This window comes from Oncorhynchus tshawytscha, linkage group LG02 (genome assembly GCF_018296145.1).
Source record: "Oncorhynchus tshawytscha isolate Ot180627B linkage group LG02, Otsh_v2.0, whole genome shotgun sequence".
In the NCBI taxonomy this organism is placed as follows: Eukaryota; Metazoa; Chordata; class Actinopteri; order Salmoniformes; family Salmonidae; genus Oncorhynchus; species Oncorhynchus tshawytscha.
The window spans coordinates 59932813-60044872 of NC_056430.1; the positions used below are offsets into that span (position 1 = coordinate 59932813).

At 41.9% G+C, this 112060-nt stretch overlaps 1 protein-coding gene and 1 pseudogene across 2 annotated transcripts; one reads left to right on the forward strand and one right to left on the reverse strand.

Moving 5' to 3' along the window:
- Positions 1-6062: 6062 nt before the first annotated feature.
- LOC112265690 (phosphofurin acidic cluster sorting protein 2) lies at positions 6063-81474 on the reverse strand. 2 transcript variants are annotated; one of them, XM_042301786.1, is made up of 25 exons: positions 81091-81474; positions 49038-49125; positions 45245-45334; positions 44787-44912; positions 42169-42331; positions 41007-41098; positions 40493-40576; positions 37350-37409; positions 34527-34678; positions 34004-34097; positions 31000-31089; positions 28642-28793; positions 27641-27773; positions 27325-27429; positions 26711-26817; positions 26234-26388; positions 25773-25883; positions 20697-20799; positions 20044-20076; positions 17406-17448; positions 15177-15219; positions 14656-14794; positions 13729-13952; positions 13312-13425; positions 6063-9188 (listed from the first exon to the last, which is right to left on the reverse strand). In XM_042301786.1, the coding sequence occupies exons 1-25, from the start codon at positions 81321-81323 to the stop codon at positions 9070-9072; spliced, it is 2853 nt and encodes a 950-aa protein (XP_042157720.1). In that variant the 5' UTR covers positions 81324-81474; the 3' UTR covers positions 6063-9069. The 2 variants fall into 2 exon arrangements, with proteins under 2 accessions (XP_042157720.1, XP_042157722.1); XM_042301788.1 differs by lacking the exon at positions 20044-20076.
- Positions 81475-85282: 3808 nt separating this feature from the next.
- On the forward strand, positions 85283-93142 carry LOC112222542 (annotated as a pseudogene).
- The last annotated feature ends 18918 nt before the right edge of the window (positions 93143-112060 follow it).

Below are 112060 nucleotides of genomic sequence, written 5' to 3' on the forward strand. Positions count from 1 at the left end.
GCTAAATGGTTGATTTACTTTATGTAAATATAAGTAGGCCTATTTGTTCGCAATATCAAATAAAAATAATGCATTGATGCTCACAGAATTCTTCTTGCTTAGATACACTGAAGGCCTTTAGTCTATAATGGACACATGCTGACTTGAGATCCACGCATATAATTTCATATAATTTCTCTGAACTCTCCTTTTGAAAGTACAATTTACACACACATTCAAAGTTAGGATTAAAGTTAGTATGTCCCCATTCTATCAAACGCAGTAAATCAAAAGCAACGTTCTTCCGGTGTTTTCCAGCACAAGACAAATGTTGTTTTAAACATCCTAGACAACCAGTTACGGAGATTGAATGAAAAGCCCTGCTGAGTCGCTAACCACCCTCTCCCCTTTGTCTCCTCGATGTGAAGCACCAAGGCTAAATATACTTTTATAAACAGCTGGTCTGATATAATGGCTCTTCAAGCTGACATTTTCCAACCATTCTGGCAATGGTGAGTCATGGCAATGAATCATTGATACTGGTTCAAATGCCACGCTCAGAAGGAAAGGGAAAGAGGGATACAACCAATGTACAATGCCAGTTGTACAACAATGCATTCAACTGAAATGTGTCTTCCGCATTTAACTCAACCCCTCAGAATTAGAGAGGTGCCTTAATCGACATCCACATCGTCAGCGCCTGGGAAACAGTGGGTTAACTGCCTTGCTCCGGGGCAGAACGACAGATTTTTGACAGGTGTATAAAATTGAGCACATGGCCATGCATTCTCCAAACATTGGCAGTAGAATGGCCTTACTGAAGAGCTGTGACTCCCTCTTAGAGTCAACTGTAAGTGCCGTTATTGGGAAGTGGAAACATCTTTCATATTTTAGATTCTTCAAAGTAGTCACCGATTGCCTTGATGACAGCTTTGCACACTCTTGACATTCTCTCAACCAGTTTCACCTGGAATGCTTTTCCAACAGTCTTGAAGGACTTCCCACATATGCTGAGCACTTGTCTGCTACTTTTCCGTCACTCTGCGGTCCAACTTATCCCAAACCATCTCAATTGGGTTGAGGTCGGGTGATTGTGGAGGCCAGGTCATCTGATGCAGCACTCCATCACTCTCTCTGGTCAAATAGCCCTTACACAGCCTGGAGCTGTGTTGGGTCATTGTCCCGTTGAAAAACAAATGATAGTTCCACTAAGCGCAAACCAGATGGGATGGCGTACCGCTGCAGAATGCTGTGGTAGCCATGGTGGTTAAGTGTGCCTTGAATTCTAAATAAATCACTGACAGTGTCACCAGCAAAGCACTCCCACACCATCACACCTCCTCCTCCATGCTTCACAGTGGGAACCACACACGCGGAGATCATCCGTTCACCTAATCTGCGTCTCACAAAGACACAGTTGGAACCAAAAATCTCAAATTTGGACTCATCAGACCAAAGGACAGATTTCCACTGGTCTAATGTCCATTGCTCATGTTTCTTGGCCCAAGCAAGGCTATTATTCTTATTGTTGTCCTTTAGTAGTGGTTTCTTTGCAACAATTCGACCATGAAGGCCTGATTCGTGCAGTCTCCTCTGAACAGTTGATGTTGAGATGTGTCTGTTACTTGAACTCAGTGAAACATTTATTTGGGCTGCAATTTCTGAGGCTGGTAACTGCAGTAGAGGTAACTCTGGTTCTTCCTCTCCTGTGGAGGTCCTCATGAGAGCCAGTTTCATCATAGCGCTTGATGGTTTTTGCAACTGCACTAGCAGAAACTTTCAAAGGTCTTGAAATGTTCCACATTGACTGACCTTCATGTCTTAAAGTAAGGATGGACTATTATTTCTATTTGCTTATTTGAGCTGTTCTTGCCATAATATGGAATTGGTCTTTTACCAAATAGGCCCATCTTCTGTATACCACCCCTACCTTTTCACAACACAACCGATAGGCTCCAACGCATTAAGAAGGAAATAAATTCCACAAATGAACTTCTATCAAGGCACACCTGTTCATTGAAAGGTATTCCAGGTGACTACCTCATGAAACTGGTTGAGAGAATGCCAAGCGTGTGCAAAGCTGTCTGACATCAAGGCAAAGGGTGGCTACTTTGAAGAATCTAAAATTATTGACCACTTTTTTGGTTACTACATGATTCCATATGTGTTATTTAATAGTGTTGATGTCTTCACTATTATTCTACAATGTAGAAAATAGTAAAAATAAAGAAAAACCCTTGAATGAGTAGGTGTGTCCACACTTTTGACTGGTAGTATAAATCAATGTATATGCAAAAACACAGATATTGAAATAAACAATTGTGAAAATCAACCTGCAATACATGCTGTGAAATATGATGATGATGAAAGTTGTTTTGAGTGTTTCTTTTAGCAAACATACATTTTTATTTTTCTCAACAAGCTTGTTCAAATTTAGCTCACTTCGAGCAGAATTTGTTTAGTAAACCCACTTAAACACATTATCTTAAATTCTTGTCCTTTTGCTCTCAACCCACAGAATAATTTTGATTAAGCCAATTTTTCCATTCATGCAAGAGATGGAACAACTCTTGAAAGTGTTCATTTTTAAAAACATATTTGGATTTTTTTTAACGTGCAGATGATGATACCATAGTCTAGGAAAGGAAGCAGCAGTTGGGTTAATGTCTTTTTAATGGATACAGTAAAACAGTTATTTGATCTGTACAGTAACCCAAGGTTCTTAGATTATCAATATGCTTTCCAAAGGATTAATCAAACAAATCCAAATATGTTTTTAAAAATCAAAACTTTCAAGAATTGTTCCATCTCTTGCATGAATGAAAAAATTGCCAGCTGTGAAGTTAATTCTTTGTCGTGTCCCAAACAGCATGATATGGGACTTTGTTTGATTTAAAACCAAATTATTTGCTAGAAACCATTTGTGTTCATCTTGGAGACTTGCTCGTATCTGCAAAACATTTGAACCATACAGTATTTATATAGAGGACTATCGTCAGCAGACCTGGGTTCAAATAGATGCCTTTAAGAGCCGCATTGTTGACAGCGCTCTGCAATGCGTGATCAAATTGAATCCCGGCCATCACCTTTTTTGGAATCTGTATCCGACACAGAATGTGGGGCTGGGAGCTTGCTCAAGTCCGCTATTGTTGATTGTGCTTATGAGGAGATGACCAAGATGGCAGAGAGGGAGGGTGAAAGCTTCCTATTTGACAACCAAAGTTGGATCGGATTTAATTAATATTAAATCCAAATATTAAATTAAGCTCTGGTGTGTGGAATATCTGACCTTATTAACATTAAATTGAAAGATTCAGATCATGATTCAGATGTGTACAATGACTCTGCCATCTGCTGTTGGTAAGGGGAATCCAAAACCATGTAAAACTGTCCAGACTCAGGTAGGAGCTCATATTCTGTGTGTGTGTGTTCTGTATGCAAAGACAGGTCTAAGTATGGTTAATAGGTACACGGTATTATGACAACATGAGTATCTTTCCAAATTGAAACAGTAATAAAACAATGCAAATTCTCTCAACACTCCTTTAATAGTCTGTTTTCACTTACAACACTTCAAAACCCAATTTCCAAACATCATTTTTTTTAATACAAAAGAGCTCAACTCTTTTCTTAAAAAGGGTTAGAATCATAAAATGGCCATACAAAAACTTAATAAAGAGTAAGATGGAAATAAAACAAAAAATATTACAATAAACTAAAACTGATATGACAAAAAAAGACATACCGACATCATAAAAGCAAGAGCTTCTACCTTGTATTCTTTAGTGGTTCGTTTAAAAAAGAAAGAACACTGTCTGTCACATCATTTAAAATAATGTTTGTGCAAAAACATCAGCAAACTTGAACTATACTTAAAAGAGCTGTAAAAGCTCAATGTTGGAGTTATTTGACTGTCCAGTTTTTCTTGGTATTACTTGGTGCCGCTTGACTTCCCAAAAGTAGTGCTATAATATACAGTTGAAGTCGGAAGTTTACATACACCTTAGCCAAATACATTTAAACTCAGTTTTTCACAATTCCTGACATTTAATCCTAGTAAAAATTCCCTGTCTTAGGTCAGTTAAGATCACCACTTTATTTTAAGAATGTGAAATGTCAGAATAATAGGAGAGAATGATTTACTTCATCTTTTATTCTTTCATCACAGTCCCAGTGGGTCAGAAGTTTACACAAACAATTAGTATTTGGTAGCATTGCCTTTAAATTGTTTAACTTGGGTCAAACGTTTTGGGTAGCCTTCCACAATCTTCCCACAGTAAATTGAGTGAATTTTAGCCCATTCCTCCTGGCAGAGCTGGTGTAACTGAGTCAGGTTTGTAGGCCTCCTTGCTCGTACACGCTTTTTCAGTTCTGTCCACCAAATTTCTATAGGATTGAGATCAGGGCTTTGTGATGGCCACTCCAATACATTGACTTTGTTGTTCTTAAGCCATTTTGCCACAACTTTGGAAGTATGCTTGGGGTCATTGTCCATTTGGAAGACCCATTTGCGACCAAGCGTTAACTTCCAGACTGATAACTTGAGATGTTGCTTCAATATATCCACATAATTTACCTTCCTCAATGTGCCATCTATTTTGTGAAGTGCACCAGTCTCCCCTGCAGCAAAGCACCCCTACAACATGATGCTGCCACCCCTGTGCTTCACGGTTGGGATGGTGTTCTTTGGCTTGCAAGTCTCCCCCTTTTTCCTCCAAACATAACAATGGTCATTATGGTCAAACAATTATATTGTTGTTTCATCAGACCAGAGGACATTTCTCCAAAAAGTACGATCTTTGTCCCCCTGTGCAGTTGCAAACTGTAGTCTGGCTTTTTTTATGGCAGTTTTGGAGCAGTGGCTTCCTTGTCGATATAGGACTTTTTTTAACTGTGGATATAGATACTTTTGTACCTGTTTCCTCCAGCATCTTTACAAGGTCCTTTGCTGTTGTTCTGCAATTGATTTGCACTTTTCGCACCATAGTACGTTGATCTCTAGGAGGCAGAACGTGTCTCCTTCCTGAGCGGTATGACGGCTGCGTGGCCGATGGTGTTTATATCAGCGTACTATTGTTTGTACAGATGAACGTGGTACCTTCAGTCATTTGGAAACTGCTCCCAAGGATGAACCAGACTTGTGGAGGTCTACAATTTGTTTTCTGAGGTCTTAGCTGATTTCTTTTAATTTTCCCATGATGTCAGGCAAAGAGTTTGAAGGTAGACCTTGAAATACATCCACAGGTACACCTCCAATGGACTCAAATGATGTCAATTAGCCTATCAGAAGCTTCTAAAGCCATGACATAATTCTCTGGAATCTTCCAAGTTGTTTAAAGGCAGTTAACTTAGTGTATGTAAACTTCTGACCCACTGGAATTGTGATACAGTGCATTATAAGTGAAATAATCTGTCTGTAAACAATTGTTGGAAAAATTACTTGTGTCATGCACAAAGTAGATGTCCTAACCGACTTGCCAAAACTATAGTTTGTTCACAAGACACTTGTGGAGTGGTTGAAAAAATTAGTTTTAATGACTCAAACCTAAGTGTATAGACACTTCTGACTTCAACTGTAAATATGTATTATGAAGTAGTGGAACATATTTATGTTTCAGTTATGTATAGATACACTACATGACCAAAAGTATGTGGTCACCTGCTCGTCGAATGTCTCATTCCAAAATCATTGGCATCAATATGCAGTTGACCGGGACAGCTCTAGCAGGGCAGAAATGTAAGGAAAAGACTTGTTGGAAAGGTGGCATCCTATGACGGTGCCACGTTGAAAGTCACTGAGCTCTTCAGTAAGGCCATTCTACTGCCAATGTTTGACTAGGGCGATTGCTCGGCTGTGTGCTCGATTTTATACACCTGTCAGCAACGGGTGTGGCAGAAATAGCCAAATCCACTAATTTGAAGGGGTGGTCATATACTGTTGTATATATGGTGTCCATTTGTATCATGAAATAGTGGAACACTGTATAGTCAAATGAGTGGCATTGCCGAAGACCTTCCCCCTTTCAGAGGCAAAAACATGAAACACCTTGACCGTCAGCAATGCACGAAGAAAGGGTCAAACATACGGTAACATACACTGTTGTTAATACTCAGCTACCACGGTGAAGATGAACAAAAAATACATCAAATGTAATACTATCCATGTAGTATCTAATCGCAAGAGAAGCCATAGTTTTCAAATGGTTGATATTGACAAATGGGGTTACACAGTACCCCTTCTGAGCGCATGCACACACAGACACACACTTAAAATCTCCAAAACACACTTTCATCCAAATGAAATGCATTTTCGTGTCAAGTCACAAACATACAAGGTAAAAAGATGGAGAGAGGCGAAATAACTAAGGAAGGAAGCTTTGACTTCCAGGTGTCCTGCATAGCCTCGACTGAAGAGGCACAGGACGTTATTTCCCTCATAGGTCTATGAGAAAATACACCTCATGAAAAAACAACACACAATACAACAACATTGCTGACATTAAAATCCTGGCAATTCCCTAAAAACCAATTAAGCCTGTGGCCCTTTTTGACTCAACATTATGAGTGGGTCTATCTTTAAAGAAAGTGTAAAAACAGAGAACAGTGGACAGCAATTAGTTCATTGTTGAATACGGCACGCTAGTTTTATAAAAAGGGATTCTTGTCTTTCAGAATGGATAAAGTTAGAAAAAAGAACACCACTTCAATGTCACTGGTAAATAGTTTAACAACCGGGGAATTCTTCAACCCTTTTCACACTACTGTACCAAGCCAAACTGTACTGTGTTTAACTGTTTTTTTTTTCTTCCCACATGGTCATTTTGAACACAGTTCCAACAACTATAGTGGATGCTTAACCAGGCCAGTGCAGTATTGCTTGGCTTGGGTCTTCTCAGTAGTAGTGTGGGAAGGGTATTACTGAAAACTGCACTGCTGAGCCCTTTGCAGAGAGTAGGCTAATCAGGTGTGTTAGAGCAGGGCACTGCGAACAATACATTTGTTTCCTTCTTTCTTTGCCCTCCCTTTCTCTCACTCTTCTCTCTCCTGTACACGTTTGTGTCCAGAAATTCTTGCATGCACCTAGGGCCCGCGTCACAAACTCACAAGTGAAGTCATTGCATTGAACTCGCCTAAGGATACATTCCACTCTCTGATGAATGTCTCTCGTTATACAGTGCCAAGTTTCTTGGTTACTGATTGTCCCAATTCTGTTTCCGTACAATGTGCTTCTAAATCAAAAAGGCAAGTATACTAGCTAGAAAGTAGTGTATCAAAAACTTGAGTAAGTCACTTTTCTCAATAAAAAAAGAGAACAAAATACATATCTTCATAGCAAGAGGGGTTCCTCTGCAAATTTCACAGCAATTCCTCTCTCAGCATCCCACCCTTTCCCTTAAAAATCAGTAACACACTGCCTCCCGGCACACACTGCGAACACACACCAACACACCCCTTCAATCCTCTTACATTATATACAGGACATTTACCCACATAGGATTTCACAGAAATAATAATATAGTAACAAAACAAAGTGCCAACAAAGCTGCCATTACAGGTGGCCATTATAAGTGTCTAACCACAATATACACTATTATACTTAAAAGGCAGCATACATTTTTTAACAAAACATGTTTTTTTCCTTCTTTTTTTGCTGGTGTATAAAACAGTAACATTTGACGTTGACAACAACATCCATTTTATACTGGGAACACAGGTTTGTAACTGGACAGTTTCCACAGGAAAAGGACTAGGGGGTTTGTTTATGTTTTTTGCTTAGTCAGAGCAGGGCTGGGTTCCAATCTGGTGGATTACTCCCAGCCTTCCCCACTACCTTTGGCAACTTGGAGAGCCCACGGAGCTGAATGACTTGGAGTTGGATTCATTTCAAACTTAGACTTAGAAATGTATTTCTAATAATTACATTTTGAAACAGTGGGAACCAACATATAAGGACCTATAATCTTCACTTCATGGAGCCATTACCATATTGATAGCCCCAATACCTAGTAAATACAAATATCAAAAGGACAGAAAGGAAGGGAGTGATTTTTCAGAATGTATTCCAGCTTGTCTCTCTCTATGGAAGATGAGGACTGTTCAAAGGGAACACAATTATTTTTTTCAGAATTGAACCCAGCCCCATTCTCTCTATGGGAGATGAGGTTCGTTTTAAAGGACGGAAGGAAAGGAGTGATTTTTCAGAATGGAAACCAGCCCATCTCTCTCTATGGGAGATGATAAAGGCTGTTCAGGGGTCAGGGTTTAAGGAGAAGGGGGTAGCTGCAGCCCAATTTGTCGACCGGCGTATAGGCGAGTGGATGTGTTCGAAAGGAAAGTAATTGGCGTGTGGAAAGGAGTGGGTGTGCCGAAAGCGCTCTGTTACAGGTTAGACGGTTTAGTCCGGTTCTTACCATACAACTATCGTACTGCGAGAGTTTAGACTTGAGTCTGAATCATCCAGAGGATGAGTCTGAGTCATATTTCGCTGTTAGTTAAACACAAATAATTGTAGATTTTTAGTTGTAAAACTGACGATTGTTTATTTTTTATTAAAAGTACTGATGATAGGTGTACTATTGCTTGTATGCGTGTGCTTGTATATTGGCTACTAATTACCTACTTCCCACGCCGGGACAAGCTCTTGGAAAGCGAGAACAAGGACACTGTGTCCAGGTGTTGTTGCCCTTCATGCCATGCCCATTGAGTAGACTGTATGTATGTATCAACGTGAAATCTTGATGGTTATCAATATTAGTTATTTCTTGTGTAGGCTTCTATCCTACTTGAAATAAAATCATAGGAGAGAAGAAGAAAATTGGCACGTTAGCTACCGCTGGTGACAACTTGACACAGCTGCTCAGTGGGAAGCAACTCCGGTCAGCAGGCAACTCGATACAAAACCGGTGCACTGGTCGGCGGCTTATCAACTCATATCAGCCATGCAAAAGGGTCTTGAGTGGCAACAAGTCTGCTCAATTAGCTGATTATCTTTCCAATCACCCACTCCTTTCGACACACCCACTCGCCCATACTCCGGTTGCCATATTGGGCTGCAGCTACCCATACTTGGGTTTAGGTGGCAGTGATATGTCACATGGCGGGCTTGGTGTAGCCGAAGATGCCAACAGGGAAGTGCTTGACGTGAGTGGGCCACTGGGCAGCCAGCTGGAAAAACTTGACATCATTCCACTCCACGCCGTCAATGGACACTATGGAGAGAGGGAGAGAGAGAGAGAAAGGAGAAAGAGACGCAAAAATGTTAATTTCAACCACTTGGTGGCGATATTGCACTTGTTAAAGACTCAACGATTGAATTGAGGCTATTCGGGGAATTCACATTAACCTATGTGTGTGTGTCTTCAGCACGTACTCTACAGTATGTGTTAAAACAGGATAAGTATATAGTATACATGTATGATTGAACATGTGGGTGCATGCTTGCGTTGAAGGGATGCAGAGTGGGGTGTTTGGGTAGGGCTGTGTCAGTCATGACATTTCGTCAGCCCTGTTTATTGTCTAATTACTGTCGGTCTCACGGTAATTGCCCGTTAATTAACATAATCACGTTTAGCCTCCACGCATACAAGCCTCTGATGTGCGCCTTTGGAACATCTACATTTAATATACACCATCATATTAAATCAATTTCGAAGGAAACATTTTTCAAAGGAAACATTATTAGGTAAAGACAATGTATTTCAGAAGAAGAGAATAGATGTCATCTGGCTATGCGCCATGCCATAGCCTGTATGCTAGTTCATTTAGCATGCAAGATATGCATAGAAGTCCCGTGGCATTATTTTATATTATATGATTTTATAGTAAGAAGAATATAATTGAACTTAGCTGAATAAAATAGAAAGGATATTTTTCCTATTCCGGAGCGGAAGTGGCTATGTTGAGCGTAAAAGTGATCATTTGAAACAGGTCCTATATGCTAGATTTAGATTTATTTGAACACTTTAGTTGTGTTTATACAAACCTTACAATGCATGATGCGACTATAGACTATTGATGATTTGAGAAAGTTGCAAAAAAAAGCTTCCGCTCGTTCCTTGCCTCAGGCTGCACACGCTGCTCTCTCATCAAGTCCACTCGAATAGTAAAATGGGGCCGCTTTCCACGGTTCATTTTTCAATCATACCAGGTAGGCTATTCCGGTATTATAGTAGAGCATGTTCTTAATATGAGCAGCTGAGAAATAAATAGAGTAGCGGCTGGGTTCCTCCTCTTTTTGGTGGCAACCATCAAAACTCTGCTTTCACACGGGATTGCATATTGAAATGTCTGGACATAGTACCAGTCAAAAGTTTGGACACACGTACTCATTCAAGGGTCTTTATTTTTTTACTATTTTCTACATTGTAGAATAATAGTGAAGACATCAAAACTATGAAATAACACATGGAATCATGTAGTAACCAAGAAAGTGTTAAACAAATCAAAATATATTTTAGATTTTAAATTCTTCAAAGTAGCCACAGCTTTGCACACTCTCATTCTCTCAACTAGCTTCACCTGGAATTATTTTCCAACAGACTTGAAGGAGTTCCCACATATGCTGAGAACCTGTTGGCTGCTTTTCCTTCACACTGTGGTCCAACTCATCCCAAACCATCTCAATTGGGTTGAGGTTGGGTGATTGTGGAGGCCAGGTCATCTGGTACAGCACTCCATCACTCTCCTTCTTGGTCAAATAGCCCTTACACAGCCTGGAGGTGTGTTGGGTCATTGTCCTGTTGAAAAACAATTCATAGTTCCAACTAAGCGCAAACCAGAAACCAGATGGGATGGCGTACCGCTGCAGAATGCTGTGGTAGCCATGCTGGTTAAGTGTGCCTTGAATTCGAAATAAATCACTGACAGTGTCACCAGCAAAGCACTCCCACACCATCACACCTCCTCCTCCATGCTTCACGGTGGGAACCACACATGCAGAGATTATCTGTTCACCTACTCTGCGTTTCACAAAGACATGGCGGTTGAAACCAAAAATCTCAAATTTGGACTCATTTCCAGATTTCCACCGGTCTAATGTCCATTGCTCATGTTTCTTGGCCCAAGCTCTTCTTATTGGTGTTCTTTAGTAGTGGTTTCTTTGCAGCAATTCAACCATGAAAGTCTCCTTTGAACAGTTGATGTTGAGATGTGTCTGTTACTTGAACTCTGTGAAGCATTTATTTAGCCAGCAATATTTGAGGCTGGTAACTCTAATGAACTTATCCTCAGAGGTGATTCTGGGTCTTCCTTTCCTGTGGCGGTCCTCATGAGAGCCAGTTTCATCATAGCGCTTGATGGTTTTTGCAACTGCACTTGAAGAAACATTCAAAGTTCTTGGAAAATTTCTGGATTGACTGACCTTCATGTCTTAAAGTAATGATGGACTGTCGTTTGCTTATTTGAGCTGTTTTTGCCATAATATGGACTTGTGTCTTTTACCAAATAGAGCTATCTTCTGTATACCACCCTTACCTTTTAACTTTTAACAGGGCACACCTGTTAATTTAAATGCATGCCAGGTCACTACCTCATGAAGCTGGTTGAGAGAATACCAAGAGTGTGCAAAGCTGTCATCAAGGCAAAGGATGTGTAAGAATATTTCGAAGATAAATACACAATGCAGAGAACGAGGTCAAGAGAGTACTAACGATCAATGGAAATAGTGTTTTTTCTGTAAGAGAAAATTATTGATCTATGGGTCTGAGACATGGGAGGAATTTGTCTCGTCATTGAGCCTGAAATATGATACTTACTATTTGGTCATTGGCCCAGTTTTATTGCAAGGAATTCTAATTGGTCAACCACAGGCTAAGGCTGGGTTATAAAACTACATCCTGTCCCTTTGTTCTGTGGCGAGAATCACAGGAGAGAATCACTGAGGACAGGGGAGCATGAACATATACCATCTACCTCCCCGCATGATTTCTTCTCTTTGAATTAACATATTTTCCTCCCCTGATTTGCTTTTGGGTTTGTGTAATTGAAGAGGAACATCAACTGCTAACAGGTGACTAATTTGAAGAATCTCAAATATAAAATATAGAGTTCGGGAACACTGATAGCAACATGTTTTCACAACGAAACATAATTCATTTAAACTGTTGACAGCCCCTCTCTCTGCATGCTCGAGAAAGGAATAAAGGAGAGAGAGGAGATGGAAAATCACAGTGGTGAGATATTCTGTAGCTAAAAGGTAACGTGTTAGCCTATTAATTCTGAAAATATAAATTATTTCCTATTACTAGGCTATTCAAATTCAAATTCACTATAATTGTAGGCTAACTCTGTGTGCCGCCCTGCACAACCAACCAACAGCATCGCCTAGGCCTATACGTTCTCTCCCAGACTCATGGATAGAAAGTTTGGAGCGAAGCATAAGGTAAGGTAACCAGTCCATCCAGTATGCATAACAATGCACAATAATAAAGTCCACATTCAAAGGAGATTACTAGAATTTGTTTCATTTTGGAGTATAGGCGAGACCAATTACAAAGACATCTTAAATCAATTTTTATTTTACTAGTCCAACGCTCTAACCACTATGCTACCCTGCTAACCTGTTGTTTTTATTTTAAAAAATTGCCGTGCGTAATAGGCCTTTGCGGTAGGCTATGTATTGTATGGCACAAGCATGTGCTCTAATATGTGTATGAGTGTTTTAAATGAATCATCAACTTAGAAAGCGCTGTCCATTTCGTTATGTTAGACTTTGATACAACATCCACAACAACCATGCTTTCCACTCAGGTTCAACCTGCTGTTGAACTTCTTTCTTTAAATTGATCAATCACAGTCAGGTGAGTTTTAAAAACACAATACTGTTATGATGATAAGTGTTTGATGTGATTTTCGTTTTTTTATTTGCATTGACGTCAGAATGGTTAGAGGGACAATAGAGCCCTGAGTACCAGGCCCTTAGGACCTGATGGTCGTTAGCGAGTTGGGTACTACTACTAACACAATATCCAGAGGAGATTACTGTGACTCAACGGTCACGTGGAATTTGACTGCGGTCATGACTCATGACTGCAGGTGTGACGGTAATACGGTCACCAGTACTTGACTTGGACTGAAATAGGTAGGTGCCAGTACTCATTTTAGGTGCAGGTACTTTATATATTTAGGTGCAGGAGATCCATAATACTTTTGAGCACATTTTGTATTAGAGGAATAGGAGCTCAAGTAGTAGAAAATGTGATGTGCCAGTACTCAGCTCTGGTGAGCTCCTGCCCAAGTCAAGCTCTGGCGGTCAACACAACAACCCCATGTGTGGGTATGTGTTTATGCTTACGTGTGTGTGTGTGTGTGTGTGTGTGTTTGTCAGGCCTGTACCTCTCAGCATGGTGTGCTGGTGTTTGGCAGTGCAGATCAGCCTGCTGATGCCCTCGATCACCTGGCTCTTGGAGTCCACCTCCTTCTCCTTGGGCTTTTTACTCAGGAATATCACTGTTCATCAAAGCGTGAGAAAGAGAAGAGCGAGAGAGGACATCAGTGAAGTAAAGAGATAATAAAAAAAAACTAAAGATGTAAAGGTAAAGACGTCTTTTTCATGCCGACATCAACACAAAATCTGGTTGTTGCTGTATTTGGCCAGATAACTAGATTACAACCAGTAAAAGACATCTTCTTCATCAGGCACACATTTTCATATAGAAAAACACAACATGCTATGAGTTGTAAGGTTGCATTAACACTTATAACGGGTAATAACACATTCAACCCATCGGCTTTCAGTAAAGCGCCACCCACCTTTCTTGTTCTTCTCCTTCATGACAACGGTCATGGCCATGCCGGGAGGGGGTGTCAGCTCGCCTCCGTTGGGGATGCGGGACACCTGCAGCGAGCGGAAGTTGCTCTTCAGGGTATTCTTGATGCCCACGTCGCGTTTCTCGCCCTCCTTCTTCTTGTCGACGCCGTGACATGTCCAGTAGTCCACCTGGAGCCCCATCACCTCCCCGCCTGTCACCGGAGAGCTGCACGGCGGAGGGATATGGGAGAGAAACGTTTTAGGAACGTAACAGGAACGTTTTATAGGCATGAAAGGGAAGAAAAAGGTCAAAACTGCGAGGTTTAGTAGCATCTGAACTTGTGCGTGGCAGTGTGGTGCTGTAGCCAGTTTATTTTATTATGTACAACTTACAGGTCAAGTCATAAAAAGGAAGAAGACAAAGGGTACAGTAGAGCTCCAGTGAAAGACAGTACGGAACACAGAACAGTGATTATTTCCCTTCCCCTCACCCGACCCAACGTCTGGTCTGCAAGGAACATCTGGATGGACTAAGGTCATTCATCTGGGAAGCATGCGGAGTGGCGGGAAAGTGGGGTGGTAAAGGATGGCTATCCTCTCTCACTCGCTCCAGATTGGTACATCTTTGGCCTTTTAAATTAATAATATAGTTTACGAATGCCTCATTAAATTAATAATATATAGTTTACAAATGCCTCATGAGCATAGTTCAACTGCTCTACCCCATCAGAACCCAAAATATAATAAGAAACGCATTAATGTGGAAGGTGTGGTCTGTACCTTGTGAAATTGTTTTATTGGCTACTGTGGCCAATGGGCCTCTGTGGGGGTTGTAGCCATAGTTATAAGGTTGACCTTCAGGTCAAATAATGGTTATGAGAGAAGGGAAGATAACTTAATTAACAAGACAGCTAAGGTACAATACGTACCCGGCTCCGGCGAGGGTGGCTGAGACGGAGGGGGAGGGGGGCGGGGTGCAGGTCAGGTCCTTCATGTAGGTTGGTCCCGGCTGGGGGGGAGGGGAGGCCAGCATATTGATGCTCCCCATCACAGCATCATCAGAGTCCACTGAGGATTAGGGAGGAGGATTTGTTAAATTATTTTCAGCAACCAGAAAAATACATCTTTATCTGGTTTAAAATCGGGTTATCTAACCAGATAACGACCTAAATATGACGTCTGTCCCATGGCATCTTGATCTCGTCATGAAAAAGTTGCTTTACCTGGTTGTATCAGTGGTTGTAATCTAGTTATATGATGCCTTTTAACCAGAAAACCACTCTACAGGCAAAATATTACATGATTAAGACATCATACATACAGTATTTTGCCTGCTGGGCCCCTTCTCTCTGTCTTCCCTTCTTCCTTCCATCTCATTCGAAACAAAGGATTACCAAACAAGACAAAGCAAATGCATGGTCAAAGGAAAATAAAGAGTAGGATGTCTTACTTGAAGTCGAGAGGTTGTGCTCAACGATGCCCACTTTCACCAGCTGAGGGGGACAAAAGCCCATATTGAGATTTACATTTTGGTCATTTAACAGACACTCTTATCCAGAGCGACGTACAGTCAGTACATTTAACCAAGGTACAATACATGACCAAAAGTGTGTGGACACCTGCTCGTCAAACATCTCATTCGTGCATTAGTGATGTCGGGCACTGGTGTTGGGCAATTAGGCCTGGCTCGCAGTCGCCGTTCCAATTCATCCAAATCAAATCAAATTGTATTTGTCACATACACATGGTTAGCAGATGTTAAAGGTGTACGATGGGGTTGGGGTCAGGGCTCTGTGCAGGCCAGTCAAGTTCTTCCACACCGATTTCGACAAACTACTTCTGTATTGTCCTCGCTTTGTGCACGACGGCATTGTCATGTTGAAACAGGAAAGGGCCTTGCTACAAAGTTGGAAGCACAAAATCGTCATTGTATGCTATACAGTTAAGATTTCCCTTCACTGGAACTAAGGCCCCTAGCCTGGGCTACTGCTGTGTGGGATGCCCAAAGTCCCTGCTGTGCCAGCTACTCTACCTTTGCTGAGGAATTCAAGCGAGTGTTTCAAGGTCCTGCCAGCGGCCCTGACTCAGCCAAACAGCTCCTGACTCTCCGGCAAGGTCAGCGCAACGTGACGGACTATGCCATCCAGTTCCGCACGGTGGCAGCAGCGAGTGGCTGGAACGACGAGGCGCTCACAGTGTGCTTTTTGAAGGGTCTTTCCGACACCATCCAAGATGAACTGGCCACTCGGGAACCACCGGACAACCTCGAGTCCCTTATCAAGTTGGCCTCGCGCATAGACCAGCGTCTGAGAGAGAGAGAACTCAACCGTGACCTCTCACCCTAGCTCCTATAGGTCCCAGCTCCGAGTCTCCACCTTTATCCTCGCTGGCTCCACCGGAACCCATGCAGATTGGACGCATCTCCCAGGCTGAGAGAGACCGCCGGATGAGGGAGAGATGCTGTCTATATTGTGGCAAACCCGGGCCATTTCCGCTCCACGTGTCCTGGGCTCCAGGGAAACGTACTGTCCCGTGCAGGCCTGGGAGGACTGTAACGGGAAACATAACCTCCTCCCATCCATCCAACTCCCGCCTGCTCATTCCAGTCACCCTTTCCTGAGACAACCACAAGCTTCCCTTTCAAGCCTTGGTAGACTCTGGAGCCGCAGGTAACTTCATGGATGGTGTCTGGGCGAAGGAGAATGGTGTTCCCTCTGAACCTCTAAGTGACACCATGAGGGTTACTACGTTGGATGGAAGTCCTTTGGGATCTGGATTAGTGGCTCAGTTTACTAAGTGACTCAGTTTACCCAGACTGTTTCTCACACTGGAGACCCGAGTTTGTAACCGGGTCCTGACAACTGTGGTATCGTTCTCCTGGCTTCTGCTAAACCCAGATTCATCTGTCAACTGCCAGATGGCGAAGGGTGATTCATCATTCCAGAGAACGCATTTCCACTGCTCCAGAGTCCAACAGCAGCAAGCGTTACACAACTCCAGCTGACGCTTGGCATTGCGCATAGTGATCTCAGGTTTGTGTGCGGCTGCACGGCCATGGAAACCCATTTCATGAAGCTCCCGACGAATAGTTCTTGTGCTGATGTTGCTTCCAGAGGACAGACGATTTTTACGCGCAACTCGCTTCAGCACTCGGTAGTCCCATTCTGTGAGCTTGTGTGGCCTATCACTTCGCGGGTGAACCGTTGTTGCTCCTGGATGTTTCTACTTCACAATAACAGCACTTACAGTTGACTAGGGCAGATCTAGCAGGGCAGAAATTGACAAACTGACTTGTTGGAAAGGTGGCATCCTATGACGGTGCCACGTTGAAAGTCACTGAGCTCTTCAGTAAGGCCATTCTACTGCCACTGTTTGTCTATGGAGATTGCATGGTTGTGTGCTTGAATTGTATACGGGTGTGGCTGAAATAGCCGAATCCACTAATTTGAAGGGATGTCCACATACTTTTGCATATTATAGTGGAAGTAAAAAACAAACATATCCCAGTCATTGGAAGTAAAACTTTCCTCAATAAAGCAGCTATAAATAAAAATCTGTTCTCATTGTGCATTATCGTGACAGCTTCAAATAAATGACAGATAATTGTCAGTCTAATTGGAGATGAGCGCTCAAAGATAACACTCGCGTGCGTTATTTAGTTGCAAGTGAATATTCTTACCCCAATAAATGGCACAAACTTCTGACAGGAGTCCTCGTCAGGGCTGAGGGAGAGAGAATGGATAACAAATAGTAATGTTAGTATTGGATCCAGGATCAACACACTCCCTGTTTTGGATGTGGTGGTGTGATGGGTCTGAAGGAAGAATGAGTTTGTGTGTGTGGATAATGGTTGTCCAATCGGAATCGATGAGACATGGCAGCTCCCAAGTGGTTCTGGAAAACCCGGAACATTTTGGGAATGAAGGTCATGCAGTGATGGGAATGCCAGAGAACGCTCCTTACAACCGACCCCTAAACGGGTGCGTTGTAAGCCTGCCGTGACGTGAGCAGTGGAGGAGGGGTGGAGTGAGTGAGGTGGCTAAAATTGTTGGTAACATTGAATGTGAACCTAATATACAGGGTGAGTTCTGCAATCCCGCTGGTTTTGGTTTCTCAGCACTTGAGGTTACTGAGAATCAGACGAAAATTAACATGGGCAAAAATATACAGAACTACGGCACTCGAGGACCAGCGCCGTGCACATCCATTATACATTGTGGGGCAAATCCTAAATTCCATTTAGGTACATTTTCACTTAGTCATTCATTGATGACAATGGGAGAATAAGCTAAAAGTTGACTTAAGTGGAAGTTAGGATTCACCCCTGTATTTGTAAAGGGTTGCTTAATAGACTGAGGGTTAAAGTACTGTTAGCAATTTCATATGTTCGGTCCCAGTCAAATACTTCTGCGTGACGTTGGTAGTGCTGCCTTCGTTTTACCAAAGCTATCCTTGCCTATTTCTCACAAATCCCCCAAAATTTGCTCAAAAAGATGGATATGGCTGGTGCAAAACCAAAATAACCTGCAAAATGAGGCCAGAGAAGGTGCATTTTTGGAGAGCATGGTGAAAAGAGCTGTGAGAAAAACATGTTAGGATAGCAAAGAGGCAGGACAAACAGAGCATGACAAGTTCATCTCCCTCGCGAGACACACTCGAGAGTAGCATTGAGAGTTTTCCAGAGTTTTTAGAGATGGAAAAAGCATTGACTAAAATATTGAGTATACACATCTGAGACTTTGCACCCTTGCTTTTCAAAGAGAAAGAAGACAAGTAGGTACAAACATAGCACATTGAGCAAACTCAGTGGTGCACAGTAGTTTCCACTGCCTATCTGACCAGAATATTATCTAGGACAGGGCTCTCCAACCCTGTTCCTGGAGAGCTACGATCCTGTAGGTTTTCACTCTAACTCTTAGCTAGTGCACCTGATTCTAAAAATGAGGTGTTTGATGAATCAGTTTAGTTATAACTGGGGTTGGAGCAAAAACAGTCCAGGAACATTGTTGTAGAGCCCTGATCTAGGATAATCTTCAAGTGCGTCTCAATATTATAACGCGGCTTCCTCTCCTGGTCTCCTGTTCTTCAATGGCACTGCTCTGAAAACACATGATAGATGAAAGCATTACTCCTCTCTGCAGAGTTTGGACTCGATCGGCTCTTTTCATGTTCTGACAATGCTCAGTGGACTCTGTCCCTGTCACCAAGGGGAGACCGGGATTAGCCAATCAAAAGTCACCCTTCATGCCTATAATACAGTGCACTGCGCCTTTTATACGCCTAGTAATTGTTAAGGTGACCTTTAAATGTTTACGTGCTCATCCTCCCTGGTGGATATAAAGTGTGTGTGTATGTCATTACACTCTTAAAGGCCAGAATTGTTTCTGAGGTGGGTCAACAGTGACATCTGAGCAGAGTTTTGAAAATAACGGTCACTAAAAATAAAAACACGCAGGTGTGTGTATCGTCTGTGTGTGTGAGAGAGAGTGTCACGTGGCTGGTATTCTCTACCGCCGCACTATCCACTCTTTCTTCCTCCCTCCCTCCCATCTCTTCAAACCACCTAATTAGATCTCCACTGTCATCTCTCCTTCTTTACACTCATCCTCCTCCTCATTTTTAATCTTGTTTCATCCCCTCTTTCTTGATCTCCCCCACATCTCTTTCTCTCTCTGAGGTAATAGGAAAGAACACATCAATGTCAACCTTTTTCTCTTAGATCTCATTGCGTCAAGTTTGCCCTACCATTCCCAACTTTAAAGACCAAAGTACGTGGGAGACCTTAAAGGTAGAGTCAGCAATGTGACATCATCAAACACAGCGGGGCGACTTCCTGATTACAGATTTCAACGATAACAGGGTTTCAATCCACTAAGACGGTCACTATTGGCTCTTCCCAATCTGTACGTTTGGCACTCCTTTGAGGCATTGCCGACATCGGAAAGATCCAATAATGGCAGCCTTGGCAGATTTGACTTTTGTTGTTGACTTCTGTAAGCAGGAAGTCACCCTGCAGTGTATAGTATGATGATGTCATATTGCTGACTGTATCTTATCCAAAATCCACATATCCAAACCAAATCCAAACCAGAAGCCAACCAAGCCAGAAAACAAACAAGTGGTTAAGACAGTAAGACATGCAAAAATTCAAATCAATACGGGGGTAGTCGATGCAGACCAGATATGAAGTTAAGACGAACAGCGAGTTATGTGTGGGTGGGTTAGGCATTAGACAACAAGGGGTCACAGGTTATATTGGTGGACAAAATGCAACACAGCAGGGGGGCGGGGTCAAACGAAAGGCTGCGGCCAGGTACCTGATGTAAAAATCAAAATATAAGCTTCTCTTCCTTGAATGCAAATGAAAGAAAAAGGTAGAAAAACTCAGTGTGGTAAAATGGTACACGTCGTTGTTGTTCTTCATGAGTTCATGACTTCTGTATGAGTCAACTGTCGCAAAATATGTGCTGTCAAAGTGTAGTCGACATATTCAGTGTAGTCGTTGATATTCTGTTGGTGCTAATTTGAATAAGCAAATGTTGTCGATGTCATTGAATGTGGTTGAAATTAGCAATACTGGTTGCTTTATCCAAAAATAAATTCATGAGAATGTAGCCACTAAATGTAATAATCTGAAGTGTAGAGGGAGCACTTGCTATACAATAGATAATCCAAATATAGTTTAATAGCATAATAGAATACAAAACTATCTACATACATAATATCTACATTTTACCAGACATTTCATAAACACACACACATGCACACGCGTGCATTGGCACACACACACCCTTAAATATCCCTCATTCATGCTGCACTCACATGCATGCACACGTTTGCTTTCTTGCACACACACACACACACACACACACACACACACACACACACACACACACACACACACACACACACACACACACACACACACACACACACACACACACACACACACACACACACACACACTTACCTTTTCTGTTTGTAGGTGAGCATGGCCTCAGAGATGGGACACTGGTGTGAAACACTGGCCCCAGCCAGGTACTGAGAAACGCGGCCTGCCACATCAATGTTGTCTTGGGAAACCCAAAGTGGAGGGCACAACCTATCATGTTTTTGTTTTTACACACTTTTTAAATCCCATGTATTACTATTTTTATTATTTTATTTTTAATGTATTGTATTATCATTCAACACCTACAGTAATGCAACAGTAGAAGCATCATAATATACGAATATTGTGTGTATGTGTCACGACTTCTGCCAAAGTCGTTGCCTATCCTTGTTCGGGCGGTGCTCTGCGTTCGACGTCACCGGTCTTCTAGCCATCATTGATCCATTTTTCATTTTCCATTGGTTTTGTCTTGTCTTCCCACACACCTGTTTTCAATCCCATTCATTACCTGTTGTGTATTTAACCCTCTGTTTCCCCTCATGTCTTTGTCAGAGATTGTTTATTGTCAGCGTAGTGTTTTTGTTGTATAGGTGCGCGACGGGTCTTCGTACCCATATTTTGTTTATGTTCTTTTTCCTGTTTAGTGTTATGGAGCATGTTACTATGACATTATTAAAAGACTCCATTTTACACTCCGTTTGACTCTCCTGCGCCTGACTTCCCTGCCACCTATACACATATGCCTGACAGTATGTGAGCATATTACACTTAAAGAAGTATTCGGTAAAACTTCCTGCTATGAATACCCTGTACATAAATAATAACTTACATATTTTGTAATCATGTTTTTAATAAATAAATACAATATTCTAATTATAACAAACTACTACATTTTAAGAACATTTAGAAAGACTTAAGCAAATTTGAAGAAAATGATGCCTAAATTTTATCAGCATATCGACTGTAGTACTCGTGCTGCTAAAACACAAGACCACTGTCACTCCAACTTCCGGGATGCATACAAGGCCCTCGCCCGCATTCCTTTCGGCAAATCTGACCACGACTCCATTTTGATCCTCCTTTCCTATAGGCAGAAACTCAAACAGGAAGTACTCGTGCTAAGGACTATTCAATGCTGGTCTGACCAATCGGAATCCACGCTTCAAGATTGTATTGATCACGCAGACTGGGATATGTTCCGGGTAGCTTCCGGGAATAATATTGACAAATATACTGAAACAGTAACTGCCTTTATCAGGAAGTTTATAGGAGATGTTGTACCCACTGTGACTATTAAAATCTACCCTAGCCAGAAACCGTGGATAGATGGCAGCATTCGTGCAAAACTAAAAGCGCGAACCACCGCATTTAAACATGGCAAGGTGTCTGGGAATATGGAAGAATACAAACCGAGTAGTCATTTCCTCCGCATGGAAATCAAAACGTCAGTGTAGAGACAAAGTGGAGTCACAATTCAATGGCTCAGACACAAGACATACAGTTGGGAGAACAAGTATTTGATACACTGACGATTTTGCAGGTTTTCCTACTTACAAAGCATGTAGAGGTCTGTAATTTTTATCATAGGTACACTTCAACTGTGAGAGACGGAATCTAAAACAAAAATCCAGAATATCACATTGTATGATATTTAAGTAATTAATTTGCATTTTATTGCATGACATAAGTATTTGATACATCAGAAAAGCAGAACTTAATATTTGGTACAGAAACCTTTGTTTGCAATTACAGAGATCATACGTTTCCTGTAGTTCTTGACCAGGTTTGCAGACACTGCAGCAGGGATTTTGGCCCACTCCTCCATACAGACCTTCTCCAGATCCTTCAGGTTTCGGGGCTGTCGCTGGGCAATACGGACTTTCAGCTCCCTCCAAAGATTTTCTATTGGGTTCAGGTCTGGAGACTGGCTAGGCCACTCCAGGACCTTGAGATGCTTCTTACGGAGCCACTCCTTAGTTGCCCTGGCTGTGTTTTGGTCGTTGTCATGCTGCAAGACCCAGCCACGACCCATCTTCAATGCTCTTACTGAGGGAAGGAGGTTGTTGGCCAAGATCTCACGATACATGGCCCCATCCATCCTCCCCTCAATACGGTGCAGTCGTCCTGTCCCCTTTGCAGAAAAGCATCCCCAAAGAATGATGTTTCCACCTCCATGCTTCACGGTTGGGATGGTTTTCTGGGGGTTGTACTCATCCTTCTTCTTCCTCCAAAAATGGCGAGTGGAATTTAGACCAAAAAGCTCTATTTCTGTCTCATCAGACCACATGACCTCCCATTCCTCTTCTGGATCATCCAGATGGTCATTGGCAAACTTCAGACGGGCCTGGACATGCGCTGGCTTGAGCAGGGGGACCTTGCGTGCGCTGCAGGATTTTAATCCATGACAGCGTAGTGTGTTACTAATGGTTTTCTTTGAGACTGCGGTCCCAGCTCTCTTCAGGTCATTGACCAGGTCCTACCGTGTAGTTCTGGGCTGATCCCTCACCTTTCTTATGATCATTGATTCCCCACGAGGTGAGATCTTGCATGGAGCCCCAGACCAAGGGTGATTGACCGTCATCTTGAACTTCTTCCATTTCCTAATAATTGCGCCAACAGTTGTTGCCTTCTCACCAAGCTGCTTGCCTATTGTCCTGTATCCCATCTCAGCCTTGTGCAGGTCTACAATTTTATCCCTGATGTCCTTACACAGCTCTCTGGTCTTGGCCATTGTGGAGAGGTTGGAGTCTGTTTGATTGAGTATGTGGACAGGTGTCTTTTATACAGGTAACAAGTTCAAACAGGTGCAGTTAATACAGGTAATGAGTGGAGAACAGGCGGGCTTCTTAAAGAAAAACTAACAGGTCTGTGAGAGCCGGAATTCTTACTGGTTGGTAGGTGATCAAATACTTATGTCATGCAATAAAATGCAAATGAATTACTTAAAAATCATACAATGTGATTTTCTGGATTTTTGTTTTAGATTCCGTCTCTCACAGTTGAAGTGTACCTATGACAAATAATTACAGACCTCTACATGCTTTGTAAGTAGGAAATCCTGCAAAATCGTCAGTGTATCAAATACTTGTTCTCCCCACTGTATGTGGCAGTGTCTACAGACAATCACAGACTACAAAAGGAAAACTAGCCACGTCGCAGACGCCGATGTCTTGCTTCCGGACAAGCTAAAACCAATGAGGAGATTGGGAGAGGCCGGATTTGCAGTGCGTTGACGCGAGTGGTGTGGTCAGTACGTAACACAGTGCCACCGACGCAGCCCGCTATGGGCTCGCCTTCTCAATGGCCGACGTGAGTAAGACATTTAAACGTGTTAACCCTCGCAAGGCTTCCGGCCCAGATGGCATCCCTAGCTGCGTCCTCAGAGCATGCGCAGACCAGCTGGCGGGTGTGTTTACCGAAATATTCAATCTATGCCCGTTCCAGTCTGCTGTGTCCACATGCTTTGAGATGGCCACCATTGTTCCTGTACCCAAGAATGCAAAGATAAATGAACTAAATGACTATCACTCCATAGCACTCACTTCTGTCATCATGAAGTGCTTTGAGAGGCAGGTCAAGGTTCATATCACCTCCATCTTACCTGTCACCCTAGACCCACTTCAATTTGCTTACCGCCCCAATATGTCCACAGACGATGCAATCGCCATCACACTGCACACTGCCCTATCCCATCTGGACAAGAGGAATACCTATGTAAGAATGCTATTCATTGACTCAGCATTTAACACCATAGTACCCTTCAAGCTTCAAGCATGAGGCCCTGGGTCTGAACCCCGCATTGTGCAATTGGGCCCTGGACTTCCTGATGAGCCGCCCCCAGGTAGTGAAGGTAGGAAACAACACCACTTCGCTGATCCTCAACACTGGGGCCCCCACAAGAGTGCGTACTCAGACCCCTCCTGTACTCCCTGTTCACCCATGACTGCGTGGCCAAGCACGCCTCCAACTCAACCATCAAGTTTGCAGACAACACAACAGTAGTAGGCTTGATTACCAACAACGATGAGACAGGTGAGGGCTCTGGGAGTGTGGTTCCAGGAAAATAACCTCTCACTCAATGTCAACAAAACAAAGGAGATGATCGTGGGCTTCAGGATACAGCAGAGGGAGCATCCCCCCATCCACATCGACGGAACAGCAGTAGAGAAGGTGGAAAGTTTTAAGTTCCTCGGTGTACACATCCCTGACAAACTGAAACGGTCCACCCACACAGACAGTGTGGTGAAGAAGGCGCAACAGCGTCTCTTTAACCTCAGGAGGCTGAAGAAATGTGGCTTGTCACCTAAAACCCTCACAAACTTTTACAGATGCACAATTGAGAGCATCCTGTCAGGCTGTATCACCGGCTGGTACGGCAACTGCACCGCCCACAATCGCAGAACTCTCCAGAGGGTGGTGGGTCTGCACAGCGCATCACCGGAGGCAAACTACCTTCCCTCCAGGACACCTACAGCACCCAATGTCACAGGAATGCCAAAAAGATAATCAAGGACAACAACCACCCGAACCACTGCCTGTTAATCCCGCTACCATCCAGAAGGCGAGGTCAGTATAGGTGCATCAAAGCTGGGACAGAGAGACTGAAAAATAGCTTCTAACTCAAGGCCATCAGACTGTTAAATAGCCATCACTAGCACAGAGAGGCAGCTGCCAAAATACACAGACTTGAAATCATTGGTTACTTTAATAAATGGAACACTAGTCACTTTAATAATGTCACTTTTAATAATGTTTACATATCTTGCCTTACTCATCTCATGTGTATATACTGTATTCTATACTATTCTACTGTATGCTCTGACATTGCTCATCCATATGTTTATATATTCTTAATTCCATTCCTTACTCGTGTGTATTGGGTACATGTTGTGAAATTGTTAGACATTAATTGTTACTGCTGCACTGTCGGAACTAGAAGCACAAGCATTTCGCTACACCCACAATAACATCTGCTAAACACGTGTATGTGACCAATAACATTTGATTTGATGTGACGGATAATGCACCATAATGCTGTAGATAGATGTTCCTAAACATCTATAACTGTATTTATGAAGCATTACGAGCAGAGCCCTATCATACATGGCATTGTGGCTCATAGTAAGCGTGAGCTGCTCCAGTTCTCTGCTGTACCTGATGTTGGGGCCTCGAGTCTGCCAAACAAGTCCCTCCAGCCGGCGTCCATGAAGATGTTGTTGAACTTGCTGTCGAACGAAGACATGTGTTTGGCCAGAGGATGAGTGCCTGCAGAGGGAGGAGCAGACTGATTAAAAGGCCACAGGAAAACAAAACGGAGTCCAACTTTTCTAGTCTGTATGTTGTTAGCCTGCTATGATACCCAGGGTTGTATATGAGATCTGTTCCTGTAACTAGTGTTTTGCGTGCAGTTTTCCGTTTGACGTCAATGTATGATTTATGGGAGCCTTGAGTTATGTGTGCAGAATTGTAAATATGCCATTATTTTCTATTGTTTGTGGACTTTTCCAATGCATGAATGAGAGTTTAAATGTATCCCCTAAATCTACTGAATTGAAATGGAATTGACGACTAACCCGAACCTGGACTCCATGGCGATCGGCTGAATTGCTGCTTACCGACAGGGATGACCAGGAAGCGGATATAGCTGAGCCAATCAGGCGTCTTGTTGGCCAGCTGCTCCACGAAGCACCTGAGGATGGTGCTGAGGTAACTCTGGTCTCCGGCCACCGCCACTTTGATGGTGGGGGGTGTCTGGGCATTGCAGTTACAGCTAGTCAGAGAAGTGGGGGGGAAAACATTGAGAAACAGTAACTTGTTTCCACTTTATAACATCATTACCCCTTTATTCTGCACTGTAATGGAAAGTGCTACCAAAACGTTTCACATATAAAAAATTGTACGGGCCTAATCATGACCATCATAAGATCCACTGGCCTTGGTGACCACTGAATTAAAATCCACATTAAAAAGTCTAAAAGAAACATTTACAATTTTACAATGAAGCCAAGTTAAAGTGAAATCTATTTGTTTCTCTGAACTACAACCATTGAATTAGAAAGAGAACATGTTCTGCAAAGGAAGTGAGTTCTTACAATCTCTGGATCCTGGTGACGATGGTGTTGAAGGCTGCATGGACATCCGCACCAGAGATGGTGCACACGATAGGCTGGCTGTGCTCATGGAGAATCTCAGATAGATACTGCAGGGAGGGAGAGAGAGACAGAGAGAGAGAGGTGAGATGGGGCTTGGGATAAACTGAGCTTGTCAACCAGAAGCCGACTCAAAAGACCTCAGGTCTGTGCGTGTGAGTGTACATCCACGCATGTCTGTGTTTGTGAGCGCACATGCTCCAGAGTTGCATTATGTTTACATAAGAAATGGATTCCCCCTGATTGCTAAGCCTATCTCCAGCTAGGCTTAGAGATATGAATGTCTAAAAATACCTGCCCTGGCGCATGTTCCTAAAAGGAGTATGTTTGTTGAGTGCACAGCTGATGCAAATGCTACTGATAGAATGAGTAGCATAAAGACGGTAATTACATAGTATTTATACAATACCGTAATTACGATTTTGTATCTTTACAATTTGTTAATTGAAATAAAAAGTGGATACCAACTGTTTTGAATTATTTTATATGCCCAGATAGTACCCTTGTCTTTACCACATAACTAGGCACACAGACCCCCACACACAGAAGTAGCCTACCTGGCCCTGCCAGTCTGTGGTGTTGATGAGGATGATGCTCTCTGGGAGCTGCTCGTCAGAGATAAGGATCTGGTTCAGCTGGTCGTACACTGACTTCCTGGGAACCTGGCGGAGGAAGAGGCAGAAGTCAAAGAAGAGAGGTCTATCTGTATACACATATGTTGATCTTGTACACACACACACACACACACACACACACACACACACACACACACACACACACACACACACACACACACACACACACACACACACACACACACACACACACACACACACTAGCTTACTTTACTATTGAGCACACACTCACACACACCTGGACAGCGATCCTGGATTCCGGGGATGTCTCGCTGTCAATGCTGCTAGTCCTGTCACTCTGGGCCTTGGAGTTCTGCCGGTCCTTCATGGACGTGCTCCTAGGACGCCTCTGCAGCTTGTTCTCTGTTTTACTGTGGACCACAAACAGGCACGGACCCAATGAAGCACTGATCCACAACTGAGCCAGGTTGAGCCACTGCTGAGAAATCTTAATAAATAAAAAATCTCCATAAATTCTAAGTAGTAGATATGCCTACAGCAAAACTCCTCAGACAATCCTGGCCATCTAATCATCCCCTGTGACTCTCCCCAGCAAAAGCTTTTCAAGCTTTTGTTCTGGAAGCATTTTGTGAGCACAAAATGTCTGTCACGCATTATCAATGTGGTTGCTGTAAGCCAGCTACACATTCATGGTTGAGTTCAATTATCCTTGCACAATAGAGAAATGTACAAAGACACATGTGCAATGTCTGTACTAGGCAGATTGCTTATTCAATGGATCTGACTTTGATTCATCAGATGAGTAGAGCGTCGGTGGAAGTGGTGCTAGGGGACGTCCTACTGCTGATTAGTTTGTTTATAGATAGGCATAGCGGGTGAAATCACTGTATGGCGCTGAACAACCAGAGGTAGACCTGATCTCTCTCTCTTTTTCTCATTCCGTCTCTCCCCCTCTCGCTCTTCCTCCCCCTCTCTCATCCCATCAATTTTATTTAGGGCATGTGTCTTATCCAACTCAGGCCCTGGAAAGCTACTGAGTTTGCAGGCTTTGTTCCAGCCCAGCACTAACACACCAGTTTCAAATAATGAACTAGTCATGATCAATCTGGATCACAGTTAGTGGTATCAGGTGCATTAGTGCTGGGTTGGAATAAAGCGTGCACACCCATCCTTGTTTAATGGTTAATAAGCAGCACTGTGTGTGTGATTGTGTGTGTGCGTGCGTGACTGCAAACATGCGTGAATGCATAAATGTCATACATGCAAGTGAGCAGCTACCTGGGCGACATGAGTGTCTGGGACTCGGTCTTGCAGAGTTTGGCCACTGGGCCGGGCAGTTTGTCCGTGCTCAGGTCCCAGCTGGTAGGGGTGGGATTGGGGTTAGCCTCACCTGGCCCTGTGCCAGCCCTAGTCTCCTCATCCTCTGCGTCCTGGACATAATGGGAGAAATATAGTTCAAAATATATACAGGAATGTAGAGTACATACTAGGGTATTTCACCCATGCATTGGATTTCCATCCGCTGCACAGTGTTCCCGCGGGTTAATTTCTCTCCCTAGAGATGAATTAACACTTTACTTAACAGTCCTTTTCCAGTTGGTATTGTCAGTGGGAATTCACTGACACCAGAGACACAAGTCATGAAGGTTTACCCTGTGCGAGTTGAGAACACCTGTTTTACAGGTAAACTCAATTATCTGCATCCCATACGGCACCCTATTCCATTTATAGTGCACTACTTTTGACCGGATCCCTACAGGCCCAAAATGAGTACACTACATAGGGAATATGGTGCCATTTTGGGGTGCAGTCATTGAGATCATTGTTTCCTCAATGGGATCATTCCCAAGAGGTAGCAACCAAAACCAATACGTAACAGACGATGAAATGCACATAGTACATAGAAAAAAGCTATTTCTGTGCAGGGTACCCGTTGTCGATGCATTTCAATATGTTGTCATGGTGACCATGAAAACATAACATAACGCCTGGCAGATGTCCGTGAACACATTCACATAAAGCTCAGTGTGTGCATGTAAGTATCATGTGTCCGCGTGTGTGAATGTGTGCATGTAAGTATCATGTGTCAGTGTGTGTGAATGTGTGCATGTAAGTATCATGTGTCAGTGTGTGCATGTAAGTATCATCTGTCCGCGTGTGTGAATGTGTGCATGTAAGTATCATGTGTCAGTGTGTGCATGTAAGTATCATGTGCATGTAAGTATCATGTGTCAGTGTGTGGATGTGTATGCATGTAAGTATCATGCATCAGTGCATGGATGTGTGTGCATGTAAGTATCATGTGTCAGTGTGTGGATGCGTGTGCATGTAAGCATCATGTGTCAGTGTGTGCATGTGTGTGCATGTAAGTATCATGTGTCTGTGTGTGGATGTGTGTGCATGTAAGTATCATGTGTCAGTGTGTGCATGTAAGTATCATGTCAGTGTGTGCATCTGTGTGCATGTAAGTATCATGTGTCAGTGCGTGGATGTGTGCGCATGCAAGTATCATGTGTCAGTGTGTGCATGTAAGTATCAAGTATCATTGTGTGCATGTAAGTATCATGTGTTTGGCCACTGAAAATCCCATCCTTGGGCCCCAAACATAAGCCTCCTCAGAATCTCTCCTTCCCTCCCTCTCTAAAGAAATGCATTGTCAGGTGCCCCTCGTTGCCGGGGTTCCCGGGGTGAACGATTGCAGAGGAGGCAACGGAGCGCGAGAGACAACGATGAAGAATAACAAACACTGCTCTTCTCACGGACGAATACATACGCTGACGCCCTCTCTACAGCCAGCTGGACCTGGGCCTCAGAGTGGTGTCAGTGTGTTTATACATCATGTGTGTGTGTGTGTGTGTGTATGTGTGTGTGTATGAGTGCGCTCGTGTGTATGTGTGTGTGTGTACACAATGTCTGTGTGTGTGCGCGTGCATGTATGCTTGTGTGTAATAATGGAGGTCTTTGTGGTAACCGTGTAAATGTACTCTTGTTCGCATCAAACTGGTCGAGTGGAAGATAAACAGATGGGAGCTGATTTATGATAATGGACAAAACAGACGTGCAGAGAGAGAGAGAAGAGAGAGAAGAAAAATATTTAAGAACCCCAGATCTATTTCTCCCATGTCTACCGTATTTTGTTCTGTCTACATTTGAGGAATGTTTACTGACAATTGCTGTTTCCATCAGGCCTGTGTTGAGTTTTTTATCTAACAGGTACATTACTTATAAAAATGGTTGGATGGAAACACGGTCAGTCAGAAAGAGAGAGAATGGGGGAAAAAGACAGGTAGAGAGAACGACAGACATTAAATGAGAGAACAGGAGCGAGTTGTGGCAAAGAGACAGGCAAAATCAGAGACAAAGTGGAAAGAAAGAGAGAAGTACTAGAAAATCCTGAGACAGAGATAGCAGCCCAACCACTGAGGAAGAGAGAGAACAGCAAAAGAGACAAAGAGCACTTGGGAACAGCACAAAATATGTTAAGCCTATAGGGATCCTCCAGATTACCCGCTGTAGAGTAAAGTTGTCCATAGACACTGATCTTGGGTCAGTTGTACCCCACCTATGGTTAAGGTCAGAATTGGGGGAAGGGAAGCTGATATTAGAGCTGTCCCTAGGGGCAGCTTTCCCACTCACCCCCGCAGGAGACTCCAATCCGGCGCTGTCGTCTGTATACTTGGTCCCTATTAGGACTTTGGCCCTGTCCGGGGTCAGCAGATCTCCACCCTAAAAGGAGCAGAACACAGGACGCAGTTACCAAAACTGCCTGCTAGGGGACGCCCTTGAGCATATCCTAATTCCATGTCTCTAATATAGAAAAATAAATCACATGAACTCTATTCACAGTGAGCTTTCATATGCGCCAGCTGGCAGCGAAATAGCAGACTACTAACCCTTAGGTGGCTGGCTACCCCCTTAGCTGGCTACTTTTCCTTGACACAAGCTGCATCAGACTTTCAGGAACACACTGTATTCATGACATTTCTATCTGCAACATTAAACGAGTTTGCTTACTTAAAGCTGGAATCATTAATGGTGAAACTGTCACATTTCTTTGTGATATTACAACAACAAAGAAGTTACTGCAAACAAAGAACACTCTTTTCTTCCCTACGACATCATTGCATGTGCAATACAACAGTAAAATATGTACTGCCATTTTTTTTTACCCACGTCCAGCGACGCTCCTCACCGCTTCATTAACAAAACAAAAAGAATGGCGGTGGGTCAGACAGTGGAACTGTTTCCCCTACTGCGGAATCCGTCTTTAACGTACGCAAGGGTCAAACTCTGAAATGCCTTTATTGATACTTTGTGCTCACATATTTGATGAGACAATCAATGTTCTCGCTAGAATAGATCCATATTTTGTGGCAATGTTTGACCCGCTTGAATGAGTGACAATTCCTCCTCAGTACAAATCATTTCTGCGGGGCTTAGGACACCGTGCATGCAGAATCGATCTGGCCTTACTCAATGTCTGACACTCACACTAAGAAACCACCCACACAGTTACAAGGTGTCTGGTTCAGTACACAGTACTACCATACATACAATTCCGAGAATATCCAGGAATAACCATCTAAAATGCCTGGCATATGGATGCCACATATAATTTACTATTTAAAGGGTATAGCTAAAACTGTACCTAATCTAAAATACCTGGCATATGGATGTCAAAAAGAATGTAATATTTTTAAGGATAGTTCACCCAAGCTACAAATTTACCTAAACTAAAATGCCTGGCATATACACTGCTCAAAAAAATAAAGGGAACACTTAAACAACACAATGTAACTCCAAGTCAATCACACTTCTGTGAAATCAAACTGTCCACTTAGGAAGCAACACTGATTGACAATAAATTTCACATGCTGTTGTGCAAATGGAATAGACAACAGGTGGAAATTATAGGCAATTAGCAAGACAACCCCAATAAAGGAATGGTTCTGCAGGTGGTGACCAGACCACTTCTCAGTTCCTATGCTTCCTGGCTGATGTTTTGGTCACTTTTGAATGCTGGCGGTGCTTTCACTCTAGTGGTAGCATGAGACGGAGTCTACAACCCACACAAGTGGCTCAGGTAGTGCAGCTCATCCAGGATGGCACATCAATGCGAGCTGTAGCAAGAAGGTTTGCTGTGTCTGTCAGCGTAGTGTCCAGAGCATGGAGGCGCTACCAGGAGACAGGTCAGTACATCAGGAGACGTGGAGGAGGCCGTTGGAGGGCAACAACCAAGAATATTTCATTCATTCATATCTAGGATGTGTTATTTTAGTGTTCCCTTTATTTTTTTGAGCAGTGTACCGTAATTTCCGGACTATAAGCCGCTACTTTTTTCCCACGCGTTGAACCTCGCGGTTTATACATTGACGCGGCTAATTTATGGATTTTTCCCACTTTCACAAGATTTATGCCGCCAACAAAACTGAGCACCGTCACATAATGTGACGTAAATCGAGTGCGCTCAAACTTCCCATCATTCTGATTACGGTAGTCATTTTGTCACCCTCATCATGGCAAAGACACGGAGAAATGCATATGATGCAGCTTTCAAGTTGAAGGCGATCGATCTGGCTGTTGGAAAAGGAAATAGAGCTGCTGACAGCGTGGAGCATTGTCAAAATCCACTATCATCAACGGGTTTCGAAAGGCTGGACTGCTGCGTGTTGAAGAGGGCAGCGATCCAACATCGGATAAAGCAATTCTGAGGCTATTCAACTCCGACACCGAAGGAGATGACTTCAGTGGTTTCAGTGCACAGGAGGAGGAAGATAGTGACCAATGACTTTCTTGGTAGGCTACTGTTTAATTTTTGTTACAAGCCATGTTTCGTTAAAGCCTATTTATTTTTGTTACAAGCCGTGTTTCGTTTAAAAAAACGTACATATATATATATTTTTTTAAAGGCTGTGTAAAGTTAATTTGTTTCAATGTATCGGTAGGCACCTGCGGCTTATAGACATGTGCGGCTTATTTATGTACAAAATACATATTTTTTAATAATTCAGTGGGTGCGGCTTATATTCAGGTCTGCTTAATAGTCCAGCAATTACGGTATATGGTTAATTGGGGGTGTTTCGAAACGCAAAGAGCCAAGGTCGTGCACAAGCACTGAGGCTGAGAACATTTGGTATTTATCAACGGTTACCTCCTACCGGTGTGTGTATGACGCTCATAGGATTGTTTGATAAAACACTTTTTTTATTCGATTTTTAGGAATAGTTTCTATGCAATGTTGATAAATGATGCCCCTGGGATATATATGGATGTCACAAATCACTACTATTTAAAGGAATAGTTCATCCAAGCTACAAATGTTCCTCATCTTATGGATAGCTAAATAGAGATAAACCTGGAGATCTAAATAGACAATGGATCTGGATAGTCAGCAACCTACCCATGTTTGCATAGCTTTAGAGCATGTGAGCGTTGTTGGGTTAAAAAAAACAATGGGAGCTGTAGGACACATGTTAGCATTAGCATGCTAATCCAAATTCTATTAAAAAGATAATCCTATAGAGTAACAAACAAAAACATTTGTGTGTGTGTGTGTATCAGTGTGTGTGGCGTGGGATTGTTGTGACCTTATGCTCCAATTGCAACAAAGAGGAGTGAGTGTGTGTGTGTGTTTGCTTACGATGCAGGCCAGGTCCCTGGCCTGGCTCTTCTGACTGTGCAGACTCCCAATCTCAGTCTGGGAGCTCGAATGGGACATTCCCTCAAAGAAGGGCCTGGGTGACAACCACATAAACAAAAAAACATATTTGAAACTTTCAGAAAAAATACATACTTGAGAGACTGTGCTGAGATGTGTAGTAGGGACACTAACTTGTGTACCCATTTAGGTGATGTTTTCATACTAGTCATTCAGCTGCAGTTGTCTCTCACGTTTCTCCCCTGCAGCGACTTTCTTTTCTCTCTCTTTTGATTTGATGTACAGTAACAATGCACAAATAAACTCCCCTTAACACTGTGGAAAAAAATGAGTCTTCACTTTGACTAAAGTGTGAACATTATATGGGGCCCTGTTTGAGTGTAGGTGTACTGGCGACATAATGTGGGGCCCTACTTGAGTTTGGGTTTATCTGTATTTGGGACATTTTGTGGGGCCTTACTTTAGTCAAGGTGTACAGTACTGATAACATTTAGCAGAATCTTACTTGAGTTTGGGTTTGGGCGTGCTGAGGACACTCTCGTTGTCCTCCATCTCAGGGCCGCTGTCACTCTGGTTGTAAACCTCCAGACTATCATAGAGCAGGTCCAGATCCTCCTCCACCTCCTGGGTCTGGTCCACTGGGTCCGAGTCCAGAACCTAGCAACAACAAATGGACAGTGAAATAATCAGTCAATCTTTTATCTATCCATCCATCAACCAATAAAATCACTTCCAAAGAGCAAGTAATAGCACACTGGCAAGGAATAACTCCTTTGGCTGATGGAGTTGAAAGAGTAGCATTGGTAACTCAGAAAATAGTATACATACACAACCAGTTTTTAAATACACCACCCTGTTCACAAAAATGGTTCACTCCTACAGACAGTGAAAATGGCTTGCTATATAAATCAGGCAGACAGGCATCCAGTTACTGTTCCACTGAATGTCCGAATGGGCAAACGAGTGACCTAAGCGACTTTGAGCGTGGTATGATCTTCGCTGCCAGGCGTGCCGGTTCCAGTAACTCAGAAACGGCCCAGCCTCCTTGGTTTTTCACGCACAAGTGTCTAGGGTTTTACCGAGAATCACGTGACAAACAAATAACATCCAGTTAGCGGCAGTCATGTGGGCGAAAACAGCTCGTTGATTGAGAGAGGTCGAAGGAGAATGGCAAGAATCATGCAAGCTAAGAGGTGGGCCACAAACAGGCAAATAACGCCGCAGTACAACAGTGGTGTGCAGAAAGGCATCTTGGAACGCACAATTTATGGGTCCTTGTCACGGATGGGCTATTGCAGCAGACCACCTCACCGGGTTCCACTCCGATCAGTTAAAAACAAGAAGAAGCGGCTACAGTGGGCACGCCATCACCAACACTGGACAATTGAGGAGTGGAAAAACATTGCCTGGTCTGATGAATCCCAGTTCCTGTTGCATCATGCTGATGGCAGAGTCAGGATTTGGAGTAAGCAGCATGGGTCCATGGCCCCATCCTGCTTACTGTCAGCGGTACAGGCTGGTGGTGTAATGGAGTGGGGAATGTTTTCCTAGCGTAGGTTAGGTCCTTTGATACCAACAGATCAATGTTTAAACTCTACACCTTGTAGAATCCATGCCACGAAGAATTCAGGATGTTCTCGAGGCAAACAGGGGTTCAACCCGGTACTAGATGGGTGTACCTAATAAAGGTTATATATCTTTAGCCATACTGCTATTGTAACAACATGATGAATACATTTTCTCTACAATAGCAAGTTGTTTTCTCTGGAAACATGACAGGTCTCAAAGGAGGAAATTGGGAGTTTCCATATTTCCCTTTGAAGTTGACAAACAGCTATAACAGTTATTTGGAATACCGTGTGCATGCACACACGTGCACACACTGTCACATGATACGTACATGCACACACTGACACAAGCTATTGTAATGGAATATGCATACAGAATGCATATAACACAGATAATGTTCTTTCAGCTAGGAGAGTATTTATATTATTTGTCAATTAGTTCTGAAATGACTTGGAGCACAAAACAAAATTGATTAATTTAAATGAATTCCCACAGGCCATACGTTACCGACTTGGTTGTCTCTGTGCCTTTTATGAATCATTACCGACTGAGATGAGACCAATTAAAAATATCGAAACATCAATTAAAAACTCACTGCTAAGCGATAATAAATCAGCGTTCTGTTGTAAATCTCAAATGTAGTTTTTGTTGCAGAAAGAGTAATTAATTTCCCTTCAAATTCTCACTAGCTGAATATCTCAATTTATTTTTACTCAAATGACGCTCATAGTTTGTGATTGACTTTTACAAACGAACCAAACGTCTGGATTGGTGCAGTAATAAACTAGTGCTGCCAATCAAGGGCTCCCACACCCCTGCTACTCTCATCAGTTCCAAGTGAAGTGACACTCAATGAGTAATTTACAAGTATGTAATTAGGATTAAATATATTGGCAGGTGCTGAAGCACAACTTTGGGTTAGGGAAGACTCGAACAAAGTGAAACACTGGCTCTAATGGACAATGCTTTTCCAAAGGTTTTCAATTATTTATTTCTTCCGACGACAGGATGCATGACAAAGCTGTGACCGGGGTCAACCAACTGTTCCATAGAATGTCCTGTCAGTAAAATAGGTATGTTGATCCAATCCTGCACATAACCAACCATTAATGAACCCAGCCAGGCCTGTACACGTTGAACCATGGGTTGTGTCCCAAATGGCAAGCTACTCCCTACATAGTGAGAGATGGGCCCTGGTCTAATGTAGTGCACTATACAGAGAATAAGGTGCAATTTGGGACATACAAATGATACCACAGTTGCCTTTCCTACTTAGGTCACTTCCTGCTTGAAGCAGAGGTAATATCATTAAGGAGTTAGGTGATAAAGGAGAGCGGCGCTCTCAGGGCGAGACTGGTAGTCAGCGAGCGAGGTTAGGTTAAAGAGACTACAGTGGGCCGACAGTAGCAAAAGCGCTTAAATCAATTAGATTGATCTGTAAACAGAAAGGGTCAAAGACAATACGCTCCATATATATGGGACTTCATTAACAGATTGCATGGTATAATGGTATAGTTTTTTGGTTGGTAGAACCTTTTCACAAAATGGTTCTTTGAGGGTTCTTCATTGGGTGAACGGGTTCTACATAGGACCAAAAATGCTTCTCCCCGAAAACAAGAAAGGGTTCTCCTACAGGGACAGATGAAGAACACTTTATGAACCTTGTAGCATTCTACAAAAACTTTGAAGCAGTGGCAGATGAATCCCTTGCAGCGTGTTATTCATATATAACAGAACAGTTCAAGCGTGCAGTACTAACCTCATCCGTCACTTTGAATCGCTTCAACAGGGCCACAAACTTCTGTTTGAAATTGGGTTGCTGTAAAATGAGAGTGAGAGAGAGGGTGGAGGAGAGGGAGGGAGAGGAAGAGAGAGGAAGAGAGAGTTTGGTGTCAACAAGAGTACACCAAGAACTTGTCAGAACGATCATTTTTAGTGGGATCCCCATTTGCTGACGCCATGACGTAAGCTAATCTTTCAGAGACATCAGTGTAACCAACAAAGCTGTCTTCAAACTCATGGGATGACAGCTCTATAATACTGAGAGCTCAATAAATCACAATAGACTTCTGAGTCTAGTCTTCACCGCCAAATGTTATTACACTCCGGAGTGAAGTTTCCCATAGGTAAAGATCTAGGAAAAGCTTCCCCTTCTCCAATCCTAGCAATATTTATTCATTGGGAAAAAGCTCAACTGACCCAAAATCAATGTCTAGGAGCAATTTCACCCTACTCCCATTAATATGCTTATCTGAAGAGTGCCAGCATCTGAAGAGCACTAGGATGCACCATTAAATGTCAGTTAATGTTCACACGGCTTAGTGGCTTCGACCTCGGTGAACTTATGTGTGCATGATTCGCTGATTCACCAAAGGCACATCAGGTCATTGGAGAGAGCCAGACATGTCATTATTAACAACATTAAGGATTATTGATTGAAGCAAGTACCCAGACCTAGGGAAAAGTATTTGTTAAAGTGTGCGTTTATTTGTGATTTATGTTTGTGTGTGTATGTCTGTGTGTGTTACCAGCTATCATGTGTGGGTCTCAGTTTGTGCGTGTTGCTGCCTGCTTAATTTGTATCCTTAGTTGGTGTCTGCGTCATCTACACAGTGTTTTGGTCTAAAAGTGGACGTTGAACTCATTCCAGGACAACTCTCCTGTCACTACTGCTTAGATAAGGATTTGGGGGACAGAAGACATCTTCTGTGCCATCCCTGAAAAGAACAAGACTGAGTAGCAGACCTAACACAGAAACACCTTAAAGAGATTACAGTGAACTCTTGATGACTGCACCCATTTGCACTGGCTTGGAACTTTCGAGACAGCACACACTAAACCTGAGCATAAAGTTATCAGAAGCAAGGCATTGAATTGGGACCCGAAAAACTGTATTGCATTTAAATGTAGTTTGTACTTACAGTGCCTTCAGAAAGTATTCACAACCCTTGACTTTTTCCACATGTTGTTGAGTTACAAATTGGGATTAAAATGGATTTAATGGTCTTTTTTTCTTTATGACGATCTACACAAAATATTTGGTAATATTAAAGATTCATTTTTTAAAGACGAATGAAAAATATTACACTAATATATATTGATAAAATAATTAGAATCCCCTTTGGTAGCGATTACAGCTGTGAGTATTTTTGGGTAAGTCTCTAAGAGCTTTACACACCTAGATTGTACAATATTTGCCCATTGTTCTTATTTAAACCCTTCAAGCTCTGACAAGATGCTTTTTAGTAATTGACAGACATTTTCAAGTCTTGCCATAGATTTTCAAGACAATTTAAGTCAAAACTGTAACTAGGCCACTCAGGAGCATTTAATGTCACATTGATAAGCAACTACAATGTAAATTTGGCCTTGAGTTTCAGGTTATTGACCTGCTGAAAGGCGAATTTATCTCCCAGTGTTTGTTGGAAAGCAGACTGAACCAGGTTTTCCTCTAGGATTTTGCCTGTGCTTAGCTCTAATCCATTTTTTTTTATCCCCCAAAATAATTCCCTAGTTCTTGCTGATGACAAGCATACCCATAACATACCCATAAGAGTGGTACTCAGTGATATATTGTGTTCGATATGCCCAAAACATAATGCATTGTACATAATGCATTGTATTCAAGACAAAAATGTAATTTATTTGCCACATTTATTGCAAACAGGATGCATGTTTTAGAATATTTTGATTCTGTACAGACTTCCTTCTTTTCACTCTGTCATTTAGGTTAGTATTGTAGAGTAACTACAATGTTGTTCATCCATCTTCAGTGTTCTCCTATCATAGCCATTAACTGTTTTAAAGCCACCATTGGCCTCATGGTGAAATCCCTGAGTGGTTTCTTTACTCTCGGGCAACTGAGTTAGGAAGGACGCATGTATCTTTGTAGTGACTGGGTGTATTGATACACCATCCAAAGCGCAATTAATAACTTCACCATGCTCAAAGGGATACATATATATATTTTTATCAATCTACCAATAGGTGCCCTTCTTTGCGAGGCATGGGAAAATCTCCCTGGTCTTTGTTGTTGAATCTGTGCTTGAAATTCACTACTCGACTGAGGGACCTTACAGATAATTGTGTGGGGTACAGATATATATTTTTTAAATATACATATTTTTAATTGAACCTTTATTTAACTAGGCAAGTCAGTTAATTAAGAACAAATTCTTATTTACAATGACGGCCTAGGAACAGTGGCTTAACTGCCTTGTTCAGGGGCAGAACGACAGATTTTTACCTTGTCAGCTCGGGATTCAATCTAGCAACCTTTCGGTTACAAGCCCAACGCTCTAACCTCTAGGCTACCTGCCACCTCAGACATGGGGTAATCATTCAAAAATGATATTAACCACTATTATTGCACACAGAGTGAGTCCATGCACCTTATGTGACTTGTTAAGCACATCTTTACTCCTGAACATATTTAGGCTTGCCATAACAAAAGGGTTGAATACTTACTGACTGAAGACATTTCAGCTTTACATTTTTGTAAACATTTCTAAAAACAAAATTTCACTTGAGTGTAAATCAGTGGAACAAAATCTCAATTGAATACATTTTAATTTTAGGCTGTAAAAACAAAATGTGGAAAAAGTCAAGGGGTGTGAATACTTTCTGAAGGGCACTCAAAAGGATTTGACAGAGTCAACATGCATAGTATGAAAAAGCATGGTATGAAAAACACATAATTGAAAACAATCCCCTTCCAAGAGTTTGTACCTGCAGACCCTGCCATCACATGAACAGGTGCTGTACCTCAGGGCTCTATGCTGGGGCTATTCTCATTCTCACTGCACTAAAATAAACTTACAAGCTAGGCTTGATGTGTATTTTAAAGAATTTATCCAACCACATTGTAAAGTTGTTGATATAGTTAGGCTCTCCCATCCTTACCCTTGTCATGGATGTTGTTCGAATCATTTTCCTCCGGTTTTTCTTTGGCTTCCTTTGCCCATCATCATCCTCATCGTACAGGTCCTATAAAAGAGTTTTGTGTCTTAAAGATCAGTGTTTTTACAACCCATGGGAATGTACCTTTTTGTTCCAAGCCCAGCACTAACACACCTGCTCATCAAGATTAGTTGAATCAGGTGTGTTAATGCTGGGCTAGAACAATAAAGTGTTTGTTCTCAAAACAAGGTCTGGGCGTACTGCTAAATTGCAGCTACTGATAAGTGAGGATTTGTACAGTCAGCCACTTGCATGAACACAGAAATTGGTTAGTAGAACAGCACATGAATAGTAGACAGAAGTTTAGATAAAAGAAAAGCACAAACATAGAAAGTCCCTTACATTCCATCCTCTTACACAACGACAGTATACAGTGTGTATTTTTGGGTGTCCATTACAGATAATTAGAGCTGGAGATCTTCCCCAACAGCTAAGTGTAAGATGTGCTGTGTCTCACCACTGGTTGAACAGCATCGTCACTAGCTTCCTGCTCCGAAGAGTAGCTGTCGTCGTCATCCTCTGAGTAGTTATCCATATCTGGGGAGCGATCTGGGGTCAAAGACAAGAACAAACTGGAGAATTTAGCATTGATTTTAAATGTCTATGTTCCATTGCTCCAATCAGAGGCTCTGAGCTAAAAGGAAGAGGTCAAGTAAGTTTAAATGCCTCTAATGTCACTCCATACTTCCTCAAGGAAGGGAAAATAGAATGAATGAATGAGTGAGTTTAGTAACATTTTTCAAAAGATTTCATATAGCTTGCCGGCCATCTGGCTAATATTGCATCCTTGGCAGATGATTTTATTTTGGGGTGCGGGCCGTCAGTTTCACAGTGAATCCCTTTACATTAGTGCAGCTGACATCTGTATCGTTTATTCAGCGTCCATTTTGGCTCTGGGAGCACGAGGATCCTAAGGGAGCATCATGTGCCAGGCTGTAACCGCCTTAAGAACCACTGAAAATAATATCCTGCATTTTCCCTCAGTAACATTGGTCCTAATGTACTTAAGCTGTCATGGTTAGGGGTATAGGCACCGATAGTAATGATGGTCTGTGGACACAGGCAATATGTAGGAAGGACCCTTCCCATGGGGCAATTAGTGGGTCTGTGGTGGGCTTATTGCACTTCAGTAAATAGACATTTAAGTAGTGAATGTATGGAAATCTCTAGAGTTACACAAGGACGAGTGAAACATTGAGACACTGAGACTACACAGAATACGTTTCTTTCAAAAGCATTTTCTTTAGAAAAGTTAACATTTGTGAAAACGAGTTGTCAATATAGAAACACATGTCTATTAAAATGTGCAATTGCCAAGGAAATGGTTTCCCTCACATGACTGTCAGGCTAAGTGCAATGTAAATATGCACTTTTTATGCAATTAAAAGCCCTGCGATAGACTAGTGTCCAGTCCAGCGGGTGTACTTGTACATCAAGCTGACTCATGCTACAAAAACAAGTGATAGGCTCCTGCCCCAAGGGCCATTCTGACTCGGATAAGGATACTTTATGCAATTAAATAACATTATGCCAAAAACATCGGTTTTCAGGATGAATAGCTTTCCTTAGTGTGCGGGCCAAACACTTGTGATGATAAGCACTGATTTCCAGGTCCCCACCTAAGGCTTTGGCCTTGGTCCCTGTCTGCCCGCTGCCGTCCTCATGGTCAATGGGCTGACTGGACAGGGAATACACACTGAGCTCGGCCGCACGCACCGGCACCTCCTTCACGTTGCTATGGAGACCCAGGATCTGGGCTCCATCTGTCGGGTGTTGCATCACCTAAACACAAGTCAGGACAGAGAAGTGTGTGAGCGACGTACAAGTGTTGTTGCGTTCATTCATACAGAACAATGAGTACCTGAGTAAAATACATAATGCAGAAGCACACACACAGACACACACACAGACACACAAACAGACACACACATAGACACACACAGACACACACACAGCCATAAACACAAGCTCACAAGCGCAGGCAGACACACATTCATAAATTTGCACATACACATGCACATTCAACTGAAACACACAGTTTTTGTTAGAAACGGAGCAGCTTTATTTCCCCCCCCATGTTTTCTTCCTCATGTCTCACCAAATCGGATTTGTGCCTCTCACCTTGACACAGTTCGCTCTAAGCTCTAGGCTGTGTACCAAATCGCATACGGTGCCATTTGAGAGGCAGCCCTGGAGTTTCATTAACCATCAATCACTTCGGCAGGTTGCATCGAGAATGAAAGCCCCAAATGTTCTCCAATCACTGCTGTCATTCAAATCCAAGAGAAAGCCTGACAGCATTTTGTTCATGCACATCTCACATCTCTACATCTCATTCTCTCCGGCATGCTGTATTATTTAGCCGTTTGCGGAGGCGGAGTTTGAAACTAATTGCGAGTGTATTGCGGATGGAGACCTGAGGAAATGTAGCTATGGTAGTCCTGTAATGTAATTGGGGGAATGGGGAAGCATGCCTACATCCGGGGGCATTGTTTAATGTTGGCTGGTGGCTCTGCGGAATAGTTCATGGATGTGCATATAATGACATTGGCTGGTGTTCAGTCAATTTCAAATAGTGGGTTTCTGAATATCGCTTCTGTTCACTTTATGCATTCGGTTACAGTTCCTTGTTATGGCCGGTTAATAGGTTCCTTCTTGCTTTGCCAACTTTGAATTTAGCACAGACCTGGCTAAAAATGGATTCTGAATTGGAACTGGTAGAGCAGCCTGATCTCATAGACTAGACGTAACATAATATACATCAGTATGATGTGTTACATTTGGTATGGTTACATAAGACAGAAGGTTACTTAATGCAAAAATGAAAGGAGGGTGGTAGGTCGAGGTGGATGAGTAGCACGTAGGCGTATAACGCAAACGTCTAGCAACCCAAAGGTTGTGTGTTAGAATTTCATCATGGACAACTTTAGCATTTTAGCTAATTAGAAACTTTGCAAATATTTACTACTTTTTAGCTACTATGCAGCTACTTAACATGTTAGCTAACCCTTCCCCTACTTAACCCTTTAACTTAACTCCTAACTCTAATACTTTAACCAACCTCCTAACCTAACCTTAACTCCAACCCCTAGCCTAGCTATGATATACATTAGCATTAGAAACCTAGCCAATGTTAGCCACAACAAATTGGAATTCGTAACATATCATACATATTGAAAATTTCGAACAGATTATACAAATTGCAATTCTTACATATCAAACAAATTGTAATGCGTAACATATCATGTGAAATGGATGAAGGACATCCACAAAGTAATGCATATCACACAAAACATATCATACTGAATGAAGTGTTTCGAATTTACGTACAGAATAATATGAAATGCTCTGAGACCAGTAAAGGCAGGCTATGTGTTGAGGTATAAGTGCTTGCTGGGGTATGTGTTGAGGTATGGGCCCTGCCAGAGTGCGAATTAAAACCTGTTTTGAGTGCACACGCCTAATAATAAAGGCATCATTTAAACTGTAAAAATGGATTACCTTTTAATGTGACATGAACACAACCAGTCATGATATTTTCATCTGATTGTCAAACAAATCTCTTTAAAAAGTAGGAATGTTTGTCCACTCCAAAATAATTCCAGCATCCAGACTGCATCCTGGCACCATTTTATGAATGGAAATAGACATCTGTTACAAAACACCAAAAAGTGTGCCTAATGATATTCCGTGATTGCCATTGATTAGGCCTACATTAATTGATGCGTCTTGCTGACCAATTTAGCTTTTTTGTAGCCTGAAAAGTTGGGACACCTGAAATGCATTGGAATAAAGGCTATTTTTCTCAAGGACGCATGGCAAACAAATGGCAAAAAATGTACTTCCTACAAAGGAAAATCTATGAGGAAAGGAGCTCATCTAAAGCCGAAATTCAGCACTACTGAATGGACAGCGCTGCCACAAAGAAACAATGTTTAAACAATGAAGAAAAAGAGGTGGGGGTGTTCATGTCATTGGAAGATTTTATTTTCATATTTACCACTGTAAAACATATTTACCACTGCATTTTAAACGAATAGGAGAATAGTTAAATTAGCATTACTTAGAGAGACCCCCAAAGTTGGACTTTTGTTGAGACTCCCCCCGTATTTCGCACCATGGGCCCCGTTTCCATAGTTACAGATGTATAACCCCATGACAAGAAATGTGCGTTTGACTTCATATGCTGTTGTGATAAAAAAAAAAATGGTCACAAGTATTAAGCTGTTGTCTTTACCTCTGCCATATTTATGACGCCCACAGCTAAGGTCTTATACCCCAGGATGGTACGGTTTTTATATCGCTTCCTCCTCTGCAGCATGATCTGCAATCGGTTGGCGTCCCTTTTGAGGAAGTGGGGATACTAGGGGGGACAGAAAAGGGCGTAACACACAGGTGTTACAGGAGGTTACATCACACCGTACATCATGTCTGTAGCCATGACAATGTTTTTCTTCAGTCAGTCATTTCTTTGATGCCTTCAGATCCGCCACCTCAGATGGGCTTTGAACGCCAACCTGAGGTGTAGGAAATACACAAAAACTAAAAAAGGGGGTATGATATGTTTACACAGGCACTACCATTAATTTAGCAAAAAGTGCTGTACATCAACCGTTGGTTAATGAAAATACGTATTTCAGTCACATAACGGACCACTCTTTGATACTTTTGAAAGCCATGTTAACCTGTGCATACCTGGAGTGAGAAGGTTAGCTCAAGGTCAGTCTCCATCAGTCCGTCTGGGGGAAGGACATACTCGTTGGACCTCAAGATGCGCTTGGACCCCTGTGGCGGAAGATTTAAAGAGAGGTACAGAGAGAGTTAGGGATCTACTGGTGACTGAAACAAAGACATTTGGTGGTAACACTTCGGCTTTGCAATGTTCCTTTCCCTGAGAAACGTGTATAGAAACTAAATTCTAAAACGTGAGTGTTTGCCAACAATACCTAGAAGGTAGGGGCTAAAGTTTAGGGGTTGTTTCTGGACAGGGTCTTGGAGTTGCATGTTACCTCAGTAACCTACTGATCCAGCCAATTTAAAGGTAGACTCAACGATATGATGTAGATACAGAAAGTAAACAGCATAATGGATCAATTTCCACAACAACTAAGAGCACTAAGAGCACTGAAGCACGAGGCTCACCTTCTTTGGTGCCCTCGCTAGCACGTTTTGAACAGCGTGATGCGAACACGTGCACAGATACTGCGTGCGACTGTGAGAGAGCATCTCGCTCATCTCAATATCTCTGGTGCTGCTCGTGTCAACGTCATTTCGCTGAGTCTTTCCAAGCATGCTCTATCATCTCACCCCACTTCCAATACCAGCTTTCATCGTGTATCAGTGACCGTGTTTGAATACCCAAACTTGCGTCCTAAAAAATAACATTTTATAGTATGTGGCATTTCGAAAATCACGTACACTTTAAATGCCTGGATGTCATACTCATTTCAGTTTTGACAACAGCTGATCAATTAGATATGGGGATGCGCTACCGAAATCAATTAATATTGCAGGATATCTTTAGATATTTGGCTATTAGACTTCTGTTTTTTAATGGGAATTCAATACAAAGCTTTACTGCTTGGCTTAGATCTGGGGATGTGCTACTGAAATCAATGAATAGCTGGGAAACAACACGTTCGCGCATGACACAAAATATGGCGTTTTATACTATGCGCATTTTCGGACTCTGACATTGCTCGTTCTGATATTTCTTAATTTCTTTCTTTTTACTTTTTGGATTATGTGTGTATTGTTTGGTATTGCTATATTGCACTTGTGATTTCATGAAAATTAAATATTTTTAGTATTTTAATTTGAATTTGGCGCTCTGCAATTCAGAGGATGTTGACGAAAATTATCCCGCTAATGGGATGGGTGCGCCAAGATGTTTTAAGAAGTAAATGTGTATGTGTTTTGTATGCATTTAATTTATAGCTATTCATTTATTCATTTTGTACTGTTTTTGGTGAAGTTCTTTTTATGAACCCAAATTGGATTTCTGTTCTCATTTAAAAGGGTTTCTTGTTTGTAATAATGAAAATCTACTGTTATACTTCCAACTTTTCAGCATAAAAGATGCCCTCGCACATCTGAGCTATGTTATTGCATGTGCAATACATAATCTTTAGTAGCCTAGCTATAGTTGCCTAGATCAACTAATAGAGGCCAAGTCTTTGAGAGCATGCATCCTCCAAAGATGGAGAGGGACAGTTCATGGCTCGATCAGAGGAAGAGTAGCTCTCTGCGTCATTCCTCTACTGCCTCTCCCCATTCATCTCAAGCTACAGGTGATTCTTCAATTGATGCATGCTTAGGCCTACGGTTAACTCAAGTTTACTCCAAACACGTTTTTCCAAATGTTAGCTTCTTAGCTAACAACAACACTCTGCTGTAGTGAACGGTCACTGGGTGGGGCTACAGACGATCCTTTTCAGTTCATATGCAAAGCCATAACTGATGGTGCATTCAAGACAACAGGGAACTCTGAGAAAAATATTTTTGAACAGTCATCCAACTCAGACGTCACGATGTCCCCCAGTCTGAGCTTCGTTTGCTTCCTAGTTCCCAGTTGAACGTTTGGGCCATAGCATACTACAGCATACTTTTTACTAAACAATACGTGCTAAATAGTACGATTAATATGTATGCAGTTTAAGTAAGTAGTAGTCAAGCCAGAATTCGGACACGGCCAGTGACATGCAGAATTGTTTTGGGGGAAAAGCTTATTTTCTTTCAATCACAGTCAGTTAGCGCTTTACTAACTCTCCATGCTGACTGTTTTGTTTTCCTTTGGGAGGCTAAGCTAGCTTCACATCCAAATTAACTGACTGGAAAAGCAACAGGCTAATCGCTAACAAGACAACAGGGACCAGCAGCAGTCAGCATCAAACTTCTAATGAGCTGTCGCACACAGCTGTACTAAAATGGACCAGCAGACAGTTATCAGTGACGAAGCTTCACGGAACATTCAGTCTTTAGAGATGAAAGGGAGGAGGAAGGTTTGTGAGGCAAACAAAACACATGGGAAAAAATCTGTATTCGGACCTGCATTCCTCATGGTGACTCAGCAAACTAAAAAAGGGCGCTAGCTACAAGACATTAATGCTAATTGATCCCAGAGCAGGAAGAACAGACATGTGGCTTCCAAGAGTAGCCCCATCGGGCCCTGACAGACAACTACGTGCATTGGTAGGTGTTGACTTCAGACAAGTCTGCAACCAAAGCTATTGGCTAGCTCAATGACAATACAATTAACTAATTTCTGAATGCATTCAAAAATACTGAAAAGTCCAAAAACAAGTATGCATTAGCGGGTTTTAACATACGGAACCAAATCGCCACAGTCTTCTGAGTTCTGTAGCTAGAGATACAGAGAGTGACCAAGAATAAACATTTTTCACACTATTTTTCCTCCTGTCAATGGGGAATAAAGAGCAGTCGAGACCTGTCTTAACTCCTGCCTATGCTGCAACTTTCGGTTCTTTTGTAGTTGCCGCTCAGCATGCCGTCATCAGAGGATCAGATGTGGCCATTTTAAGTCTCTTTTCTGACAAGTAGCAGGCAGACAGGTGCTAGCGAGCCATTACAATGACCAATCGAGGAAATTAATAGACCTGAATGGTGTTCTCAGAGATATGCTGAAGTACCGAGTTACCTGAGAAGAGAGAAGCAGTGGGACATATTGACTGTCACTTTGGTCAATATATCTCTGTGTGCATCTGAAAGGTAAGCACACCATGTACAGTGTATAGAATTATTGTAAAGATTTCTGATAATCTACTGCTCAATGACCAGTGAATTTACCACCAGCAATTAGAGAGAACAGAAAGAACACAGTTCAACCACACAATGCTATTTCTCTCTGACTGCATAGAACCCTGAGCAATACGCGAGCACTGGGCCGTACCACGACCAAAGCGAATAACTTTGGAATGCAGAGTGCCCCAAGTAACGGTCAGACATAACTGTAATCTTTTTCCTTTCTCTCTCTGTTCCTATCGAACAACATGTCACCTTGGTAACGGCTTGGGCAGTCCTCTGAGACTATTGAGCTTAGTTGAAGGAGAGATTCTGGAAGGTTGTCAGGTGTGAAAGGAAAAATATGTCGCTACGTCGCAGCTAAGATGCATGAAATAAAGGATGTAGAAAATATGTGCAATGATTATAGAAATAGCTTGTAAGGAGGACCACAGAGAAGTGAAAAACACTTCCAATGTTGATCATGAGCTTTTGTTGGTTATTGCCATATTTGAGTAAATTGACGAGTAGTATTGACCTTGATATAGTCCTTTGATTTTTCTGTTAATTTCAGAACAAAGTATCAGCCAATTGATGCAAACAGTTGTTACCAAACCATCCCATAACACAAGACTTCAACGGTCAACAGCAATCCAAGTTCCTGTGTTTTTATGGACACTCCATTTGATACTAATACAATCCGAAGCACATTACTTAAATCGTCATAATCTTCTTAAACTGGACTCACCTGTATTTTGACAGCTATCACCACAGAGCTAAGCTCTCGGTCCAGTTCTTTGAGGACAATCAGTTTCTTGAGGGTCAGGCTGCACAATCTGTGGTCAACAGGGGAGACAGGGAAGGGATTTAGTTTCGTTTCATTTAATTTAGACCATTTCAAACATGCACAATGACACACAAACATCGTCATATATGATACAGTGGTGAACTGATAGCATGTAAACAAAGCTATTGTAGGCATATTCCATTAGGGTCTTCAATGGAACATATAGCGATGTTTGAACAAATCAATTCAAAGGAAGTCTGCTTTACTGGTATGAATGGCAACACGCATAGTACTTTGAAAGCAAATGCAACATACTGTAAAATGAATAATAGAGCTGAAGGAAGAAAAAGATGAAGTCATGCATAATAAATGTACAGCTGAGCGAGAATATAAAAAGGTATAGATTCATATTTGACAACCCTTGTATTATGATAACTTGGAAATTGAGAAAGACGTCAAAGAAATGATGAATACATACATATTTCATTATTTCACACTCAAAACAAATTGGCAGTAATAATGAAATAAAGTCATGACTGCCTATCATAACAAAAACCGTTTGTATTTTTCAAGATAATCACATCATTATCTTGATGCACCGCTTCATCCCTCTCAAGAGCTGCTGTCGTGAGGAAGGATCATGTATTTCAAAAGGATAGAAAAACACCAGTGTTGAACAAAAGTTACTCAGCCCACTACGTGAGATGAGTAGCGCTTTCATAGACATAATGTCTGTGGGTATAATTCTATTCAGACTAGGCATACTGTATTCACTGTGTGTGTGTTTGTGTGTGTGTGTGTTAGGGCTGGGCGGTAAAACCGTAAAAAACTATACACCGGTAATCATTCATGGACTGGTTTGGATTTTTACTTTACCTTCTATAACAGTATTTTAATGTTTGATTTATTACATTAAATCATTCAGTAATGACCAGTCAATCACCAGTAAGAAACTGCAAACAACTGAAATCTTCTAGCTAACACAACAAGTCAACAACTTCGAGAGGGCAAGCTTGCAAAATAGAGACCCCCTGAAATTGTCTGACTACCCCATAGTGGAGAAAGTAAGAACTGCAATTGAAGCCGACAATAGGGAGGAAAATAGTTATTCGGTCAATAAAAGTTGACGAAATAGAGACATACTAAGACAAAAGAAATGTGACACAGTATGTAAATGATAACAAATTAGTACAGGAAATTAAATGAAGAAATTAATTAAAATGCTGGAAGTGAATTCTGGAATTTAACAAATAATTTTGATTCCTATGCAATTCCAACGCAACAAATTGGACTACTTCACTATCAGTTTTGTCCTATTATTTTTGGTTGAAGTTCCATTGAACAGTAAAGCAATTAGAATGGAGAAAGCCCATTAAAACCACTTAGAATTAATTTGTTGCCATCCTAGGGTCATCCACAAGCCATAAAGAATATTTTGAACTTTTATTATTAAGAAACATCCAATGCTGTCAAATACTGAGAAGAATACTGTGATATGATATTTTGGCCACATCACACAACCTAGTGTGTGTGTGAGGGATATATATACATACATTTTCAGTTGAAGTCAGAGGTTTACATACACATCAGCCAAATACATTTAAACTCAGTTTTTCACAATTCCTGACATTTAATCCTAGTATTCCCTGTCCTAGGTCAGTTAGGATCACCACTTTATTTTAAGAATGTGAAATGTCAGAATAATAGCAGAGAGAATTATTTATTTCAGCTTTGTTTTCTTTCATCACATTCCCAATGGGTCAGAAGTGTACATACACTCAATTAGTATTTGGTAGCATTGCCTTTAAATTGTTTAACTTGGGTTAAACGTTTCGGGTAGCCTTCCACAAGCTTCCCACAATAAATTGGGTGAATTTTGTCCCATTCCTCCTGACAGAGCGGGTGTAACTGAGTTAGGTTTGTATGGCCTCCTTGCCTGCACACACTTTCTCAGTCCTGCCCACAAATTTTCTATTGGATTGAGGTCAGGGCTTTGTGATGGCCACTCCCAATACCTTGACTTTGTTGTCCTTAAGCCATTTTGCCACAACTTTGGAAGAATGCTTGGGGTCATTGTCCATTTGGAAGACCCATTTGCGACCTAGCTTTAACTTCCTGATTGATGTCTTGAGATGTTGCTTCAATATATCCACATACTTTTCTTCACGATGCCATCTATTTTGTGAAGTGCACCAGTCCCTCCTGTAGCAAAGCACCCCCACAACATGATGCTGCCACCCCCGTGCTTCACGGTTGGGACGGTGTTCTTTGGCTTGCAAGCCTTTCCCTTTTTCCTCCAAACATAACGATGGTCATTTTGGCCAAACAGTTCTATTTTTGTTTAATCAGACGAGAGGACATTTCTCCAAAAAGTACGATCTTTGCTCCCAACGATAAACCAGACTTGTGGAGGTCTACACAATTTTTTCTGAGGTCTTGGCTGATTTCTTTTGATTTTACCATGATGTCAAGCAAAGAGGCACTGAGTTTAAAGGTAGGCCTTGAAATACATCCAGAGGTTCACCTCCAATTTACTCAAATGATGTCAATTAGCCTTCTAAAGCCATGACATAATTTTGGCACGCTCACGTGAAAGGTAGCTACATTCCACTTCATTTCTACAGACAAAGGAATTGTCCGGTTGGAACATTAATGAAGATTTATGTTAAAAACGTCAGAAAGATTGATTCTAAACATCGTTTGACACGTTGCTACGGACTGTAACGGAACTTTTTTTGACTTTTCGTCTGAAACTAGTGAACGCGCTTGGTGAGTTTAGATTGTGTACTGAACGCGCCAACAAAAGGAGCTATTTTGAAATAAATTATGTACATTATCGAACAGAACAAGCACTTATTGTGGACCTGGGATTCCTGGGAGTGCATTCTGATGAAGATCATCAAAGGTAAGTGAATATTTATCATGTATTTCTGACATCTCTTGACTCCAACATGACGGAAATGAGTTTGGCTTGATTTTGTTGTCTGAGCGCCGTACTCAGATTATGCTTTTTTGGTAAAGTTTTTTAAAAATCGGACACAGCGGTTGCATTAGGAGAAGTGTATCTATAATTCCGTGCATAATTATTGTATTTTCATCAAGATTTATTATGAGCATTTCTGTAATTGATGTGGCTACTGAACGTAACGCTCCTATGTAAACTCAGATTTTTGGATATAAATATGAACTTTACCGAACAAAACATACATGTATTGTGTAACATGATGTCCTAGGAGTGTCATCTGATGAAGATAATCAAAGGTAGGTGATTAATTTTAGCGATATTTCTGCTTTTTGTGACTCCACTCTTTGGTTGGAAAATGGCTGAATGCTTTCTGTGACCTGGCTCTGACCTAACATAACGATATGTTCTGCTTTCGCCGAAAAGCGTTTTTGAAATCGGACACTGTGGTTGGATTAACGAGAATTTTATCTTTAAATTGGTGTAAAATACTTGTATGTTTGAGGAATATTAATTATGGGATTTCTGTTGTTTTGAATTTGGCACCCTGCAGTTTCACTGTTAGGCTATCATCCACAATGAAATAGGGTGCAGGCCAGGCAGCAGGCTGTTAGCCAGCCTGCTAGCATAGTGGAGTCTGCCACTAGCACAGTCAGTGTAGTCAGCTCAGCTATCACCATTGAGACCGTGTCTGTGCCTCGACCTAGGTTGGGCAAAACTAAACATGGCGGTGTTCGCCTTAGCAATCTCACTAGGATAAAGACCACCTCCATTCCTGTCATTATTATTATTATTATTATTATTATTATTATTCCTGTCATCATCTCAAAATAGGGCTACTTAATGTTAGATCCCTTACTTCAAAGGCAATTATAGTCAATGAACTAATCACTGACCATAATCTTGATGTGATTGGCCTGACTGAAACATGGCTTAAGCCTGATTAATTTACTGTGTTAAATGAGGCCTCACCTCCTGGCTACACTAGTGAACATATCCCCCGTGCATCCCGCAAAGGCGGAGGTGTTGCTAACATTTACGATAGCAAATTTCAATTTACAAAAAAAAACAAAAAACGTTTTCGTCTTTTGAGCTTCTAGTCATGAAATCTATGCAGCCTACTCAATCACTTTTTATAGCTACTGTTTACAGGCCTCCTGGGCCATATACAGCGTTCCTCACTGAGTTCCCTGAATTCCTATCGGACCTTGTAGTCATAGCAGATAATATACTAATCTTTGGTGACTTTAATATTCACATGGAAAAGTCCACAGACCCACTCCAAAAGGCTTTCGGAGCCATCATCGACTCAGTGGGTTTTGTCCAACATGTCTCTGGACCCACTCACTGTCACAGTCATACGCTGGACCTAGTTTTGTCCCATGGAATAAATGTTGTGGATCTTAATGTTTTTCCTCATAATCCTGGACTATCGGACCACTATTTTATTACGTTTGCAATTGCAACAAATAATCTGCTCAGACCCCAACCAAGGAACATCAAAAGTCGTGCTATAAATTCACAGACAACACAAAGATTCCTTGATGTCCTTCCAGATTCCCTCTGTCTACCCAAGGACACCAGAGGACAAAAATCAGTTAACCACCTAACTGAGGAACTCAATTTAACCTTGCTAACCTTAGTGCTGCTTTTGATACCATCGATCACCACATTCTTTTGGAGAGATTGGAATCCCAAATTGGTCTACACGGACATGTTCTGGCCTGGTTTAGATCTTATCTGTCGGAAAGATATCAGTTTGTCTCTGTGAATGGTTTGTCCTCTGACAAATCAACTGTAAATTTCGGTGTTCCTCAAGGTTCCGTTTTGGGACCACTATTGTTTTCACTATATATTTTACCTCTTGGGGATGTTATTCGAAAACATAATGTTAACTTTCACTGCTATGCGGATGACACACAGCTGTACATTTCAATGAAACATGGTGAAGCCCCAAAATTGCTCTTGCTAGAAGCATGTGTTTCAGACATAAGGAAGTGTATGGCTGCAAACTTTCTACTTTTAAACTCGGACAAAACAGAGATGCTTGTTCTAGGTCCCAAGAAACAAAGAGATCTTCTGTTGAATCTGACAATTAATCTTAATGGTTGTACAGTCGTCTCAAATAAAACTGTGAAGGACCTCGGCGTTACTCTGGACCCTGATCTCTCTTTTGAAGAACATATCAAGACCATTTCAAGGACAGCTTTTTTCCATCTACGTAACATTGCAAAAATCAGAAACTTTCTGTCCAAAAATGATGCAGAAAAATTAATCCATGCTTTTGTCACTTCTAGGTTAGACTACTGCAATGCTCTACTTTCCGGCTACCCGGATAAAGCACTAAATAAACTTCAGTTAGTACTAAATACGGCTGCTCGAATTCTGACTAGAACCAAAAAATTTGATCATATTACTCCAGTGCTAGCCTCTCTACACTGGCTTCCTGTCAAAGCAAGGGCTGATTTCAAGGTTTTACTGCTAACCTACAAAGCATTACATGGGCTTGCTCCTACATATCTCTCTGATTTGGTCCTGTCGTACATACCTACACGTACGCTACGGTCACAAGACGCAGGCCTCCTAATTGTCCCTAGAATTTCTAAGCAAACAGCTGGAGGCAGGGCTTTCTCCTATAGAGCTCCATTTTTATGGAACGGTCTGCCTACCCATGTCAGAGACGCAAACTCGGTCTCAACCTTTAAGTCCTTACTGAAGACTTATCTCTTCAGTGGGTCATATAATTGAGTGTAGTCTGGCCCAGGAGTGGGAAGGTGAACGGAAAGGCTCTGGAGCAACGAACCGCCCTTGCTGTCTCTGCCTGGCCGGTTCCCCTCTTCCCACTGGGATTCTCTGCCTCTAACCCTATTACAGGGGCTGAGTCACTGGCTTACTGGGGCTCTCTCTTGCCATCCCTGGAAGGGGTGCGTCACCTGAGTGGGTTGATTCACTGATGTGGTCATCCTGTCTGGGATGGCGCCCCCTTGGGTTGTGCCATGGCGGAGTTCTTTGTGGGCTATACTCAGCCTTGTCTCAGGATGGTAAGTTGGTGGTTGAAGATATCCCTCTAGTGGTGTGGGGCTGTGCTTTGGCAAAGTGGGTGGGGTTATATCCTTCCTGTTTGGCCCTGTCTGAGGGTGTCCTCGGATGGGGCCACAGTGTCTCCTGACCCCTCCTGTCTCAGCCTCCAGTATTTATGCTGCAGTAGTTAATGTGTCGGGGGCTGGGGTCAGTTTGTTATATCTGGAGTACCTCTCCTGTCCTATTCGGTGTCCTGTGTGAATCTAAGTGTGCGTTCTCTAATTCTCTCTTTTTCTCTCTCTCTCTCTCTCTCTCTCTCTCTCGGAGGACCTGAGCCCTAGGACCATACCCCAGGACTACCTGACATGATGACTCCTTGCTGTCCCCAGTCCACCTGGCCGTGCTGCTGCTCCAGTTTCAACTGTTCTGCCTTATTATTATTCGACCATGCTGGTCATTTATGAACATTTGAACATCTTGGCCATGTTCTGTTATAATCTCCACCCGGCACAGCCAGAAGAGGACTGGCCACCCCACATAGCCTGGTTCCTCTCTAGGTTTCTTCCTAGGTTTTGGCCTTTCTAGGGAGTTTTTCCTAGCCACCGTGCTTCTACACCTGCATTGCTTGCTGTTTGGGGTTTTAGGCTGGGTTTCTGTACAGCACTTTGAGATATCAGCTGATGTACGAAGGGCTATATAAATAAATTTGATTTGATCATTAGCATCACTAAAGACTACACAAAGTGGTAGACATAGGCCCTACGCGCACTGCACACACACAGACAGGGGCATTCCCATGCTGTTTCCTCTTCAGAAAGTTGTTATATGTTTGGTAAATTGCACATTACTGTTTGAATAAATCATGGTAATCAAAAATAAAAAAGCAAATTGTGAAACGAAACCTAATGTGGCCAGGTCCATTTGAAGCCCTGGCACCCTTGCGATCATTTAAAAATGTGTGTTGCAATGCCAAGTAAAACGGTCGCAAATGCGACTGTTTTGGTCGCAGTATCAAACCCTGTATAGAGACCGAATTAGTTATCTATCATTAATCTAAGAGCTCAAGGAGAAGATATGCTATTGGATCGTAGGCTTACATAGGCTTAATACAATATAGTACTGTTCATTAATAAATGGTTATGAATCCATATCTTGAATTTCCAAATGATAAAAAATGCCTATAATGCTTAGGATTTTGAATGTATATATTGCTAATAAATCTTCATAAGGTTTTATTAAAAGTGGGTACTGGCAAAACTTTATTTATCCAATAGACATAGGCGCTCGTGCCAGATTGTTGATTATTGGTTAAAAAGCTACTGGATTGATGGAAATAATCAAATAATCATTGTATTGTCAGTTCAGCTTATTTCCATAAGGAAATATAAAAGACACTGCTTGTGAGTCTAGCAACATTAACACAACACAAACAAATGGGAGGCAGTGAACCATTGAACCTCAAATGTATGAAAACAAGGTAGAAAATAAAAAACATCTGCACACCATCTGCATGCTCCGAAGAGATATCTTTTTAATTATTACAACATTTCAAAACTGCAATAGGTCTTTGTCAGGAGACCATGAAACCAATGTACGTAGGCAGCCACATGAAAACATGACAAAAAAGTAGGAAACAAAACGGATATTGTATTGTCAGTTCAGCTCTGAATAGGAGTGCTGCTGTGAGCTTCATTAAAATCTCACAGTGGCCCTGAGCTCTTCGTTTTCCCCTCAGACTGTAAGTGCGCCCGAAATGGCAGCCTATTCTCTAAAGTGCACTATGGCCCTGGGCAAAAGTAGTGCACTAAATAGGGAATAAGGTGCCATTTGGGATGTAGACTCTATCGAAGTACTGCATTGCCAGAGTATGAGTCATACAGGAAGCTAGAGACAGCTCCTATTCTTCCATTCTCGTGCATTTGGAGGAGAAAGTAGAGCTGGGGTTGAATGAATGTGTTTTCTTTCCCCTTTTCACTCTCTCTCACACTCTCTGTGACGGGGTGGCAACCTTGGTCAGCAGAGTAGAAAAACATTCACTTTCCAATTTTCCATGCACAGACACTTACTCAGAAACACATACACACGCAAAAAAAAAAAATACAATAGAAATGCAAGCACTTTCAACAGACTTATACCAAAAAACACACATCCTCTGACCCCTATCCCCCCCACCACACACACACACAACCGAGGGGAAGTTGGGGTCACAGTCTCTGTCTTTGAGAATTTGGACTCGTCTGGAGTGTAGTTGACAGGCAAACACAAACAGGCCAACATCCAGCACTGACAGCACACACACACAACAAGAGACATGCACACGCTCACAGGCAGACCATACAAACACAAATACACAAACGCACTCAAAGAGATGCACACAAACACACATGGACACAAAGGGGCTGGAATGTTCGGATGCAGTCATGGAGAAAACTTTGCACTAACTCAGCACAAAGCCAGACCACCTGATTGAAAGCATTCTGTACCGGCCATTCATCGGAAGGACAGAGGCAGAGAGAGAGAGACAGGGGGAGGGGGCCTCGATGGACAGAGATGAAAAGAGAGGGTTGGGGGAGGGAGATTGAAATGTCTGGACATTCCAACACAGAGGCCAGTACACAAACTATCACAGTACCATAGAAAAAAGAAATGGAGGAAAATATTCAAGATAGATCAAGGGCAATATATTATACAAGAAAGCGAACTTGATGGAATATGGGCATAAATGCATCAAATGATTTTTTTAAATCTTCGACATAAAACTGCTTCCAAAAATGATTTACTGAAACTTGTTGCAAATTATGGAGTCAATGATGATTCACTAAACAATATTTTGAAAGAAGAAGCAAAGTATTTTAATGTAATGCTCGTAGTCGTAAGGAAGAGTGGACCAAAGTGCAGCGTGCAAAGTGTTCGTGATCTTTACTGTCAAGAATCACTCAAACAAAAATAACGAATACAAACGAAAGTGAACAGTTCCGTCAGGCACAGATACTAAACGGAAAACGACTCCCCACAAAACCCAAATGGAAAATGACAACTTATACAGACAACGATAGACAGCTGCCTCTGACAACAAAATAACAAAGATATAGAAAACATAGATTCTCCCACCCGAGTCACACCCTGACCTAACCAAACAGAGAATAAATAAGGATCTCTAAGGTCAGGGCGTGACAGTACCCCCCCCCCTCAAAGGTGCGGACTCCGGCCGAAGACCTGAACCCATAGGGGAGGGTCCGGGTGGGCATCTACTCTCGGTGGGGGCTCCGGTGGGGGCTCCGGTGCGGAACGCAGACCCCGCCCCGCTTTGGGCTCCCCCCACTTTGGTGGCGTCTCCGGTCCAGAGATCGTTGCCGGGACCTCCGGACCATAGATCATCGCCGGAGGCCTCCTTGCTCGCACACGCTTTTTCAGTTCTGCCCACAAATTTTCTATGGGATTGAGGTCAGGGCTTTTTGATGGCCACTCCAATACCTTGACTTTGTTGTCCTTAAGCCATTTTGCCAAAACTTTGGAAGTATGCTTGGGGTCATTCTCCATTTGGAAGACCCATTTGCGACCAAGCTTTAACTTCCTGACTGATGTCTTGAGAGTGGTTGAAAAAAGAGTTTTAATGACTCCAACCTAAGTGTATGTAAACTTCTGACTTCAACTGTATTTATATATAAACTCCGCAAAAAAAGAAACGTCCCCTCACTGTCAAATGCGTTTATTTTCAGCAAACTTAACATGTGTAAATATTTGTATGAACATAACAAGATTCAACAACTGATATATAAACTGAACAAGTTCCACAGACATGTGACTAACACAAATGGAATAATGTGTCCCTGAACAAAGGGGGGAGGGGGTCAAAATCAAAAGTAAAAGTCAGTATCTGGTGTGGCTACCATCTGCATTAAGTACTGCAGTGCATCTCCTCCTCATGGACTGCACCAGATTTGCCAGTTCTTGCTGTGAGATGTTACCCCACTCTTCCACCAAGTCACCTGCAAGTTCCCAAACATTTATCGGGGGAATGGCCCTAGCCCTCAACCTCCGATCCATTAGGTCCCAGACGTGCTCAATGGGATTGTGATCCGGGCTCTTCGCTGGACATGGCAGAACACTGACATTCCTGTCTTGCAGGAAATCACGCACAGAATGAGCAGTATGGCTGGTGGCATTGTCATGCTGGAGGGTCATGTCAGGATGAGCCTGTAGGGAGGGTACCACATACAGGAGGAGGATGTCTTCCCTGTAACGCACAGCATTGAGATTGCCTGCAATGACAAGCTCAGTCCGATGATGCTGTGACACACCACCCATGACGGACCCTCCAACTCCAAATCGACCCCGCTCCAGAGTACAGGCCTCGGTGTAATGCTAATTTCTTTGACGATAAACACGAAACTGACCATCACCACGGGTGAGACAAAACCGCGACTCATCAGTGAAGAGGACTTTTTGCCAGTCCCGTCTGGTCCAGCGACGGTGGGTTTGTGCCCATAGGCAACGTTGATGCCGGTGATGTCTGGTGAGGACCTGCCTTACAACAGGCCTACAAGCCCTCAGTCCAGCCTCTCTCAGCCTATTGCAGACTGTCAGCACTGATGGAGGGATTGTGCGTTCCTGGTGTAACTCGGGCAGTTGTTGTTGCCATCCTGTACCTGTCCCGCAGGTGTAATGTTCGGATGTACCGATCATGTGCAGGTGTTGTTACACGTGGTCTGCCACTGCGAGGATCTTCAGCTGTCCATCCTGTTTCCCTGTAGCGCTGTCTTAGGCGTCTCACAGTACGAACATTGCAATTTATTGCCCTGGCCACATCTGCAGTCCTCATGCCTCCTTGCAGCATGCCTAAGGCACATTCACGCAGATGAGCAGGGACCCTGGGCATCTTTCTTTTGGTGTTTTTCAGAGTCAGTAGAATGGCCTCTTTTGTGTCCTAATTTACATAACTGTGACCTTAATTGTCTACCATCTGTAAGCTGTTAGTGTCTTAACGACCGTTCCATAGGTGCATGTTAATTAATTGTTTATGGTTCATTGAACAAGCATGGGAAACAGTGTTTAAACCCTTTACAATGAAGATCTGTGAAGTTATTGGATTTTTACGAATCATCTTTGAAAGACAGGGTCCTGAAAAATATATTTTATATATATTTTTTTTTAATATATATCCATACACAGTCGTGGCCAAAAGTTTTGAGAATGACACAAATAGTAATTTTCACAAAGTCTGCTGCCTCAGTTTGTATAATGTCAATTTGCATATAGTCCATAATGTTATGAAGAGTGATCGGATAAATTGCAATTAATTGCAAAGTCCCTCTTTACCATGCAATTTAACTGAATCCCCAAAAAACATTTCCACTGCATTTCAGCCCTGACACAAAAGGACCAGCTGACATCATGTCAGTGATTCTCTCGTTAACAAAGATGTCAGTGTTGACGAGGACAAGGCTGGAGATCACTCTGTCATGCTGATTGAGTTCGAATAACAGACTGGAAGCTTAAAAATGAGGGTGGTGCATGGAATCATTGTTCCTCCTCTGTCAACCATGGTTACCTGCAAGGAAACACGTGCTGTCATCATTGTTTGCACAAAAAGGGCTTCACAGGCAAGGATATTGCCAACTGACATTTACTCCTGAGGTGCTGACTTGTTGCACCCTCAACAACTACTGTGATCATTATCATTTGACCATGCTGGTCATTTATGAAAATTTGAACATCTTGGCCATGTTCTGTTGTAATCTCCACCCGGCACAGCCAGAAGAGGACTGGCCACCCCTCATAGCCTGGTTCCTCTCTAGGTTTCTTCCTAGGTTCTGGCCTTTCTAGGGAGTTTTTCCTAGCCACCGTGCTTCTACACCTGCATTTCTTGCTGTTTGGGATTTTAGGCTGGGTTTCTGTACATCACTTTGATATATCAGCTGATGTAAGAAGGGCTATATAAATAAATTTGATTTGATACAGTGCCTTGCGAAAGTATTCGGCCCCCTTGAACTTTGCGACCTTTTGCCACATTTCAGGCTTCAAACATAAAGATATAAAACTGTATTTTTTTGTGAAGAATCAACAACAAGTGGGACACAATCATGAAGTGGAACGACATTTATTGGATATTTCAAACTTTTTTAACAAATCAAAAACTGAAAAATTGGGCGTGCAAAATTATTCAGCCCCCTTTAAGTTAATACTTTGTAGCGCCACCTTTTGCTGTGATTACAGCTGTAAGTCGCTTGGGGTATGTCTCTATCAGTTTTGCACATCAAGAGACTGAATTTTTTTCCCATTCCTCCTTGCAAAACAGCTCGAGCTCAGTGAGGTTGGATGGAGAGCATTTGTGAACAGCAGTTTTCAGTTCTTTCCACAGATTCTCGATTGGATTCAGGTCTGGACTTTGACTTGGCCATTCTAACACCTGGATATGTTTATTTTTGAACCATTCCATTGTAGATTTTGCTTTATGTTTTGGATCATTGTCTTGTTGGAAGACAAATCTCCGTCCCAGTCTCAGATCTTTTGCAGACTCCATCAGGTTTTCTTCCAGAATGGTCCTGTATTTGGCTCCATCCATCTTCCCATCAATTTTAACCATCTTCCCTGTCCCTGCTGAAGAAAAGCAGGCCCAAACCATGATGCTGCCACCACCATGTTTGACAGTGGGGATGGTGTGTTCAGGGTGATGAGCTGTGTTGCTTTTACGCCAAACATAACGTTTTGCATTGTTGCCAAAAAGTTCAATTTTGGTTTCATCTGACCAGAGCACCTTCTTCCACATGTTTGGTGTGTCTCCCAGATGGCTTGTGGCAAACTTTAAACAAAACTTTTTATGGATATCTTTAAGAAATGGCTTTCTTCTTGCCACTCTTCCATAAAGGCCAGATTTGTGCAATATATGACTGATTGTTGTCCTATGGACAGAGTCTCCCACCTCAGCTGTAGATCTCTACAGTTCATCCAGAGTGATCATGGGCCTCTTGGCTGCATCTCTGACCAGTCTTCTCCTTGTATGAGCTGAAAGTTTAGAGGGATCATTCAGATATCCTCTGAATTCTGGAGAGATGATTGTGTCCCAATTTTTCAGTTTTTGATTTGTTGTTTGAAATATCCAATAAATGTCGTTCCACTTCATGATTGTGTCCCACTTGTTGTTGATTCTTCACAAAAAATACAGTTTTATATCTTTATGTTTGAAGCCTGAAATGTGGCAAAAGGTCGCAAAGTTCAAGGGGGCCGAATACTTTCGCAAGGCACTGTATATAAATTCCTACAAGTCTGCTGTAGCACAGGAAATGCTTGAATGAACATCTTCAAGTAACTGACTGCCAGCCATCAAGCCTGGTTTCGTGGCGAGGTAGATAGATGGTGGCTCTTCCCACTCCCAAGTCTGTGGTTTCCTACCTGCCTTTGTGCTTTGTACTCTAAACACGCAATGAAGACCGGACTCCGAGCCGAAGACATAGGTAACCCAGCAAAAAAATCAACAGCGCAGTTTTCATTAGGCACCAAAGGGAAGAAAACATACTGAAACAGGATGGAACCACCCAGACTCCTATAAGCAGCGGTAATTTTTATTGTTCGTTGCAAATCTTTAAAAAAAAATGTTCTGCCTCAAAGAATATGGCCCTGGCTCTAACGGCTCAGATGGAATGATAACAAATGAGAGGGTTTGTATCTGTGGCCTTAGCCACCGGACCACAGACTAAGCACATCAATTCCACACTGCTGCTTCAGAATCAATCAAATCAATCAAATTTATTTATAAAGCCCTTCTTCATCAGCTGATGTCACAAAGTGCTGTACAGAAACCCAGCCTAAAACCTAAAATGCAGATGTAGAAGCACGGTGGCTAGGAAAAACTCCCTAGAAAGGCCAGAACCTAGGAAGAAACCTAGAGAACCAGGCTCTGAGGGGTGGCCAGTCCTCTTCTGGCTGTGCCGGGTGGAGATTATAACAGAACATGGCCAGGATGTTCAAACGTTCATAGATGACCAGCAGGGTCAGATAATAAAAATCACAGTGGTTGTCGAGGGTGCAACAGGTCAGCACCTCAGGAGTAAATGTAAGTTGGCTTTTCATAGCCAATCATTCAGAGTTAGAGACAGCGGGTGCAGTAGAGAGAGAGTCCAAAACAACAGGTCCGGGACAAGGTAGCACAATGACAATGATATGAGTCTGACAGGCCCGGCCTAAAACCAGAGCCAAGCATTCGTATCAAGCTGTCTGTTTCTGTCCCTTCATATAGGCATCAAAACTGATCAGAGGCCAGTTTTTAGTTAACAGATGATAGTATTGATCACTCAGCACTTCTAGCCTGACAATGTTTGGACAGCTGGGGAAATCTGTGTAGTTGTGTTGGTTGGTTACGCACGCGCACACACAAACACAGCGTCACTAATGCCACTAATGGCTGGCTGGTCGGAACTCAAGAGTAAGTAAGCCCGGGATACTGGAATGCACTATTTCCCCATGCTTATCCTGCTTCCTGCCATCAGCGCAGTGAGACAGAGCATTCCATAAGTCAGGCTCACCCCCCTGCAACCCCCGATGGACCTCTCACCCTGCCCTCCCCAGTGATTCAATAAAAACATGGATGACAGGATGTTCCATCCTGAATGGAGATGGGGGTGGCTTGTACATGGATTATTACTCTGTGGAGTTCAAAACCGGACATAGGCCTATCTCAAGTGATTCCCTGTATGTGTTCATAAGAGCATCATGAAGCAGGGGGTGGCCATTCATATCCACACAGCTGATGTGGGAGGAGGATTTTGTTCCCATCAATCAATACAGCTGATTCAACTAATCAAAGTCTTTGAATGATTAGTTTAATCAGGGTGGTTACTAGGGATGCACAATATATCGGTGAGCATATTGGAATCGGCCAAAATTAGCTAAAAAGGACAACATCGGCATCATCTATTTTAACGTCGATGTGCAAAACCGATGTCAAATCTGACGTGCATACGTATATAACGTAAGTAGATGGCGTATTGACGCCACGAAAAATACAGCACTACACAGAACAAAAGCCCACACTTCCAACAACCAAACAAGTTCAAGTTTGGCAGTCATTTGAAAGAGTAAGAAAATTTCACAACTGACATTTGGACCAGCGATGTCAGTCCCATGAGCATGCTGAGTCTGACAGCACAATGGGTCGATGAGGATTTCATACCGAAGAAAGCTGTATTGCATGTTCAAGAATGTGCTGGTTCTCATACCGCTGCTGCCATTTCAATGGCATTTGAGAACATGTTTGAAACTTGGAAACATGAACACACTCCTAGCGCCATTGGAACAACTGACTCGAGAAATAAGCTCAACTGTGTCTGCAGCAGACGTGATACCCTCTGTCATGGCATTGAAACGCCTGCTCAACAAAACCGCTGACACAGACCGTGGGGTTAAAACGTACAAAAGTACTCGAGGCTATGAATAAGCGAATCGGCGGTATTCTCTCTGAGGCTCTTTACTGTGTCTCCACCATGCTCGATGCCAGGTACAAGGACCGCTACTTCGATGGAGATGAAAACCGGGGTTTACATGAAATGTTACATACACAGCTGGACAAGATAGAAACAGACACAGTGACAGGGCGCACAGAGGAAGAGAGTCCACGGACAGACAGAGCTGAAACTTCACTGCATGACATGTATGATGGGGACATACGTAAATGGCTAGAAAATAACATTTTGGTCAGTGTGGTGTGTAACCTTTATTTAACTAGGCATGTCAGTTAAGAACAAATTCTTATTTTCAATGATGGCCTACCCCGGCCGACGCTGGATCAATTGTGCGCTGCCCTATGGGACTCCCAATCACAGCCGGATGTGATACAGCCTGGATTCGAACCAGGTACTGCAGTGACGCCTCTTACACTGAGATGCAGTGTGTTAGAACATTGTGTCACTCAGGAGCCCAATGTGTATTGTATGTTGACTTTGACATGCTGTGGCTTTTGTTTGCTATTCATACACATATTTCATTAGGGATTATATATTTGTGAATCTCTTACACGGATCAGTTGTCCTGGTCCCTTTGCAGAAAAAAATAGCCCCAAAGCATGACGTTTCCACCCCCATGCTTCACAGTAGGTATGGTGTTCTTTGGATGTAACTCAGCATTCTTTGTCTTCCAAACACGACGAGTTGAGTTTTTACCAAAAAGTTATATTTTGGTTTCATCTGACCATATGACATTCTCCCAATCTTCTTCTGGATCATCCAAATGCTCTCTAGCAAACTTCAGACGGGCCTGGACATGTACTGGCTTAAGCAGGGGGATACGTCTGGCACTGCAGGATTTGAGTCCCTGGCGGCGTAGTGTGTTACTGAGGGTAGACTTTGTTACTTTGGTCTCAGCTCTCTGCAGGTCATTCACTAGGTCCCCCTGTGTGATTCTGGGATTTTTGCTCACCGTTCTTGTGATCATTTTTGATCCCACGGGGTGAGATCTTGCGTGGAGCCCCAGATCGAGGGAGATTATCAGTGGTCTTGTATGTCTTCCATTTCCTAATAATTGCTCCCACGGTTGATTTCTTCAAACCAAGCTATTGCAGATTCAGTCTTCCCAGCCTGGTGCAGGTATACAATTTTGTTTCTGGTGTCCTTTGACAGCTCTTTGGTCTTGGCCATAGTGGAGTTTGGAGTGTGACTGTTTGAGGTTGTGGACAGGTGTCTTTTATACTGATAACAAGTTCAAACAGGTGTCATTAATACAGGTAACGAGTGGAGGACAGAGGAGCCTCTTAAAGAAGACGTTACAGGTCTGTGAGAGCCAGAAATCTTGCTTATTTTCCACCATAATTTGCAAATAAATTCATAAAAAATCCTACAATGTGATTTTCTGGATTTTCTTTTCTCATTTTGTCTGTCATAGTTGAAGTGTACCTATGATGAAAATTACAGGCCTCTCTCATCTTTTTAAGTGGGAGAACTTGCACAATTGGTGGCTGACTAAATACTTTTTTGCCCCACTGTAAGCTAACAGAACGGGACAGGTAATTGCTGAAGCGTGTAGCGAGTAAGAATAGTCTGTCCTCGGTTGCAACACTGACTACCGAGTTCAAAACTGCCTCTAGATGCAATGTCAGCACAATAACTGTTTCTCGAGAGCTTCATGAAATGGGGTTCCATGGCCAAGCAGCTGCACACAAGCCTAAGATCACCATGCACAATACCAAGCATTGGCTGGAGTGGTGTCAAGCTCGCCGCCAATGGATGTCAAGAGAACGCTACCTGTCCCAATGCATAGTGTCATCTGTAAGGTTTGGCAGAGGAGGAATAATGGTCTGGGGCTGTTTTTTATGGTTCGGGTTAGGCCCCTTAGTTCCAGTAAAGGGAAATCTTAATGCCACAGTATACAATGACATTATTTACAATTACAACTTTGTGGCAACAGTTTGGGGAAGGCCCTTTCCTGTTTCAGCATGACAATGCCCCTGTGCACAAAATGAGGTCCATGCAGAAATGGTTTGTCAAGATCGGTGTGGAAGAACTTGACTGGCCCTGACCTCAACCCCATCAAACACCTTTGGGATGAATTGGAACGCCGACTGCGAGCCAGGCCTGATCGCCCAATATCAGTGCCTGACCTCACTAATGCTAGTGGCTGATGCTAATGCTAGTGGCAGGTCCACACAGTAATGTTCTAACATCTAGTGGAAAGCCTTCCCAGAAGAGTGGAGGCTGTTGTAGCAGCAAAGAGGGGACTCCATATCAATGCCCATGATGAGCAGGTGTCCATATACTTCTGGCTATGTAATGTATTTCCAAATACAGAAATACAGCTGGTATGATGCATTTTGAATCATATGATGCAGAGTGCCTCATATGATGCTGCGTTTTTAAAAGTTATATATCTTGGAAACTTTTTGGAACTATATCAACAATGGACTAATGAAACAAATACTAATTGATAGTTTTTTGGTGGCGTTTTCCTTTAATGGCGGAAAGCAGCCAAACTGTCTCAACCCAGGCAGAAATTATTTGAGTCAACGTAGTTTCCTTGCTTATTTCAACAAACATTTGAATGTATGATTTTCTTGTGTCAACGTGGCTATTTGTTTGACTTTGCAATGAGTCATAACCGTTCACAGGTAAGCCATTTTTCAATTCCGTATTTTTGGTGTAGTAGGACTACCAACAAAATATCTGTGAACTGAGGAACAACAGTTTTACTACTAGTAAGTCCAACTTTATAGCGTTGAACGGCTGGTGCCCTATTGCTCTGCTGTAGTGGCTTTGAGCGGAGCTCACGCCCTGGTTTCACATTGCACCCAAATGTTAGCTGAGCTGTCTAGCACTCTGGCGTCGAAACAGCTGCAGAAAGAAACACATGCTACAGCAGGGGTTGTAAACCTCAGCTTATCCCCACTAGACCAGACTATTTTCCTGCCACACACACACACACACACACACACACACACACACACACACACACACACACACACACACACACACACACACACACACACACACACACACACACACACACACACACACACACAACAAAGATCCTGTAGGTGATTGCCAAAGTTCTGTGCTAGTTTTTGGAAAAGAGAGCATGTGCTTCTGATTTGGGGTGAGGCCTTTTTGGTAATTCCTCCAATAACTATATGAAGCTGGGCATCTTACACTTGGATACACATGCACGTACACACACGCCCCAAAAGCTGATTTGAAAAAAAAATACACAAGCGATTGTCCACTATAGCTCAGACAGCATAACAAAAAAAAGCAGAATGTGCATAATATGTTGGCATTTTTGATGACCAAGGACCAGATTTGGAAATATTCACCACAAAAACAGGACACAAATAACAACACAATGACAAAGGCATTGGCATTCAACAACGTATGTGTATCGAATGCTAACTAGGTTAGCGTCAGGAGGGTGAATGCTCTGACCATGTTCCATTCCACACATTAAAGGGGCCTGAGGCAATGACATCAGAAACTCACAATTTACTCAAACCCGTGGGGTTCGGTTATCTGCCTTAAAGCCAGTAGTTGGCCTTCGGAGAGAGCACGGTATAAAAAACGAGCACAGCCGGGGTCCGTAAGCACTCCCTTTCAAATTGCAATTAATTCCGCATGAGGTCTGCCTACCATAGTAGTTTTAAATATTGAAGAGGAATCAGAGCGAGACAGAGAAATACTTTTTTTTCTTCTAGCACTGACTTTACTGATAGCTACCTTATTGAGGAATAATGTTCTTACTATGACTAGGATATGTGGTTGTCCCACCTAGCTATCTGAAGATGAATGTGCTCACTTTAAGTCGCTCTGAATAGGAGTGTCTGCTAAATGACAAAAATGTGAATGTAGAGGGAGAGATCAGCACCAGCTGAATAAAGACATCAAATCCACTGACAGGGGATAAGGAATCAGGATCTTTAATCAGGGATTTGCATTCAGCGCCAGATCAAGTAATAGAGTAGATTTTTCTTTGGTTACAAAAGTGCCATGCTTCATTACTGAAGTAAGTGGATTCTGTAGGTTGATGTTTTAAGCATTAAAATTGAAGGGAAAAAGATTCAAGCTAAAGGGCGATAGCTACAAAGTTCAACCCCTTTTTGTGAGTATTAGTTGAGAAACCCATTCCATTTTCCATATAGGACGCATTTGAGAATCGCTGGTTATCATACTATACATTAGCCTATATAGTATTTGTGTCACTTCCAGTATTAAATAGATCACTCCCTATCGTACAGCACATTCAGTTAAGTCAACCCCATCCAACTTAAACGCAGCTAGCCCACTCCATAAGAAATAATGGCTCCTGCATCAATTAAACACCAATGAAACCACATGAATAATAGTGGCTGGCTAACCTGATTTCAGCACACACATTTAATTACTGTGGGTCCATCTATTCCTGGATGGGTTCTCCGTCATTTATCTCTACCTTCTGAGGAGAAACCGCGGTTGGGGTTGGGGTGTGTGAGCGGTATATCAGAGACATTGTTTTTTTAAATTACAATGTTTGTGTGTTTATGTGTGTATGTATTAGGGCTGGGTGATATATTGAATTAATTCAATACATTTAAATGTATGTTTTTACACAATGCTTCAAATGCCTGTATCGCGAGAATAAAGGGTTTTATACTTTTTATTTCCTTGAGGTTTCCGTCTTTTGGGTTGTCTCCTTCGCTCCTTCTATGCCGTGTGCACCTTTCCGTTTGCTATTTCAGCCACAACCATTGTTGACAGGTGTAAAATCGAGCACAGATGGCGCTGGAGGAGATGGCCGCCGTCTTACGGTCAATTGTGCTATTATGTGGGGTTTTTTCGTGATAGTTGGAAATAATTTTGTACATAATGTTTCTGCAACCGTATCTTTACGGCAGAAAAGAGCTTCTGGATATCAGGACAGCGATCACTCACCTCGGATTAGACAAAGATTTATTCAACAACTACAACAAGCAGGACTCACACGATATTCTCCAAACATATTTGTAAACAACAGCTGGTGCACGAAAGGAAGTCTCTAGATTTTGCTCACCTGAAGTAGAGTATATTGTCATAAATTGCAGGCCACACTACTTGCCTAGAGAGTCTTCGGCTATACTTTTCGTGGCTGTTTATTTACCACCACAAACAGATGCTGGCACTAAGACCACACTCAGTCAGCTGTATAAGGAACTAAGCCAACAGGAAACCACTCACCCAGAGGCTGCGCTCCTAGTGGCCGGAGACTGTAATGCAGGGAAACTTAAATCAGTTATACCAAATCTCTGTCAACATGTTAAATGTGCAACCAGAGGGAAAAACATTCTTGATCACCTGTACTCCACACACAGAGACGCGTACAAAGCTCTCCTTCGCCCTCAATTTGGTAAATCCGACCACAACTCTATCCTCCTGATTCCTGCTTACAGGCAAAAAATAAAGCAGAAAGCACCAGTGACTCGGTCTATAAAAAAAATGGTCAGATGAAGCAGATGCTAAACTACTGGACTGTTTTGATATCACAGACTGGAACATGTTCCGGGATTCTTCCGATGACATTGAGGAATACACCACATCAGTCACCGGCTTTATCAATAAGTGCATTGAGGACGTCGTCCCCACAGTGACTGTACGTACATACCCCAACCAGAAGCCATGGATTACAGGCAACATTCGCACTGAGCTAAAGGGTAGAGCTGCCGCTTCAAGGTGCGGGACTCTAACCCGGAAGCTTACAAGAAATCCCGCTATGCCCTGCGACGAACCATCAACCAGGCAAAGTGTCAATACAGGGCTAAGATTGAATCATACTACACCGGCTCCGACGCTCGTCGGGTGTGGCAGGGCTTGCAAACTATTACAGACTACAAAGGGAAGCACAGCCACGAGCTGCCCAGTGACACGAGCCTACCAGACAAACTAAACCACTTCTATGCTCGCTTCGAGGCAAGCAACACTGAGGCATGCATGAGAGCATCAGCTGTTCCGGATGACTGTGTGATCACTCTCTCCGTAGCCGACGTGAGTAAGACCTTTAAACAGGTCAACATACCTGGGGCCAGATGGATTACCAGGACGTGTGCTCCGGGCATGTGCTGACCAACTGGCAGGTGTCTTCACTGACATTTTCAACATGTCCCTGATTGAGTCTGCAATACCAACATGCTTCAAGCAGACCACCATAGTCCCTGTGTCCAAGAACACAAAGGCAACCTGCCGAAATGACTACCTGTAGCACTCACGTCCGTAGCCATGAAGTGCTTTGAAAGGCTGGTAATGGCTCACATCAACACCATTATCCTAGACCCACTCCAATTTGCATACCGCCCAAACAGATGATGCAATCTCTATCGCACTCTACACTGCCCTTTCCCACCTGGACAAAAGGAAAACATATGTGAGAATGCTATACATTGACTACAGCTCAGCGTTCAACACCATAGTACCCTCAAAGCTCATCACTAAGCTAAGAAACCTGGGACTAAACACCTCCCACTGCAACTGGATCCTGGACTTCCTGATGGGCCGCCCCCAGGTGGTGAGGGTTGGTAGCAACACATCTGCCACGCTGATCCTCAACACTGGAGCTCACCAGGGGTGCGTGCTCAGTCCACTCCTGTACTCCCTGTTCACCCACGACTGTATGGCCAGGCACGACTCCAACACCATCACAGTTTGCAGACGACACAACAGTGGTAGGCCTGATCACCGACAACGACGAGACAGCCTATAGGTAGGAGGTCAGAGACCTGGCCGGGAGGTGCCAGAATAACAACCTATCCCTCAACGTAACCAAGACTAAGGAGATGATTGTGGACTACAGGAAAAGGAGCCCCGAGCACATCCCCATTCTCATCGACGGGGCTGTAGTGGAGCAAGTTGAGAGCTTCAAATTCCTTGGTGTCCACATCAACAACAAACTAAAATGGTCCAAACACACCAAGACAGTCGTGAAATGGTTACATTATGTGCCACCCCCAACCCCTCTTTTACGCTGCTGCTACTCTCTGTTTATCTTATATGCATAGTCACTTTAACTATACAGTCATGTACTTACTTCCTCAGTTGGCCCGACCAACCAGTGCTCCCGCACATTGGCTAACCGGGCTATCTGCATTGTGTCACACCACCCGCCAACCCTTCTTTTTACGCTACTGCTACTCTCTGTTCATCATATATGCATAGTCACTTTAACCATACCTGCATGTACATACTACCTCAATAATCCTGACTAACCGGTGTCTGTATAAAGCCTTGCTACTCTTATTTTCAAATGTCTTTTTACTGTTGTTTTATTTCTCTACTTACCTAAACACACACACACACACACTATTGGTTAGAGCCTGTAAGTAAGCATTTCACTGTAAGGTTTACACCTGTTGTATTCGGCGCACGTGACAAATAAACTTTGATTTGATCATGCAATCTCCATAGACAAACATTGGCAGTAGAATGGCCTTACTGAAAAGCTCAGTGACTCGTGAATACAGTATATCGTGAATCGCCCATAACTTTGAAAAGATCGAGATTTGATTTTTAGGACATATCTCCAAGCCTTAGTGTGTATGTGTGTGATGCACATGTGCACGTACGTGTATGTGGAGGTCCCTGACCTCCCATCTGTAATGGGCTACCCATTCTGTTCCCTTTGCCTGAGATGAAAAGGTGGATTGGACTAAGATATGTGACAGAAGACAAGCCGAGCTCTTCCTTTTAAACATACAGGACGTTTCAAATGTCTAGAATGTCCTTCTATGGATGAACAGATACTAGTCCACCCAAAGATGGAGGAATCGAGGTCGGGTGAAATTGCCCCTAGATGCTGATCTTGGGATAGTTTTTCATTTTCCCACTAATGTTTAATGCTGGGGGGAGGGGAAGTGTCCCTATGGGAAACTTCACTACGAAGGTCACAACTAACAGTTTCATTATGAGAAAAGGCTAAATTGATTCCAGTATTGGTCCAAACTCAAATGCCCACTTCTTTATATAAATTGAGTAATAATATATCATGTTATTATCTGTATCAGTTACTAACACAACTATTATGTTTTTTTGACTTGACACAAAAATTACTATGTACTAATACAATGCCGACATTCACCAATGCTTGCACATATGCGTACACTACATATACTTTAAAACTTTATTTAGAGATTTTCAGATATAACAAAAACAGTACAACCCCTCATTCTCCCATCCCATCCCCTCCCTCCCTCCTAACCACCCACCCGCCAAGGCATCTATAAAAGTAAGTTAAATAGGAAATAAAAACAGAAACAAACAGTAATAGAAGCAAAAACAATGAAAAAAAAGTGAAATAAAAATTCTTATCAGCACAAATGACCACTAGAACAGACAAGACTGCTTACTAAACTATGCAAGTTACACTAAGTAATAGACAGGCTCTCCACATATTGTATTAATGTGGACCAGTTTAAGTCAAACTTTTGTTGGGACCCATGACACGATGACATCACCTCCAGATGACATCACCTACTTAACCCACTGCATAAAGGAGGACGGCTTTGCAGACTTCCAGTGAAAGAGGACAAGGTGGCGACCTGGCAGTGAGCTAGCAGCGAGGTAGCATTCTGGTCTAGGGGAAGTACCCCAAAAATGGCAGTGACCGGGTTGGGGCTAACAGTTGTATTACACATATGTGAGAATGCCTCTGGGGTCCCAGAGGCCACTCAAAGATTGGCATGACCAAAACATGTGCCCCACAGTCGCTGGACTCTGGTGGCATCTCAAACACTTGGGGTCAACATTTGGGTATATTTTTTCCAATCTGTCATTTGAGTAATGGAGATGGTGCAAAACCTTAAACTGAATAAGCCCATTCCTTATGCAAAATGTTGTGTGGATACGCTCAATACTATGCCATTTTTTATCGGGTAGCTCGCCACCTATGCCTTGCTCCCATGCAGATTTTGTATTTGCAAAGGAAGGCGGATCAATGTTCTGTATATAATCTGGAGATTGTGCCCTTCAGATAAGGGTTAAGATCTAAGCACATCTCAACTGGACACTTAGTAGGCTTGAGTGTTTGTAGGTATCTAAAAAAGGGGGTAATGGGAATATTATGGTCAACTCTCAGAGTATCGAATGAGACGAATGTGTTATCAACAAGTAGGTCACAAAAAAACACCAGACCGTTCCTATGCCAGAACTGGAATGCCGTGTCAATCTGTGATGCTGGGAAGAGATGATTAGATGTTAATGGAGAGAAGCCGCTTGCTTGTTTAAGGCTAAAGTGATTTTGGAATTGGGACCAGATTTTAAGGGAGTTCTTAACAATGGGCTTCAAAACATGGGTGCCAAAGGGCCTCCCGGGTGGCGCAGTGGTTAAGGGCGCTGTACTGCAGCGCCAGCTGTGCCACCAGAGACCCTGGGTTTGCGCACAGGCTCTGTCGTAACCGGCCGGGAGGTCCATGGGGCGACGCACAATTGGCCTAGCGTCATCCGGGTTAGGGAGGGGTTGGCCGGTAGGGATATCCCTGTCTCATTGTGCACCAGTGACTCCTGTGGCGGGCTGGGCACAGTGCACACTAACCAAGGTTGCCAGGTGCACAGTGTTCCCTCCAACACATTGGTGCGGCTGGCTTCCGGGTTGGATGCGCGCTGTGTTAAGAAGCAGTGCGGCTTGGTTGGGTTGTGTATTGGAGGACGCATGGCTTTCAACCTTCGTTTCTCCCAAGCCCATATGGGAGTTGTAGCAATGAGACAAGATAGTAGTTACTAAACAATTGGATACCATGAAAATGGGGTAAAATTCAAAACAAAAAAACATGGGTGCCAAGGTTCATGGGCATTGGGGAGCACAGGAGTGAGACCAGAGAAGTTGGAAGTCTTGACTGTAACTCCATGATGGCCCAAGTTGGGCAATCCTTATTTTCAAATGTAGAAACCCAATAAACACATTTACAGTTGAAGTTAAAACTAGTTTTTCAACCACTCCACAAATTTCTTGTTAACAAACTGTAGTTTTGTCAAGTCGGTTAGGACATCTACTTTGTGCATGACACAAGTAATTTTTCCAACAATTGTTTAAACAGCTTGGAAAATCCCAGAAAATTATGTCATGGCGTTAGAAGCTTCTGATAGGCTAACTGATCATTTGAGTCAATTGGAGGTGTACCTGTGGATGTATTTCAAGGCCTACCTTCAAACTCAGTGCCATTTTGCTTGACATCATGGGAAAATCAAAAGAAATCAGCCAAGACTTGGAATTCTGGTTCAGCCCTGTGAGCAATTTTGAAATGCCTGAAGGTACCATGTTCATCTGTACAAACAATAGTACGCAAGTATAAACACCATGGGACCACGCAGCCGTCATACCACTCAGGAAGGAGACTAGAGGTCGACCGATTAATCGGAATGGTCGATTAATTGGTTTTCATAACAATCGGAAATCGTTATTTCTGGACACCGATTTGGCCGTTTAAATTATTATTATTTTTTTGTACACCTTTATTTAACTAGGCAAGTCAATTAAGAAGGAACAGTGGGTTAACTGCCTTGTTCAGGGGCAGAACGACAGATTTTTACCTTGTCAGCTCGAGGATTCAATCTTGCAACCTTGCGGTTAACTAGTCCAACGCTCTAACCACCTGCCTTACATAGCACTCCAAGAGGAACCTGCCTGTTACGCGAATGCAGTAAGAAGCCATGGTAAGTTGCTAGCTAGCATTAAACTTATCTTATAAAAAAAACAATCAATCAATCATTCAATCATAATCACTAGTTAACTACACATGGTTGATGATATTACTAGTTTATCTAGCGTGTCCTGCATTGCATATTATCGATGCGGTGCGCATTCGCGAAAAAGGACTGTCGTTGCTCGAACGTGTACCTAACCATAAACATAAATGCCTTTCTTAAAATCAATACACAAGTATATATTTTTAAACCTGCATATTTAGTTAATATTTTCTGCTAACACTAATTTATTTTAACTAGGGAAATTGTGTTACTTCTCTTGCAACAGAGTCAGGGTATATGCAACAGTTTGGGCCGCCTGGCTCGTTGCGAACTGTGTGAAAACCATTTCTTCCTAACAAAGACAGCCAACTTCGCCAAACGGGGGATGATTTAACAAAAGAGCATTTGCGAGAAAAAAAAGCACAACCGTTGCACGACTGTACCTAAACATAAACATCCATGCCTTTCTTAAAATCAATACACAGAAGTATATATTTTTTAAACCTGCATATTTAGCTAAAAGAAATCCAGGTTAGCAGGCAATATTAACCAGGTGAAATTGTGTCACTTCTCTTGCGTTCATTGCACGCAGAGTCAGGGTATATGCAACAGTTTGGGCCGCCTGGCTCGTTGCGAACTAATTTGCCAGAATTTTACGTAATTATGACAATGTAACAGGAATATTTAGACTTATGGATGCCACCCGTTAGATAAAATACGGAACGGTTCTGTATTTCACTGAAAGAATAAAGTTTTGTTTTCGAAATTATAGTTTCCGGATTCTACCATATTAATGAACAAAGGCTCGTATTTCTGTGTGTTATTATGTTATAATTAAGTCTATGATTTGATATTTGATAGAGCAGTCTGACTGAGCGATGGTAGGCAAGCAGGCTCGTACGCATCCATTCAAACAGCACTTTTGTGCGTTTTGCCAGCAGCTCTTCGCAATGCTTCAAGCATTGAGCTGTTCATGACTTCAAGCCTATCAACTCTCGAGATTAGGCTAGTGTAACCGATGTGAAATGGCTAGCTAGTTAGCGGGGTGCGCGCTAATAGCATTTCAATCGGTGACGTCACTTGCTCTGAGACTTGGAGTAGTTGTTCCCCTTGCTCTGCAAGGGCCGCGGCTTTGGTGGAGCGATTGGTGACGATGCTTCGAGTGTGGCTGTTGTTGATGTGTTCCTGGTTCGAGCCCAGGTAGGGGCGAGGAGAGGGACGGAAGCTATACTGTTACGCTGGCAATACTAAAGTGCCTATAAGAACATCCAATAGTCAAACGTATATGAAATACAAATGGTATAGAGAAATAGTCCAAAATTCCTATAATAACTACAACCTAAAACTTCTTACCTGGGAATATTGACGACTCATGTTAAAAGGAACCACCAGCTTTCATATGTTCTCATGTTCTGAGCAAGGAACTTAAACGTTAGCTTTCTTACATGGCACATATTGCACTTTTACTTTCTTCTCCAACACTTTGTTTTTTCATTATTTAAACCAAATTGAACATGATTCATTATTTATTTGAGGCTAAATTGATTTTATTGATGTATTATATTAAGTTAAAATAGGTGGTCATTCAGTATTGTTGTAATTATCATTATTACAAATGAATTTAAAGAATTGTCAGATTAATCGGCATCGGCTTTTTTGGTCCTCAATAATCGGTATCGCGTTGAAAAATCATAATCGGTCGACCTCTAAAGGAGACGCATTCTGTCTCCTAGAGATCAACGTACTGTGGTGCGTAGAGTGCAAATCAATCCCAGAACAACAGCAAAGGACCTTGTGAAGATGCTGGAGGAAACAGGTACAAAACTATCTATAGCCACAGTAAAACGAGTTCTATATCGACACAACCTGAAAGGCCAGAAGAATCCACTGCTCTAAAACCGCCATAAAAAAGCCAGACTACGGTTTGCAACTGCACATGGGGACAAAGATCGTAGTTTTTGGAGAAATGTCCTCTGGTCTGATGAAACAAAAATGGAACTCTTTGGCCATAATGACAATCTTTATGTTTGTAGGAAAAAGGGGAATGCTTGCAAGCCAAAGAACACCATCCCAGCTGTGAAGTACGGTGGTGGCAGCATCATGTTGTGGGGGTGCTTTGCTGCAGGAGGGACTGGTGCACTTCACAAAATAGATGACATCGTGAGGAAGGAAAATTATGTGGATATATTGAAGCAACATCTCAAGACATCAGTTCAAGCTTGGTCACAAATGGGTCTTCCAAATGGACAATGACACCAAGCATACTTCCAAAGTTGTGGCAAAATGGCTTAAGAACAACAAAGTCAAGGTTTTGGAGTGGCCATCACAAAGCCCTGACCTCAATCCGATTGAAAATTTGTGGGCAGAACTGAACAAGCTTGTGTGAGCAAGGATCCTACAAACCTGACTCCGTTACACCAGCTCTGTCAGAAGGAATCCACCCAACTTATTGGGGGAAGCTTATGGAAAGCTACCCGAAACGTTTGTCCCAAGTTAAACAATTTAAAGGCAATGCTACCAAATACTAATTGAGTATATGTAAACTTCTGACCCACTGGGAATGTGATGAAAGAAATAAAAGCTGAAATAAATCATTCTCTCTACTATTATTCTGACATTTCACATTCTTAAAATAAAGTGGTGATCCTAACTGATCCTAAACATATTTGTGGGAAAATCAAAGTTCAATCAAAGATGCATAAAATAAAGAACAAATTGGATCTTAAAGGACAATAGCCTATATTAGAATTTCAATAAAAGGCGTTATTAAAATCCATGCATTTTCGCGCTCTGTTTAAAAAAAGATAACAAAGTAATTTTCCTCCAGCTGAATATCTTTGCTAGATGTTCTTCATTTCATGCACCGTGGTTTAGGGGTAGGCTACTGTGTATTACTGTGGAGTGTGTAGCGACTGTACGGAATATGTACCCACAAGCCTGTAATGGGCTATAGAATGAATTCTGAGAAAGAGAAAATGGCAGTGTGGATATAGGACACTAGAGTAAAAAACCCATCTCGGTGAACACAATTACTTCCTTTCCTTTTCACCATCTGCGGGGCACTTTCTGGCATAGCCACTGAAAATGTATGTGTACATGTGTTAGGCGAGTATGAGAACAAGACAAAGCTAATATGATAAGATGATATGCATTTTTTTAATCGCTTTCAACTCTGCTCTGCCAAAGTAGACTTAAAAAAGATATATATATTATACGTGAAGAATTTGTGTTACATGGGGCTTACATTTCAAGATTGCAAGTTAAAGGGGATAGATTGAAAAAGATGATAAAGAACATTGAGAAAAAGGACATCAAATCTATGAGAATGTATTTATGTATGAAGCATGAAGTATTTCTAAAAGTCACTGCTGTAATGACAGAGGGCGTGCCATTAATCAACAGGTAAAACCTGGCAAGCCTGTTACCTCATACAATATACATTTAGCTAAGAGCAAAAACACAGGCACAATTTGTTCAAAAGTTAGGATTATGGATATTGAAATTGTCTCCAATTAGCCTGCAGAGCATGAATAATTTTCAGTTTCAATCACAAAATGTGGCAATGAAGCATATAGAGAGTTATGACAGTGGCTAGACCTACTGTATGTGTGTTCTGTACAATGTTACTTGACATTCGGTGAAATAAGAACATGCTATGACATGTTTATGTCACCATTGTGACAGTGCAAATAAATTGCTGTCAAATGTTGAGTGAATTGGCCTAAACCTAATGTAAGTGGGTTGGGCCGAAAAACAATGCTAAGTAGCCTATAAATACAAGAAGAGAGCCATTGGGGGTAATCATTAGCCAAGTCCACTGTCATCATTGAGCCTGTGATTTCTGGGTTATTAGAGCAAATAGATTAGGCTGACTGACATACTGTATACATGTAACTGCCAAAATAAAGGAAACACCAACATAACGTGTCTTAAAGGTCCAATGCAATCATTTGTATCTCAATATCAAATCATTTCTGGGTAACAATGAAGTACCTTACTGTGATTGTTTTCAATTACAAATTGTCAAAAAGAAACAAAGATAGCATCTTAGCAAAGAGCAATTTCTCAATCAAGAATTTTGCTAGGACTGTCTGGGAGCGGTCTGAGTGGAGAGGGGGAAACTGAAAATTAGCTGTTAATGGCAGAGAGATTTGGAACTCTGTTTAATAGGCCTATTAACTAATTTACTGCATGGCAATGTCACCAGGGGTGTAATCATTAGTCCAAACAGTAAACTGGAACTTCCATTGGCCAAATTCAGGCAGGTCCTTCCCAGTTTCGTTCCATTTTCTTAGGTTTAAGAAACATTTTGCAACAGAATCGGTGTAATGAATACATCACAGGGAAAGCCAAAACTCCATCCCACCAAAACAGGCTTAAATGTCAGGCAGTCTTTTCAAACAACCCTTACACTAAAAGGGTATTATAATCATGTTCACAATATTATTCCAACCTCAGTGTGGAAATATATATAAAAAAGAGAAAAATCATGTTTTTGACTGCACTGGGTCTTTAATAGGGTATTGGGCCACCATGAGATGCCAGAACAGGTTCAATGTGTCATAGTTTCTGCAACACCATTCTTCCACGTGAAATTCCATAATTTGGTGTTTTGTTGGTGGTGGAGGAAAATGCTGTCTCAGGCAGTGTTCAATAACGGAGGTGCATAAAGATGACGGCCCCCATGCACTTACCACAAATTCCTTGTTTATCTAAGTTCCCAATATTGTACATTGCTCTCTGTCACTCTTTTTTTGGTATGGTCGTTAGCAAAGTACAGCCTACATGATCCACTTTAAGCTTCAAGATGCCGGCAATTTTAAAAAACTAAAAAGTATAGTGTGCTGATTTATTGGCACATTGAACCAACTCAGTTGATAGTGCAAAAACAATGACGTCATATCTGAATTATGCCATTTTTACACAGTTCGCAATTGGGTTGAGAAATGGTGACAGACACACACACAGCCTATGCTCCTTTGAGACACCTATTTCAAAGTCACTGATATCTCTTCTTCAAGCCATGATAATAATGGGCAATAGGTATTTTTATACATGACCCTAAGCATGATGGGATGTTATTTACTTAATTAACTCAGGGACCACACCTGTGTGGAAGCACATGTTTTCAATATACTTTGTATTCCCCACTTACTCAAGTGTTTCCTTTATTTTGACAGTTCCCTGTTGATTCGCGAGGCAGTTTCATTGACTGGCAAACAGATTTTCTAGCTCCATATCAAGTCTGTTTTGCCATGCAGCTCTGGAATGTAGGCTATGGGTGGGTGGAATTCATATCAAACGGTTTAACTCGGTGAAAATAACTCCATGTAGCCTAGAATAACGGTTATCTGTATCAAATAACGGGAAAGTGTCCCGTTGAAAGTCAAGAGGGAACTATGCAAGGAAAACGCTTTCTATGGAGAGCAAAATAGTAATACAAGTAGGCTATTATTAACAAGCTAGCAATTTAGACTATGCAATTACATATTTTTTTTTATCCAGAAAACGTTTGTTCAGTCTGCGTATAGCCTAACCTTCTGTGGGAATAAGATAGCCTTATCGTCATGTTGTTCTTTGTTGTCGTATATTCTTAAAATAAACAAACAAAGCAGACTACGAGAACAGACTTTGATTTGATAAATCCGAGCAATTAAATGTCTAGTCCGAGTGACCTACACCAACAACAAACTCAACCAAATGTCATTCAGTTATGGATGTGTGAGGTTGTTGCCATGGAACAGTCCTAAAAATGTAGCCTAGCTATCCTGTAACAACAATGTAACAACCACTCCGAATTGGAAACACTACTACAGACGCCCACTCACAAAGAAAAAGGATTACATGTGTGCTGGGCAATGTAAGTAGCTTAGCCTACCTTGGAACACAACTCGGAGAAGAACGGTCTATTTCCCACGTTGCAAAAAGGTTCATAGGCACGGGTATGGGACCATCTGACCCACCCGAATTCGAACCCATGCCTCCTGCTCCAACCGCGGCTCCAGGAGCAGTAGCAATAGGTGCCGGGGATGGTCCACCGATCCCGCCACCGCTGCCTGGATTCAGGAAAGCGGCCCGCACTCCTCCTCTCTCTACGGCCGCCGCCATCATCGCCTCTCCCCGGGTAGCAGCAGGCTATAGGCTGTGATGCTTGCTCGCGTAGCCACTCTCCGCAATATCACAGAAAGTTGTCAATGTAGCAGGCAGCTCAAGGCTAGCAAATCGAGAGTGCTGAAACCGAGGCATTGGAATACAAATCTGGGCGGGGCGTTGTTCAGCACGCACACACAAAAATAGGCAAGGTTCTACTATTGGACGCTAGGGGCGCCCGCAGACCATTTGATTTTTCAAAGGCGCGGGTCATTGGTTGATTGTAAATAAAAAATCAGAGCTGAATATTGTTGGATTATCAAAATATTATTTCAATTGAATTAACCTCAATGTGATTGTAGCTAGTAGACAATTATTAGTCTATGCATAATTATTGATTGGACATTTTATGACCATAGTAAGAAACGTTATATATTATATAGGCTAATGATACAATATATCAAATCCAATCAAATGTTGTAGGTCACATACACGTGTTTAGCAGATGTAGCGAAATGCTTGTGCTTCTAGCTCCAGACAATGCAGTAATATCTAACAAGTAATATCTAACAGTTTCACAACATATACCCCAAAAACACACACATCTAAGTAAGGAAGGGATTAAGAATATACATATACACTACTGTTCAAAAGTTTGGAGTCACTTCGAAATTTCCTTGTTTTTGAAAGAAAAGCACGTTTTTTTGTCAATTAAGGTAACACAAAATTGATCAGAAATATAGTGTAAACACTGTTAATGTTGTAAATGACTATTGTAGCTGAAAACTGATTATTTTTTTAATGGAATATCTACATAGGCATACAGAGGCCCATTATCAGCAACCATCACTCCTGTGTTTCAATGGCACGTTGTATTAGCTAATCCAAGTTTATCATTTTAAAAGGCTAATTGAACATTAGAAAACCCTTTTGCAATTATGTTAGCACAGCTGAAAACTGTTGTGCTTATTAAAGAAGCAATATAACTGGCCTTCTTTAGACTAGTTGAGTATTTGGAGTATCAGCATTTGTGGGTTTGATTACAGGCTGGAAATGGCCAGAAACAAAGAACTTTCTTCTGAAACTTGTTAATCTATTCTTGTTCTGAGAAAAGAAGGTTATTCCATGCGAGAAATTGCAAACAAACTGAAGATCTCGTACAACGCTGTGTACTACTCCCTTCACAGAACAGCTTAAACCGTCTCTAACCAGAATAGAAAGAGAAGTGGGAGGCCCCGGTGCACAACTGAGCAAGAGGACAAGTACATTAGAGTGTCTAGTTTGAGAAACAGATGCCACAAGTCCTCAACTGGCAGCTTCACTTTCAAAAACAAGGACATTTCTAAGTGGCCCCAAACTTTTGAACAGTAGTGTATGTCAGAGCGGCATTGGACTGAGATACAGTGGCATAGTATAAAGTACAGTATACACATATGAGATGGGTGATGCAATATTTACAAACAATTAAAGTGACACTTGATACCGTAGAATAGTATAGAGTACAGTTTACACATATGAGATGAGTAATGCAAGATATGGAGACATTAATCAAGTGGCTAGTGTTTAATTTCCTTGTGGCCAGTGATTCCTAATCTATGTCTATCGGCAGCAGCCTCTGATGTGCTGGAGATGGCTGTTTAACAGTCAGTGGTGTGGTATAGAACACAATACAGTATATACATATGAAATGGGTGATGCAATATGTATACACAATTTAAAAGTGACTAAGTTACCGTAGAATAGTGTGGTGCAGTTTATACATATGAGATGAGTTATGCTAGATACGGAAGATTGTTCAAGTGGCTAGTGATCCATTTCTAAAAGTGGCCAGTGATTCCTAATCTATGTCTATAGGCAGCCGCCATTGATGTGCTAGTGATGGCTGTTTATCAGTCTGAGGGCCTTGAGATAGAAGCTGTTTTTCAGTCTCTCGGTCCCAGTCTCTCAGTTAAAGATCATTCATTCACAAAAAAAATAGCTGCAACAACCAATTATGTATTCCTTAATATAAAATCCCACTCCTATAAAAATGTTATTTTTTTAGATATAAAAAATGCACATTCCAGTTGGAAAAAATATGCTTCTGTTACACTTCATTTGAAGGTCTGCTTGTAATCTGTTTATTATATAGTTTATTACATAGTTTATTTTGTGTGTGCTTCATTTAGATTGGTATTTGCACTGTTGGGACTTTTCCATTGGATCCATTGTACTGGGAAAACTAAATTACTTTACATGTAGGCCTATTTGACCCAGTTCTGATCCCCAACTGTTATTTCTGTCAGTATTGGTGCTGATGACTAATGAACAGCAGGGCTTGACTTGGTCCCAATTTACCCATAAGGAGCACCCACACCTTGTTTAGTGTGATGTAGTGCCCTCCAGTGGCATTCATAGATACATTGACTGCTCCTACTAATGTTTTTACATGTGATTATCAATTCAAATAAAATATAATTATATTTGTCACATGCGCTGAATACAACATTGAAATGCTTACATACAAGCCATTAACCAACAATGAAGTTTTATGAAAAATACCTAAGAAAATAAGAAATAGAAGTAACAAATAATTAAAGAGCAGCAGTAATATAACAATGGCGACGCTATATACGGTGTGCGGGGGCACCGGTTAGTCAAGGTAATTGAAATAATATGTACATGTAGGTAGAGTTATTAAAGTGACTATGCATATATAATAAACAGAAAGTAGCAGCAGCGTAAAAGAGGGGTCTGGGTAACCATTTTATTAGCTGTTCAGGAGTCTTATGACTTGGGGGTAGAAGCTGTTTAGAAGCCTCTTGGACCTAGACTTGGTGCTCCAGTACCTCTTGCTGTGCAGTAGCAGAAAGAACAGTCTATGCCTAGGGTGGCTGGAGTCTTTGACAATTTTTAGGGCCTTCCTCTGACACCGCCGTTATAGAGGACCTAGATGGCAAGAAGCTTGGCCCCAGTGATGTACTGGGCCGTACCCACTACCCTTTGTAGTGCTTTGCGTTCAGATGCCGTGCAGGTACCATATCAGACAGTGATGCAACCAGCAAGTTCTTGATGGTGCAGCTGTAGAACCTTTTAAGGATCTGAGGACCCATGCCAAATCTCCTGAGGGGGAATAGGTTTTGTTGTGCCCCTCTTCACGACTGTCTTGGTGTGCTTGATGTGGACATCAAGGGACTTGAAACTCTCAACCTGCTCCACTACAGCCCCGTCGATGAGAATGGGGGCGTGCTCGGTCCTCCTTTTCCTGTAGTCCACAATCATCTCCTTTGTCTTGATCACGTTGAGGGAGAGGTTGTTGTCCTTGCACCACACGGCTAGGTCTCTGACCTAATCCCTACAGGCTGTCTCGTCATTGATTATAGCTTGTATAGGAACTTACATGCATATCTTCTCCTCTGCTTGTATCTGACATTGACAGTAAAGCATGCTAGTGTAGTTATAAGGCACTGTAAGACTTGTCATAGTCATGCATATGACCCCTCAGAATGTCTTATTATCCTCTTATAACGATTCTGACTAAAATAACAGGCATATTGAGTCAGTTGAACATGTGCTACACAGAGAGACATATTATACTGTAAGCCTTGTGATAAGACATTACAATTACAAGGGCTCACACATTTTGCTGTCAATTAATGTTGGCTTTACTTTAAGTGTTAGTGCAGTTCTCAAATTAAATCATATTTCTAAACCAAATATACTGGGTAGACAGGTGCACCAGCTCAGACCGTTCTCCGTCACTAATTGAATGAGAGACAAAACTGCCATCACCCTTTAGGTGGCATTACATTTTCTGGCCTATCCAGACAAACCATTGATTATCTCTTCCTCTGAGTGAGTGAGCCCAGGGCTGCGTTCACTGCGTTTTTACTCTCTCGAACGTTCAATTGAATGGAAACGGTGCTGTACCAAAGATAGTCTATTTTATTAACAAGATAGTCGATTGACCGCTCTAACAATGGAAATACATGATCTCAAAGATGGAATGCAGGCGGGAGGAGGCGAGATTAGGTGGGACTATTCTAGCCAATGTGAGGGCAGATACGCATGTCAACAACAGGACAGAAAGAGGCCGTGAAAGAGGCCCACCCGGACCCTCCATTTTAGATTAGGTTTTTGCGGCCGGAGTCCGCACCTTTGTGGGGGGGTACTGTCACGCCCTGACCTTAGTATTCTTTGTTTTCTTTATTATTTTGGTTAGGTCAGGGTGTGACATTGGTGATATGTGTGTTTTTGGCTCATTCTAGGGTGTTTGTAGATTTATGGGGTTGATTTCATCTAGGTGTTTATGTTGGTCTATGGTTGCCTAGATTGGTTCTCTATTAGAGGCAGGTGTTTATCGTTGTCTCTGATTTGGAACCATATTTAGGCAGCCATCTTCTTTGGGTATTTCGTGGGTTATTGTCTATGTTATGTTGCATGTTAGCACATTGTTTATATAGCGGTCACATTCGTCTTATTCGTTTTGTTGTTTTTGTTTAAGTGTTCTTCGTGTTCTTCATTAAATAAAGAAGAATGTATTCTAACCACGCTCCGCTTTGGTCTACTCCATACGACAATCGACACCTTTCATTACCTAACCTGTATAACGACACAGAACCTTTTTCTAAAATGTTTTATGAGTTGTAAGGGACCAGTGGCAGCAAAATAGCCCCATAACATCAATGACCCACCACCATATTTTACTGTAGGTATGGGGTTATTTTCTGCTTATGCATTCTCATTTCGATGCCAAACCCATCATTGGTGTGGGTGGCCAGAGAGCTCTATTTTCATGTCATCTGTCCAAAGCACCGGTTCCAATCCAAGTGCCAATGCCATTTAGGAAACTCCAGGTGTTTACATTTGTTGGATGATATGAAAATAGAGTTCTTTGGCTACAATCGGAAGGTTGCAAGTTCAAACCCCCGAGCTGACAATGTACAAATCTGTCGTTCTAAAGGTATAAAGGTAAAGGTAAAATAAATAAAAACTCACTCCAGTGGTGGGTTTGGCATTGAAATGAGAATGCCTAAGCAGATAATAACCCCATACCTACTGTAAAGTATAGCGGTGGATCTTTGATGTTATGCAAGTGGATCTTCCAGCAAGACAATAACCCCAAGCACACATCAAAATCCACAAAGAAATGATTAATTAGCCAGACATTTCTATGGACTTGAAACCCATTGAAAACCTGTGGTTTTAATTGAAGAGAGCTGTCCATCAGCACATACGAAGGATACCAAGGATCTAGAAGGATTATGTATGGAGAAATGGTCTAAGATCCCTCCCAGTGTGTTGGATAGAGGCTCAGTGCTGTTATCCTAGCAAGTTGAGGTATTGAAAGGTATCGAAAACAGGGGTGTCAATCATGTTTACCCCTTTCTTATTTAGATTTTTTTAAATATCAATTGTTAAAATCTCTTTCTCTGAGCAATTGTATTAGTATAAAATAATATGTTTTAAAAAATGTTGCATACAATATAGCTGAGTATTAGAATTATTTATTTTCTACAGTAATTTTTGCTCGTCTTTATCAAGGGTGCCAATAATTTCGGGCCCCACTGTACCGCCATAATATATATTCCCATAATTAAATCACATGCCTATATCATTATAACACATATTCTATGGAAGATATTCCAAACTGGACCATAAAAACCTTTATAGAGATGATGGAAACTAACTCTCATGAAGAGGAACTTGTTCTTTCATAACAGATGTTTAAAAACAGGATCTAGGTTTACTATGATCCTTATATAACACCACCCACATCAGAATTATCAGAAGGCTTGATACAGCAAAGAGGAAGCCTAAAAAATATAAACCATTACATTGCTTTCATTTTCCCCTCACATCGAGGCAGGACCATTCAAACCCAGGCAATGACTTTGTCGTTTTGCAGTGCTACATTATTCTGCTATCTTCAGGATGGAGCAAGAATGCCATGTTGTTTTAGTTCATACAAAGCTGTTCATTTTAGTCTATTCAAACAGACTGTATTTCAAAGGAAACAAGCACTCATTAACATCAGGTGTGGCCAATTGGTAGCCCCGGCCAACAAACCGAACACACTTAACAAGATAGAGGATAGAGAGAGTTTTGTTGATGCTGAGAAAGGAATGTATATGTTTTTAAATAACATTCTTAGAAAGTTCTTTGAACGTTACTACAGTTGTCTTGTGGTGTTTATAGAACATTTTCTTAATAATGTTCTGAGAACATGAGGAAATCTGCAGAAAATGTTTTGCTGAAGTACTGAAATTCTCACAGAACAACGTTTTTTCTTAACGTTCTCTGAACAATTTGAGAACATTACTTTAAATAGAGCCATGAGGAAACCTGTAGGAAACATTATGCTGAAGTACTGAAATTCCTACAGAAGAACGTTAATTTGTAAGCAAACCAGGAACACAATTTAAATGTTTATTTTATTTAGGATAGCCAGGGGCACACTCCAACACTCAGACATAATTTACAAACTAAGCATTTGTGTTTAGTGAGTCCGCCAGACCAGAGGCAATAGGGATGACCAGTGATGTTCTCTTGATAAGTGCATGAATTTAAACATGTTCCTGTCCTGATAGCCATTCAAAATGTAATGAGTAAAAAGTACATTTTCGTTAGGAATGTAGTAAAGTAAAAGTAAAAGTTGTCAAAAATAGTCAAGTAAAGTGCAGATACCCTAAAAACTACTTAAGTAGTACTTTAAAGTATTTTACTTGAGTACTTTATACCACTGGCTTGGAGTTCAAAACAGGTAACCCAAACTAAGCTGGTGTTATTAAAAGTGTTATTCAAACATTCAGTCAAAGTTTTAAGGAAATTATTAAATAACTTACATTTTGTTCAAAACATTCAAATCAAATCAAATCAAATTTTATTTGTCACATACACATGGTTAGCAGATGTTAATGCGAGTGTAGCGAAATGCTTGTGCTTCTAGTTCCGACAATGCAGTAATAACGAACAAGTAATCTAACTAACAATTCCAAAAAAACTACTGTCTTATACACAGTGTAAGGGGATAAAGAATATGTACATAAGGATATATGAATGAGTGATGGTACAGAGCAGCATAGGCAAGATACAGTAGATGATATCGAGTACAGTATATACATATGAGATGAGTATGTAAACCAAGTGGCATAGTTAAAGTGGCTAGTGATACATGTATTACATAAGGATGCAGTCGATGATATAGAGTACAGTATCTACGTATGCATATGAGATGAATAATGTAGGGTAAGTAACATTATATAAGGTAGCATTGTTTAAAGTGGCTAGTGATATATTTACATCATTTCCCATCAATTCCCATTATTAAAGTGGCTGGAGTAGAGTCAGTGTCATTGACAGTGTGTTGGCAGTAGCCACTCAATGTTAGTGGTGGCTGTTTAACAGTCTGATGGCCTTGAGATAGAAGCTGTTTTTCAGTCTCTCGGTCCCAGCTTTGATGCACCTGTACTGACCTCGCCTTCTGGATGACAGCGGGGTGAACAGGCAGTGGCTCGGGTGGTTGATGTCCTTGATGATCTTTATGGCCTTCCTGTAGCATTGGGTGGTGTAGGTGTCCTGGAGGGCAGGTAGTTTGCCCCCGGTGATGCGTTGTGCAGACCTCACTACCCTCTGGAGAGCCTTACGGTTGAGGGCAGTGCAGTTGCCATACCAGGCGGTGATACAGCCTGCCAGGATGCTCTCAATTGTGCATCTGTAGAAGTTTGTGAGTGCTTTTGGTGACAAGCCGAATTTCTTCAGCCTCCTGAGGTTGAAGAGGCGCTGCTGCGCCTTCCTCACAATGCTGTCTGTGTGAGTGGACCAATTCAGTTTGTCTGTGATTTGTATGCCGAGGAACTTAAAACTTGCTACCCTCTCCACCACTGTTCCATCGATGTGGATGGGGGGGTGTTCCCTCTGCTGTTTCCTGAAGTCCACAATCATCTCCTTAGTTTTGTTGACGTTGAGTGTGAGGTTATTTTCCTGACACCACACTCCGAGGGCCCTCACCTCCTCCCTGTAGGCCGTCTCGTCGTTGTTGGTAATCAAGCCTACCACTGTTGTGTCGTCCGCAAACTTGATGATTGAGTTGGAGGCGTGCGTGGCCACGCAGTCGTGGGTGAACAGGGAGTACAGGAGAGGGCTCAGAACGCACCCTTGTGGGGCCCCAGTGTTGAGGATCAGCGGGGAGGAGATGTTGTTGCCTACCCTCACCACCTGGGGGCGGCCCGTCAGGAAGTCCAGTACCCAGTTGCACAGGGCGGGGTCGAGACCCAGGGTCTCGAGCTTGATGACGAGCTTGGAGGGTACTATGGTGTTGAATGCCGAGCTGTAGTCGATGAACAGCATTCTCACATAGGTATTCCTCTTGTCCAGATGGGTTAGGGCAGTGTGCAGTGTGGTTGAGATTGCATCGTCTGTGGACCTATTTGGGCGGTAAGCAAATTGGAGTGGGTCTAGGGTGTCAGGTAGGGTGGAGGTGATATGGTCCTTGACTAGTCTCTCAAAGCACTTCATGATGACGGATGTGAGTGCTACGGGGCGGTAGTCGTTTAGCTCAGTTATTCACAACGTTATTAAATTACCTTCAAATAACCTAGAATTTCCATTCTCAGAAAATTAATTAAACCTCAAAACGTTATTAAATTACCTTCAAATAACCTAGAATTTCCATTCTCAGAACGTTAATTAAACCTCCCAGGAAAACTTTCAGGGAACCATTGTAAAATGTTCTCAGAACCTCTCTGCAACCAATAAATTAACATTCCCAGAACAGGCTAAATGTTCACTTCTGTTCTCAGAATATTAAAAAAACGTTCAGTTTTACCGGTCAGGAAACGTATGCCTTCATTCCCAGAACCAATGGCAAACCATAAATGTACGTTCCCACAACTACCAAGGAACCAAGTGTGCTAGCTGGGTGAAAATGTGACTTAAGTGGAAGTTTAGGATGTGTGTATCACCCTTGTGTTAAGATTTTCCCCATAGAGATTAATCGTGACATCAATAACTTGAAGGGCCTTTAACTTGTCTTTCTCAGGTGGATGAGGGCTTCAGAAGGATGATCTGGGAGACAAACCAAGGCCTCATCTGTCAACACAACCTGGAGTCAGAAATGGACAAGCACACCTTCACTCTGGGAAGTTTGGAGACATGGTAAGACAACCCACAATTGTAATTGGACCAGCAATTGCATGAGTATGAAACATGAATTTAAGAAATATAAATAGGAAAGAGAGCAGCTTTTACAGGTTGTTGTATTATGTCTCAGATAAAGGGGAAGTTCAGTATTTTACAACTTAATATTAAAGAGGAGCTGATCCAAATAAATAATTTCTCTGGTTGAAAAAGGCCTATGTGGCATCAATAATAGTCAGAAACATATATTATAGTGCCAAAATTGATTAAAATGTGTAAGTAGGATAACTTTGTCATAAAGTCAGTATTTCCAAAACTGAGTTTGTAAGATTTAACGCAACTTGAAATGTTATCACTACAGTGGTATATAGTAGGCCTACCTGTTTCTCCCATCGAAGACATACGATTTCACAAAACATATATGGCTAGGTAATATTGTGGGAAATACTGCATATGCTGCATTGTAGATACGCAATGAATGGCACTCCCTGCCCCCATTTGTCCAGACCACAGATGCAGATATATCTACACAATCATTGTTTTAACAAAAAAAATACAATTTTAATTTTAATTTTTAATTTTAATATATTTAATCAATTTCTAGAATTAAAGTTGTCCTGACTAAAAAGGCAGATTTTCTTTTTTGCCGGCCAATTCTAATATTATTTTGTTAATTCTGTGTTCCAGACAAATAAAGAGTACAATGCCTTGCTAACTGTTAATGCTGCTGAGGAGGAGAAAGCCTGGATGGGATCCCCCTCTCTAAGTGGAACTGCAGTCTCTAAGCAGCTCCTGAGACGTGGGACTGGCGTCAATATGGATATGTGACTCCAGTGAAGAACCAGGTTGAAGAGCAGCCTCTTTCATTTGATCTCTCTCACTTTTGGGTGAATCCTAACTTCCACTTAAGTCTAAATTTCCTTTAGTTTCCCATTGACATCATGCACTAAGTAAACATTTGGCTTAACTGGAAGTTAGAATTCTCCCCTTCATTTTTCTGGTATTGTACAGATTGACACTGATATGGAAAGGATTAAAGGAGTGGGTAGTCTAGGTGCCACTTATTAGACATGACATGAAAAGCCACTTTCTCTGCATTTAGAAAGGTGAGAAAACTGTTGAGGTAGTGGCCTGATATGATGTGTAGGGACAGGAGTTTTTCCTGAGAACTTTACCAGGAAAAACATGCCACCTTACTTCTAGGGGATAACTTCACAGCACAATAGGGGAAATAAAACTTTATTTTATCCAGGGGCGTTGTGGACTTTGCTATGCATTTACTTCTAGGCAATAACTTCAAAGCAAAAGAGTAGATATGACAACTATTTTATTTGATCTAGGGGTCTTGTGGATCTTGCTATGAATTTGCTGCAGTCGGAGCCCTGAAGGGCCAGATGTTCAAGCAGACAGGCACACTGTTGCCTCTGAGTGAGCAGAACCTGGTAGACTGCAGTGGAGACTATCACAATAATGGCTGTGATGGTGGCTTGGCCATGAGGTGTTTTAGGTGAGGTGATCTCAGATCATGGGATTATGTCGGAGAGGAAATATCCTTACACTGTAGAGGTACAATACAATATGTTACCATTAGGGTTGAAAAATGTTGGTAACTTTCCCCCAAATTCACAGGTTTTCCAGAAATCCCAGTTAGAAGATTCTCTGAATCAGGAGGGTGTCATGCCCTGACCTTAGTTATCTTAGTTTTCTTTATTATTTGGTTAGGTCAGGGTGGGAATAACCATGAAACCAGTAGTTTTTTTAACCATGAAACCAGTTGTGTAGTTTTTGTATTGTCTAGGGTTTTTTGTATGTTTATGGGTTACCTCGTCTAGGTGTTTATATGTCTATGGTTGCCTGGATTGGTTCTCAATCAGAGGCAGCTATTTATCATTGTCTCTGATTGGGGACCATGTTTAGGTAGCCATATTCATTGGGTATTTGGTGGGTTATTGTCTATGTGTAGTTGCCTGTTTCAGCACTCTTGTTATATAGCGTCACGTTTGTTTTGTTTAGTTCTGTTCACTGTTCAGGAATAACCGTAAAACCTGTTCACTGTTCTCTCTTCATTAAAGAGTTATGGTCGCTTATCACGCTGCGCGTTGGTCTCCTCTTTATGACGACCGTGACAGAGGGAATAACCATAAAACCAGGAATCCTCCAACTGATATTTCTGTAAAAAGTGGGAATTTTGGAAAGAACATAGAATAGATGAGTGAAAAGCTCACTGTAAAGCTTGAGATTGTCATAATAAACTGTTTTTAGGTGGGCCCTTGTGAATACCAGAATGCAACAAAGGAAGCCTGGTGCAAGGGCTTCAACAGAGTTCCTTCTCTGGATGAAAAAGTGTTTCGAGACACTTTGTATGAGGTTGGCCCTATCGCTGTGTCTGTGAACGCCACACATCCCTCCTTCAAGTTCTACAAAGATGGTGAGCTCGGTGTCACACCTATGACTAGATGTGAACAAGTATACGTGTACATCCATGTCAAGAGTACGCTCTCCAAGAAGAGGTAATAGATTATCTCTTCTGAGATTGTAGTAGTTCGACTTCACTGCTTGGACTCTTCAGCAAACGTATTACGACAATTTTAGGTGGGAACCATTAAGCAACAAATAGGTAAGAAGAGAAAATAGCCCTAGTCTTATCAATACCAGTGAATGGTCATAGTGACAGAACTAATACTTTACACATAGAGACACATTCAAAAATGAGTTTGGAAACACTTTACAGAATCCAGGCATAACTTGTTATAACCATGTATGACTCTTTATAACATTTATATTATATTGATATATAATATATTTATATTATATCATTATATTTTATATATATATACATTTTGAACTGGTTATTTAGCCCGTATCACTATGAAATTATTATAATGTAAAGGGGTCATCATCATCATGACAATTCGCAATGCATTATAACTGCATAAATCATTATATTCATTATATATCATTATTTTTTTTTTAATTGAACATTTATTTAAACAGGCAAGTCAGTTAAGAACAAATTCTTATTTACATTGACAGCCAGCAGGGAACAGTGGGTTAACTGCCTTGTTCAGGGGCCAAACGACAGATTTTTACCTTGTCAGCTCAGGGATTTGATCCAGCAACCTTTCAGTTACTGGCCTAATGCTCCAACCACTAGGCTACCTGCCGCCCCAACTATACATGTACATTCCCGCAAGGGTACACTCTCCAAAAACAGGTAATAGATTATCTCTTTTGAGATTGTAGTAGTTTAACGTTATTACATGGACTCTTCTGCAAACGTACTACAGTTTCAGGTGTGAACCATTAAGCAACATATAAGTAATTAGAGAAAATAGGCTAGAGATACATGTGTGTAATTTTGGGGTGTAATTCATATGTTTGTGTAATTCATACATTGATCTCAATGCATGATTCCAATTTTTGTTTGATTAAGAGCACATTAAATGTATTTATAATAAAATACATTCACAACTAGGGTATCATAAGTTGTGTTGTAAAACCCTTAGTTGCTTTGTCCATTTTTGGACATATAAATTAATGATACATAACCCTTGATTCTTGAAGAATATAACTTATAAATGCCTCATGAGCTAGTTCAACTGTCTTTTTTTTTTACTCCAATGTTTGTAAACAATGTACTGTAAGTGTAACAAACACTGTATGGCCTCTAAACATGGTAAAAACTATAATTTTGATGTTGTTGTTGGTCAGTCCTTACATCCATTGCTCTGTCTATGAATATGAGAATGGTTACATTTCTCCAGGCCCATCACTGAGCTTTTAAGGTATGTATTATATCACGCTGTGTTCTCTCTCTCTCTCTCTCTCTCTCTCTCTCTCTCTCTCTCTCTCTCAAGTATTATCAATAGGGACTTGCTTCATAAAGTACTGTAGGTCAAATTTATCCTCCGGTAGACTCCTTTCACAGGTAGTGTGTGTGTGTGCGTGCTTTTGCATGTTAGGGACTTGCTTCATGCATGCCTGTAGTAGTTGTAAACAAGACAATTCCTAAACACTACTAGGACGGCTTGGATTGAGTTCCAGTCAGTCATTTGACTCTCATGGTCTGCCAACAGATGGCAGAATTGTCCAGCAGTTGTGCTTTGTCCAGCAGTTGTGCACTGTATCTCAGTGCAAGAGGTGTTACTACAGTCCCTGTTTCAAATCCAGGCTGTATCACATCTGGCCGTGATTGGGAGTCCCACAGGGCAGCGCAGATTTGGCCCAGCGTTGTCCGGGTTTGGCTGGGGTAGGCCCTCATTGTAAATAAGTATTTATTCTTGACTGACTTATCTAGTTAAATAAAGGTTAAAAAAAACATTGCACACCAGGGGCCTAATTGATAAACGTTTGGGTACACACAAAATATACCCCACAACATGCGTGCACCAGTTTTCACGCCAAAGTTTGCATTTATAAAGACTGAACTTGATGTGAGAATGTGCTTATCCTCCTGCAGACCATGTGTGCTCACAGTTTCTAGTGGTTGAAGACTTGCATTGCAAGAAGGCAAAAGTAGCCTCGTCGTAGAAATGGGGAATATAAGACACTTATTCAAAACAAAAGAACAGGTAAGCCTAGTTAAATATAATAACAAGATGTAATCATCTAAAATAATTAGAAATAGGCATATATTTCCATGATCATTGCAGAATAAATTCTTCAACTTTTTCGGACAGTGATGGTTTCATAGGCTACTATCAAAATAGCCTATAGACAGGCACTACAACAGGTTAGAATAGGCAATCATTCGTCCCATCTCTCATTTAATTGGACCCACTTCCAAGTAGTAAATTAAGTAGATAAGCTATTTCAAGCAGCCTATTTTGTTAAATCCGCTCCGATCCAAAGCACAGTTTAATGGTTCAACAGATGGTTTACCTTTTCCATTGACGTTTGTAGGCTAAGTCTGAAAACCGCAATGTGAAATGTGTTACGTAGCAAAATATTTAATTTATAAACATAATACATAACACACAATGCATTGTTATTCCTATACCATTATAAGAGAGAATCAGACAAATTATGCTACCCTCTACCTATTGGCTACTTAGCTTATTCAAGCTAAAATACAACACTGCCCCTTTAAGACAAAAAAAAAAGCTCTTTACCTGACTTGCTTTTCAAAGATGTCTACAGAGTACATGTTTTTAGGAAAAAAACAAGGAAGGAAGACAAGGAAGCAGGGAAGCAAGGAAGCAATCACTCCCCTATTGTTGAATACAAATGATCTACAACTGGGCTAATAACTCACTAACTAGCAAAGGATATGAACAAAATGTGCACATGTGGCTACATATATCATAAACATTGCAGACTAAATTCCTCACCATTTCATATTCCCGAAGTAGCCATACAAAAAATTACCATGCGCATCTGTCATTTAATTTGGCCTATACGCTATTATAATTGATCGTTTTTGCTCTATGCAGACGCCAGGGTGCGTGGTTTTTAACATACTGCGGCAGGTAGCCTGATGGTTAGAGCATTGGGCCAGTAACTGGAAGGTTGCTAGATCAAATCCCCGAGCTGACAAGGTAAAACTCTGTTGTTCCTCCCCTGAGCAAGGCAGTTAACCCACTGCTCCCTGGTAGGCTGTCATTGTAAATAAGAATTTGTTCTTAACTGACTTGCCTAGTTAAATTTAAAAAATACAGTAGCAGTGAACAGCTGATCCTTTGCATTGAAGTGTGCAGGCTACCACTGTAAGTAGGTCTACTGTAGTTATTTTATTCCCCAGAGTAGACAATGTTTCACAATTCGTGGCCAGTGCAGCATATTTGGGTTCGGGAGAAAGTGAATGCAAAATATTATTGCATTCAAATGATCTGTTTACAGTTCCACAACAATTAGCAATTCCAGAAACAGTCAGATACAGAATATGTTACTGAAAAAAAATATATATTCTGCCAACATCTCCAAAGACAATTTATCAAGTTTGTCATTATACTCTATATATAAGAAAGTATGTGGACACCCCTTTAAATTAGTGGATTCGGCAATTTCAGCCACACCTGACAGATGTCCTTTCTAGGGAGTTTTTCCTAGCCAACGTGCTTCAACACCTGCATTGCTTGCTGTTTGGGGTTTTAGGCTGGGTTTCTGTACAGCACTTTGGTGGATGCCAGGAGAACGCTACCTGCCCCAATGCATAGTGCCAACTGTAAAGTTTGGTGGAGGAGGAATAATGGTCTGGGGCTGTTTTTCATGGTTCGGGCTAGGCCCTTTAGTTCCAGTGAATGGACATCTTAACACGACAGCATACAATGACATTCCAGATAATTCTGTGCTTCCAATTTTGTGGCAATTGTTCTGGGAAGGCCCTTTCCTGTTTCAGCATGACAATGCCACCGTGCACAAAGCAAGGTCCATACAGAAATGGGTTGTCGAGATCGGTGTGGAAGAACTTTAATGGCCTGGGCAGAACCCTGACCTCAACCTCATCGAACACTTTTGGGATGAACTGGAACGCTGACTGCAAGACAGGCCTAATCGCCCAAAATTCTCTTGTGGTTGAAAGGAAGCAAGTTCCTGCAGCAGTGTTCCAACATCTAGTGGAAAGCCTTCCCAGAAGAGTGGAGGATTTTATGGAAGCAAAGAGGGGACCAACTCCGTATTAATGCCCATGATTTTGGAATGAGGTGTTCGACGAGCAGGTGTCCACATACATTTGGTCATGTATTGTATTTCCTTTAAACAATGTCTCCACTACTTCCAAAGTATACAGCAAATAAGGACATTATTGTCACTGTAAAATGTGTATGATGAGTGTTTTTCAGGCGGAGTTATAATGCTCGTTCACGCGTGCACCGTTTTATCACAGATCTGATTTAGTGTTAAATTTACTGTATGCAACAGTTAGAAATGATGCCCCAGGCCTTTGGCTTTCTACAACATGCTGGATGGGTGCATAAACAAAAACAGCTGCCCAATTCGAGTAGCAGAGGTAATGTGTTAAACATACAATCTGCTATATTTACTTCATTCTAATAGTATATCAATATGGATATATAATCCATTGATTCTGGAAGACTATCACTTATAAATGACGAATGAGCTTAGTACAACTGTCTTACCCCATCATAACCCCAAATTCTGAGGTTGTTTTTCTCCGTTATTTGTAGGGGAGAGTGGGGTAAGTTGAGCCAAAGGGGTAAGTTGAGCCATCCTTGTTTCTTGGAAACCATACACAAAATGTATAATTTGAACTAATATATTTTGGAAGAGGTCATCATTTCATGGAGTCTTTGACGGAAGAAACCTCATGGAAAAAAAGTGGTAAGAAAGTAATTTGTGTTAAGAGGTTTCAAGATGCTTTTATCTAAACCAAAGTGGATCATTTTAAGATTGTTCTATACATCAGTTTTGGTCTCTTTTATTTAACTAGGCAACAGTGTTAAGAAGACATTCTAATTTACAATGACGGCCTACCCTGGCCAAACCCTAATCTGGACGATGCTGGGCCAATTGTGCACCGCCCTATGGGACTCCCAATCACAGCCAGTTGTGATACTTGAACCAGGGTCTGTAGTGACACCTCTAGCACTGAGATTTAGTGAAATGACAGCAACGCCACTCAGGAGCCCGGGAGTCTCTATGAGCTTCAATATGAGGTTCTAAACCTAGTGTAACCGATGTGAAAAGGCTAGCTAGTTAGCGGTGGTGTGCGCTAATAGCGTTTCAATCGGTGACGTCACTCACTCTGAGACCTTGAAGAAGTGGTTCCCCTTGCTCTGCAAGGGCCGTGGCTTTTGTGGAGCAATGGGTAATGATGCTTCGAGGGTGGCTGTTGTCTGTGTGCAGAGGGTCCCTGGTTCGAGCCCAAGTAGGGTCGAGGAGAGTGACAGAAGCTATACTGTTACACTAGCATGAAAGTGCATCCTTGTGGCAGTGGTTGAGCAAATTGAAGTGTTTTCTTCCCAGATGTAAAGCATTATCGTTGGGATATGAGGCCTGGCCTATGTTAAAAGTACTTAAAAAGGGGTTAAGCCTGTTCTAAAAGATGCGTAAATTGATTCAAAGAAAAAAAAACTATTGTGATTGTGTTTAATTGTCTTTGGGAAAGAAGGATTGAAATGGTTTTTAAAAAGTTATGGCCACATTTCAGGCTTCAAACATAAAGATATAAAACTGTATTTTTTGTGAAGAATCAACAACAAGTGGGACACAATCATGAAGTTGAACGACATTTATTGGATATTTCAAACTTTTTTAACAAATCAAAAACTGAAAAATTGGGCGTGCAAAATTATTCAGCCCTTTTACTTTCAGTGCAGAAAACTCTCTCCAGAAGTTCAGTGAGGATCTCTGAATGATCCAATGTTGACCTAAATGACTAATGATGACAAATACAATCCACCTGTGTGTAATCAAGTCTCCGTATAAATGCAACTGCACTGTGATAGTCTCAGAGGTCCGTTAAAAGCGCAGAGAGGATCGTGAAGAACAAGGAACACACCAGGCAGGTCCGAGATACTGTTGTGAAGAAGTTTAAAGCCGGATTTGGATACAAAAAGATTTCCCAAGCTTTAAACATCCCAAGGAGCACTGTGCAAGCGATAATATTGAAATGGAAGGAGTATCAGACCACTGCAAATCTACCAAGACCTGGCCGTCCCTCTAAACTTTCAGCTCATACAAGGAGAAGACTGATCAGAGATGCAGCCAAGAGGCCCATGATCACTCTGGATGAACTGCAGAGATCTACAGCTGAGGTGGGAGACTCTGTCCATAGGACAACAATCAGTCGTATATTGCACAAATCTGGCCTTTATGGAAGAGTGGCAAGAAGAAAGCCATTTCTTAAAGATATCCATAAAAAGTGTTGTTTAAAGTTTGCCACAAGCCACCTGGGAGACACACCAAACATGTGGAAGAAGGTGCTCTGGTCAGATGAAACCAAAATTTAACTTTTTGGCAACAATGCAAAACGTTATGTTTGGCGTAAAAGCAACACAGCTCATCACCCTGAACACACCATCCCCACTGTCAAACATGGTGGTGGCAGCATCATGGTTTGGGCCTGCTTTTCTTCAGCAGGGACAGGGAGGATGGTTCAAATTGATGGGAAGATGGATGGAGCCAAATACAGGACCATTCTGGAAGAAAACCTGATGGAGTCAGATGACACTGACTCTACTCCAGCCACTTTAATCATGGGAATTGATGGGAAATGATGTAAATATATCACTAGCCACTTTAAACAATGCTACCTTATATAATGTTACTTACCCTACATTGTTCATCTCATATGCATACGTTGATACTGTACTCTATATCATCGACTGCATCCTTATGTAATACATGTATCACTAGCCACTTTAACTATGCCACTTGGTTTACATACTTATCTCATATGTATATACTGTACTCGATATCATCTACTGTATCTTGCCTATGCTGCTCTGTACCATCACTCATTCATATATCCTTATGTACATATTCTTTATCCCCTTACACTGTGTATGACAGTAGTTTTTTTTGGAATTGTTAGTTAGATTACTTGCTCGTTATTACTGCATTGTCGGAACTAGAAGCACAAGCATTTCGCTACACTCGCATTAACATCTGCTAACCATGTGTATGTGACAAATAAAATTTGATTTGCTTTGCTTTGATTTGATTTGATTTGAAAAGACCTGAGACTGGGACGAAGATTTGTCTTCCAACAAGACAATGATCCAAAACATAAAGCAAAATCTACAATGGAATGGTTCAAAAATAAACATATCCAGGTGTTAGAATGGCCAAGTCAAAGTCCAGACCTGAATCCAATCGAGAATCTGTGGAAAGAACTGAAAACTGCTGTTCACAAATGCTCTCCATCCAACCTCACTGAGCTCGAGCTGTTTTGCAAGGAGGAATGGGAAAAAATTTCAGTCTCTCGATGTGCAAAACTGATAGAGACATACCCCAAGCGACTTACAGCTGTAATCGCAGCAAAAGGTGGCGCTACAAAGTATTAACTTAAGGGGCTGAATAATTTTGCACGCCCAATTTTTCAGTTTTTGATTTGTTAAAAAAGTTTGAAATATCCAATAAATGTCGTTCCACTTCATGATTGTGTCCCACTTGTTGTTGATTCTTCACAAAAAATACAGTTTTATATCTTTATGTTTGAAGCCTGAAATGTGGCAAAAGGTCACAAAGTTCAAGGGGGCCGAATACTTTCGCAAGGCACTGTATATATGTAAGAATGAATACTATATTTAATGCTGAAAATAAAAGTGCTCGACTTACCCCACTCTACCCTAAAGCTTAAAAACACGTTAAAACTATAGGGGAGATCTCATGGACTAACAGTCCTTGAATCCATAGTTCCATCTATGAATTGGAGAGGGGTTACATTTCTCCAGCTTCTACCAAAAAACAAGTGATGGCAAAGCTGCCATTTGACTGAAAAACAAATGAAGGACTCTGCCTTTAACGTCATGGCTATTAGCTCTGTAATATGGTGATCGTATTGGACATCCTTTGACTGCTGTCTGGTGCCCCAAATCAATAAAAAGCAACTTCGCTGTCACAGTACAAGACAGATGCACCAATACACCAGGGACGCTAATTAGCATGAAATGTTAACCGTGTGCAGTCCAACACCAACATTATTTTGTGCTCACTTTAATGAATTCACACACATGCAACTTATACATTTTTTGTACACTCCTTTAGGGGTTTCCATATGGAAGTGCTGTAAATGTTTTATGAAGACTACATGTAAAGTGGAGCCCTTGGGTTGTGTCACAAATGCCACCTATTCCAATTTTAGTACACTACTGTCGACTAGGGCCCATACGGGGTCTAAACCTATTTGGAATGCAACCTTGTCCTACTCTACAATTTGTAATCGGTACTCCTGTGAGATAACCGAGCTGAAGCTGTATTTACTCAGCATGTCTGTCAAAACTGGTGCCATCAAAACCACTTTGGTTCTTAATACGGGAGACGTGTGCAGAATCCTAACAGTATGATTGTTCCCACCCACGATAGGCAGTGTGCAGTTGCCAATGTGACTGATAGATCGCTGTGTCGAAACACACAAGCGATCCTACAAGCGATGACACAGGAGTTTGAATACACACACACACACAGGAGAAGAATGGCACGGGAGGACGTGTGAGATATGAGATGTATTGTTTCACACGTTGTCGAGCCTTTGAAACTATTGCTCTGGACACTGTTGCATGCTTGGAGGATGGAGACGTTCCTAAAAAACATCAGAGGGGGTCTCCCAGGGAGTCAGCGCTTGGTTGGTTGGTGTGTATGACTTTGTGTGTATGTGTGTGTGTGTGTTTTGAGGCGGTCTACCACCTTGCAATTTACAAAACCAACTCTACGGTAAGCATTTGCCAATTAATGATGGAGTCTGCAGAAATTTGGCACAAAATGTGGAAAGAAATACTATTTTATATACACCAGTATTGAACAATGATTGATAATGGCCTGCGACCTCCGGCTGACATTGAGCTTCCCTGGAGGTTCATTAGTGCTAGAGGGCTGGTGAGCTGAGTGAGTTTGCCAGCTGGCCCAAAGGGCTTAACTTCCTGTAGGGCATAGCTGACTGTCATCAAGACAATGTGTGAGAATCCTCCACTACGGTCTCCACATTAGGAACGGCTCATTCTCAGCAGGAGTTGCCTCTGATATGCCTCCTAATATAGACACCGTACTCCACAATATCCTTAACAATCTGAGATGGTCTTTACATAAGGGGAATAGGAAGAGTAGGAATAATAATAGGAATATAATAGGAATAGTTCATACCAGCAGTAGTTTGATTATGTCTAGTTGAAATCAAATCAAATCAAATATATTTGTCACATACACATGGTTAGCAGATGTTAATGCGAGTGTAGCGAAATGCTTGTGCTTCTAGTTCCGACAATGCAGTAATAATCAACAAGTAATCTAACCTATCAATTCCAAAACTGCTACCTTATACACACAAGTGTACAGGGATAAAGAATATGTACATAAAGATATATGAATGAGTGATGGTACAGAACGGCATAGGCAAGATGCAGTAGATGGTATCGAGTACAGTATATACATATGAGATGAGTAATGTAGGGTATGTAAACAAAGTGGCATACTAGTGGCTAGTGATACATGTATTACATAAAGATGCAGTAGATGATAGAGTACAGTATATACATATACATATGAGATGAATAATGTAGGGTATGTAAATATTATACACATGGTTAGCAGATGTTAATGCGAGTGTAGCGAAATGCTTGTGCTTCTAGTTCCGACAATGCAGTAATAATCAACAAGTAATCTAACCTAACAATTCCAAAACTGCTACCTTATACACACAAGTGTACAGGGATAAAGAATATGGGACGCCATATCACATGAACTGCAGAGATCTACAGCTGAGGTGGGAGACTCTGTCCATAGGACAACAATCAGTCGTATATTGCACAAATCTGGCCTTTATGGAAGAGTGGCAAGAAGAAAGCAGTAGATGGTATCGAGTACAGTATATACATATGAGATGAGTAATGTAGGGTATGTAAACAAAGTGGCATACTAGTGGCTAGTGATACATGTATTACATAAAGATGCAGTAGATGATAGAGTACAGTATATACATATACATATGAGATGAATAATGTAGGGTATGTAAATATTATATCAAGTAGCATTTTTTAAAGTGGCTAGTGATATATTTTACATCAATTTCCATCAATTCCCATTATTAAAGTGGCTGGAGTTGAGTCAGTGTGTTGGCAGCAGCCACTCAATGTTAGTGGTGGCTGTTTAACAGTCTGATGGCCTTGAGATAGAAGCTGTTTTTCAGTCTCTCGGTCCCAGCTTTGATGCACCTGTACGGACCTCGCCTTCTGGATGGTAGCGGGGTGAACAGGCAGTGGCTCGGGTGGTTGTTGTCCTTGATGATCTTTATGACCTTCCAGTGACATCGGGTGGTGTAGGTGTCCTGGAGGGCAGGTAGTTTGCCCCCGGTGATGCGTTGTGCAGACCTCACTACCCTCTGGAGAGCCTTACGGTTATGGGCGGAGCAGTTGCCGTACCAGGCAGTGATACAGCCCGACAGGATGCTCTCAATTGTGCATCTGTAGAAGTTTGTTAGTGTTTTTGGTGACAAGCCAAATTTCTTCAGCCTCCTGAGGTTGAAGAGGCGCTGCTGCGCCTTCTTCACGATGCTGTCTGTGTGGGTGGACCAATTCAGTTTGTCTGTGATGTGTACACCGAGGAACTTAACTTACTACCCTCTCCACTACTGTCCCATCGATGTGGATAGGGGGGTGCTCCCTCTGCTGTTTCCTGAAGTCCACAATCATCTCCTTAGTTTTGTTGACATTGAGTGTGAGGTTATTTTCCTGACACCACACTCCGAGGGCCCTCACCTCCTCCCTGTAGGCCGTCTCGGCGTTGTTGGTAATCAAGCCTACCACTGTAGTGTCGTTCCGCAAACTTGATGATTGAGTGGAGTACAGGGAGTACAGGAGAGGGCTCAGAATGCACCCTTGTGGGGCCCCAGTGTTGAGGATCAGCGGGGTGGAGATGTTGTTACCTACCCTCACCACCCGGGGGCGGCCCGTCAGGAAGTCCAGTACCCAGTTGCACAGGGCGGGGTCGAGACCCAGGGTCTCGATCTTGATGACGAGTTTGGAGGGTACAATGGTGTTAAATGCTGAGCTGTAGTCGATGAACAGTATTCTCACATAGGTATTCCTCTTGTCCAGATGGGTTAGGGCAGTGTGCAGTGTGGTTGAGATTGCATCGTCTGTGGACCTATTTGGGCGGTAAGCAAATTGGAGTGGGTCTAGGGTGTCAGGTAGGGTGGAGGTGATATGGTCCTTGACTAGTCTCTCAAAGCACTTCATGATGACGGAAGTGAGTGCTACGGGGCGGTAGTCGTTTAGCTTAGTTACCTTAGCTTTCTTGGGAACAGGAACAATGGTGGCCCTCTTGAAGCATGTGGGAACATTAGACTGGGATAAGGATTGATTGAATATGTCCGTAAACACACCAGCCAGCTGGTCTGCGCATGCTCTGAGGGCGCGGCTGGGGATGCCGTCTGGGCCTGCAGCCTTGCGAGGGTTAACACGTTTAAATGTTTTACTCACGTCGGCTGCAGTGAATGAGATTCCGCATGTTTTGGTTGCGGGCCGTGTCAGTGGCACTGTATTGTCTTCAAAGCGGGCAAAAAAGTTATTTAGTCTGCCTGGGAGCAAAACATCCTGGTCCGTGACGGGGCTGGTTTTCTTTTTGTAATCCGTGACTGACTGTAGACCCTGCCACATACCTCTTGTTTCTGAGCTGTTGAATTGCGAATCTACTTCGTCTCTATACTGACGCTTAGCTTGTTTGATTGCCTTGCGGAGGGAATAGTTACACTGTTTGTATTCGGTCATGTTTCCGGTCACCTTGCCCTGATTAAAAGCAGTGGTTTGCGCTTTCAGTTTCACGCAAATGCTGCCATCAATCCACGGTTTCTGGTTTGGGAATGTTTTAATCGTTGCTATGGGAACGACATCTTCAATGCACGTTCTAATGAACTCGCACACTGAATCAGCGTATTCGTCAATGTTGTTGTTCGCCGCAATGCGGAACATATCCTAGTCCACATGATGGAAGCAGTCTTGGAGCGTGGAATCAGATTGGTCGGACCAGCGTTGAACAGACCTCAGCGCGGGAGCTTCTTGTTTTAGCTTCTGTCTGTAGGCAGGGAGCAACAAAATGGAGTCGTGGTCAGCTTTTCTGAAAGGAGGGCGGGGGAGGGCCTTATATGTGTCCCGGAAGTTAGAATAGCAGATACAATTTAGGGAGTCTTGTTTTCAGATTAGCCTTGTTAAAATCCCCAGCTACAATGAATGCAGCCTCAGGATATGTGGTTTCCAGTTTGCAAAGAGTCAAATAAAGTTTGTTCAGAGCCATCGATGTGTCTGCTTGGGGTCGAATATATACGGCTGTGATTATAATCGAAGAGAATTCCCTTGGTAGATAATGCGGTCAACATTTGATTGTGAGGAATTCTAAATCAGGTGAACAGAAGGACTTGAGTTCTGTATGTTGTTGTGACCACACCACGTCTCGTTAACCATAAGGCATACGCTCCCGGCCCCTTTTTACCAGAAAGATGTTTGTTTCTGTCGGCGCGACGCGTGGAGAAACCAGCTGTCTGCACCGATTCCGTTAGCGTCTCTCGAGTGAGCCATGTTTCCGTGAAGCAAATAACGTTACAGTCTCTGATGTCCCTCTGGAATGCTACCCTTGCTCGGATTTCATGAACCTTGTTGTCAAGAGACTGGACATTGGCGAGAAGTATGCTAGGGAGTGGTGTGCGATGTGCCCGTCTCCGGAGCCTGACCAGAAGACCGATTCGTTTCCCTCTTTTACGACGTCTTTGTTTTAGGTCGCAGGCTGGGATCCAATCCATTGTCCTGGGTGAAAGGCAGAACACAGGATCCGCTTCGGGGAAGTCATATTCCTGGTCGTACTGATGGTGAGTTGACGTTGCTCTTATATTCAGTAGTTCTTCCCGACTGTATGTAATGAAACCTAAGATGACCTGAGGTACCAATGTAAGAAATAACACGTAGGAACGCGAAGCGAGGCGGCCATCTCTCTCGGCGCCGGAAGTATACGATTCCTGATCAGTTCATAGTTTACAAATCAATGTTACCAATCAAAAGGGGTCAAGGTCAACACGCTATTGATTTGTAATGGAATGACCATCAATTCCTTTTTATGGTGTATTATAGTGTGTTCAATTCCTTGACAACAAGTATCTCTTTAAAAAGTATTGATGTCATCCATCTGACTAAACCTTCCATTACTCTGCCCTAGTTTATTTATTTATTTAACCAGGCTAGTCAGTTAAGAAGAAATTCTTATTTACAATGACGGCCTACCCCAGCCAAACCCGGACGAAGCTGGGCCAATTGTTGGCCGCCCTATGGGACTCCCAATCACGGCCGGATGTGATGCTGCTTGGATTAAAACTTGGGACTGCAGTGCCTTAGACCGCTGCGCCACTCGGGAGACAATAACGTGCATGACTAAAACAAACACCCATCCAAAGTTCTCCATCCTTCCTGGTCAAATGGGCGCTATTGGCTTCTGAAATGGTGGTGATTGCCATAATTTCTTAAATATTCTAGATTTAATGTTTGATCTGTGCTGATAAGATCATCACTGTAAAGTATTGAGGCAACGACCACGACACAGCAAAATCAATGAGAGGATGTCCTGTCGCGTGGTTGGCCATTTTATAACTGTGGCGGGTTGGTAAAGTCTAATTTGCTCTGAGACCCCTACACAATCCAATCAATGACTCAGCAGGCTCCTAAATGATGGTATTTAGGGTTGAGGGAGTGGGAGGGAGAGGTTTGAAGATGGGCTTTAATTCAATCTGCATTGCATAAGAGGGGTGGGTAGAAATGAGTAATTATTACATGCTGGGTTAGGAGAGGTGCGCTGTGGAAAGAATTTAGTGGATTAGGAGAGAATCTGGGAGGGAGGTAGGGGTGAGGGAAGGTGCTGGATAATGCTCTGGACCTTGGTGACAGAATTGGTGGCCATTTAGGATTGAGTATTCAGGGGTAAAATACTACCTTATGAGGGAGAACACAGTAAAAGTTTAAGCATTAAGAATGAAATGTAGTTTTTCCTCTCTTGCTAAGTCATATGTATTTATACTTCTTTGTACATTTTGTAAGACATTAACACTTCCACTATAGCCTATGACATCATAAAAACGTGGTGTCATGTCAAAAGGGCACTATAATTTGCACCATAAAGCATTGAATTCACAAGGAAGCTATCAATAATTCATAAACCCTCAAAACCCATTGGTGAAACAAACATTAAAAAAAAAACGTTATTATAATATTCGCTATTACAGTCCTCAGATATATCATGATTCATCTCGATCAGCCAAGGGCCCAGGAAGCGTTCTAGAAGCACGGTTTCAACTGCTCCTACTGCCTCGCTTCGGTACTGGAGTTTAAATGACGCCCGTCCATAGACGGCCACATAGAGAAATCATATTTGAAAATTCTTAATAAGACACTTTACTCATCACCTTTGAACATAAAACATCCATTGAATTATTGGAAGAATTGGTGCTGAGGCTGATTTCTTTTTCATCACTCACGGCTGAAGGTATTTCAATTTTACATGCATCTAAAGTCTGCCATGTTTTTGGGTGTCTTGATGACGTCGTCGCTGCTTGCGCTGCTGCCTGTGTGCACTGAGTGCAAGTGAAAATGTGAATTTGGGCCGTGTAAACCAGATGCAACCTGGATATAGATGGTTCATGAATCGGTGTATGTGAACGTTAGTAGATTATGTTGAAAACAACGGTCGGGCATCTTGGACGCAGTCCCCAGCTATTTATACAGCAGTGTGATCAACTGTATAATTACAGAACTATGCAATGACTGGGCATACATGATGTCTTCTTTAACAGCGACTGTAATCTCAAAATAACTTATTTATGGTTCTATTGACCCCCCCCCAAAAAATGTTTTCATTGCTTCCGGGCCAATCCTTCAAGTGCATTTCTTTTTATTCAAGCTCAGAATATTTGATACATTTTAAGACATCAGAACTTGATTGACCAAATTAAATTGCTCATTTGCTACAAATTAATAACATTAAAAGGAGCTCCACTATCTTTTACCATGTATTGTAACAAAATGACTGATTCATGGTACAAATTCAAATAGATGGTTGTGTTATTTTTTATCAAGACATTCTAAAAACTCTACCCCTCTCTAACTTATGTGTTCCCTGGTACTTTGAAGTGTAGTGTTCTTGCCCTGACATGCTTTCGTCCTTTGCTGTTAGACCTGGAAGTTGATCTAAGGTCAGTTTAGCTTATTTCCCGAAGATTGTTAAGGTTAGGATTTGGGGAGGGTTAGCCGATTCTAGATCTGTGTCAAAAGTGACCCGATTCAGGAAACTAGGCGTATGTCACAAGTCACAACTTCACAGGAGAGCCGTTTGAATGTAATATATATATATTTTTTTTTAAATGTGTTTTTTGGCAGAAATGCCTTCTCGAACATGTGAACTTTCATGTGCCCTAATAACACACTTGTGTGCCATCTGTAAATACAAATACAATTGTTAAATTACGAGCCTTGTTGGTTAAGCCACAGAAAAAGTTACCATCTTCCCACTAGCCATGATTGGCTGAGATAATGAGTGGGCTGGACATGCCGAGAGAGGAGTTCGGATTGGTCTGCCATATTGAAGGCGTCTGTCTATTTGAGCTCGTCAGTCTGTGTTGGTAATACTGTCGAACACGGCTTTAAAAAAAATGTATTGTGTAGTTGAGCTGCATAAGTGTTGCTCTCCATTTTCTGGAGGATCAAGTTTTGATATCAGTGGAATTAGAGTATGATAGCTAAAGAGATGAAGAAACCACTTGTTTCCAGATTACATCTTCAAAACTAAGGGTAACCGTGGTATGACATTCCTGACAGGGAAACACATCCAGGACGCATGTTGATGTATACAGATAAGATAATCTAGCGTTAGCTAGCTACATTCTCAGATATTACATATTTCTAATTTTGACAGAAAGTGGTTTCAAGCTAAGGTGTACTGTTAGCTAGCTAGCTAACGTTAGCTGGCTTGCTCCCTAGCTGATGTTATTATTTGTTTCCCAGAGCCGTTTGCTTTTCTTCTTAGAGCCTAATGTTAGCTAGCTAGCTGTATGTCTTGAGCTAAAGTGTACTGTTAGCTAGCTAGCTAACGTTAGCTGGTTGGCTCCCTAGCAGATGTTATTATTCATTTCCCAGAGCTGTTTGCTTTTCTTAGTTAGAGCCTAATGTTAGGCAGTGTTGGCACTTTGTTCATTCTTGTTCAACTAGCTAACATTAGCTGGCTGGCTAACATTACGTGACGTGTGTACAATACCTGTTGAATATGGCAGGTGTCAGTAAATGTCTGCAAAAACGTGTAATGAAATTGTTGCCAGCAGAGATGGTTAGGCTGTTTTCATGTTATCCAGAGGTAAACAAATCATCGGCCAGAGCGTCAAGTGTGAAACAAGATAGGTGGGGCTAAAGCTTAAGAGGATGTGAACGATGTTGAATGGGTGTAGACAAAGAAGAGCTCTTCACTAGATACCAAAACATTCAAAGGTGATTTTCTCAAAATTGCCCATTGTTCCTCAAATACAGTGTATGATATACAATTTTGTAGCTCTGAGTCTCTACTTTTATCCAATGTAAAAAACACCATTTCACATTTTGCTACATAAGACCGAATCCAGGTGGTCAGTCACAAATGGCAACTTCTAACTGGAGCCCCAGAGGTTAAGATACTACCTCAATGCCCCATGCTCTGGCAGAACCCTTTCCACAGAGGGTTCTACATGCAACCCAAAAGGGTTATACCTGGAACCAGAAAGGATCCTGCCTTCTCCTATGGGGACAGCCGAAGAACCCTTTTGGAACCTTTTTTTGTAAAGTGTATAACTGCTTATAACTCTGTTATGACATGCTTATGACTGCGTTACCCCCGTCTCACCAAGAAGGTTCAGGTAATGTTTTCCCACAACAGCAGATGGATCTTAGTAGAATGAGGCTCTCTCACCTCTCATCTTCACAGTCTAAACACGAAGCCAATCCAAACACAATTAAAACCACGTAGTGTCAAGGGCCGTCCGCATCCATTAAAGTAATCTGTGCAGACTGTGAGGAAACGGACGGAAACGAAGGGTCCCATGCACCGTGCGAGGGTTTTCAGATGACCTGTGCAGCTGCAGGAAAAGCGAAGGCAGGCAAAACTCACTGAAGCGTGAAGAAGAAGGATGTCATATTTTGGAGCCGAGAGGCAATTACCCGCCTGGCTCCAGAACACCAGAACAGTCCTTCTGACCTGGTTGTGTGCTCAGAGTCTCATACTGTATATACACACACTTTTTCACATAAGAGTCCAAAGCACTTCCTAAGGGGAAGACATGGTAGAAGACATGGTAGAAGACCTGGTAGAAGACCTGGCACGTACATTTTTGACAACCGGAAGGCCAAGGAGTTGATGGAGGTGGCCATTTTGGATGAGATAAAAGATAAACAGACTTGTTAAAGTTATCAAAGCTGACCGAATTGTCCAGGGCAATGTCATACTTAGTGTAATTGAGTGTTGTGTCGACAGTCTTCCAACATTTGTATAAATTGTTTGATATTTCATTGTCCCTGATACGAGTTCCAGAAATGTCAGACAAATGTTTATACTGTATGTGAAATCCTTGTATCTTGACTTTATTTATTCTGACAACTATTGTGTCTTATGGGAGTAGGCAGTAAGTAGAGTAAGAGTAAGTAAAGCAACCGTAACATGTTTTGAAAAATCATGTAGTGTTGACACATTGAAGACTCCTTGTCAAAATAATTTGGGATCTGTGAAAAATGTGTAACTTAAACCTGTTTATGGCCTACAATGACTTTAAATAGTGTCAGTAACATAATAAACTGGAACACATGAGTTAGCAAATCCCCAAAGACTGTATCCGCAATGTGCTTGTAGCATTACTCACACCCAGACGCACACGCACACACACACATGCACACGCACACATGCACACATGCACACGCACACACTAAGGATAGAAACTATACCATCAGCAGGTGGGGGATTAGAGAGGGAATTGAAACATAATGTTCATGTACTTTTGTCACACCATGATCTGTTTCACCTGTCTTTGTGCTTGTCTCCACCCCCCACCAGGTGTCTCCCATCTCCCCTCATTATCTCCTGTGTATTTATACCTGTGTTCTCTGTTTGTTTGTCGCTAGTTAGTTTTGTTCGTCAAACCTATCAGCGTTTTTCCACTTGATCCTGTCTTTTCTAAAGTTCCTGTTTTCTAAGTTTTCCCGGTTTTGATCATTCTGCCTGTGCTGACCCTGAGCCTGCCTGCCGTCCTGTAACTTGTCCCACCACACTCGATTATTATCCTCTGCCTGCCCTGACCATGAGACTGCCTGCTGTTCTGTACCTTTTGGACTCTGATCTTGGATTACTGACCTATGCCTGCCCTTGACCTGTCGTTTTGCCTGCCCCCTGTTCTAGTAATAAACTTTTGTTACTTCGACATTGTCTGCATCTGGGTCTTTCCTAAAACGTGATAACTTTAGAATGAAAAGACAGAAAGACCCATTCTGTTTTACTCTTTTCAGCATGAAGGGCTGATCTAGGACTTCCATGCCCATGTAACCCTTTTCATTGTGATTTAAAAGGTCCTTAAATTAGCATTCCTACAAAACTTGTATTTAAAATGTGGGGGAGCAACATCAGACAAGGGTTCTGGGGGACATCCCCCATTGCTATTCAAAACTCTTTTGCGAAATTGCAATTCAAAGCTCATTTCATACATTTCTACAGTATCTCATTGGGCAATACATTATGACATCACTAGACAAAAGTGTTGGGGAGAAAAACGTAACATTGAAATGCATGTGTATGCATCCCTGTCCCTCGCAGACCTAGATTTAACTAATATTTGAAGTCAATTTCTATACTTTATCATCACGACTCAGGTTAAGTATCACATGCAGACACAGGAGGATAGTTAGATTCTCAGAATATTTATTATTACAAAGGGGCAGGCAGAAGGCAGGTCGAGGGCAGGCAGAGGTTCGTAAACCAGGTCAGAGTCA

What these genes read in the sequence shown, in the direction of transcription:
- LOC112265690 (XM_042301786.1), bottom strand. Translation starts at nt 81,323, where the DNA reads ATGATGGCGGCGGCCGTAGAGAGAGGAGGAGTGCGGGCCGCTTTCCTG. An exon ending in TCTCCGAGTTGTGTTCCAAG is followed by an intron (nt 49,126 to 81,090) that starts GTAGGCTAAGCT and finishes TGTTGACCACAG; the next exon opens with ATTGTGCAGCCTGACCCTCA. An exon ending in GTCACCAGGATCCAGAGATT is followed by an intron (nt 26,389 to 26,710) that starts GTAAGAACTCAC and finishes TTCTCTGACTAG; the next exon opens with CTGTAACTGCAATGCCCAGA.